The following is a 144,179-nucleotide window of genomic DNA, read 5'->3' on the forward strand; positions in this document are numbered from 1 at the left end:
AGCTTCTGGGTGACAAAGGACAGAGGCTGACGATCTGTAGGAATATCTGAGAGGCTGGGAGCATTATCTGAGCCTTTCTTTTCTTGAAAGCTGTAACAGCATCTTCCATACATGTTTGCAATGCATCAGGGGTTGAACTATGAACTTTATATACATTATCTCATTTAGCCTGCATAATGGCCTGACTAAATAATTGTTTTTACATCTCGTTTTGCAGTCAGGGAAATTGAGGCTTATAGATTTTTAAGTCACTTGCCCTAAGTGACTTTCCAGTAAGTGGAAAATTTGGGATTAAAGCTGGGATTTACCTTACTCTATAACTGGGAAAAATATAATGTCACAATTTCTGAGGGAGTCTTTGTGAATTATGCCAGGCCAGTACTTCCAATTAACAATGCATCTTGACACAAGTTGTGAATGAGAAAACGGAGTTGAAAATTTTGATGCTCCTGCCACTTACTTAATATCTTCTCCATAAGATAGAGCTCCACTGATGGGAAGCCCTTGGGTACAGCAAGTAGCTTATATTCTTAAGCAAAGTATAATGATCTCGCAAAAACCTCAGCAAACTCCATTTCTCATGTGTTATATGTCTCTTGAGTTTTATGAAGTTTTCAGACCAATTTCAATCGCAGAGAGGCACTGGGATCAAAATGAAGACACATGCTTTGGAATGAATGGTTCTAATCAAGCCCATCGATGGTGATTTTCAGAAACGAGCTAAACATTAACTGATATTCATGCCTACAATCATTTGCCTTTTATGTCACCATCAGATTGGACTCATAAGAGGGGCATTTTGGTATTGATGAATGGTTTTCCAAAGACTTACAGAGGAAGAGCATGAATTGTTTCTATACACATCAGGTACAACATGTATTTCTTCCTAAATGAAGTGATTGTTCTTTTCAGGCTCAGAGTGCACTAGCACTTACCTATCTCTTCCCATTGTTATTTGGGGTCTTTTGCTTATCTCAGTAGGCAGAATCCTTAAGGGCACTCTCTTTAGTTCATTCCTTTTCCTTTAGGTTTTATTTCATATGGGTTTATTTCATATGGGTTTATTTATATGGGTTTATTTCATATACTTTTGGGTTTATATACTTTTGGGTTTATTTCATATGGGTTATGTAAGTCCACTATTGCAGCCATAACGATGCATAACAACCTACATATCTGAGTAGTTTAAGAAGGAAACATTTATTTTTCTCACTCACAGTTCTTTAGCTCATCAGCGGTAACAGACATCAAGCTGCTTAAAGGTCTAAGGAAGATGAGGATGTCTGTTTCATTGGTCTCTCATCCTCTTTAGACCAGTGGATACCCAAAATAAGAATAGCAAGAGCACAGAAGGATGAGCAGAAACATCTGATATCTGTTAAGGCTGGGGATCTGAATTTGCGTTATTTCTACCAACATTCTATTGGCCAAAGAAAGGCACATGGCGAAATCAACTTCAATGATGCAGGGAAACAGATTCCACCCATCTTAGAGGGAGGTACTTTAAGTAACATAGCAATGCAATGTATAAGAAGTAATTTGGAACATGATCTAATCTACTACAGGTATTTACTTCTATTGATATTTAAATTGTGTTTTCTGAGTCTTCTTTCTATCTGAGTGTATTGTAGAACATAGTTACCAGCTATACAAAAGGCCACTTCAAATTTTCAATTAATTTTAGACAAGGCTAAAAATCTAGGGAAAAAAGAAGAACAAAATCATACAGGTACTACTTTGCCCCTATGATGATTTAGTTCATGCATCAATTTGGCTAGGTTATGGTGACCAGTTGTTTGATCAAACAAGCACTGGACAGACTATTATTGAAAACAGCTAATTCTATCTATGGCTGATTGTATCTAGAGTCAACTAAGAAGACTGCCTTTGGCAATGAGAGAAGTTGCATTCAATCAGTTGAAGGCCTTGAAGCAGAGGTTCTTGGGAAGCAGATGTGGCTCAAATGATTGAGCTCCTGCCTACCACACAGGAGGTCTGTGGTTTGGTTTCTGGTGCCTGCTAAAGAAAACAGGGAGCTGGCATGATGGACAACACAGCAAGCAGACACAACAAGATGATGCAACAAGAAACACAAGAAGAAAAACATAATGAAAGACACAACAAGACAAGGAGCAGAGGTTCCCAGTACCTCCTAAAGAAGACAAGCAGGCCAGCGAACTGATGCAAAGGGTAGGCATGTTAATGCAACAAGATGACTCAACAAGAGACACAAGAGGAAAAGCATAATGTGAGACACAACAAAGCAGGGAACAGGAGTGGTTCAAATTATTAGGGTCCTGTCTCCCACATTGGAGGTCCAGGGTTCAGTTTCTGGGGCCTCCTAAAGAATCAAAGAAGATGAACAGACACAGTAAGTGTAAACAACAAAGGGGTGGGGAGAAATAAATAAATAAAATAACTCTTAAAAAAAAAAAAAGCAGAGGTTCTTCACCTTTCTTGTACCACAGATTCCTTTGCCAGTCAGGTGAAAAACATGTACCTCTTACTAAGTCCACACTATACTGTGTAGTATTTAATAAATATATCACACCCACACCAACATGTCCCCACAGGAATAATATTTTTCTGAATTTCAATTCAAGCTCACTGATTCCTTGTTAAGAATCTCTGCCTTAAAGGGTGAATTTATGATTTTAGCTAGCTCGCTTTTGCTGGAGAAATCATTAAAATCTTCATTAGAGATCTCAACTTTCGACCTGTCCTATGGAATTTGGACTTGCCAATCCCCATAATGAATCTCTCAATATTCACATATATATAAGTATATATTCTGTTTCCCTGGAGAAACTGAAGAACCCTGATTAATACAGATTTTAGTACTAAGAAGTATTCTTAAAAAACAGATTCTTAAGGATAAAATTTCTGAGTTGGTTCTGGGGTTTGAGGAAATGGCTCTTTAATCCAATTGATTAGATTAAAAGTCAATAATTACTCTATTCCCAGTGATCAAGATGGCACTGATAGTTCATAATTTGAATTGGTAATAGAGATATATAAACTATCACTATTGGGTACTGCTACTCAACTATTTATAAGTGGCAAGGCTCTAAGTGACAGTTTATTTGATACTTAACAGTATTATGGAGTTATAAAGCATTACTATGTTAGCAGGTTGTTCTTATACATGCTGGATACAGTTGTTAAAGAAAGGGATGAGTTCAAGGCTTCAGATTCCCTGCTCAAGTCATGAAAGTTTCTAGGTGTGCCCTGAAAAACACTTATTTCTTATAGTCATAGATTTGAGATTTTGAAAAACAGACCTAGACTCTCGTTGTGTGAGTCTGAATTACAACAGAAATTGAATTCCCAACCTTGAGGAATGTTTACTGTTAGAGGGAGGGATTCTGAAGATTGGAATGGGGCATATGGACTGATAATGAAGATAGTGGGGACCTTGAAAACCAAGATTCTGCTGAGTCTTCTTTGCCAGATAAACCTGTAATGGCCTGCTCTGAGGACACAGCCACCCAACCTCCAGTTTATACTTTGAGGAATCAACCACCTGACCTCAGTTCTGCCTTGAGGAATCAGCTGTCCTGGCTCCAACTGAAGAGATTAACCTTGCTGTGCCTGGAAAACCTATAAATGTTTCCCCTAAGATAACAGCTTTCACACCTCCATCTGAAAAGATTCACCATGTTTCACCATATGACACAATAAAGGAATCTTCATGAGGTAGTTGGCTTGCAAGACCCTGCTAATTCCTCTTATGATACATGACCTACACAGCCACCCTGCTTTTATTCCTGACCTATGATGAGGCTGAAGTCCCAACAGGTCCCAAACAGTGAGGTACAAAGTGAAAACCATGAGGAGGTGTGCTACATTCCAAAAGAACTGCATAATTTTTCCAATTTATATAACCAGAAATCAGGGGAATATGTGGGGGAATGGATATTAAATGTGTGTGATGATGGTGGAAGGAACATAAAGTTTGATCAGCCTGAATTTATTGATATGGTCTCACTAAGTTGAGATACTGGATTCAATTTCATAGCTTGAGCTGTTAGAAATCACTCTGTTTGGCGGGGTTGGCTGAAGCATAGACCAAAAGGAGGCCGACATTACCTGAGGAGGAAATGCCAGATCTGACCTCATATAATGTGGGTAAGGGGATACAAAGATTTAGAGAGATTGGAACGTTAGGGTGGATTTACCATGTGAGACCTGCTCACCTACCCCAGGAATGTGCAGTGAACATTCTTTCACCAGGACTGTGAGGAACAAATTTGTGACAGCAGCTCCACCATCCCTGAAGAGCTCTAGGGTTACTCTTTTCTGTAGGCCAGATATAACTGTGGGCCCTTCTGCCACTGAACTCGGATCTTTAAACACAACAGAAATGATCAGATCCTGGGTTGGCAGAAGCTAAGTGGCAGCATTTAATTGCCAAAGACAAGGAGTGCATGGTTTCCATAATGGGCAGCAGACTCAAAGCTGTACTCACAGTTGTCTGACTATGGCATTGGCTAGTAGATCATGGGGTACCTAGAAGTAAAAGAAGTGGGCAGTCTACTAAATTTTTACTTGGTCTGCACAAACAGAAGAGTTTTATATCAAGTGAATAAAAGTCTAACTTGAATCACAAAAGAAGAGAGTCACAGAATCTTAAACAATTACTAGACCCCTTGAATGAAGGGAAGGATGGGTTCCCTTGGAAAAGGACACTGCTAATTTGCCAAAATCTATACTATTAATCTTCCCCCCAGCTCTCCGTAAGGGACCTATAGCCTTTTACCAGGATGTCTGTATACTGGGGTAAAGGAAATGATCAGACATTCCTGGAATTTTTAGGCATTGGTTCTGAACTGTATCAATGCCAGAGGAGCCAAAACATCACTGTGGTCCAACAGTCAGAGTAGTTGCTCAAGAAAGTCAAATAACTGATGGAATCTTAGCTCAGGTCCATCCCAGAGAGGGTCCAGTGGGTTCCTGAACCCATTTTGTAGTTACTTCCCCATTTCAGAGTGCATAATTGGAATTGACATACTCAACAATTGGCAGAATCCCCGCATTGGTTCCTTGACTTGTGGAGAGAGGCTATTATGGTAAGAATGACCAAGTGGAAGCCTCTGGAACTTCTTCCTCCTACTCAAATAGTAAAACAAAAGAAATACTTCATTCCTGGAGGTTTTGCAGAGATCAGCATCACCATGAGGGACTTGAAGGATGCAAGGGTGGTAATTCCCACCATATCCCCATGTAACTTATATGCAGCTATTGATCTGGCAAATATTTTTTCTTCTTCTTAATAGCTCTTAGTAAAGACCACCAGAAACAGATTGCTTTCAGTTGGCAAGGCCATTTATATTCCATTCACTTCCTTATCTGAGGGGTATTATCAATGTTCCAACCCATGTTATAATCTAGTCTCCAGGGTCCCTGATCCCCTTTCCTTTCCAAAATACATCACACCGGTCTATTATATTGATGATGTTACACTGATTGGACCTAGCGGTCAAGAAGTACCACCTACTTTAGACCTTAAGGCATTTGCATGTCAGAGATGGGAACCTTCTACCTCAGTGAAAATTCTGAGATTCTAGTGGTGTGGAGCATGTCAAGATATCCCTTCTAAATTAAAGGTTAAGCTGTTGCATCTAGCCCCTCCTACAATCAAAAAAGAGGAACAACAGCACCTCATTGACCTCTTTGGAGTTTGAAGGCAACGTATCTCTCATTTGGGTGTGCTATTCCAGCATATTTATCAAGTGACTCCCAAAAAACCTGCTAGTTTTGAGTGGGGACCAGAATAAGAAAAGGCTGCAACAAGTCCTGGTTTCTGTACAAGCAGCTCTATCTCTTGAGCCATATAATTCATTGGATCCAATGGTGTTGGAAGTTTCAGTGGCAAATAGAGATAGTGTGTGGAGCCTTTGGCAGGCCCCTATGAAGAATCACAGCTCAGACTCTTAATATTTTGGAGCAAATGTAGCTTTTTTCCTACTACTGGGCCTTGGTAGAGACTGAACACTTAACCATAGGCCAACAAGTGCCATGATAATTGTGTTGTCCATCAAGAACTGGGTGTTATCTGACCCACCAAGCCATAATGTTGGGAATGCACAGCAGCACTCCCTCATTAACGGAAGTGGTATATGCAAGATAGGGTTTGAATAGGCCTGAAGGCATATGTAAGTTACAAGAGGAAGTGGCCCACACGTCCATAGCTGCCACTCCTGCCACATTACCTTCTTTTTCCCAGCCTACATTCATGGCTTCATGGGGCACATCCTTCCTCATTGGAAGAGAAAACTGTGGCATGGTTTACAGATGGTTCTCTATGATATACAGGTACCAAATGAATGTGGACAGCTGTAGTACTACAGCCCTTTTCTGTGATATCCTTGAAGAACACTTGTGAAGGAAACTCTCCCAGGGGGTAGAACTTTGAGCAGTGTATCTGGTTATTCATTTTGTTTGGAAGGAGAGATGACTGTAGGTACATTTGTACACTGATTCATGAGCTGTAGCCAATGGTTTGGCTGGATGGTCAGGGGACTTGGAATGAATTTGATGGAGAAATTGGTGCCAAAGAGGTCTTGGGGAGAGGTATATGCATAGACCTTTCTGAGTGGGCAAAATACATGAAGATATTTGTGTCCCATGTAAATGCTCACCAGAAGGTGACTTCAGCAGAGGGTAATTTTAGTATTCAAGTGGATAGGATGATCCATTCTATGGATACCAGTCAGCCTCTTTTCCCAGCCATCTCTTTCATTGTCCAATGGGTTCATGAACACATGGTCATTATGGTAGAGTTGGAGGTAATGCATGGACTTGGCAACATGGACTTCCACTCACTAAGGCCAACCTGGCTACAGCCACTGCTGAGTGACTAATTTGCCAGCAACAGAGGCCAACCCTCAGTCTCCAATATCAAGCTTTTCTCTGAGGTGACCAACCTGCTACCTGGTGGCAGGTTGGTTATTGGAACACTTCCATCATGGAAGGAGCAGTGTTTGTTCTTACAGGAATAGACATGTACTGTGGGTATGGATTTGCTATCCCTGCAAGTAATTCTTCTCCCAAAACTGCCATCTATGGTGTTATAGATTGCCCTATTCACCATGATGGTATTCCACACAGCATTTCTTCTGATCAAGGAACCCATTTCATAGCAAGTGAAGTGTGGGAATGGGCACATGCTCATGAAATTCACTGGTCTTAAGCACTTGGATTAACAAAACTGGGAATAGCCTTTTAAAGTCTCAGTTATGGCATCAATTGGGTAACAATACCTTGCAGAGTTGGGTCAGTGTTCTTCTGGAGACTGTACATGCTCCAAAGAGCATCCACTCCATGGTGCTTTGTTTCCCATAACCAGGATTCACTGGTCCAGAAATCGAGGGATGGAAATGGGTATGCCACCACACACTATTACCCTAGTGATCTACTAGAAATAATTTTGCTTCCTGTCCCTGCAACCTTAAGCTCTGCTGGTCAAGAGATGTTAGTTCCAAAAGGAGGAGTGCATTCTCCAGGAGACAAAACAATGATTCCACTGATCTGGAAGCTAAGACTGCCACCCAGCCACTTTAGATTCTTCATTCCTTTGATTCAACAGGCTGAAAGGGAATTACTGTATTGGCTGGGATGATCAATCCTGGTTGTCAAGAGAAAATAATGCTGCTTCTATGCAAAGGAAGTAAAGAATAGGTTACCTAAAAGACAGCAGATCCCTTAGAGTAACTCTTAGTACTACCACGCCTTGTGAATCAAGTCAATGGAGGTTATGCTTATGCACATCTCAGCAGGATCTCATTGGCTGCCGCAGTAAACAGTGCCTCAAACAGCAGCACTACCAAGGGCTCTACAGACATCCAGACACTATAAACTACAAGCAAAGCTCAGGAATTTGGCATCCTGTCAATGGGCTTTATTTTGGAATTTATGCCTCCCCAGTATAACAGAGTTAGACTCATTTATTGTTTCCTTATACGTGGTTCTTCTGCCCCTGTTCTTTGAACCTATAATTAGCACTACACTTGTTAAATGTATGTCCCAAAGACTTAAATCTCTGGTCTGTACATGTGTCAGTTGAGTCCTGAATCTCAGCAGAATTACCAAACCTACTCTCCAGTTCATTGGATTCACCCAGGTCAACTAACAAGGAGATGATGATGGACAAAACCCATTTCAAGGAACAGAGAGTAACTGCAAGCAAGGTAGCTCCATCCATCTACCCCATGAGATCTAATCTCCCTCTCAGTTAGAAACTGAGTGAACATCACCATCCCAAAATGGAGGGGTTGGAGTTTATGGGAATCCCCTATATTTTTTATTTAACATTTATGTATTCTAAAACTTCTTAAAAAAAAAAAGTCAATGGAAAACTGCAACAACCCCATCCAGGCAGAACTACCAATGGCCCAAAAGTTCAAGAATGAAGGTTTTTGGATTATCATACCCAGCAAAGGACTAGAGCCAACTGAGATGCTTGCTGAGTGTAAAGGGAATAAAAATGGGTAGTGGGGGAACGCAATTAGAAATATGAGCTATAACCACCTGCACAGTTATAGAAATGAGGACTGTAATGGTTATGAATATTTCTTTCTTGTTTGATCATGAATATATTTGTATATATGCATAAAGCAAATATCTTTGTTTTCTTCCCTATCTTATCCCCTTATCCTATAAAATAAGTTGTATTAACTTTAGGACATAGTATTTAAGTTTTAGGAATATCAAGTTTAAGATTGACTATTGTCCAAGGCTTTGGATCCTCTTCTGGGAGATAGTGTATTTCTGGTTGTATGCAGGACAGTTGAATCAGGCTATGACTGTTATTGTTATTATTTAGAGATTAATTATGGTTTAAGGAGGTATGAAGGATGCAAAGTTGACAACAGGTAGACTGTGACGGTTAAGTTCATCTGGCAACTTCATCGGGTTATGGTGTCCAGTTATTTGGTCAAGCACACACTGGCCAGATTGTTGTTGTGGGGATATTTCATGGATTTAATTCATCATTCAGGTAGATTGTATCTATAGCTGATTACATTTGTAATCAACTAAGGAGATTGCCTTCAGTAAGGGGAAAATCCCATCCAGTCTGTTGAAGGTCTTTGAGGGAGAATGGATGGCTTCAGCTGTGAGAAAAAAGAATTTCTCCCTCTCCTTCAGCCAGTCAGCTTTTCCTGGGGAATTCATCAAGACCTTCACTGGAGGTCCCTATCTGTGATCTGCCCTGGGGAATGCTGATTTGCCCATACCCACAGTGGCATGAGCCAATTCTTAGAATAAATGTCATAATATTTACATATATACGTATCCTTTCAGTTCTGTTTCCTTGGAAGACCTTGACTAATCCACCCTTAGCACTGCTATTTTTCTTACTTTGATTCTTTTTGTTTTCCAGGATGAATCAGAAAGTCTTGTATTTGGAAGATATCTCTCCTTCTTAGGAAAATTTTGAACCAAAATTTACTCCTTACTTTCCCAAAGAAAAGAGTATACATTAGAGTCAGAGCTCCCAATTTTTCATAGAGAAGAGCAATGTGGGTATTCATGAACTGGATTCAGCAGCCCCCCTCATGGGGGGCATATTAATTTATTGTTTTCAGTAAGACCTTTTATTTTGACCATTGTTTTTAACACACGAAACTATAGGAAGATTCTCCTATCTTTAGGGTGCTGTGATATAGTGAAAAAGCAAACATTCTTATGGTTATTAAATTATATGTTTTCTTGCATATGATGATCAAGAGTTCTTATCAAAACATGGCAGTTTAGTTAAACATACAAATGATTAAATTTGATGAATTCTAAAGTCTCTTAATGCACAGAACACCCAGCTGCTCTTCCCATTGATAGGCAAGAGCTAATTCAGGTCTGACAGCACAGGCAGTTAAGTGGCATTATGTGATGTTGACACAAGGAGATGTAGCAAAGTGGAATGTGTATCAGGAGACTGCGGTTGGGTCCTTGTTACTAACTTGGAGAACCTGTATCTTCATTTATTAATACAAAAACTACATAATAATGCTATGCATTATTCTCAGGATTAAAAGAATTAACTGAGGTCTTAATTACATGATGATGAACATGACCCTGCATTGTGAGTGTGACTGTTGGAGACAAATTGCCAGCACTGAAATCCTTACTCTACTACTTGGAGAAAGTGTGACCTTAGTTGATCTAGTTATCCTCTCTGTGTTCCTGTTTGTGTATCTGCAAAATGTAAGCTGAAATAATGTCTGTTTCTGAGGGCTGTTATGAAGACTCACCAAGGAAGTAAAAAAAAAAAGCTTAGCATGCTCTCTGGCATATAGTACTTGCTTAACAAATGTCATCAGCTGAAAATTATTTCATTTTTTTGTGCTGTGTGTTAAAGTTCTACAACACAAAAGGATTCCAGAGTGTATTTTATTATATTGAGTCTTATAAACAATACACATCATACTGTCTTTTGATAAAAAAAGAGTTAAGTCTTTATAAGAAAACATTTCTGATTGGCCTTTTAGATTCCATGAGATGACATTTGTTTGACTTAGAAAGAATAATCCAGTTCTTCTCACCCACACTTAAGGATCATGCCCTTTTGTGAGATCAATGTACAGTACCCCACACCTTAATCTCCTAATTCAAAAGCACTGAGGTTCCCAGACCTTCCAAGAAACATATCCATGCATGTGTGGCAAAGTGGGAGGAGCCAGATGGGCAGAGAATGCAAATGATTACTGCTCAGGTGTGGAGGGTTAGACAAGAATTTAATAAACTACAAAATGTGAGACTGGTCATTTTTCTGCAAGGTGACACGTGGTTATACTTTCTGATTTAAAGCCTTCATTAAAAGAGGTCTTTGTATCAAATACTCCATCCTTTTCTGACAACTAGAAGAAAAGATAGCTCATGGAGTTTGTGGTGCAGTTTAAATTAAACATGTTTTTTCAGATCAGGTTGAACCTGACAGTGAACCCATACTGCCTGGTGACAATAACCAGGCTGGCTTTACCAAGCCTCATGGATTCCTTGTACTTTCATGGTTAACCTCATAATCATTACACATAAGGGCCAGAGCATAACTATTATGAAGACAATGGCAACAATGATGACGATGATTGCAGCTTCTACCACTTGCCTGATTCCATCTCCCATACATCTTTCAAATCCACCTACTCTTTGTCTCCACCACCACACCCTGATCCAGAGCACTTTTCTCAACTGGCTTTAGTGCCAAATGCCTGGCAATCTTCCCTGACCTTCGATCTGCACGCAGCAGCCAAAGGTAGCTATCAGACATGCCAAGCACATCGCACTCTCAACCCAACTTGGAACTCTTCAAAGGATCCCATTGCCTAGGACTGGAAAAGTGTTTCCAGGAATTCCATGTAGGAAAGGCAGGAATCTAGGAGGTTACGGAAAAAGAAGGGATTGTTTTGGAAAACTGGGTGGGGTTGATCAAGTAGGGCCAAGTGCCAGCATTAAGGAGACTGCACTGGACTTTATAGTGAGCCATTAAATGTATCTGGACAATGTGTACAGCAGGTCTGCTTTATATGAAACTTTATAAATGTATATACTCATAGAGAGGGGAAAGTGTCTTGAAGGCTGTTCAAAATATTAAGAGTAGTATTTTACCATTTACCATTCTGCTGAGTGGTAGAATTTGGGATAATTTATAATTTCCCCTTTATAGTATTAAAAATTACTCTCGGAGGGAGGGAGTGGGGTATATGGGAACCTCTTACGTTTTTTAATGCAACGTTTTGTGTGATCTATTAACTTTAAAAAAAATAATTAGAAATAAAATAAAATAAATTACTTCTCATTTTCTATTCTTTATTCTCATGTATTTTTTTAAATGAAGTTATTTTCATTTTGCAAACAAAATAAAGCAACTCCTGTGCTTCTTTTAACTACACAACAAGGGAAATTAAAACACTGGGTTAACTGGATCCCTCTGCCCCTTGGGTTCCCATTGTAGCAGAATCAGTGACAGAAGGAATTATTTTCTAATAGGGCTCCCATTGTCTTTGGCTTCTAAGTTTCCTGTCTGCAGAAGTCTTTTGAGCCTCTTACTAGTTGACCCATAGGCTGTATTAGCTGAACGGTGCTGTCTGTGTGCTTCATTGACCAAATGGTAAGCCAATTTTAATTACGGTGCTTTTATTGCTTTCCAGAAGGTGAAAGATAAGAGCCAACATTTATAATCCTGGTCAGAGCTTTAGAGCCCATAATCAGAGAGGTAATCATTGGAATTGCAACCTGAGCCAATCTACTATGAAAATTGCTGGAAGGGAATTGATAAAACCTTCTCATTTAGAGCATCTGCTCTTAAGGCTGGCTATTTAAATGGGGTAGTTGAGATTTTAGTTGGGAGGGAAATGAGGAATTTCTGAAGAAGCTGGGGAATATCCATGGACTAGGAATTTTGATATAATGAAATATGGGAACAGTGATAATTATATCATTTTTCCAGTTGATAGTTTTATTCCTTGAGGCCATTTTTCCTTTAAATATATTCTTAGATATCTGGAAATGAAGCCAGCACAAGCCAACCTTGTGTTCATTTTGTCTCTTATGCGCTCATATTGTCTGTATGAAAGTCTTCATTTCCCAGAGCTATTATACTCACTTCTCAGCGCTGGGACATTTCCAGAAGGCAGAGGTAGACCTGCCCCTGAAAACTAAGGTAACACAGAATGATCCAGATATTGTGCTCAAAAATATGATGGCATTAGTGGGGTAATTGGGTTTCCCAAGCTTTTACTTGTATCGCTTCCCAAGAAAACCCTTTTAAATGCTCCCTAGAGATTATGACATAAATTGGAAGGAGTAAACAGAAGAAACAAACAATAAAGCAACTAAAATTTTGCTTGTTGCTTTTTAGTGTTCGCAACATACCCTGCCAACTCTGAGTAAAGAGACAAATTTTTTTTTTCATCCCCCCCCCAACAACAAATTTCCTTCAGGCCGCATCGTTACCTTTCTCCTCCCAATTATGTGTGGCCTCGCAGGGATGTTCTTGTCTCAAAATTAGAAGTGGACAGAGCATGACTTGGGTGTCAATGGAGCAATGGGCAAACCCCAGCTGTTACCTGGGAACGCCTTGGGCAGATGGCTTAGCATCTCTGGGTTTCAGTTTCCCCATTTCCAAAATGTTGCTCTCATTCACTCTATCGCTCTCTTCCCAATCTTGGCGATTCAGGCTTACTTTCATAACAAAGTGTATCACGCCTTTCTGGAACGCGAAACCAGGTTTGGGGAAACAAATAATGAGGCATCAGAAATGAAACAATACAGAATATGACATGAGTTTGAGAAAAATCTATACACTGGAGATAAATTTAAAATGCAGTAAACAAATAAATATTTTCTGTTTCATTACAGAAAATGGTTGGAGGGGCCTTAAGAAGTACTTACCATAAAATGGAAACATGCAAATAATACATTCAAAACAATCAGCACCACTGAATTTTATACTTCAAAGTGATTAAAATGGGAAACTTTGGGTTGTATGCATGTTACCAGAAGAAAAATTTCATAAAAACCCATCGAATTGTACACACAAAGAGTGAACATTAATGTAAACTATGGACTGCAGTTTACGATATAAACATAATATTGGTTCCTCAGTTGTAACCAAGTTGGTACACGAATGCAAAACGCTAATAATAAGGAAACTGTATGGGAAGGTATACAGGACTCTGAATGATGTTTCTGTAAACTTACCACTGCTCTAATAAAAAAAATCAAAGAAAAACAATCAGAACAACTGAGGCCATATGTAAAAGAAAGTCAGAAGTGGAGGAAATTAGACTGCAACTGCATGCACCATGCAGTGGTAGATTACTAATGTTTAAGCACAGACTTTCCCCCCTGAATTTCTTGACTTTTAGGTCCAAAAGGGGAACTTTATAATGGATTCATATGACATGCACTTCCATCATGGCAAAAAGGTTTGCAAAGCACAATGTTCCAGAAGAAATTTCTAGGGCGGGACTTCCTGGGGATCAGCGATTACTACCCTGACTGATCACACCAGATCTCCAGGGAGAAAACCCATCAGAAAACAGCGGCCTGAGCCCAAGCTCCAGAGAGCCCAGCTCAGTAGGTCTGGGTAAGGTTCGAGATTTATATTTTTAGAAGCTCTCTAATCTCTCTGGTCATCAGCCAGGTTTGGTGAGTGTTGCTTTAGGATAAGTTTGGTTTCCTCTGATAAGCAGACACTGAGTCAAAGATGTGAATGCAAATAGTTTTTACTTGGGAGACGAAGGAGACACTGATAGGAGAGAGAAGACAGCCCAAATGGGTGGCCCACCAGACCACGATGGTGAACAGAACCTCATCCTGCTGCAGGAACTCCAGGAGCTGGGTGCTGATTGACAGCTCCTCAGGGGTCATTGGCTGGGCACTGCTAGGGGGTATAACCACTTCTCACCGCCAACCACGTGCAAGTGGCCAAGTGTGCTGTGGTGGCCAGAGGAAACCCTCACGCACGTGCATGCAGGAGGTGCCATTTGGAATTCAGCTGGTCTGCACGGAAATCTTCAGAATGGAGGCAGATGTGGCTGTCACGGAAGCAAGGGACACCAATCTCACCCCCACCCCTGGAGCAACCGTAGAACCAAGGATCAGAATTCCCATGCTAGGGAGGTGTATACACATCTGCCCAGCCCAAGGGCCTGGCTAACTTTCAGGGATTTGAAGGTTGGGGATAGGAGGATGGGCATGAAAAGGGGGTAAACTCTTCGGGTCCCCAAATACCAGGCCCTGCTACCTGGACATGTGATTTAAGGCTTGCTTTGCCCTTTTGAAGTACACTTTTCTCTTGAATAGATTGTGAGCGCCATCTTGCTTTATCTTCCTCCATTTGTTATTTGGGGTCTTTAGATGAGACTTTAGAAACGCTCTAAAGGATGATGCACAAAGAGGAGGTGAGGCAGAGGGCTGTGAAGACAGCTAGATCAGACTCTACTCATGCACACTAGCGGTGTGATGCTGGCAGGGTGCAACATCCTAAAGTGGGAATAATTACAATAGCTGTTTTGTGGGGCTGTTGTGAGAACTAGAGAAGGTAAGAGCAGAGCTTTGCACTATGCTAAAGAAACGATAACTGATGTTAGGGGAAGATGGGCTTATCTGATAAAAGGTTCTTTTATTTGTGATTTATACACATGGGATGCCTCCAGTTCATGTTTTAGCGTGAAGACAGAAGGTCTCGTCGATGGTAAAATGTTGATAATGGTGGTTTAGGTCATTCTTGTCCCCCAACAAAGCCTTGCTTTCAGGTAACACTTTCCCAGTTTTGTCTTCTCCGTTTCTCATCTTGTATTCTCCTCTTGTTACTGTCACTCATTCCTCAGAGGGCCTGGGAATTGGCAAGCTTGTCTGTGGAGATGGGACACTTTGACAGCAGACTGGCATCTTTCAGATCATTTTTTCTTCCAGAAGAAATGAAGATACTCCCAAACAAGCTGGATTTGTGTCAATTAACCTCATACTACTTCTCAAGGACCATTTTATTTTAAAATCTATTCAGTAGTCAATGCCATTAGCTCCACAGATGACTTGTCAATCTTTCAACCAACAACCAGATTTAAGATTGCCTTCTTTTTTCCTGAAAGAAACAGAAAAGAGAAACAAAGAGAAGAAAAGGAAGGAAGGAAGGGTGGAAGGAAGGAAGGAAAGGAGGAAGGGAGGAAGACAGCAGGAAAACTGTGTCAGAGCCTAAAGTGCCTTCTGAATCTTCAGAGAAATTGTTGCTGATAGCCAGTGAGGCTTCCATGCTCTATATTACGATGTAAACCTGTTGCTTTGGAAATAGCTATCATTATTATTAGTGTATTATTATTAGGAGAGGGAGTTGGTGTCATGTAAGGGACACTAGATGGGGAGAATGGAGACACTGGTCTCAATCCCAAAGTCTAGGAAGGTTTTTCAACACCTGTAAAATCAGTAGGTAAGCTCATCTCTAGGCCTCTTCCAGCCAGCACTGACCTAGAGGTTGGCCGGTCTCTAATAATGTAATTAAGCAGAATTTTCCATTCCTCAGCTGTGCCAGATAGACCAGAGAACTAACTGTATGGACCAAAAGTCTTAAACCAATGAGGAAAAGCTACCCCCATCTCAGGCTCCCTTATGGTTCTTGACATCAGAACAAGAGTTATTATGGTAATCAGAGAAGGGCATAAAAAAATACAAGTGTACCTGGCAGAATTTGCATATCAGCATTAAATCTTCTATTGTATAACTTTGTATCACTTTCTTTAACATGTTCCAGTCGGGCTGGCATGTTTTAGGATTTGCCTTGCTTCAGAGATAAGAACCTCATCGAAAATTACACTGAAATGCTCAGGTATTTTTTTAATTTAAAAAGTCAAGGGTGACACCAAAGGAAAAGGTTCCAAAAAGATTTAAAATATTTAAAAGATAAGATGGCATGTACCTCTGATATATAGACAATTGCAATGAGATAACTAGTTAATTTCAAAACCCAGATAGCCCTCAAATAGGTAGCTCTCCAGGGATGCAAGCATCTGCAAGAGTTTGGAAAATTAAGGAGCAAGCAGGGTCAAAACTGGAGCTTGTGTTGCTACAGAATGCTGTGCCTCTTTCAGCACAGATGTTTTTTCCGGTAAGTTTTTTCCACTCATTGGAATCATGCACTATTGTTCCAGTGGGGTAAACTATCCCTACAAACTAGACAGGAAAAGCCATTTCCTTTCATTTCTGAACAGGAATGGGACTTAAGGTCTATTTGTTAAAAAAAAAAAAAAAAAAGTGATTTTGCTCTTACAATGGCTTTTATACTTCAATTCATGGCAACTTAATTTGAAGGTTTCAAAATGAAAAAAAGTACCTCGGGTACCATTAACTGACAATTTGTGCATGACTCCAGGGAGGGGCATGATTATTAACCCAGGACATGCCCTTCATCTCTTTGTGTGTGAAGAATTACAAACTTAATATGTGGGAACTTAAATTTCCTGCATCTGAACAAGGGTATGACTTTATTTACAACCATCCCCGGAGATTTTGCACTTAGGACTATTTTCACTTGGCTAATGCATGCATAATTTTTTTTGGCCATTAGGGAAATAAACTCTTATTCATAAGGATGTAAGGATTATTTTTTAAGGAGCAAGTTAGAATGGAATATTTGATTTGTGAAAGCTTTTCTAAAATGCATGTGACTCATACAGTCAAATAACACAATTTATTTTAAATTTTAAAGGATTGGTTTTGCAATGGCTTAATTTTTATAGTCTTCAGGAAAAAAAAAACACGGATTCAATTCAGTCAGGCAGTTTCCTGTGATAGAATTTACAGAGACTTATTCTAGGATTGTCCTCCAGGGGGCGTCAAGGCTTCAGCAAAGCTCTGACTTCACTGCAAGATCCCTTAGCAAAAGCAGATCGTTTGGATTCCTTCTTGCTGGGAGGCAGGGATTCTGGGGTCCATATCCTGAGTTTCACACCAGCCTCCAGGCTTGCCACATAAGCCGTGAACTTTTCAGTAAGGCTAGGTGGGTGTGAGAATTCTCTGGCCCTGGGGTGTGTGCCAGAGGTCTAGTCTGGTCACTAGGCTCTGAATGCCCTGTTCCAGGTCTGAGATGGGCTGATCGCCAGGACCCACTCAGAAATCCTTTACAGAGACTCTTGGTATGGGTAGGTCTTCTAGCTCTTTCAAGAGAAGGAATACGATTCATTGAGGACCCGAGAGAGCCTAATACGGGTTGGAGAAGGTTCTGTGCTTCAGAATGGTAGAGGGTCTCTCCTTACATAAGCCTCACAAAGCACTATTTCTGCTGTGGTTTTGTTATTGTTGTTGTTTAATAAAACCGATACTTAATAGTCTGAAAACCGAAAGCTCTTAGGAACCAGCAACTTTAGGGAGTGAAGTCTACAGCTTTGTAAGGCAGTAGAGTGTAGTGGTTAGGGGCCCCATAGGTTTCTGCAGTTGACTGACTGGGTTTGGATATCTGCTGTTGCTTAGCCAGAATTAATGACTTAAACTTCTGTGTCTCTGAGTCCTAATCCATAAGAGGTTATCTCATAGGGTAGTTGTAAGGAGTAATCAAGAAAATCCCAAGAAAGTATGTGGTACATAGTAAGCGTCCAATAAACGCTATTGGTTACTATTATTCCTTAAGTTTGGAGTCAGAGTCCCCAACATATGGCTCCAGTTGTATATCTCACTTCTCTCTTATATAGACTCTTTCATCCAAGTTTCCCCCCCTCCCAATTCTTTTATCCTCTACTCCTTCTGTTCCGTCTATCTTCCTCACCCACGTCTTTGTCCTATGAAATTTATCAGCCAAGTTTCAAGGGTCACCTCTAATGGCACCTTAAAGCCAAAAATCATGAGTCCTTACTCCAAAAACGGATCCTTTTCCTGTCTCTAACCAATGCCAGGAACACATGCTTGTTGTAGCAGTTAGGGGTATACATTTGTCAAAACCCACGGAACCGTGCACTTAAAATGGGTGTGCTTTTTAAACATGTAAATGATACCGCAATAAACCATCCCAGCAGGAGCGTAATGAGAAAACCTCAGTCTTTGGAGACGAGAAGATCTGGTTCAAATGCCATCTCTGCTACTTTCAACCCAGCAACTCATTGCACTGCTTTCACCCACGGTTTCCTTTTATGCAAATGGAGCAATTATCACTTGCTCCTCTTGTCCTGAGGATTTAGAGACATGCCTTGCACAGTGCTTGACATACAAATGATGGCACATAGTTATTAGGACCTTCCTTTCCAGCATAGCTATTTCTGTATTTGTCACACACACCTCCTCACTAGTCTGTAATCTTGAGGACAGAAAATGTGCCTCCATTTATTTTCCATTGTGCCTAGCATGGAGTAGTAGATCAGTAAGTAAGAGCTGTTTATTTTTAAACACATCTGCTTTTAGATAGCACACACCAAAAGGCATCTCACCTTAAGCCTCTGCAGATTGCCACACCTGTGTATTATCACCTGGGATTGTTAAGGCTCAGTATTTGAATGTCTAACAAATACACTTTTCTTGGCCGATAATTCAGCTCTGGCTCCCCAGTGCACAGCAGAGCTTAATAGCAAGTCTTTCATTATGGTAGTTCTTTAGGTCCACTAGGGTGGTCTCCATTATTATTATCATTTTTTAGAGGAAGTGAAATGACCATACTGTTTTGTGAACCAATAAGTCACTCTGTTTTCCATGGTTCAAAGTTAGCTTTTATTTGGTTTTAAATTAAAAAAATAAATTTCATTATTAAATAGTGGGATGGATTCTAACTCATGTTTGGATAGTAGCTTACTCAAGAATATACCACCGGGGGTACAATTAAGGGGATGGATCACCTAAACTAAATTTTTTTTTAAAATGTTGTAGTATTTGTTAAAGGTCAACAGTGGCATAATTCAAAAGAAACTGAAATACAAAGTTTCAAATGTTTACAATGGATGGGAGAAGTAAATCACTTATTCTCCTAGCTTGCCAACTACTTTCTTTCTAGAGGCCAGGCAGTTGGGACACTATACCACCGTGCTAATGTCATCGGGTTCGTCTGCTTTCTTTTGCCTGCTTGGCAGGGATTTCAAGTATTCCAGGTGTCTCCGAGCATCCTCTTGGTTTTGCCTCACGTAATACACCACGTAAGAGATCACCATGGTGAACCAGCCAAACATGGTGACCAGCATGGCGTAATCGGTAGTTTTTTTGGGGAGGTTACAAAGGTCGGCATCGTTGGCAGCATTGAGGAAGGGTCTCCCGGCGTGTTCATCCAACACGGAAGTCTTACAAATGACGTTGTGGGCGGTCTCGTGATTGGACGCCATGCTCCTCAGAACTTGCTGGAGAGTACAGTCGCAGTGCCAGGGATTGTTGGCAATTCTGGCCCTGGCCTTCAGGTTATTGAAGGCATTTTTGTGCACGCTTTGAATCCTGTTGTCGGATAGGTCCAGAGTCTGCAAGGTTTCCGCCACCCCTTTGAAGGCATGCTCATCGATGAACTCAATGCCATTTTTGGACAGGTTGAGAACTCTCAGTTGATGGAGGTCCTTAAAAATTTCATTGGGAATAGAAGTGATCTGATTGGAGTCCAGGTACAGTAAGACAGTTTCAGGAGGAAGATCTCTAGGTATTTCCTTGAGATTGGCATTGCTACAGGTGACATTTAAACCCCCAGAGGAGGAACAAAGACAGCCCTTGGGACACATACTGGCAGAATGAAAGCACAGTATCATAAGAACAAAACTTTGTAGGAGGAGACACATGGAGAGGGAACGAGTTAACCACAGGTCTACCAGATTCATGCTGGAATGTCAGCATAATCACAAGCCCATTCCTCATTTACTCCAACAAGTGTAGCAATGGTTCCAGCCCTGTCCACACCGTTGATTTCCTTCTTGTGCGGTTCGGAAGGCTGCAACTAGCACGCTTGTCTCTTCATCATTCCTGTCCTAGCTTGGGTACCTAAAGGAAAGGGAAACAGGTGCAATTAGTGCTTTTTGCAAAGGGAGGAACAGTGCAATTAAAAGTGCTCTCAGGTGCCTGGTACTCTATGTGGGGAGGAGAGTTACTTATGCAGGCAATTACCCTCCATGCCGCTGGGAGTTATCCGTGTAATGGGAGTCTCCCACTCAAATCCCGGGTGGTGGGGGAGAGGACTGCCCATAGATGCCAAATAGATGACACTATTTCCGAATTAGGTTGTCATGTTTCCAGATGTACAGAGTTAGAGTAAGCAGTCCCAATTTCTCATCCTTACAGCTCCCCTTCATGACTTGAACCCCTTCTAAATTCCACAGCATTAAAATTTAATTCTATCTTCTCCCTTCTTATAATAGCAGATGTCTGAATACAATGCAACTTTGCACTTTGGGCGGCACTAAGAAATAACACCAATATGTCAAAGTTAACGTCCGCAGACATGGTTTTAGGATGGATGCCCAACTGGGGACATTTTCTCTAAAAACCTGACTCAGATGAAGAAATGAATGAATGCACTCCGACCTTGACAACCAACTGTTGCTGGCGGCTGATAGCCAAGAGTCTCCAAAGAGTTGCTTGCCTTGTGACTGCCTGAGACTGTATTATATCCGAGAGGCTGCCTTTAACTGAATTTCCAAAGGATTCTCTCTGTTCTAAACCATATATCCCTTCCTCAATAGATCTTAAAATATGACGCACACCTAAAGTCTTTTCTATATAAGAAGAGCATTAAGGAAAGTGGATGTGGCTCAACTGATAGAGTGTCCACCTACCATATGGAGGGTCCAGGGTTTGATATCCAGGGCCTCCTGACCTGTGTGGTGAGCTGGCCTATGTGCAGTGGTGCTGTGGGCAAGGAGTGCTGTGCTGTGTAAGGGTGCTCCACGTGCAAGGAGAGCACCCCCCAAGGAGAACCACCCCACATGAGAAAAGCGCAGCCTGCCCAGGAGAGGTGCTGCGCACATGGGGAGCTGGTGCAGCAAGATTATGCAACAATAAAGAGACACAGTTTCCTGGTGTCGCCTGATAATGCAAGCGGATGCAGAAGAACACACAGCAAATGGACACAGAGAGCAGACAACATGAGGGAAGGGAAGAGAAATAAACTAAATCTTAAAAAAAAAAAAGAAGAGCATTAAGAAATACTAGCTTCTAAGAATTCCCTTATAACCTGTTTTTTTTTTTTTTTCATTTCGAAGTACACATATACTTTTAGTGTTGGAAGTGGGCTGAGAAATTGCAAAAATTAGGTTATTTGTGTAAGGTGATAAAGTTAGTCAAAAGCATAGATGAGACTATAGGCTAACCCTCAAAATTGCCCTCTAAAAGAGAGAGAACAGGCATCTTCAAGACAAGTTCAGAGAGGAGGCAAATGAGTCTTGGAGAGATTATGTCACTTACCTGAGGTCAAACAGCTATGGATGGTTGAGACAGGACCCAAGCCAATGCCTTAATTCTGACTCAATAATCTCATAATCTCCACTGCCCTCACAGCTCTCTCCCAATTCCATCTGCTCTAAGAGGACAGTCTGGATCCAGGGAGAATTGTTTGTGATTTCTGAGGCTGTTCTGTTTCAGCCCAATCCCTTGTGCTATGGACTTGCTCCAATTTGAAAGCCCCATGAAATGCAATTGGGGGTGCCCCCTGATGTGGGGGAAATCATACCTGACTTCGGGGGATTTCTTCCCAGGACCTGAGAAACAAGTAGAGCATTCACCCCTTGTTCAGCAGTGAGCAACAGATGACTTTCTGCAAACTTATCTTTTCTAACGCTCCCAGATGGATAAATACAGAAGAAAATGACTCCAAATGTTACCAAACTCACAGTAGAGAAGATTAATGTGAGCTGAAAACATAATGAACTGGGTTGTTAATCATGGAAAAAATGAGATTAGCAACAGCAGAACGGATGGTTGTGCTTTTGGAATCCAGAGTCCCTGAAATGCCAGAGCATGCTAAAGAAGGACCCCTAAGCTTCTTGGCCCATCCATCAACAGCTCGTTTCATTTGCAGTGAAAATTTCTCTCCTTTCCATGTTTTCCTATAAAATTGCATTGCATGGCATTTCGGGACTCTGGTAATTTTCTAGAGAAAAGTTAAACAGAAGGTGTGGAGGGGAGGACTCTCAGAGAAGAAAGAGAGGAGGGACAAAGGACAAGGGCAAGGTCACCCAAAATAGGTAATGAGAAGGACACATGGCGATGGGAGAAATGAGTGTGAGCAGAGAACTTCAGGCCTGCTGAACGGCAGGAAGCCTGCTCTGGAGAGCACTGCACATTTTACCTGAGATTGATTAAAAGGAGCTACCTGGGGAAGTGGATGTGGCTTAAGCAGTTGGGTGCCCACCTACCACATGGGAGGTCCGGGGTCAGTTCCCAGGGCCTTCTAAAGAAGATGAGCAAGACACTGAGCTGACATGACAGGCTGGTGCGGCAAGTTGATGCAACAAGATGACACCACAATGAGAGACAGCAAAAGCATGGAGTGGAGGGGGCTCAAGCCATTAGGCGCCTCCCTTCCACATGGGAGGTTCCCAGGTTCGATTCCCAGTGCTTCAGTATAAGATGAGCAGACACAGACAGCATGCAATGAGCAGACAGTGAGGCAGACGATGAGGGGAGAAATAAATAAGTAAAATAAATCTTAAAAAAAAAAAAGAAACTATTTGAAGAATGGTATTTTTAAGTTTAGTTTAGACTACAAACAAGGACTTGTTTCTGTATCACAAAAACAAACAATAAAAAGTGGAAAGTACACTGGGTTTGCATCCTAGTTTTACTTTTTATTAGCACTGGGCCCTTAGACAAGCTCCATCTCCTAAACCTTACTTTCCTTATCTTTGTATAGAGATTATTAAAGCACCTAATTTACAAGGCTTATTTGATGATTAGATGAGATAGCCCATGTAAAGCACTTAGCACGGTGCCTAATAGCTTGTAACAGTCAATATGTGTTAGCTGTGGGTACTATTCTTATTTCTGAATGTGGTCCCAGCACATAGCATAACACTTGGCATAAAGTAAGGTCTAGATAAATATCTGTTGAATGAATGAATCAATGGTGAACTAAGGACTCAAATTGTACTATGGTTTCCTGACAGTGGATTAATTTTACTATTACTTTCATTGTTGTTGTTGTTTTATTTTTTAATTGTCTTTTTTTTTAAGATACATAGATCACAAAAAACATAAGAGGTTCGCATATACCGCACACCACCACCCTCATTCCTCCCAAATCAACAACCTCTTTCATCATTGTTAACAGAGATTTGTTCATCAAAAGCCCATTGGTTTTATATGACAACATGATGGTCTTCGGAAAATTCATGACCCTTTCCTAGGACACTGAAGGAAGAATGGAAATTGTTCTCAGCCAGCTTCTCTAGACTTAGTCATGGTTTCTCCAGAATGGTCAATCCAATGGTCACAGTCCCAGACAGTCTACTGAGTTAAAAACAAAAATAATGGTTAGGGGAAGCAGACTTGGCCCAATGGACAGGGCGTCTGCCTACCACATGGGAGGTCCCCGGTTCAAACCTTGGGCCTCCTTGACCCGTGTGGAGCTGGCTCATGTGCAGTGCTGATGCGCAAGGAGTGCCATGCCATGCAGGGGTGTCCCGTGTAGGGGAGCCCCACGTGCAAGGAGTGCACCCCGTAAGGGGAGCTGCCCAGCACGAAAGAAAGTACAGCCTGCCCAAGAATGGCGCAGCACACACGGAGAGCTGACACAACAAGATGACGCAACAAAAAGAAACACAGATTCCCGGTGCCACTGATAAGGATAGAAACGGTCACATAAGAACACACAGCGAATGGACACAGAGAACAGACGCTGCAGGGCGGGGGGGGGGGGGGGGTAAGGGAGAGAAATAAAAATAATAATAATAATGGTTAGGACACATCTTGAGTTATCATCATCAACATCAGAGTGCAGTGCCTCTTGATATGGGTCCCTCACACCCCAAATGGCCTACCCATTGGCTGGATGGAATGTCTGTTAGGAGCATCCCTTCTATCCAAGGAGTTTGAGCTCAGACTCTAAGTATTTCATTTTCTTTCTATGATGTTTGGAAAAAGGTGAATCCAAGCTTCTGGGATTGGCTAGATTGATGGGCCACTCTGACTCAGTACCTAAACTTCCACCTTAGAGATGAAGGATGTCCCAGAGGCAGACGGCAAGCTCAAAGATGCCAGGTCAAGGTCATCTTCAACACGGAGGACGAAAGAGTTGCCTCTCTACTCTTTACTCATTTAAGGAAATAGTTCCAGCTTGCCATTGCCTTAAATTACTGTGGAGGTCAAGAGTGACTATTGGAAAAAAAAGACACGAGAAGATGTGCCTCAGAGAAAACAGGTGGGCTTTCTTCTGACATCGATTATCACCCAGTGGTGATAATGAACTTAGCTAAAAATGAACTTAGAATCCCAGCTTCCACCCTCACCCCACACTCTGCTTTGGGTCAAGTCTGCCCACCAACCCAAAGCAGCAAAGAAGCTTGCTGCTGGGAAGAAAAGAGGAACTCCTTACCAACTGTAGAAAGAGTGGGTAGAGCGTAAAGAAGTGCCTGGTACCACACTGGTAACTGCAACAGCAGCGGCGTCAGCCAGCACCTGCCTCTTGGGTAAGGTGCTCCCTCAGCATGTTTCCAGTCTTTCATAAATCTCTTGGGAAAGAAGTAGGCAGGTGGCACACTCAAGGCCCACCAGACACAGACCTAATTAAAAGGCACCTTTTCTATCTCTCACCTCCTAACTCCCCTTCTGCAATTCTCAACTCCGTAGACTATCCTGTCCCTATCCCTTCACTCCCTCCAAATATGTCTGGGTCAATCAGGAAGCCATATTCCTGGACGTGGGGCTTAGGAGGGAGCGGTGCCCTCACAGAGAGCCATCTCAGTCCCAGTTCATGCCTTGCTCACGTTCTCCTGTCACTGGGATTTCTGAGCTGCAGTAATTAGAGCTGTGACCCAGCAGCAGCCACCAAACGCTGCTTACAGAACACAAGTGCACTTAGAGACTGCTGGAGGAGAGACTTCATTCACGGCTGATTAACAACTCTGACTTGCTGCATATCTCTTTCTTCTCATGATTAGGAAATAGTTAGGGACACTCAGGGTTACTAACCCAAAAGTTTTTGTTAGCCCTTCTGAGATAGCTAGGGCATGGATGGAGAACTATCAGATGTACCAATTACTTCCAATTAACTTCCATGCAAGTCTGTCACCAAACAGGAGGATTTGATTCAAAAGCAAAAAATAGCAAAACAGGAAGCTCTTCCAATTTATCACACAAAATTAAAATCAACAAAAAAAAAACTCATAAATTCAAATTCTTAAAATTGTCAACTTAGGTATGGCAGAAGTAAGGCCACACACAAAGTCAAAGGAAACATGATCAAACACAGGGCTAGTTTCTTTACACACAGATTTCTTACAGAGGAACAAGAAACTCATCCAATAGAAAAACTGTCAAAAGACATGAATAGGAGTTCACAGAAAAACAAATACAAACGGCCAATAAATCATGTGAAAACATTCTTGATCTCACTGACAATAAAATAAATTAAAATTAAAATGCTTATGTTAGTTAAGACTAGGCATCTTGACAATATTTAGTGTCAAGGTATAAAGAACAAAGCATTCTCAAGCCCTTGATGAGAGGATAAATTGACGCACTCTTTATATGAACAATTTCATAATAGTTAGATTGAGTGATGTAAAAATTTAAGAACATGTTAGATTGACTATGTTGATATAATAAGATGTCCATTGGTGTCCAGAAAAAGCAACTTGAAAAATGTGAACTTAGAGTATAATGCTATTTGTGTAAAACTACAATAAAATTAAAAAGAAGGTAAATATACAAACATATGCATATAATATATATGCTTGTAATGCATAGATTATTTCTAAAAGGATATATAATAAACATCAATAGTGGTTTTAACTTTGGGAAGTGGAACTGAGGGCTGGAAGGGGTGAAGGGGAGCTGTCATTTTATTTTGTACCCTTCTGGATGATTTTAGGTTCCTTATGGTATAAGGCTGTATTTTGCTGATGTTGTTTACCTTAAAATCAAAAGGATAATAAAACAAAATGACCATTAATTTCTTGAATGATTCAGAAATGAATTTTTCTATACATGAAATAATTGGACAATGGTGGCCAAGAAATAAGGGCAAATGATCAGACAAAGAATGTTAAAAAGTGGAACCAAGGTAAGGATTGAGTGCTTGATATTTTCAATGCAATACTTCCAATATTAGCTCTATTACCTAGTAGAGAAATTATATGCTGCATTCTCTATATATTAATATCAGATGTTCTGTGAACTGAGTATGGATTTCATAAACCATTAAATCTGTATAATTCCTGATCGAAAAATAACGGAGATCTGGAGAATTCAGGTGAATGAGTCACGTAGGGAATTTTCTCTGCTGCGGCTCTAGAGATGATATTTGCAGGTACAACCCCTTAATTCACATCTTTAGCACTGTGTCCTGCCATAAATTTTAGTTTTACATTCCCATTCACAGCCATCTACTACCAGACAATTCCACCAGGCCCTCATATAGTTTGCCTTACATTTATGAACTACTTTTGACAGTTGGGTGGGTGAACAAGTCTGCAGATAGGCTCTCATTGGATTATCCACAAACAGTCCTCTTCAAGAGACCTGGTGAAAATTATTAGTCCTGTTTTAGGACAGAAGAGGAAGTCATCAGAAGAGGAGCAGTAAAATAGCATGATCAGAGTCACACAACTGGTTAGCACGAACACAGAATCCGGTATCCCAGATGTCTCCTAGAACAGGTCCCACTCCACCCCCATTGGTTTATTCATCTTCTTTACTGGCCACTTTGTGATATGGACAGTCTTCAAATACAAGGCTGGGTTTCAAATGCCAAACTAGGCCTCAGTTGACTGTTCCTAAAAAGTTTGGGAAAGGCAGTACAGGGAGGTGTGAGCCCAGTCTTCCGTTGGAATTTCTTAAAGGCCACTCTGATATAAAGTTTTTTACCAAAATGACATGAAATCCATTTGTTCCAGATCTCAGTCTGTTCAGGCACAGCTTTACCTCTTTTGAAACCCTATTTCACAGAATAAATATTGAAGCAAGCCCTCATTTTTTGGGGGGAAAAACACAGACTTTTATGAACACCTTGATTCCGTCCTACACGGTAGATCTCAGGAGTGGATTTAAAAGTTCTTCCTAGTTATGTGCCCACTAGAAAAGAAAAGAAAAGAAAAGAAAAACAGCACTTCATTGGAACTCAGCATCCATTCCTCTGTGGATACAGAACACAGAATAATGATAACACTAGCATCTGTATTTATTTTTCAACATACTGCAAGTTTATAGGAAGACTAAGTGGGAATCCATCCATCTTGGTTTCTTTCTGCTTCTCCACTGTTATTTCCCAGCACTTGCCAGTGGTCTTTTACAGCAGAGAGAGCTTTGAAAACCCTTAACACATAATCTGCATAAATGTAGGCTCCCAAATACTCAGCAGGGTCCAGAGGTAACTAGACAACTGCCTTTAGAAAGCCCTAACAAATGCTGCATTCAGTTACATTTCTGAGTTGGATGAGTGGCTTAATATTTTTATTTAAAAGAACATATCCCGATTAACCCAGCATTATCCTTCTTGCTCTAGACGTTATTCCATTGTGACAATATTCATTGACTTGGTGGAGAAAACATAGAACTCAAATCCAAAACCAAGGTCCAGAAACAGACTCAAACCCCAGCTTCTTGAGGAGCTTCTTAAGGATTTCAGGAAATCTCTTATACGTCAATGCCTTAGTCGTCCCAGGATTTGGGGGACTATCACCAATAATATCTGCCTCATCAGTTAAGAGGATAAAAAAAAAAATATGTGAAATGTGTCTCTGAAATTGCCAGCGTTGATCCAAAAATTAGGCTCCATAATCAGTTTCAGTATTTAGTGTTTTCCAAAAATATCAGATCATTCTGTTTCCAGAGCCTCATATTTCCTTTTCTTAACAATAATCAACTAGAAAATGATTTTCACATCACCTTCACAGTATTCTTGCCAAAATATATTTAACCTGAATCTGACTGAAGAGGAAACAATCTCACCAATCCAGAATTTGAGGCATTTTACAGAATGGCTGGTCTAGACACTTCAGACAGTAAAGGGGGGGGAAACAAAAGAAAACAGAAAAATAGCCTGAAGAACTGTCCTAGATTAAAGAAAAATGAAATGTAACACTAAATGCAGTGCAAGAGATTGAGTTCTGGGTTTTTGTTTTTGTTTTTTTAATTACTAGAAAGGATGTTATTGGAACATCGTTGGTGGAGAAATTTGAATACAGACTATGTGCCAGATATTATTGCATCAAATTTAAATTTTGGGGCTTTATCATGATATAATTAGGAAGGAGACAGTTCTTCTTAGGAGGTACATGCTGAAGTATTTTGGGGTGAAGTGTCATGACAATTGCAACTTTTAAATTGTTCAGCAAAAGCAAAATTATTTCTATCTCTATATAGAGAGTGAGACAAAACATAGGTGACAAAAGACTAGCAACTGGAGACTATAAGGTGACAGATAGACATGTGTGCATTGTAAGAATTTCTCAACTTTTCTGAAGGTTTCAATTTTTTTTTCAAATGAAAAATTAAGGGAGGGCAGACCATTTTAAAAAAGAAAACTTCAAAAGGAGACAAAATCCCTTTCTGATGAAGCAAGGGTGTATGAGGAACCCTAGTCAGAGTGTGGCTTATCTCCTCAGAGGGACACAAAAAGAAAACCCAAGGGGAAATAAGCAGCAGTTCTCTTAAAGTTCATTCCCTGAACCCAGGGCCTAGGAAGAGGATGGGTCCATTTGCCATATGAGACATGTACGGGCTAGGTCTAGCTTTTTTGTTGTTGTTCATTTGTCTTTTTAATTAATTTAATTTAAAGAAACTTCAGATTGCATGAATGTTACATAAAAATACAGAGGATTTCCATATCATATGCCCCACTCCCTCCCCCTCCCACACTTTCCCACATTAACAACATCCTTCATTTCCTTACAATTGATGAGCACATATTGGAGCACCGCTACTAACCATGGATGATAGCTTGTATTACAGATACACTCTTTCCATGCAATTTTGTAAGTTATGACAAAATGTATAATGGCCTGTATCCATCATTGCAACATCATGCAGGACAATTCCAATGTCCTAACTGCAAAACCTTTCTTTCCTACACCTTTTCTCATCTGAACATGGGGATACTAATAGCTTACCCACATGCCTATGGTGTGGATTAAATAAGGTAACACATGCAGAACTCTTAGAAAGCCTTCTGCTTTATGATCAACTCTCAGTAATATTATTACTGTCATTCCAACTACTACCACTATCATCATCATCAGTCATCATCATCATCATCTTATGCTTTGTCCTCTCTCTGACAACGTGGGCCTCCAGAGTGCTGCCTTCCCCTATTGCTCCTATTTTTCTAAAGAGTCAATGCTTTTATTTTTCAGTTATTCATTTGCCATTTACCTCTCCATTTTATTCTAAGGGAGAACTGCATGGTCCACATGCAAAGGCATGGCGACGGTAGAATCATGGAATGATAAGAGAACCAAAACCATACACTGATGGGAAAGTCTGAAAGGGGCAACTCTGATAGTGGCTAACGTTGCCTAGGTACATACAACATGCTAAGGATGGAACAAATGCTTTACTTGAATTCACCTCCCTGGGATGAATTATACCCAGTGTCACACCCATTCCTGCTCTAGATGATCTTAGATGATGAGATTTAGGACTTTCGAGATGATATTTAGATGAGGTTTTGGACTTTGAGTTGACATTGTAATGGGTTGAGATTTGGGGGGTGATGTTGGGATGTGGTGAATTTAGTACTTATGTGTGATGGATGTGGATCTTTGGAGGAAAAAGGGTAACTTGTAGAAGGCTGAATAATGCCCCGAAACAAACACAGGTCCCAATCCTTGGAATCTGCATGTTACCTTATATGGAAAAAGAGACTCAGCTTAGATGTTATTAATTTAAGGGTAGGCCCTAAATCCAATAACAAGTGCCCTTATCAAAGGGAGATTTGACACTGAAGACAATGTGACCAGGAGGTCGAGATTGCAGTGACGTCATTCCAAAGCCAAGGAATGCCAGCAGCCACTAGCCTCAGAAAAAGTCAAGGAACCAATTCCTTAGAGACTCCAGAGGTGGCCCGGCCCTGCTGAACCCGTAGCTTTGGCTTTGGTGAAACTGATTTTGAACTTCTGGCCTCCAGAATTATAAGGGAATGAATATGTACTGTTTTAAGCAACCAGTTCTGTGGCAATTTGCTGTAGAAACCACAGGAAGCTAATATAGTAGTAAGTAAGGACCAGAACTTAAAACTAGTTCTATATGAGTCCCCATTGAACTGGGTTAAGGACTTTTGCTGCAACCAAGTACCTGGCTTGAGCTCTGAATTGACTGGCAACCAAAGCAAAAAGTAAAAAAAAATGTCAAATTACAAAATGATTATTATCTAATACAGTGTACAAAGGCCAGTTATTACCAGAGATAATACTTTTCAAATTTCAGAAAATTTTAATGGTCCTTTGAAAGGGCACATCTACAACATAAAGGACAATGTTTTAAAATTTCATTGAAAATGCAGATATATTCTCTCACCATGAAATCATTGGTCAGTGAAGGGCTTTCAATGCCATGGGAAGCTAAATTATCATCTAGGGATGATGTCTACTGGAGATGTAGGCTAAAACAGGGATGGGATAAAAAATGTGGTAGAAGATGTTGGTTAGCATGTCCCTTCTAGTCAGGGCACCCATATAATTTATTATACAAACAAGGACACTTTTAAGAGTGAAAAGAAGCAGTAGTAACAATCCTGGGTCCACAGGCTTAAACAGGAACTATCTAGACAAAATGAGCCGTGTGGTCATTTACGTTGTCACCCATTTTTGTTCTCATAAAAAATGGAATTGAAATGAATGTCTTGAGCCAATATCTTTCTTTTTTGGATCATTTCCTTTAGATATATTCACAGAGGTGGGATTTCTTTGGTCAAAAGTTTCTCAACTTCTCACCTGAATTTTGTTCATGTCTACATCATTGGAAAGATCACTGCATAACATAATGGGCAACATTTCTAAAATGAGCAAGAGCTGTTGTGGACAGTCCACTTCAAAGAGATTCCGAGTTCCTAGCTTCAAAACCAAGCTACTCTCCAGGTTTTAGCCATTGTGGTTCATCAAATGAAGGCATTTGATGGAGACCATTTGCTCAGTCCTGCTCCCTGTTTAGAGCAGAGTGAACAGAGAGGCAGGGAACTATTTGCTTGTTTAAGAATTTACATTTTAAAAAACTTTTATTTACAGCTCCTATAATTTTTTTGTTTTGGCAATACTCCACTATTTTTCCCATTTTCTATTAGGGGAAAAGGAAATCCTTTGTGTTGTTCCCCCCACCCCCCATTAAAAACACAACTGTGCAAAGATATATGTATAAGGTTGTTTCTTCATTGAGGTACTGTTACAGCAAAGGAAAAAAAGAAGGAATTAAAAAAAACCTAGAATGAACCAAAACATCCATCACTAAGAACCTGATTAAATTATGGAAATTAATACAAAAGAATAAAGCAATATAAAAGTACTGAAAAATGTAAACAATGAGCAAAATATATCACGTATATATCAAGTGAAAAATTTGTATATATAATCCCAAGTGTGTAAAACAGGAGGATCTACTCTCACATATATACACACACAAACACACACATAATCCCAAGTGTGTAAAACAGGAGGATCTACTCTCACATATATATACACACAAGCACACACATAACTTTAAGTTGCGGAAGAACAAAAATAATTGGTCATGTTTTTACCTCTGGGGAATGGCCCTGGGGCCTCAGTGGTAAGAAATATTTTTGCTTTTTGTCTTTTGCTCTTTTCTACTGTTGCAATTTTTCCACTACAAGGATGATCATAATAGCTAGATAATGAAAAAAAAAATTGTCCAGCAGGCAAGTCTGATAACCCATTCTCTGCTAGGAGGTAAGGAGGATAAAAAAAATTTTCTTACGACCTGAGTCATGCTCAGAAATCATTTAAGTTTCCTGAATCTTAGCAAAGAGTACTGGCAACACCATACGTCTACAAATTAGATAAAACCACATTCAACACTCACATCTAATACTGCCTGGGGAACCTTGGGCAAGTTCAGTCTCAGTTTCCTCAAATATAAATAGGAATAATACCTTTCAAGCATTTCTGATTGTTTCTGCCCTATAGTGGATGCTTGACAAACATTATTGACTTCGAAAGGATCAGAATCAAGTTCAGCTCTTCCCAGGGTTCCATGGAATACTAGGTGTCTGGGAGTTCCACAGAGTGAACATTGTGCAGTCACAGAAGTCTGAGAAACACTCTTCGAGCTTATTCAATGTTCTGAGAAGTCACAGTAAAGTCATCTGTTGACCAAGCATTTCCCAAACAAACTTGGTACCCCTGACCCAGGCCATCCCATGACCCATTATTTTTATGGTGCAACCACCCACAAAATAAGACATTTTCTAAATTTAGATCTAATTGAATATTTTTAAAAAAGATTTATTTATTCCTTTATTTCTTTCCCCTTCCCCCTCCCACCCCAGTTGTCTGTTCTCTGTGTCTGTTTGCTGCGTCTTCTTTGTCCGCTTCTGTTGTTGTCAGCGGCACGGGAATCTGTGTCTCTTTTCATTGCGTCATCTTGTTGAGTCAGCTCTCCGTGTGTGCGGCGCCATTCCTGGGCAGGCTGCACTTTCTTTCACGCCAGGCGGCTCTCCTTACGAGGCGCACTCCTTGTGCGTGGGGCTCCCCTACGCGGAAGACACCCCTGAGTGGCAGAGCACTCCTTGCGCGCATCAGCACTGTGCATGGGCCAGCTGCACATGGGTCAAGGAGGCCCGGGGTTTGAACCACGGACCTCCCATGTGGTAGACGGACGCCCTAACCACTGGGCCAAGTCCACCACCTAATTGAACATTTAATACTACTGCTACTACCATTATCACTACCACTACTAGTATTCCCCACCCCCACCCCTGAGATGGTTCCCTCATCTGTTTGCTGGTTGTTTTTGCTCATTGTTTGCATTTGTCTGCTTGTTGTTTTTTGCTCATTGTCTGTTTGTTTCTTCTTTAGGAGGCACTGTGAACTGAACCTGAGACCTTCCCTGTGGGAGGTGGGCGCTCAACTACTCGAGCCACATCCACTCCCTGCTAGTTTTGTTTTTGCTTGTTGTGTGCTTGTTGCCTGCTCATTGTTTTTGCTTATTGCCTGCTCATTGTTTTCGCTTAATGTCTGCTCGTTGTCTGCTTGTTCTTTGTTTGTCTTCTTTAGGAGGCACCAGGAACCAAATCCAGGACCTTCCACATGGAAAGTGAGTGCCCAACCACTTGACCCACATCCCTTCCATACTACTAATATTAATGACACATTCTCACTTTACGCAAATATTCTTGAGAAGGTATAAGGTGACAAGTTTTGCAAATGAGAATTCTAGTTGCACTTGATCCCTATTAGGCTACATAATAAAGTATTTCCATAGAGAAACACCAAGAACATTTAAAGTTGACTGCAAGGAGAGATGAAAAAGTTAATAATCCATAGCTACACTAAGGGTCATTTTAGGGTTAATTAAGGAAATGCCCCTTGATTAAAACTATCCATGCCTATAGGGAAAGGAAAATGAATGGGCTATTAGGATGTTTAAATTTTATACTCTTCTACTGCTGGTTCTTGGATACCACATTCATTTTTGAAAATGTCATCAAATAATATGGTCCTTAACAGTCTTGAAACCTTGTACAATAGTGTCTAAAAGAAAGGGCTTTGGAATTAGACACACCTAAGTTCAGATAACCACCTACTAGTTACCAAATACTGCTAATAACTGGTTATTAGTTTTGTGATTTTTAGGTCATGCTAATTATCATCTCTGGACCTCAATTTTTTGATCTGTAAAATGGACATGATAGTAATTATTCCATGCAGTATGGTAGATTGTTTGCAAAAATGGCTGCCAGTATTCCCTATCATGTATTATCCATGTTCTTTTTTTTTTAAGATTTATTTATTTATTTCTCCCCCCCACTCAGTCCCTGCCTTTGTCTGCTCTCTGGGTCCATTCACTGTGTGTTCTTCTGTGTCTGCTTGTATTTTCATTAGGTGGCTCCAGGAACCAATGCTGGGACCTTCCAGAGTGGGAGAGAGGCGATTACTCTCTTGCACCACCTCAACTCTCATTCTGCTCTCCTCTGCTGTGTCTCTTGTTGCAACACCTTGCTGTGCCAGCTCTCTGTATCAGCTGGCACTCCTGCATGGGGCAGCTTTCCCATACTGGACGGCATTCCCCTGCAGGATGGCACTCCTGCACAGGGTGCCATTCCTGTGTGGGCTGGCAATCTTCCTGGGCCAGCTTGCCACCTGGGCCAGCTTGCCCTCATCAGAAGGCCCTGGGCTTTGAACCCTGGACCTCCTATATGGCAGACAGGAGCCCAATTGGTTAAGTTACATCCATTTCTCTCCATGTTCCTTTGCTATGTGATTTTGAAGCTCTTCCCACCAAGAAGAATTTACCTACTCCTTGAATCTAGGCTGGCCTTGGGACTTTCTTAGTTCATAGGATAAGGCAGAAATGATATTCTGCCAGTTCCAGGCCTTGTCCTCTTTAGCCTTACATGCTCCTGCTCTTGCTTTTGGATCCCTGCTCAGTTGCCATGTGAACAAGCCCAGATTAGCCTGCTGAATGATAAGAGACGATATGATACCCCAGCCTAGAGCCAGCCACACTTCAAATGTGTGAGAAAACCCCACCTAGATCCTGAGAGGAAAACACCTAACCTACAGCTAAACATAGACTTATGAGTAAGCCCAGCCAAGAGGAGAAGAACCACCCAGGTATTCATGGATTGGTGAGCAATAATAAACGCCAGTGAGTTTAGAGTAGCTCATTATGAGGCAAAACTAACTGATATACATAATTATTTAAAATTTAAATATGTTAATATATTTATGTTTCTTATCAGAATTTGCTCTTGCGTTCAGATTTAGAGTTTTCATTCTGTTTAGCACCCTAATGTACATCATCAAATTTCATCTTCTCATTGATCACATGGGGGATCATGTGAAGTCAATTTTTCTCATTTATTTTATCCTGTGACATATATATATATAAACAAAAAGCAAAAACCATAAGGCCTTCTTAAAGGAAAAGACAGAATGGAAAACTAACCAACTAGTCTTTGTAGAACAATAAAGCCATACAAAAGAACTAGCCTAAATATTATCAATGTTAATTTAATGCTAACGTAGGGTCAGGAGACAGGCTGCCTCCTGTTTACCTAACTGCGCCAATGGCTAAACAAGGCAGCCCTTTCAAGATCAGTAGGTTGATATGAAATGATGTGGGCTATGGGTGGGAGGCTCTTTGACTCTTCAGAGATAACCTAAGCTGTCTGACTTGTGGGTGTGAGACTGTAAGAGGCTGCAGTCTTGCCCTTGGTGACCATGGCAACGACTCCAGTCCCAGGAAACAGTTAAACAATGCAAGGTCTATAAACTTTAAGTATTCAGGGGAAATGCAAACCAAATATGCTAATAGCTTATCTAGAATGTATGAAGTTCATGCTAAAAGCTTACCTAAGATGTGGAAGATATATATGCTAATTCAAGCCTGTTGAGAACTGAAACAAAGGGACCATTTAACCTTTCCTCTCTGTATGAAAGAAACTCGAAAGTCTTGTTTGGGGCTTGGGTTTACAACAGGAAGCTCCCGAGTCTGGCCATCAATAAACCATTTTTCCTTCTCAAAATTAAAAAAAAAAAAAAAAAAAAAAAAAAGATCAGTAGGTTGGATCTAAGTTAGAAATTTCCTGCTTCTTCTTATTCTCTGCCCGAGCCCTTTACTTCCAGTTAGACTTCTGTTTCTTCCAATGAAGAGCAATCTTCCTTTCACAGAGTAAGGAAGCCTCCTCCAAAACAAAAAAGAAATCAGAACTGAGATTTATGGCCCACCTTTTCCATACTGTGCAATTCATTGAAGCTCCACAGGGAATTATGTGGCCCTGAGTTGGCTCGATTTTCCTCTGGGAACCACCCGGAAAAATTAGCAGCTATCCTGGGACTGGGCTTTTGTCAACAACAAACCAAATGAAACTTTCCAAACCCATTTAATTGTCTTTTTGAAGAAGCACGACCTCTTCTATAGCCTTGTTCAGACATAAGGCATAAGTTTACATAAAACCAAATTGTTATTCTCCATCCTAGCTTTTACCCTATCTTGCTAAACCAGCCAGTGAGGTAAGATAAGCAAAATGTCAGAAATTGGTCCAGGAGAAGCTAAGCAAGTCAAGCAGAAGAGAGCGAGCCGTTTCCAGATCAAGAGGAGGTAAATTCCTATATTGTCTCCTCTGTGCATGCACAGTTTTTAAAAAAGAGACCATCACCATATTAACGTGCACAAGCAGTCACAAATTTCATTGCCTGTCAGACGGTTTCAGGAATCGTGACCAAATTGCTACCCCATCAAACCAATGTTTATCAAAGTGCAGGTCAAATTCCCATTTGACCAGGTGAGAGCATGTTAGCTTGACCCCACCTGTGGCTTTTCGCTTTGTGCAGAGTTTCAGGATGTGAGAGTGGGAAGGGGCTGTGAGCTTGTCCTGTCTCCCTGATGCCCTGATGTGCTAACAGTGTGAACACTGCCTCTTTACCTTTCTCTCTTATCGATTCTTTAATTCCAAAAGGATTTGACAGAGCAAAGTATATCATGCACGTGTGGGCTTGTGGACCATTTGAACGTCACAGCTGCAGGCAACCCCAGGGTGGTCCTGGGACCCCCAGCATGGGGGGTGCTCGGATATGTTTGCTTAAGAAATGGCAGAATGGCTGAGACCTTTGCTGGAAGATTCTCAGGAACCAAAAACCTGATATGGAAATGGGACCAGGGCCCCGGGGTGGATGACCCTACCCTCATCAGTACATTCTTTCCTGTTGCACATTTGTTCAACTATCACTCTGGAAATGAGGACTAATTGTGAGCGGCTCCTTACACAGTCAGGTTCAAAATCAAAAAAAGAACCTCTCCCACTGGGGAAAGGGAGAAGGTAGCATCCGATTAAGGAAAACGGACATCGGCTCCTCACAAATCCCCCAGGGAAGATTGGGTTCTGCAAGGGGTCCAGCACGTTGGGACTGGTCCTTGTATAACACACCAGGGCTGATCCTGGTGTCCCGGGTATATTGACATCGAGCTGATGACACTGACCTTGCCTAAAAGTTTCAGGAGCACGTAGTCAAGTCATGAAGATTCAGTGTTTATGGGGAGCAAGAGGTGGAGAGAGACTGAAGCTGTACGAAATGGATTTTTTTCCCTTTAAATTTGCTAGAATTTCTTGCTTTGCATCTATTTTATCCCAGCTTTAGAAGGTAAAATGTCATTACCAACTTTTAGGGACACAGAGAGTCTACCAGGCCTCAGTGCACTCAGATGCTGGGAACTCCTTGCGGTTGAGCGAACATCGCAGGGGGTGCAGATGTTCAGTTCTCTCCAGCTGTAAAAATTGCTGGCCCTCCTCGCATGATGGAGAAACAGGAAGAGCCAGTCCCTCTACTACCCAGGCAGTGGACTCTCGTCTGCTTGGAAATCCAGGCAGGTGTACTCACAACCAACCAACAATTATTTATGGCCAAGGCCTCACCCTTCTAAAGTGAGAACTAGGAGATAGTGGCTGAAACGTGTAATCCGGGCAGTAACTAATGGGATGGGATGGAGAGGATCATTATTCTCTGCTGGTCCTGGCAAGTAGTCCCTGACCAGACTGCACTTTTCCTCCTGGTACAAAAGAACAGCAGATACTATTCTCTCTGTAGTTCTTTATTTAGGATGTGCACCTGCTGACTAAAGAAGAATGGATGCCTAGGTACCTGGAAAAAGCTGCAAGACATTCTTAAGAGGTGCATACCTTTTCTACGAATCTGTCCTCATAAAACTTCCGTGTTATATTTTATGCAGGTAACCCTGAGATACCTCAGTCTTTTGGACTGACCAACATGGAACGTCAATGAGGTGTCTTTCATGCCAACGCAAGGAAGAACCTGACAACAACCTGCAGAGGCTCCTTGCAAAGCGTCTCTTTGCTCACCGCCCTGTTCAGTGGCCACCTGACATAAGTGGAGGTGCCAAGGCTAATTCTTGATTATTCGTCCTCTGGATTATCTCAATCCCTGGGTTCTCTTCCTCTTCCAGGGTCATTTCCACTGCTCATTATCGCCAGCGCCAGAGGGAAAGCAGAGGAAATGAAAGGCGATGAAATTCAAATGAATCAATTCTGCCACTTGTTAGCAGCTTGGCTCGCAAGTATAGGGTGGGGAGGAGGCTGAAGTGCCTCTGGGGTTTCAGGCTCCCTGCTATTCCTGTCCTCCATGCTGCCAGGCAATATCGAGTGGGCTGCATGGAAATGATCTGGGGGATGAAAGGAGAAAGGAGGGGTGAGTGCTCCTTCAAGCAACAGGAGAAGGAATCGTAGGCTCAGCTACAGAATGCTGCATGAGCAGCCCAAATTTTATTGAACACACCCGTGTTTGGAAGCATCCCATGCCCCCAGAACTAGAGGCAAAGGAAAGCTGAGACCATATTTAGAGCAATTATCATGCAAAGGATGAGCTGATTGTCATAGCAGCAAGAAGAAAATGAGGAAATATCCTGAAGAGACTATGCCAGGGATTGCAAAAGCAGAAATAAGCCAAAGGCTATATCAGAAGTCAAAACAATAATGAAAAGGAAGAAAAGGCCTTTAGAACAACTATAGAGGGAAGCGGATTTGGCTCAACTGACATAGTATCCACTTACTCTATAGGAGATCCAGGGTTCAAACCCAGGGCCTCCTGACCTATGTGATAAGCTGGCCCATGTGCAGTGCTGATGCACGCAAGGAGTGCCGTGCCACGCAGGGGTGTCCCCGTGTAGGGGAGCTCCATGCGCAAGGAGTGTGCCCCTCAAGGAGAGCTGCCCAGCGTGAAAAAAGTGCAGCCTGCCCAAGAGTCGTGCCGCACACACGGAGAGCTGATGCAGCAAGATGATGCAACAACAACAAAAAAGAGACACAGGTTCCTGGTGCCACTGACAAGAATGCAAGTGGATACAGAAGGACACACAGCGAATGGACACAGAGCAGACAACAGGGGGAAGGGGCTAAGGGTGGAAGGAAGGGAGAGAAATAAAATAAAAAATAAATCTTTAAAAAAACAACAACTATAGATGTTGCACAAGCAGGTGTGGCATAATCATCGGAGCGCCCGCCTCCCACATGGGAGGTCCTGGGTTCAGTCGCAGTGCCTCCTGAAAAAACAAAAACAAACAACTAGCAAAATAAATGATAAAACCAACTCAGGAAAGCTGATGTGGCTCAGCGGTTGAGCACAGGCTTCCTACATATGAAGTTTCAGGTTCAATCTCTGTACCTTAAAATGAAAAAATTTAAAAACTGCTATCACCAACTCAGGTAAGATAGCAGGGAGTGCATGGAATCCTGGAGCAGAAAGAAATGTCTTCTCTATGAGTTTATGAAATAGGAAGGGTTAACTGATGCCCCGCCCTGCTCTGACTGAGGTGCCCCTGCAGTGAAGGACTTGCCACACTTGGCCCTCGTGGGGGTTCTTTCTGCTGCAGAACTCTTCCTTCTAGGGACAGCCCACACCCAATGACTGACCAACGTGGGAAGATAAAGGCTTGGCCATTTTGGCCCAGTTTGGGCCATTCTAGATCCCGAGCTACCTGCAGAGATGTCTGAGGCTCTCATTGGGCCTGCATTACAGCTCAACTTCTCCTTCTCTCCAAACTTTCCCATCCCACCCACAAATGTTGGCCCAAGGTTAGTTCTTGACATAGGTTTTGCATGCCTAATACCATCTCAAAGACTTCTCTCCTGGAATCTCAACATGGGATAGCTTATGGTCACTATTTTTGTCTCAGCCTGCCTGGGATGTACAGATTTTCTGAGCTGAAGATTTACTTTTGTGTATGAGGTTGGTATATACCACAAGGAGAGGAGCTATGAAGCACATTAAAGAAGAAATGCAATGTGGGGAGGTGGGGATTGCTACAAAGGAACCTGATGGGAATAGAAGAGAAAGATTGGGATTCAAATTAATTTTTTTTAACAAATCAATTTTATTGGTGCATATTAATAAAGCATAAATCCATCCCAAGTGTACAATCATTGGTGTTTGGTGTAATCACATATTTGTGCACTTATCACTTCATTCTTAGAGCACTTCCATTATGCCAATAATTTTAAAGAAACCGTGATGAAGCCACCTTAAGGAATAACTACAGAATTATTCATGAAATGTTTAGGGTGATCATATTGGGTCCAGGCATTGGGTAAGACATGAATAGGGAACAGTGAGGGGCTCCAGGCATAGAGTTTACCTGGGCAGGGAAAGGGGCATATCCTAAGTGAATCCCATTCCATGGCCCAGTCTATTAACCGACAGGCAGCCGTTTTTGGCCAAGCTTCTATGTCAGGGAACAGTTGGAAGTACAAACTTTGGGAATGTGTGCAACTAGACAAAGATGTCGTAACTGAGAGCATGGACTAAGTTATCTACAGGACACCTTTCAGTCCCTCCTCTGAGGAGAGTAAAGCAGGAAACTACTTAATGAATAGAGATTCATGAAACCAAGATCTTCCAGAATTGTCTTATAGGAAATTTCCATCATTTTAACTGCCTGAGTAAATTAAGGTATAGCCATAAAACAGAATAATATGCAGTTGTTTTTTTCCAATGAGGTAGAATACGGCATGGGGATATTTTTAAATCTACCACATAGTCACAGTAAAAGCAGAAAAAAGTCAGTTGCAAAACAGTGGGTGGTGATATAATTCCATTTGGTTCCTCAAACATATACAGAACTGAACGTCAGGTACTACCCTGATCATTTCACGATTGCCAACTCATTAATACCAACTTTTGAGGAATTTACAATTATTGTACCCATTTTCCAGATGAAGAAATTAAGGCACATAGAAGTTAAGTAATTTTCTCGAGGCCACGGAGCTAGTAAGTGGTTATACCAGGATTTGAACCCAGGCATAATCCATGCTAATCACTACTCTGGGCTTTCTCTCACTCTTGTTTTCATACCTGTTCAAATAAAAAGCATATAGGGCAAACTAAACCACGCCTGTCTGTCTTTCTGTCTCTGCCTTCTACTCTGTCCCTCTTCTCTCTCTGACTCCCCCGTACCCCCAATCCATCACCAAATTAAAGCCGGTCCTTGCAAAGAGGAAGGATAGCAACATTACCTTGCATTAGTATGACGCTTTAGGGTTTACCCTATACCTTCACAGACATCCCGATTTATTCGCCCAGTGCCCCCATTGGTTGAGAATATGTGCTCATCATTGTAGTGCTTCAAAAACTTCATTTCTTCTTCTGGGTAGCGGTAGGATTGCACTGCTCCACCCTTTTTGAAATTAGGTGTGGCCATGTGATGATCACTTTGGCTAATGGATTCTGAGCAGAATTAACATGAGTCTCTCCTGGAGAAAGTTTTAACAACCTGTATGCCATTTTCTAATGTCCCCTTTCCCCTGCCCTGGGCATCATAAAAATGCTGGTCTATATGAAAGCCCCATCTGCTTGAGTCAGTGAGTAACTACGAAGAGTGGATCCTCTCACTGACCCATGCTGGGCATGTAACATGCATAAGAAAGAAAATTCTGTTATTGGGAGCCAGTGATATTTGGGGTCCATTTGTTATTGCAGCATTACTGAGCCCATCCTGAGAAATTCAATCAAGTATGTTCCTTCCACAGGTAACGAGTCTAAGCTGCAAGGAAGTTTAATGACTTGTCCACTTTCACATGCTGGTAAGACAAGCAGGACATGACAAGCAGAAGCTGAGGGAAAGGATCATATTAGAAAGAAAGGAAAATTCCAGAACAGTCAAGAAGTCAATAAAAACATATTTTAACAACAGAAAGGACTTCAGTATGTGTGGAAATAGAGTGTCAGGGAGGTGGTGAGTAGAATAAATCAGGGCTCTGAATGCCATGTGGATAACTGGGGCTCACTGGAAACTTATGAAATATATTTCTAGACTAATAAGAGGGCTGAAATGGAGGGCAGGAAATGGTTAAAGAAGAGATGGAAAAGTGTAAGCATGCAGCCCATATCATGGTCAAGGACAGGGCGCCATCAAGATTTTCTGATCAACCTGCCTGATTCTTGGTAACTGCACTGGAACCAGCTAACTAGTCCCATGCAATCTGCTTTTACCTTTGTTCCTTGGCAATCTTGAAAACACAATGAAAGCTGGAATTTGCTAAAAAAATTTAAGAAAAGTTTCCAAGGGAATTATTCATCCAGCTGTGACCCTCTCTAAATAACTTGAGCAAACCGTCCAAATTGGCTGATTCACCAGAGTAAATGGGATATATCCACAGCAGAAGATTAAGCCAGAAGGATCCCGAGAAAATATTGAAAGGAACAAGCCATGCAGACTAAGAATCAGCCTCTGTCAGACATAAATATGCCTTATACTCAGAAAAGAGCTCAGAGAGCTGGCACCAAGACTGGTCTGGTAGAGTACTATTAGGTAGGGCCGATTCCTGAACAATTCTACGGCAGTTTTCTTGGGAAAAGTGGGCATCCCCGCTCTGCCCAAATATGCAAGAGACGTACAAAATGTAAATCTGGCCAGGCCACTCTCTCAGCCTAGGAGGACTGGTGATGACAGAGCTGGACATGTGGAAGCCCTCCCGCTTTGAGTAGGCAGTCTTTCAGGAATGGAGTCTACAATTGGTTTGACTGCATCCACAGGATACATGCATCGGGCACCCATGCACCCAAGCAGCCACAGACCCCACCACCACCACCACCATACCCTGTCACAGTGAATGGTCTTTGCAAAAAACTATGCTTTCATTTCTGGTCTGCATTCTACAATCCCTGGTGGGGTTCTGCCACAAACCACTGCCCTTTGGGGTTCCAACACCCTGCCTAATCTCTGCCTTTTTCACTTCTTTAGACCTCGCTGGAGCTCATCCTTGATCCATACCAATGGACCCCTAGGAACTGTGATGCTGAAACTACTCAAGTCGGGCATTGCTAATGTTTGGAGACTCCAGCTGCTGCTGCTGATGCACCTTGCCCAACAGATCAGATAGCTGTGGAATTAGTGCCACTCTGTATCAAGCCAGGGTGCCCATGCCCCTCCAGGTGTTGTGATTCCAACAGCCGCCCCCTTCTCCGAGGGGGCCAAAGGCAGCCCCATAGGCTGGTTATTTTCCCTTTCTCTGTTCCTTGACCTTTTCTAGTTTTCCCTATTCCCAAACAGTACCTCTAAAGTCCCCACATGCCTTGGAACTAAGCATGCCTAGAATATAAAAGATCTCAGAACAGAGCTGCCGGGGTTTAACTGTATAAGAAATGAAAGCAAGATTGTTTTTGAATGCCAGTCCTAATGCATGCTGCAGAAAGCTTGCATAGAGAAACACAGGGGGTAAATTAGGAAATCTCAGATCTTGCATTGTTTTGGGTAAACACAAAGGAAAAGTAAAATGGGAAATACAGAGCTATATGGTAGAAAAGAAGGAAAAGCAGCAATCTTTCCATGCCCATGTTGTGTGGGTGAACACCAACGTGGAAAATGCAACGGGAAGAGAAAAGATCTAACACACTGAGTGACTCCCCAACGTGGAAGTCCTGAAGTGGGGGCTTCACAGAAGTCCAGTGGCACTTTAAAATGTACAAGAGCCACTTTGAAAGGGAATGGTGGATTTTTACCCCGGCTGGGGACTATCTTCTGGTGGCACTTGGCCAAGAAACATAATTTCCCATTTCAATGACAGGACTTCCTAGTCATTGAAACCAAATAGCTTTTCCCCTAGGGACAAAAGTAAAAGGAGCTATAATTACACAGTTAACCAAGTGACAAGGGAGTGACTTTGTCCCTTTTTCTTTTGCAGGTGACAATGTGTATGGGGTGGGGTCGAGAATAATTTGAGCAAAGGAAATAAAGGTCATGAACTTGAGAGTTTGTTGCAAATGAAAGTCCATGTACAGAAGGCATGCAAATTTCAGGTAACCTATCAGAAAAACAAAAAGAGCATGAAATAAAAAGGTTGAACAAAGAAGAAGGGCAGGCTGCAAAGTTATGGTCACGTCATGTCCTGCACGAGAAGGGATTAGGAGCTAATTGCATAATTTGGCTATGGTGTAAAATGGATCTAGTTACTAACTCTGGTAAACACCTTTCACATGCTGATTTATTAAGGTTATCAATTTTTTTAAATACTCAATTTAAGAGTCTCTGCTCATTTCAGGAACACTGTCATTTATACTTGGCCCATCCACCATCTGGTTGCTACTCAAGTACCAGATGGGGATTGATGTTGATATAATACAGCAAAAAGAATAATTATTATGGCAAGCGGATTTAGCTCAACTGATAGAGCGTCCGCCTATCATATAGGAGGTCCAGGGTTCAAACCCAGGGCCTCCTGACCCATGTGGTGAGCTGGCCCGTATGCAGGGCTGGTGTGCGCAAGGAGTGCCACGCAAGGGTGTCCCCTGCGTAAGGGAGCCCCATGTGCAAGGAGTGCACCGCGCAAAGAGAGCAGCCCCATGCGAAAAAAGTGCAGCCTGCCCAGGAATGGTGCCGCACACACCACACACGGACAGTTGACGCAGCAAGATGATGCAACAAAAAGAGACACAGATTCCCGGTGCCCGCTGACAAGAACACAAGCAGACACAGAAGAACACAGAGCAAATGGACACAAGAGACCAGACAATGTGGGGGAAGAGGAGAGAAATAAATAAAAAAATAAATCTTAAAAAAAAAAAAAAAAGATAAAGTGAAGGGCTTGGGGGAAAAAAAGAATAATTATTATATTAAACCAGTTGACATTTTTAAGCCCTTACTTTGGACTACATGCTTTATTCACCTCACATCATACCATTTAACTGTCGCAGCAACCCTGAGAGCTACCAACCACCATCATTCCCTTTTACAGATGAGGAAATCGAGGCTCTGAGAAGCTTGCTCAAGTCAGTTGCTGAGCTCGGATTTCAACCCACATCTGACACCTCCGGAGTCTGAGCTCATAAATATGATGCAATATGTCTCTTGCTGAGCAGCCCTCACTGATAGGGTTTACTTCTATTCTTAACTAATGGACTGTGAAGGAGGGGTGTTGCATGTGCGACAAAGGTTCTCATAAAGACATTTAATGTAGACTTGCTTTTCAGATAGATTTCCCTATAACACTACATATTCAATGCAAGTTTTTTTTCTTCCCCCCAAAATTCTACACCTATAATTAGACTTGTTAATCATACAATTTAGTGTGATCTTAAAGAACTTACTTTATATAAACTGTGTCTAAAAGAACTTCCATAAACCCCAAAGGACAATAAAAAGTACAAACAAATGTCCATGAGAACAGACACTATATAGTAATTATCTCACCTGCCAATCTTTCCTTTCTCCTTCTTCCTTCCCCTAAAAGCTGTTTCTAAAAAAAAAAAAAAAAAAAAAAAGCCCAATCCAGACTACAGGAATGAAATTGTCATCTAAAGTAAATAAGTGACAATACATACATATCTCTCAAATACATATTTGAGAGAATGAAATAACAAGTTTTTTTCTGCTCTGCCCATTCCTATGGTTAGTCTTTTGCTTCCGTAACAAAATCCATTGATTATTAATAAAGTTGGAAAGATAAAGCCAGCTTTCTAGGTAAGGATAGATTTCTGAACTATTTGGAAATCTGTATTTTAGGATCTGCCAAAACAGGGCCCTTCTCTTGGCTGTACTATAATTTAATTCTTTTGATCACAATGAGATAAAGGTTTTTTGAGAATAAGAGGGAGAAACCAGCTATAGTTTCTCCTACCAAATACAATGCCTAAACAATTTTTGCATACTACCAAAAGACTTTCAGTCTTTTTCCTGATGGAACAAAAGCCCAATTGTTTGAAAAGTTCTGAACTGCAGAAATTGTGTGTTTAGGACTGGAGGTGGCAGAGAGGGGTCAAGAAACTTCAGTGAGTCTGCCTGCACATGCAGCCCTTCTGGGCTACCATTTCAGCAAATGGGTGAGGTATAAAATCACATTTCCCAGGCCCAAAGGGAAATTTACAATCTCTGCCCATGGCATTTGACCACAATGAAGAAAAAGTCTCAGCAGAACTTTCTTTTCCTTTTTTTTTTTTAAACAATGACATAAGTCTCTCCCTAAATAGATTAATGAGACATGTATTTCACAAGTGCAGTTTAGCAGGATTACTGAACATAGAAACTTCATGTAGTATTTATGCATAGCATTCTTTCTCCTGTGGTGCAGATTTTTCCTCGGAAAGTCCTAGAGACCTAAGCACAATAATCACAATTTATTGATACCTTTGGAGTGATATAACATGGAATATTTGTGATGTGGCAGGAACCAGGCAATTCTCATTCTGCTATTAAAAATAATAAAAAATAATTAGTTGTGGGAAGCAGATGTGGCTCGGAAAACTGGGTTCCTGCCTACACATGGGAGGTTGCTGATTCGGATCCCAGTGCCTCCTAAAGAAGAAATCAAGCTGGCGCAATGGGCAGGTGCGGCAGGCTGACACAACAAGAGACACAAGAAGAAAAAACAAAATGAGAGATACAGCAAAGCAGGGAGCAGAGATTCCTGGTGCCTCCTAAAGAAGACAGCAAGCTGACATAATGAGCAGATGTGGCGAGTTGAAGTAACAAGTTGACACAACAAGAGACGTGGGGAGGAAAAACAGAATAAGAGACACAACAAAAAGTAGGGAGCAGAGGTGACTCACACGATGAGGCACCTCCCTCCCACATCAGAGGTCCCAGGTTCAGCTCCCGGTGTCTCCAAAAGAAACAAGGAAGACAAGCAGACACAGCAAGTGAGAAACAACAAAGGGGTGGGAAGAAACAAATCTTAAAAAAAAAATTAGTTGTGACTATCAAGCACAGTTGACATTTTTTCCATAAAAACAAAATTGTCACCCTGGCTTTGAACTTGCTCATTATTAACTGTATAACTGTGGGCACGTTGCTGAATCTCTCCATCCCTTAGTTCCCTTGTCTTGTAAAACGGAAACAATAATCGTCACTGCCTCAAGATTTAGCTGCTTGTCTGCTTCCACAGTCTCTCTATTAACTCTTAGGTGAAGCAGTAAGGACAGGTGATCCCAGCCTGCAGGTGAAATGGAGGAGAATGTCATGCTGGCCTGGTATCTTCCAATTCCTTTGAAAGGGTAGTATTCAGAACGTCTTCCTTAAGTAATACAAAATAACTTCCGGTGGAATAGACCCTCTGAGCAGCTATTCTGTTGTGCAATCTGCCCGAAATTGTGTGGCTGTTACCTGTAATAATCTACCAATATGTGTTTGAGATTATAAAGTCATGGGTTTGTGTGCTGGATTGTGACGGGGGCAGAAACCATTGTTGTGGTTTCTAAACCGCAGCCCTCACGCATAAAGCGTATCTCTGATAAACATCATTTATCTGGCTGGGGTGGGGTAGTGATGGAGGAAGGACCTAAGCTTTTAAATAAGGGCTCCAGGATGATCCCAGGACTATTTTGTCCCTCTGGAATTGGGAAGGTAGAGAAGACATGAATACATTTAGGGGGCAGGGAGGATGTGCAACGTCTCTGGAAAGAATGTGACTTTTAAAAAACAGCCACCGCAGTCCTACTTAGTGCAGAGGTTTTTAATCCTGTAAGTGCAGAAAAATTCTCGACAAGATGGAATATTCAGTTTAGCAAACAGCAACGAAGTTCATTCATTCACTCAACACTATTTATCAGGGGCCTTCTCTGCGCTAGGTGACGGGCAAGGAGCTGTGGCAGCAGAAATGGAAATGACAGATACAGCTGCCTTCATAAGAGGGAAGACAGACATCAGAGCAGCAAGATTTTTATGTCAAATACCCCCGGAATCTAAAGGACAGCAAAGCATCATGGGAGGGGGAAGGAGGTAGAAGGAGCTCAATATAGCGACTGGGATTCTGGGAGGATATTTATAAAATGAAGGCAAAACCATATGGTCTTTTATGCATCTTCCTTAGTCTTCACCTGTTACTTACACATGAACTACAGCGAGAAGCGACTTTCTTGTTCTGGCAGAAAAATCTTAAGGAGGACCTTCGGTACAGAATACTTATCACCATCCAACACACGGCTCTCATTTCCTATCACACAATTCCATCACACATTTCACTGGCTATCCCACAACCATCAGCTGCAAAAGAAATCTTCCATTGACCCTAGCACGCACTCTACCAAAGTCATAACCAGGCTGTCACAGTAGACGTCTCATTCCACTATCAGAAGAAACAATACAAAGGAGAAAAATTGACTCCATGTAATTTGATATGGAAATCCATCAAGGCACGAGCCAAATTGAAAACCCTGATGTTATGTTGACGCTTTGGCAAAGATGAGACACATTGACACTGAAATTAGGTAACTTTGGGTGGGGGAGGAGGATGCAGGATAAGCTTTTGTCTTTCCCCTTGAAATGACAATCAAGAGATTCAAAACACCACCTGGGAAAACGGGGTTGACTTTACTAAATAACTACAGTCACAAACCATAGGCATAAATCCCAGAACTCCAATTAGCCCGATTTTTGTTATTTTATAGTTTCCCTGCCCTTTAACAGCCTTCTTAAAAATAAAAAATGGAAGGAATTATATCCCCATGCTAAGTCAAGTGGAAATAACCCAGGGGGATTTTTTTCCCCTAACAACTGCCCTGGAGTGAGAAGCTGATTCACACCAGGAGCCTCCCTTGGTTTCCATCTTTTCTCTTTTCACTAGTCATGACTGCTCTGAGAGCCACACCTGAGAGGCCAAGGTGAGGAGACGGGGATGGGTGTCCCCAGGAGGGCTGGGGAGGGCCTGTGGCCCCGGACTGGCTTTGTGACCTTTATCTTCCTCTGGCCTGAGGAGCAGCAGCATCTCCATCACCTGGGAGAGTCTTAGACATGAGGAGTCTCAAGGCCCCACCAACTCCGCCAAGATTCCATGCACCTGATGGTTTGAGAAGTTCTGCCCATGTCCCCTCTGTAGGCTGAAGGGGGAAAGCAGGAGAGCCCCGCTGTGGGTGGGGTGGTGGCTGAAGGAGCAAATGGAGCTCAGGGATCCATGTTCTCCTAGATGGGCCATTCTTTGGCTTTCCCCACCTCAGTCCTTGCAGCCCACCGCCCTGGTCCATTCATTCACTCATTCAACAGAAACAGTCTCGTGAGCCTGCTACACACCAGGCCCTGTACTCGTTGTTGAGGAATCTGCAGTGAATGAGATACAGCAGGTCAATGCTCATGGAGGTTAGTGCTCTGGTGGAGGACGGGTGGGGAAGACCGGAGACAAAGCCATAAATGTGTAATGTAAGGTCAGGGAGTGACGAGGGTGACGAAAAATAACGAAGCAGAGTAAGAGGGCGGGGCATATGGGGGCGTGAGGGAGCTATTTCAGACATGGAGGTTACTAGAGGCTTCTCTTGAGGTAACTTTTTTTTAAAGCTTTATTTCTCTCCCCTTCCCCCCCCCACCCCAGTTGTCTGCTCTCTGTGCCCATTCGCTGTGTGTTCTTCTGTGTCCACTTGCATTCTTGTCAGCGGCACTGGGAATCTGTGTCTCCTTTTCTTGCCTGATCTTGCTGTGCCGGCTCTGTGTGTGTGTGACCTCACTCGTGGGCAGGCTGCACAGTTTTCCTGCGGGGTGGCTCTCTTTCCGGGGGGCACTCATTGTGTGGGGGGCTCCCCCACACGGAGGACACCCCTATTTGGCACAGCACTCCTTGCACACATCAGCACTGCGCATGGGCCAGCTCACCACAGGGGTCAGGAGGCCCTGGGTTTGAACCCTGGACCTCCCATGTGGTAGGAGGACACTCTATCCATTGAGCCAAATCTTGAGGTAACTTTTGAGCAGGGAGTTGACTGAAGAGAGGAGATGGTCTGTGAAGAGAGTGGAGGGCACGGTACTCCAAGCAGACAGAATAATTATGCAAAGACTCTGAGGCAGTCTTGGCTTCTGTGAGGACGAGTGAGGAGCCCGATGTGAGGAGCCCGATGCTACCGACGCAAAGCGGGCAGGGGCGCAGCGGTAGAGAGAGGTCTGGGGAGGTGAGCGGGGACCAGACCACGGAGGTCTTCAAAGACCAGGATGGGGGCCTGGGACTTTATTCTAATAATGATAAGGAGCCCTTGGAGAACTGTGAAGGAAAAGCAGTATGATCTGATTTACACTTTGAAAAAAATCTCTCTGGCTGTTGTGATATGCCCAGGCCCTCTGCCATCATCTCTCCTGCAGAAACACCCGCAGACTTTCAGATTCTTGAAGATTTTGCACTTCCCTGTTCAAGCATTTGATGAATGAATAGAGAGTGACTGGTTCTAGTTGTCCAGATTCTGGCTACCCAAGGCAAATCATTCTCTGCTCTAGTCACAAAGATCTATTCTCCTCAAATCTACTGAGATTTGTTACAAGACAGCAGGCAGGTTGTCAACAGAGGGTACACCTAAATATTCTTGATAGATCTGACTTTCTGAGAGAAATCCTACTTTTCACTTCATTTCTTATGGGAGACAACAGAAAACATGCACATTTTTTTCCCTCACTGACAGAACTTAGCAAAGAAATTCATAACTGTTCCTCCCAGAAAGAATGTATTCTCTTTAATCTCAAGTTTTCATACACTAACCTCTGACAGAATATTAATTGGGCATTGGGTGACTTCCAGGGTCATTTTTATCTTTGGTTCTACGAATCTATGAATTTATATCCTCTTTTTGCGGTACTTCTCCAACCCTTCTTTCGGTGTCAGCTTCCAGAGCCAGCACCATGCTCACCCTGTGGCTTTGAGGGAGGGTTCCTTGGCTCTTGGGTACAAACCGTGGGTGCCCAAGTGCTCCAGGGATGCAAAATCTGCTTTCTCAGCACTGACTGCAAATCCCATTGCCTCTGCCAGATGTTCACACATGTCACCAAGAAGGCTCTGGGACCTTAATATGTACCTAAAACAACTTAAAAAATATCCTAGCCTAGTGACATCGTGTATCGGAAGATCAGTTTAGGCTAACAGTAAGAATGTTTCTTTGGAATTAGCACTCTGAGCATCTTTCAAATATCTATGGTACCAGCACAAGGGGTATCCCCATGCCCCCAAAACCTGGCCCGTTGGTCAATCTGCTTTGGCTCATGCAGACATTCCCATTTACTTCTACAAGCCCTCCTGTCCCTCCTGATTAGACCAGACCCAGGGTGGAAGAGCCTTCACCCTGGCAGCAGGGCTGGCTCTGTGACAAGCACGTTCCTGATGTCCCTTGCCACATCCCTCCCTCCTGCAGTGCACTGCACTGGTGTTAACTATTTCCATTGCCCACACGCTCACAGTCCCCCAAGGAAAACAAAGCTTCCTTGTCTGAGTAATGCCTTATGGTTGTAGAGCGTTATCAAGTTAGTCAATGTTTCATGCATATCATTATTTTTTTTTTGATTGTTCAACATCCCTGTGAGGAAGGCAAGTATGGCTTTAGCTCCATTTTGCAGATGAGGAGGCTGAGACCCCAGCTTCATGGCTAGTTCACAATGGGGCTAGAATGAGAATCCATCCTCTAAGTCCATAAACCAGTGCCATTTCCATTCCACCAAGACACCTCACCCAACTCCTTTATTTATAACGTGATTCTGAAGTGCAGACATCTCCATTCTACACCTCTTTCACCCAGGAAGTGCCTGCAGTGAAACCTTCCCAAACCGTGCTGCTAGGTCAGTGTGGTTCTGACTTTTGGAATTCATGGACCTGAAAATTTTAAAATACCGTAAACCAAGGACTAACATAGGATGTCATATTTTATTTTGCCAGCTACCACTTTAATTTCATAAAAGAAAAGGGTAGGAGGAGAAACATTTTAGAATATGGAAGAGTCTTTCCCAAGAAAGAATCATTTTCAAATTTTATATCCCCCTACTTAAAAATATAATTGTATTCCCAAATTTAAAGTCCAGAAAAATTAAAACAATATTACTTTAACTATTCTTTGTATATAATTCTTAATTGATAGGAGTGTATATGAATGTGTGTGTATAAAGATATATAAATAAATGCATATGCATTCAAAAATGCAAGGCAAAAAGGTTATTCCAATTAAATTCATTTTTAGCAGTATCATTGTCAAACCTCCAGTTTCACACACTTGCTGGGCTGTCTGCACACAGCTTGGAATACTCTGGGCCAACTGAAAGAAGTTGAGAATTAATTGTTTCCATGCCACCAGCCACCCTTCCCACCTCCCCTCTCTCTGTAGTGCCAGGAAGACAGTGGGTAGTTGGCAGCATGTGTGCCTGCCAGAAGAAACAAGTGCTGCAGGGAAGGGAATACAGAACCCAAGGCCACTGCCAAGACCCAGGGCTGGTGGCCATGATGCGATTCACAACCCACCACCCTGTCAGGTGGGCATTCATGGGAACCGAGTACCATAGTCACTTACTCCGCAGACCTGCTTTCAAGAACCACTGCTTTTATTCACCTGCTATGGTGGAATGTCTCAATTTTATTTTAAGCAAATGACAAAAGCTCCTACCTATAAGGGATCTACCTATCTATAGAGGTATCTATCCGTATGCCCTGGAAAACAAGTGGGAAGAGTGCCACAGAGAAGACGTCCTACTAAAGTACCCAGAAAACATAGATCAAAGGCAAGAAAACATCAAAAGAAGGATCTCTGGGCCTTTCTGCTTGTGATACACCAGGGTATCTCCAATTATTTCACATCAAGTTATGGAATGTGAGCATAAGAGTCCAATGAAAACACCTATGAATTCATTTTAAACTGATTTAAGGACATGCGATTTGAGAAATATTCAAGAGGGACAATGGGCAGAACTTGGCCCACATTGCCTCCCAGGTGTCGTGGCTGATGACTCTTCACTGAGAAAAAAAACATAGGAGAAGAATCAGGATCTTGATTGGAACAGAGGAGGAAGGGGGCAATTTACGTTTCCCAAATGAATGACATACTTTAAAACAAATTTTCCAAAGGACTAAAACATTCTTTCAGAATGTTTCAGAACATGAGCTCATCTTTAGAAACACTCAGTTCTAGGAGTTTGTGGGATTTCTAGATTGCCTGTTATGTGCTTATAAATCCATATAGTCATCTAAAAATATGTATTATGTACATTTAATGAATATCAAATCCTATGCTAGGTGCTAATAAAAACATGGGTCCTGATTCTACAGAGAACCAGATATTAGCAGCAGTAATTTCTAGGGTAATTGAAAGAATATTTTTGTTTTTGGCAAAACTTGTTTGTAAGTATATAATTCATATGGAAAATTTTAAAACATCTTTCTTTTTTTTAACACATAAACAGGAATAAAGTGAAGTACTAATCATTTGCAGAATCTTAATGTTTGGCTTTTCTTATTTTAACTTGGCTGAACTAGTCAAAACCTTAAAATTTCATTTTATTCTAATTAATTTCATCTTAACTTTTTCACCTTCATAAGTAAGTGTGTTTGCTTTAATCCTCTGACAGCATGACACAAATATTTACCAAATATCCATAATTAACTTATTGAATTGGAGGTAGTACAACCTCCCACAGACTTCTGAAGGCTTTTTTCCACTAATTAACTTGGGGGATGATAAAAGTCATCATCACATTTCTGATAGTGCCAACTTGTTAATCCAAAAACTAAATCAACATAAATTTCTTCCATCAAATGTATAGTATGCTTGATCCTAAAATTCAAGTGGTTAATGACTTCTATCAAATCATGGAATTGACTTTGTCTAAAACCTCACCATTGGCAAAACTATTTGTTTCTTTCATTATTTATACCACATTACTTTCCAGAATGGATTGGGGTTCACTTCTAATGAAGACAGTCTACCTTGGACTGAGAGCTGAGAATGGGCCTCCTGCCACCTGCCTTGCTTTCTGAAGTGATGCACACCTATGTATGGTCCAGTTTTAGGAACATAAACTCAAGAGGGTAAAGTGGAGAAGGTGGAAGTCACTGACAGATCTCTCTGACTTCATGAAGAAGCTCTCTTAGACCTGACCAATTTCATCCAGACTTCCTGACTGAATTGATGAGGCTGCTTCCCTGGGGGTTGAGGCAGGGACAGAGACGATCTGAGGGCGGTGGCAGCTGGGACCTCACAGGGCATATGGCACAACAGGAGGAAAAGCAGCCAGAGAGACCTAAGCCAGAGAGCTGGACTGAAGGTCCTGCTTCTACCCCCTCCCATGGGAGGAGATGGAAACGACTAGATTATCCTCTGTTGGCTATTTTATAGGTTCGGAATGGGTATGGGACAGGCAAACAATCACCAGTAGGTATCTATTTCACCCCATTGCACTGCCCCCTTTCCTGAGACTGCCCCTCAAACCCTTTGCAAACAGTTGGAACAACCTTAGTAGAAGTACGTTTTCAGTGGTGCTCTGTGGCTTGACTCTGGTACCCACTCACAAATTTTTCAATACCCCCTTCGGCACCACTGGGTTTTCATCTCACATGAAGTCTGTCTAAAGCCACAGCACTACAGTTTCTGCTTCAAATGAAACTCGTAGCATAAGAGAAATAAAAGACTGCATAAAGCCAACTTAGATACAACATGTTCTGATTTTTTTTAAGGATACGATCTCTAGAAAATACATAAATAAAAGCAACCCACGAACACTGGTTTCTTGATTTGACATTTGTGCAAAAAATTTCTCACCACTACAGCAGACCCTTTGTTTGTACTGTTCAAGAGTGATTTCTAAGGTTCATTTCACATGGCAATGATTAAATTTGCCAAGGCTAGAATTTGAATCCTGAATACTGTGAGACTGGGCTGGTGGAGTGAACCCTTTGAACCATGAGAGACGCCTAGCCCATCACCCAGATGGTTCATTTTGTGCCAACTTGGTTAAGTCACGGTGTCTAGTCATTTGGTCAAATACTAGCCTAGGAGTTACTGTGGAGGTATTTCATAGACAGGATTACTGTTTAAAACCAGTTGACCTAAGTAATGGAAATTACTGTTGGTAACATGGGTAAGCATCACCTGATCACTTGGAGGTCTTAAAAGCAAGAAACGGGGATTCTAGAAGTCAGAATAATTTCTGCCTCTAGATTTCAACCTCAACGCTGACTGGAATTTCCAGACTGCCAGCTTCTCCTAAGAAATTCAGAACCAAGACTTCGAAAAGACGATTACTGGAATTTCCAGTCTGTGGCCTGCCCCACATAATTCGAAATTGTCAGTCCTCACAATTGTGTAAGCCAATTCCTTTCAATAAATCTCTCCAAATGGATATATGTATTTAGTTGCATACACTCACACACACACTTATACACATATATATCCTGTTCGTTTGGTTTCTCTGGAGAACCCTGGCTGATATAGGTCATGTGCTGCCTTGCTCTTCTCTCACAGCCATCTTGTAGTCACTCAAGTGAAATGTTGACAATATTGTTACTCTCCAAAGGTGGTCATTCCAAAAAAGCAGGCTGTAGAGTTGTTTCTAAATTTAGATGTGCAAGAAAGACTTTGAATACATTCTTTTAGAAATAGATTTCCAAGATGTGAAGGGGGGGATCAAATATGACAAATGCAAAAATCTTAAGCAGCTTACTAGAATGGCTGTCATCACTTGAGCATTAGATTTGGGGTTGAGATTACAGATGCTGATGGAAGCAAGATAGTAAGTGTGAGATTTTAAGTCTCATAATAGTTGGAAATGGTGGTACCATTAGTCTAACCAGTTTGGGGGCTGCAGGCAGTGACTGAGTATTAGGTGCCAGTTCAGGAAGTGGGTCATAAAATAGCTGTTTTTTTTTTTTAAAAAGGAAGGTGTCCTCCCCAGGTTTCCCGGGTAAAGAGTCTCCTTTTTTTTTAGATCATTTAAACTTAACTCGAAATTTTTGGAGAAATTCCCATATGCTTGCATGATAACTACCTCTTATTAAACAGTTACAAATTGACTTAAGGAAATAAAATAATAAGAAAAAATCAGGCTGCAGGTAGTGAATGACCTGTTGTAACCTATTTAACCATCTCCCTAACAAAGTGATCACTGAGAGTTCAGGATATTAATAAATTAAAGCTGTGATTCCTCTTCCTTGATATTTTCTTGCTTTACCTTCTAAAAATTCAAAATGCATTTTGTTTTCTGAAAACAAATTTTCTAGAAACTACGTAGATTTTGTGTTTTAAATCTACAACATTCTAATTAATGGCCTTTCTGGAAGAGTTTTTTGTCGAGGAAGGCTGTCAACCTCAAATTTTCAAGTACAGAAAAAAGAACTCTAGGGCAGACATCTATAAATCCAGAGTGTGGCCCTCATCGTGGTGTGAAAAAGTTGCTTCACATTCCTGAGACTCCACTTCTCTATCTGCAAAATGGGACAGATAGTCATGATCACGCCACATATAAAAATTATTTTTGTAAGATACATGAGACGGACTGTGTACACATCTCCCAATCCTGAGCACAGTATTATGTAACTGGCAGAGCAGAGGCAATGAATGCTATTAAGTGAAAGAACTAAGATAGAATTCTCCTTGCTATGATCTTTGTATGTAATAATAAAGCCACTGATGTTTATTGAGTGACTATTATGTTCCCAATGCCACACTGAGCTCTTTATATAGATTACTGCTTTCAATTCTCATAACCTAAAGATAATCCCCACTATAGGAAAAATCATAGGGTAATCAGAAATCTATGATTACCCCTATTGGACACTTAAGGAACCTGAGGCACAAAGAGGTCAACTAATTTGTTCAAGGTTGCACAATTAGCTAGAAGAACTGGAAATTCTTACCCAGGCTTATGAATTTATAATAAATAAATAAGAAATAAATTATTTTGCTTCATCTTATTAATAAAACCTTTGACACAGTAATAATCCCTGATATTTTTCTAGCACCTGTGGTATTTCATAGGATTCCCAAACAACCTGGGAAGTAGATGGAAATAAAAACAAACACATTAGCTCCGTTTTATAGATTAGAAGCCCAAGGCTCAGAAAGAAGAAATAATTTGCCCACGGATATAAGTGGCAGGATGAATAAGAAAAATGAATGGCTTTTTGAACCAGTCTATATTCCCAAAATAACTATACAAAATCAAACTTAATTGACCCCAGTCGAGCCCAACTGATCCAGACCAAACCAACCCAAACTAAACTGAAATAATTGTCATGGGGAAAGAGTCTCTGTTAGTACATCCTGCTTATGGAAAATTCAAGAAATCATCTTTCACCAGCTACTGTATGGCTTCAAGTAAGATTCAAATTTGGAGAAAGAAAAGTAATGAAGTGTGAAATAGATTTTTCCTTAGAATGGCAAATAAGGAACCAGTTTTATTTTCCAAGTTATCAGTTTTCTCTCTTCAAAATAGAATGGATTTTCCTGAGAGAGTAAATCTTAAAGAATAGAACCAAGTAATTAATGGAAATTGGGATTCAGCTACATGACTCTTAGGTTCATCACAGTGTAAAATTAAAATGATAATAATCTCTATCTCCTTTTTTACAAATACTGGATACTTGGGCAATATTTTCACCTCAAGAATCAGATCTTTCATTTTCTGGATCTAGATCAGTCAGTTCAGGTTGATTCATCCAGAAATGAATGAACCTAAATGTGAGCGACTTGCTTCCTCTTAGTGATTTTCCAAAAGGAAAAACTGTAGGGAAAGGAGGTGTTCTAGAAGAATGCAATGGCATAGGCTGAAGTATGACACAGTGGAAATATAAATGGCTCAGCAAGCCACCAGTCCTCTCATCACATTTGTTTCCAAATTCATGAGCACAGGGACCCCTTTGGAACATGAGTACATTTGTGGACTTACCATAAAATAATTTAATTTATTTAGAGTTCATTGGTTGAAAAAATAACTAATGGCACCAAGCTACTCAAAATTCAATAGGACTTTTGAATACATTTGCATGCATTAACCCCAATGAACAGCATCTTTGTATGCTATCCAACAGTTGAACATGCATATATGACATTAATTTGTTCAGGCTACAGACAATGTTTGATGAGCATAGGATTTGAGGACTCTTGTAAGTAACCCATGGCTCCCCAGGGCTCTTCAGTTGCCAGATGGGATCTACTGAATCCTTTCTCTTCTACACTAAAGACTACATGGAATAAAAATAGACTCTTAGAAGGCATTCCAACATGTTCTCCTGTAAAAATGTGCAGTGTATATGCATTGAAAAAGAGCCAGAGAATCATACACTTAAATAGTAACAGTGTTGGCTAGAATAGTCTAGGGAGATTTATTTGCTTTTCTGTATTTTCCAAATACAAGAACAAACAATAAAAAAGCAAAAACCAAAAAAAAATTTAAGAAAAAGTCTCCAGGCCACTACATGAAGACCCCAGCAGCCCTCTACAAATTTAAAAACCTAGATTCTTGAAAAATGTCCCAATCCCAGTGGCCCTTCCCACTTTTTCCTGGTGACCTGCTCCTGCAAAGTGATAGAAGAAACTATGGGAACCTAAATGTGAATTCTACTACCACCATGGCATATTCTGGTAGAACAGCTACATTTCCATTGTAAATATAACCTTGTCACAGTCTTTTTAAAAAATCTTTCAATGACGCCCCATGATCCATAGGTAGTTTCATGGTCCCAAATGCTTTCTGACCCTACCCAAGCTAATCTCTCTAGCCTTGCGTCCCACCACTCCCTTTGGAACCCACTGGTGTGGTTCTTCATAGCCATCTTGCTTCCTACCACTTTGGAAGAGTCTACTCACTTCGCAGTTCCCATCCTTTAGAACAAAATCTCTCCAATTATTTTAAACAGACTTCATTTATACAGAAAAAAACATGACTTACCTGCTTTACACATTCCTGGCATGAAAAGAGAGCAAGCCCATTCTTTTAAGGCTGAACTGCCACCCAGACATGTCCCCATCAGGAAGCTACTTGAAAACTCTAGTCTAAAACACTGTTGATGCAAAAATTAACAGAAGGTCCCAAACTCTGTTGATCTCTACAGACAGTAGGATTAATCAAACGATTGCAATGCAATATTGATTGCAAAGACATTAAATACTAAGGAATAGTTAAAAAGCAAGTTTAGCAGTGATTGTGAATTATGACTAATTCAACTCAGTATTGATTGTGCACTGAAAATTGTGGGTATTTCAATGATCTCTGTCTATGTGTGCAGAAAGAGTTGAAAGACAATGCTAAGTGTGGTAGTCATGTCTATTTAACTCCCAGTTTTCAGTCTCCTCCTCTTCTTTGGTAAGAGAAATTTAATTTTTGCTAGGTATATACGTGCAATAAAGATATTTCCCACCCTCCTTAACAGGTAGGAGTCTCCATGTGACTAAATTTTGGTCAATGAAATATAAAAAGGGAATACTGCATTGTACTTCCAGAAAATCTCCTTACAAGGTACATGATACCCCCTTCTGCTCTTGCCCCATTCTATTGGATGGGATATTTAGTCCCTAATTTTCCGGTTTCTCTACTTGCAGTCAGACATAATCTTAATGGATATATGAAGCTCTGCATGATAACCGGGTATTTTAGCAGAACAGAGAATTAGAAACCTTAATAATTTTAAATATAGTAAGTCCAATTATTGAACATCAAGTGCTAGTGATCCTTAAAAATCCATTTAGAAAGTTAGCAATCTCATCAAAGCTCCCAGGGTAATTTTTTTTCTTGAAAGGAAGCCTTTACTAACAGTGAAAAAATCACAGAGGAAGAATTTGCCAGAATTCAAGGAGCCCAGATATCCCTACAAAATAGTTAATTCTTTAGTTTTATGTGTTGGTTCCTGGCAAAATTTGATAGTGATATCTCTCTTTAGCCAAAATCTCTATTTTTGAAGAAACTATGATAGTTGCTATATTTCTGCTAAAGTACCTGACCACCACTCCTCAAAATTGTCAAAGTCTTAAATAAAAAATAATAGGAAAGACTAAAATACTGTCACAGACTGAAGGAGATAAGGAGGACATGACAACTCAATGTGATGTGGTAGCCTGGACTGCATCCTGAAAAAAAAAAAAGGACATTAGTGGAAAAACCAATGTGATCCAAATGAAATCTGGAGTTTGCTCATAATATACCAATATTGGTGTTTCAACTGTGACAAGTTTGCCATACTAATGTAAGATGGAAACAATAGGGGAAACTAGGTGAGGGCTATACAGGAACTCTCTGTTCTATCTTTTCAACGTTTCTGTGTATATAAAATCATTCTGGAACTTTAAAGTTTATTGAAAAAATAGCAATATCTATTGGCAAGTAGGGGGAAGAATTGGTTTAGATAATAGATGCAAAACCTAGGCTTGTAGCAGGGACTTGATAAATGTTCATATCCTTCGTTTCAAGTGAACCTTAAAAATCTCACTAACCCTTCACCTTTTCTGTTATCAGTTACTTTCTTTGATGTATACTTTTGCCTTGGCATGGCTGAAAAAGCCATTCTCTTATAAGAAACTTTGGTAAATTTGAAGGGGTTATGTTTTCCTGTCCTTTTCTTCCCCACCATCAATAACGTTTGTCTTCAGCTTTTCCTCACAGAAACTTTTCTTTCTTCCCTCAAAGTCTTTTCAGCTCTGGATCTCTCTGCATTCCACATATCTGACTGAATTTAGGAACCAAATCATACTTGATACTCTTACAAAAGCATCCCATAGCATGATTCTGAAGGAAGAAGATCTCCTTTTCTCCATGGTTCTCCTTCCTCTGCCTCCCTTCCTAGGTTTTACACAGACTAGGTACTCAGTATATTTCTGTTAAATTGATTTAAATTCATGAACAATGAATATAGTGAAACGACTGTTTCATAATTCGTAAAAGATTTATTACCTTTTCAAACATTTCAGAATGATGTCAGATTTAATTACAACACTAAACTTTTAGCTCTCTCGTATTTATTTCAAAAAGCCAAGTGAGACAAGTGTTCTAGTACATGAGCTTCTCTTGTGAACATCAGAAGCCTTTGAGAGCTCCACAAATGCTTTCAAACAAGCAGGATGAGTTCAGTGTAGGAAACTCCCCTTTAGAAAATTAAAAGCATACTTAAGGTTTGACCAGAATTCCCACAATTGCCAAAAACTTCATTTATTTCACAAAGAATGGCTGGCAAACCAACACATATAATTCCTTTATTCCAGGTCCTTTATTTTAATGTCTGATTATTTATTTCCCACTTTGTATTCCGATATGTTGCTTTGACTGGCCTTTCTATACTTGTCAGTTCTGAACTTCATTCTTTTCCAATGAGTAACATCATTCTGAAGCTCACTTTAATAGATTTCAATAAAAGAGAACACATGTAGAAGTCAGCTGTGAGGAAAAACAAGTCAACAAGACAAAGCAATCGTGACTTCAGTAAAGGTTTTTGGCAGAACTGCTAGAGGAGAACCAAAGATGATAAGAAGAAACAGTTTAGTGAAAGTGATTTCCCATCACAGCAAAGTAAAGTCTGATTTAGAAGTTAATCTTAAAATGAGTCAGTCCTTCAAATTGGGATGTGGCTTTGGATTAGAAATGGGGTCAGCAGCAGTCTGCTCTGGGTAGCTCAAATCTCCTTCAGTATTAGCCAGGGCCCCAGTCTCTAAATGCAGACCATTTCCAGTGTTCTACATACATTTCCTTGGATCCTTTGATGAGTTTCAAGCCCACCAGCCTTCATCCATGCCTCTAATGAAGAACGATCCTTGGGCTGCTGTATTCCACTTTGTTTAAACCAGTGGCTCTCAAGAGAGTCTTGTGCAGACCAACAGCATCAGTATCACCTTTGAATTTGCTGGAAATACAAATTCTTGGTCCCTACCCAAGAATTAGTAGATCAGAAACCCCTAGGTCCAATTATCTATATTTTAACAAGCCCTCTAGATGATGCCGATGCATGCTCAATGCATGGGGAGGCAAGTGACTCGGAGTTTATGGTTTCAAGGGGGAGGGCAGCCCTAAGCCAAAGCTGATAGGGTATCAATGCCTCAGCTCCCTCATCTCTCGTAGAAAAGCCCCAGAAGTGGAACCCAAACTGTCTCCAGAATTCTCCTGCAGAGCTGAGTCAAAATTAGCCTCCATGGGACTTTCTTAATAGCACAACCATACTTTCTCCTCCTTCTCTTCACTCCCCTAGCCTACTTCCCCATCACCCTGCCACTTTTTCCTAAGTCAGCTTAAATTTCATGTGAATGTTCAGCTCAGGGTCTGCTTCTAGGGAATTAAAGCAAAGATTTAGTGACAATCTTAAGTTTCATTGGTTGCAACTTGGTAACCTGCCGTTATACTAGCAGTGGTCACAACATTCCAGGCACCATGTAATGTGCTGGCCAAAAAAGGTAAATAGGTCACCTATCTTCCCTTAGAGAACTTAGGGCTAGTGGTGGCAGTGGAGAGGAGGCAAATTCATGAATGAACATCATCAAAAGAGCAATACTGACATTCTCAACAGTGTCAGGGAAACAGTTTGCTCAACATTTCTGGAAGAGGTAATAGACCAAGCTGACTGCTGAAGGGTGAAAAGGATTAGAGTCAGGATATGAAAAAGTACAAAAGATCACAACCAAAACCATAGACCAAAATATGGAAGTGAGGAACAACAAAGTACCATGCACAATTTGGTGGTCATATGGCCAAGTTCAAGTTGGAGAGAAACAGGGGCTGAAAATGGAAAAATGAGAAGTCCTAAAGCACAGGAAGACTTCTGTGCCTCATTTAGTAACATGACATTTATTGTGAGGGTGATGGGTATCTCCTGATGGATTTTTATTTTTAAGATTTTAAAATTATTTTATTTTGGTGTAATCACATATGTTTTCTTCTTCTTTACTTTCTTTTAAATGTTACATTCAAAAAATATGAGGTCCCCACATACCCTCCACCCCACCCACCTCACCCCTCCCACATCAACAACCTCTTTAAACATAAGAGTTCATGTTTGGGTGTGCTCTTAGGAAGACCCTTTTGGCTGCACTAAGGAGGAGCAGCTCTATTAGCCAGGAGATCAGGTCAAAGGCTATAGTGATAGTCAAAGCAAGACATGACAAGGGACTGGACTAGAGGAGAATATATGGACTCCAATAAATATGTAGGTGGTAAGAACGGCAAGATTTGGCTGAATAAAAGTGGAATTGAATGATGGAGAACAAGAAGCAAGGATGAATCCTGGTTTCTGGTTTGAGTGAGGCAATTCACTTAGAGTCATAATCATTTCCATTTTGGGAGTTCAGAGGGAAGACTAAAGCAGTCATGCTGAGAATTGATCCCCTACTTCTGGTAAGCTAGATACAGCTAATAGTGTAAATCATCACAGTCCACGAAAAACTTCATCAGTGCTGAAAGATGCAAGGCATGTCTGATTAGTGCTGATACGGAATTGCCTAATAAACAAAAACACAGGGCACAATTAATACACAAGCCCTTTCAGTTAAACACAATTTAGTCATGATTACTTTAAATTGACAAGTTTATGCAATTTTCAGTATTTTAAAACAAGTAATACAATCTGAATTCTTGCAACAATTAGATATAGAAGCATATAAGAGTTTTACTAGAAAAGCAAAGAGCAGAGAGAAAAAATGTTGATGTTTTGTGGTAGGGGCTGAAAGTGTAATCACTGGGAACTTTCAACAATTAGACATAGAGGCATATAAGAGTTTTACTAGAAAAGCAAACACTGGAGAAAAAAAATGTTGGTGTGTTGTGGTGGGGGCTGAAAGCATAGTCAATGGGAACTTTCAACAAGGCAAATAGCAAAATGAATTCCAAAAATTACTATATGGACAGAAATTAATACAATAGTTAATTTTGGTACATAGCTATTACAATTAAGTGTGTGCCTTTCTCAAAGATAGAACTCCATCAAGCCAAAAGATCCCTTCAAAAAGGGCGAAGTCCATGGAAAAGGCTTGGAAGAGGTTCTTTACTGGTGTCACTGGAATAGAATCCTTGGAAGGCTCAAATCCAGTTCTCTCTTCTGGCCTAGGTATCTGTGAACAGTTTGGTATTGTTTAAGAATTCCAAAAACTGATACCAGATTGTGTTTGTAAACTGGTCTGTTCCTCTGGGAGTATTAGATTATACTAAATTCAGAGGTTTCATTTTTACTTGATTGAATTATGATTAAGGCTTTGATTTGGCTATGTTAGTAGGACATTGAGTCTCTGCTCCCTTGGTGAGTGTGGACTAATGAGAAAAGGACATGGCGGAGGAGAGAGTTGATTTTTTTGATGCTGGAACCTTGGGAAGTAAATACACAGGAGAGGAACACAGAGGAATAGAAACTGCTCTGTAGACACAGCAGAGGTCCTGGGAAGAGAATGAACTTGATAGTCTACAGCTGCAGCTGAGCCAGGAGAGAAATGAACCCTGGGAGAGAGACAAGACTTATCCCAGCCTACAGCTGAGATTGGAAGAAGCTGGGATATCGAGGCCTTAAGAGAAGAGGAAGGCTGAACCCTTGTAGAGACTGGCAGCCATCTTGCTCCTACACATGGCAACAGATTTTGGTGAGAGAAGTAATGTAAGCTTCTACCCCAAATAAAATACCTTTTATAAAAGCCAACAGATTTCTGGTACTTTGCCTCAGCACCCCTTTGGCTCACTAATACAGTACCAAAAGTACAGGGTGGCAGAAGCTAGCTCAGGCACCAGGTCCCCCTACTGCCTAAGTGTCCAGTTTCATCCTTCTTAGAAAATAGATCCCTTCAATAACAAACGTACACACACCCTCACATCCCTCCTCTTCTGCTCTATTTGGTGTGATAGTCCTTGTGAACCCAAATCAAAGAAGTAGCAATAGGGGAAGAAATGGACCCATTTCAGGCCTTCCTCAAAATAACAGAGGTGTCACCTGGCCTCATCATCTTGCCATCAATCTGAAACAAGACTGTCCACCAAGAATGGGATTGGATAAGATCAAGGGGACAGTGGTAGGACTCAAGAGACGGCTTCATGACCAGAGTAGCCATCCTGTTCCCAAGTAATCTTCAGTTAGACTCACTCCAGTTCGAATTAGGCAGTGGTGGTGTTAAAATATGCTGTGTGTCTTTCTGTCCATCTGTCTAGCTATCGTAAGACACAGACAGCAACTAGTCAGAATGGACAGTGCCATACCTATGGCAAGGAAGAGAGATGTCAGAGGACCTGGACTGTAGAGAGGTTTCAGAGGAGGGGCCAGGACGACCAGGGGTGGGAGGAAGTTGAAGGGAAAATGGGGACCTTCTAAGGGACATGATGGCAGGAGCTACTTTTAAGCAGTATTAATTAATAGCAATTTCAATAGTTCAACAACAGGCTTTGCTTAGAGGAGGGCTTATCAGAAGGGTATCATTCATCCCTAACTAGAAGAGTTTTCTTGTATTAAACTCTCCAAATCCCAGGTTATGGGGCAGGGCAGAGCCTAAGGACAGTGAATGAATGGACCATAACAAACTAGGGAAAGAAAAAAAAAAGAGATGGAAGGCTAGCACTAATAGCTGGAAGAAAGGACAATTCTCTACTTCAAGAGAATGATAAAGGAGGACTTTCATTAAAAGATCTGAAATGCATAGTTCAATGGCAAAATTAATCTGACTGGTTTTCTGGAACAGATAAGCGACATTGGGGTGAAATACAAAGAATGACCCCATTTCTCAGGGGAGCCTCAGGACCTGTGGATGATTCCTGAGGAGTCATGATGAGCAGAAGCTGTAATTCCAAAAACACAGTTAACGGTGCAAGTTGTGTGAGCAGAAGGCTGAGTAACCGTTCTCCCTTCTGGCTCTTTCTTCACCTCTATGGCCTTCCAGGACTAAGACAGCACAGAATTATCAGAGAACAACTTTGGGCTTTGATCTTGGGCTGGAGGACTCTAAGAGAATCAGGAAATGCAGTGTAAGAAATTGACGGTAGCTGAATCAACCCATTTCAAGATCTGTACAGAACTGGCCTATGCAAGACCGGGGTGACCCCATCGTAGCACTGCAGTTTTTGTGAGCACAAAGATGTTCGTGGCAGCAGCATTTAGGATAGCAAAGAGTTGAGAAGACATAATGTTTTACTCTTCAGAGTTTGCTAGACAGTGCCAACACACCCACTTGATGTGATTACACACCCATGAACATGAAGCTTATGAAGACTTTGCAATAATGCTTGAAAAGGTTTCTTTAGTAGGGTGGAAAAGGAAAATGTAAAATCACCTGTACAGTATGATTACAACTAACAACAACACAATATCTAAAGACATAAAAATCACCAAAATACAAGCAGCATTTGAGCATGTGGAATGAAATTTTGATTTGTGTATTTGTTTTTTGTCTTTTTTTTTTAACTTTTTATTTCAAAATACTTCCAAACTGCAGGACAAAATAATACAGTCCCATAGGGAGAAATTCCACAGATTCCATCCTCAGATATCCAGATTCACCCACTTTAACATTTTGCCACATTTGCCATATCATTCCAGCTATCTACACATCATGCTATCAATCCATCTGTCTATCCATCTATCTGAATATCTATCTGTCTATTGGTCTACTTATCAATACATTTTCTGAACACTTGACAGTAGGTTGTATAAATAACGCTCCTTGAACCCTTAATACTGCCATGTCATGTACATTTCCTAAGGACAAAGATAATTCATTTATGTACCCACCTTAAGTCAGTTATCAAAATTCAAGAAATTTAATATTGCTATAAAGCTTAGTCTATATTCCATTTGTCCCAATAATGTCCTTTTGAGCCTTCTCTCTTCTTTCATTAGATCTCATCCAGGATCAGGTATTGCCTCTAATTGTCATTGTCTGGTTGCTCTTACTTTCTTTTTCTTTTTTTCACTGTGAGAACCTATAATAGCTATTACATAAACTTCCCCACTTCAACCACTCCCCAGCATACCATTCAGTGGGATTACTCACATTCACTATGTTACAGTTTGAGTGGTATCTTCTTCATCATTCTATTCATTAGAAATGTTCTGATTTTCTTTAAATAAGCATGTAGTAACTAAATGAACAAAAAACAACAGTGGGCTTTGGCTGGGGAACTACTGTGATTAGTAAAGGAAGAAATTGTAGTAGTGATGTGGAGAGGGTGGCCACGGTGGCTGCTGATGGTCGGGACAGGGAAGAAGAGATATGGCGTGGGGGCATTTTCAGGATTTGGAGTTGCCTAGGTGGTGCTGCAGGGGTGGATGCTGGATGTTGTGTGTCCTGTCGTGGCCCACTGAGTGGACTGGGGGAGAGTATGGACTACAATGTGGACCACTGTCCATGTGCTGCAGTGGTTCTCTAGAATGTATTCACCGAGTGCCTTCACAAGGAGGCCCTGGGAAACGAACCCAGGGCCTCCCACATAGTTGACAGAGCTCAGTCGGTTGAGCCACATCTGCATCGCCTGTCTCACATTTTTTGCACCAGAAGTAGACACAGACTCCTTGTAAGTTAGTAACCTTCATAGATCACCCCTCTTTACTAATATTTGCTCTAGAATACTTACCAGAGATGGTATCTCATCTAGATAATACAGACATGTGAATTTTCTAGCTACTAGAATTTCTGACATTGGTCACTTCAAAAATCTAAACAAACTCTGTCTCAGAAGTTGCTGTTAAAGGAAAATGGTATAATTGTCTGGTGGTTTACCTTGTATTAAATCAGCTTTAAAACATCACCTGTTTGCACACATAAAATCCACTCCATCTTTGTTCTGTTTTGAACTTGATCATTTATTTAAAAGTGTGACTCACATCTCTGAAAGAAATTGCATGGTCTTTGGTTATAACGGAAGCAAATTCTGACCTGGTTAAATGAAATGGGCTAGAGTAAATTTCTGATTTATAGTCCACTTGCTTTACAATATGACTTTCTGACAAAAAGAATATAAAATTAATCTATACTCAGGAGGTTCCTCTACGACATGCATCCAGGAACTGGACATAGAAATCCTGGCCCGAGCAACACAAAAACACTGGTGATCCCTTCCCCACACATTTCCATAGTCTGAAATCTGTACTCTTGGGCAAAGTAAAGATGGAGCAATACAATTATGAGGCAAACTACACCATCTCCTGCCAAAATTTGGTGGGAGAAAAATGTGTGTAGCCAGAAGATGAAAACTCTAATAAAAGTGAGGTCTTTCACAGAATGAAAAATATGCTGGGATGAGACAAGGGCAAGAAGGAAAACTGGAGATTAAATCTGAGAGCAAAATTCTGTGGTGAAATTGATTTCATCGTAAAACACCTTTCCAAATGAAGAGTTAAATGCAGGAAGTTTTGAAAAACCATTTCAATCCAGGTAGGCTAACATTTCAGAGAAGTGAATAAGCATTCACAAAATAAGAATGAATGAAGTCAGCTGATGGGTCTTTCAGTTTTGTTTTTTGTTGTTGTTGTATGATTTTTTGGTTTTGTTTTTTGCCTCTAAGGAATAGTCTATTTTCAGGAACCCTAAAGAATGCAAATCCAAAAAGAAGTTTTTGTTGTTGTTTTTTTCATTTAAGTGACCAGGGAAGACTATTCCTTAAGAAGTAGATAAAAAGGAAATATAGATAAAAATTTAGTGTGTTATTTGTGCAAGACGATTCATATTAATCTCAATGGTAATCAAAAGCACTGTGTGCGTCTATCTAATCATTGACTACTCATCTGTGCAGTTTTATATAATTTGGAAAACTTTCACATGAATCATCTTATTTCAACTTCCCAACAATCTTGAAAGGGTGCTGGGACATCATTAGGCCTACGTCATAGATGGTGGAACTGAGACAAAGAGACTGACTACAGGACCTTCCCGCTTTATGTACACATTTTAAAAACCTTTCCAAAACCTTATTTTAAAAACCTTTCTAAATTTTTAAAATAAGTGCACAGGGCAGAATCTGAACTTGAACTCACATGTTCTTGCTGTCAGTCAGTCCAGGAACAACATGTTAAGATCGTAGTAAAATCTAAGCTCTGCTGATCTGGGGAATGAGGCACTTTACCTTTCTGTGTCTCTGTTTCTTCATCTGTAAAGTGGAGGTAATAATAATACCTACTTCTTAGGGCTGTTTGTGAGGGTAAAATGAGTTCATATGGTAAGCATTATACACTCTCTATCATTAGTATACAAGCAGATAGTTCTACCTCTCCTTTTCAACACAAAAACATATTTGTGAAGTTATGTAACAAATATTTACAATTGGATATCCCCATACTTTCAACTCACTACGGAAGTTAGCATCTGATCCCAGCCCTGATCCTTATTAGCTCTGCTCTTACAGTGCAACATCCTATTCTCTGGTAATTTGGTACAGTCATGTACACGTCACACTCAACGGGAATGGGATCTGTTATCTTCCAGCTCACTGTCAGTGCTGATGCAATCTTAGAATTGAATCTGCCTAAATCATGCAAACTCACAATGACCCAGAGGAGGCATTTCATCAAATACTGTGCATTAAAAAAATAAAAGATCCCACTTTCCCCATTATATTAGTCAGCCAACGAGGTGTCGAGGCAAAATACCAGAAATTGTTTAGTTTTTATATGGGGTATTTATTTGGGATAGGAGCTTACAGTTACCAGGCCATAAAGCATACGTTACTTCCCTCACCAAAGTCTATTTTCATGTATTGGAGCAAGATGGCTGCCAACTTCTGCGAGGGTTCAGGCTTCCTGGGTTTCTCTCTTCCAGAGTCTTGCTTCTCTCTGGGTTCAGGTTTCCTTCCTTCGTGGGGCTGGCTTCTCTTTCCTTTGTGTGCTTACTTCCTGGGCCTCCAGCTTAATACTTCAGCATCAAACTCCAACATAAAAAACCCCTAACTCTGTCCTTTGCCATGACTTTAATCTGTGAGTCCCCACCCACCAAAGGGCAGCAACTCAACCCCCTACTGGCACAAAAGGTTTACATAATTACTTAATCAAGTAAACCTATGAATCCAGTGTAATCTAATATGCCCAGAGGAAAAGATCGGTGTACAAACATAATCCAGTATTTCTTTTTGGAATTTATCAATAATATCAAACTGCTACACCTCTGATTACAATTTTTAATCTATTTCCACAATTGTAGTTCGGTTATTATTTCCTTATCAGAAAAGGTTTTCTATAAAGATTGAGGCCTTGGTAAGACTGGAACCTGCCTCAACAAGTCTTCCTCTGTAAGTGGGATACCTAGGCTAGCTGTATCACCATCCCTGCCACCAAAGCTCATGCTCCACCATATCTACTGCCTCTTCAGAGGCAGTATTTTAAGAAGATCTGTATTTTAAGAAGATCCCAGAAGATTCTTATACACACTAAAGTTTGAGACACATGTGGCTACCTAATCAGGTACTTTATTTGCAGTGCCTCTTTTATTGAAAGGGTCATTTGTAGAATGATACTCTGCTAATGGTTGGGTGGGCAAATAAAAGCAAGATTATCCTAAATCTGATAGTCAGTTTTACAAAGTACCTCAGCAAACATTCCAGAACCAAAGGCAGCTCGTCTTCCTTGATTTTCTCTACTGACCCTTGTTATTTACTTATTACAGCTTGAAAAGGCAGATGAGGCCTCGCCTACAACAACCCAGGGAAAAAAAGAGTGAGTCATTCCACCCGGCCATTAGACCAGGCGCTGCCTGTCGATTCAGAGCCGGGTAAGCCCAGAAATGAATGAAAAGCCAGGCAATCACCCCTCTGTGAAATGTGGCTCAGAAGCAGCCACGGAGGTAATGAGTACCTCAGCTGGAGTTCAGAAGTTTCAAGAGACTCCAGCAAGAATAAAACAAGGAAGAGAGAAAGGAAAAGAACTTAATGAATCACTCTAATTCTGGGGTGAAAGAAAGCATGAGTGTATTTGCATGACTAATACCATCAAGTCAGAGAAGGGACTTAGCAACCAAAGAGGCTGGAATGTGATTGCTCCAGAGAAACTTACAGGGGAACCCTACTCTCAAGGAGAGGCATGGGGGTGTCCTAGGTCCACGTAAAGCCCCAGCGGAGTCTGTCACTAGAGTTGTGCCAGCCCCCTTGTCACTTTGCCTTTGGTCAGCACTGAATGGTAATTATATACCTGGCATGCTGGGAGTTTCAAACACGCAGGTCATTCAGGCTGTTGCATGGGGGATTTTGCAGTCACTCGTGGATGGAGCACTGAGCATCAGCATCTATTTCTGTTCATTGTCAGAACTTACTATTTTCATTCTTAAATGCTCTATTTCACCCAGAAGGGAGTTGAAGGTTCAGCTCAGACAATACTCTCTAGGCAATGGGCCCTGGTGATAGCAAAGATAAAATCTTTAACATCTCTTTCATGTGTAATGCTTTCCAAAACCACTCGTCAATAAGCTACAGGATTTTATGCTTCCTGGATAGGTGAGGGAAGTGCTGTTACTCCTAACTTAACAGACAGAGGCTTTGCAGCTCAGAGTGCTCAAATGAGTGAGTCATGCATAGCATGGCAGGGAGAAAAGTGGGAGAAAAAAGAAATTGAACTCAGATTCTCTCTCTCACTCCAGGGCTTTGTATATTTTCCCAAGTCGTAAAGCAACTTGTCCACCTACCTTATTTCACTCTAATTTAGAACTTAAAAGACGCTGTGGAGTAGAAAGCAGGAGGGACCTTTGGTTCTGATTTGCAGGGGAGAATTGGAGGCTCAGACTGGTTTATTTACTTGTCAAGTGCATCTAGCAATGGGTCACCAGAATTGCTCAAGTGGTTGAGCACCTGCTCCCCACATACGAGGTTCTGGGCTCAATTTTGAGTATCTCCTAAAAAAAAAAAGAAATGATGACTTATTGGGCACTTTCCTTTACATTCTGCTTTCCCTGACGTGGGTGCTCTCTAAAATGAATTTCCTCTTCTTTTGCACCTGATGACGATATTTCACAGCCTCCCTTGCAATTAGGTATAGTCATGTGCTGAGTTCTGTCCAGGCAGATGGCCATGAAAACAACGTGTGGCTCTTCCAGGTTTGGTCCATAAAACCGTCTCCTGTCCTTTCCTTCCATCCCTTTATGGCTGGCAGGAATGGAGATGGCAATGGCAAACTTGGAAGGTTACAGAGCCACAAACAGTTTATGCCCTGGAAATTAACTTCTCTTCTCAAAGGAGATATACAAATGGCCAATAAATACGTGAAAAAAATGCTCAGTGGTATGAGGCATTAGGGAAATGCAAATCAAAACCACAACGAGATACCATCTCATCCAAACAAACAGAAAATTACAGTGTTAGAGAGGAGACATAAAAACAGCCATTCATTGTTGGTGGGGATGTAAAAGGGTGCAGCTGATATGGAAACCAGTTTGATCATTCTGCAGAAAGTCAAGTATAGAATTACCATATGACTTGGGAATCCCATTTCTTGGTATATACCCAAAATAAGCAAAAGAAGGAACTCAAACAGATAGTTGCACATTAAAGTTCATAGCGGCATTATTCACAATTGCCAAAAGGTGGAAGCAACCCAGGTGTCTAGGTGAATGGATAAACAAAATATGCTTTATACATATACTGAAATATTATTCAGCCATAAAAAATACTGAAGTTCTGCTGCAGGCTGTAACATGAGTGAATTTTGAAGACATCGTGTTACCTGAAATCAGCCAGAATACAGAAGGACAAATACTGAATGATCTCACATATGATTTAAGCAGAATATGCAAATTCATACAGTCAGAAACTAGAATATGTTACCAGGGGCTGGGTGGGAGAGGGGAATTGGGGAGCTAATGTTTAATTGCTATGGAGCTTCTTTCTGTTTGGGGGGATGAAAAAGTTTTGGCAATGGATGATGGTGATGGAGGCACAGCTTTGTGAATGGACTTCGCACCATTGAAGTGTGTATTTAAAAAGAGATAAATAGGGAAGCGGACTTGGCCCAGTGGTTAGGGCGTCCGTCTACCACATGGGAGGTCTGCGGTTCAAACCCTGGGCTCCTTGACCGGTATGGAGCTGGCGCATGTGCAGTGCTGATGCGTGCAGGGAGTGCCGTGCCACGCAGGGGTGTCCCCTGCGTAGGGGAGCCCCACGCGCAAGGATTGCGCCCCGTAAGGAGAGCCGCCCAGCGCAAAAGAAAGTGCAGCCTGCCCAGGAATGCACTGCACACACGGAGAGCTGACACACAAGATGACGCAACAAAAAGAAACACAGATTCCCGTGCTGCTGACAACAACAGAAGCGGACAAAGAAGATGCAGCAAATAGACACAGAGAACAGACAACTGGGGTTGGGGGGGGGGGAGGGGAGAGAAACAAATAAATAAATCTTAAAAGAAATAAAACAAAAATAAAAAGAGATAAGGAAGTTTTAGATTGTAATATAAATTATCATATACAGAAAAAAAAAGAACAGTAAAACACAAAGAATGAACCCTAATGTAAATAGCAGGCTTAAGTTAATAGCACAATTATAACAGTACTGCTTCATCAATTCTAACCAATGTACCACACTAATGTAAAATGTTAATAACAGGGAAATCTGTGTTTGTGTGAGGGAGGTATATGAGAACTCTACTTTCTGGGGTTTTTCTGTAAACCTACAACTGTTCTAATAAAAATACAATACAATAAAATTTTATGGTGATGAGCCATTTGGGTCTACTTGTTACAGCAGTTAGACTATCTTAGTGATGACACACAACCAGTCCTGTGTGCCAGGTGATTTGGGGGCAGCTGTAGCAGCAACATGCCTGTTCTGTTTTATAGAGATCATCACACCCAGCCCTGCAGTAAGGCTGCAGGGTACTCATAAATCGGCTACAGGGAACTCATAAATCATCGAACCAAAATATCCTGGGGAGATGAGACCAGGCACAGCCATTTAGAGGTACTGTGGGAAGGCTTTGCAGTCGAATGTTCCACAGGATAGCTTTGAAAAAAAGTCTGGCTAGTCCTAGAGCCTCTCTGAGCCTCAGTTTCCTCATCTGTAAAATGGGAGTAATAACGAGCAAGAAGGTTGTGGTGACTTGTAAGCCATATCTCAATATATGATATACTTGGCACAGACCCTGGCACATAATGGATCCTTGGTAACCAGTAGACCTTTTAATATTTAGCAGATGCACTGCTAAGCTTCTTTGTCACCACTGCACAGCTAGGGTGGCTCAGAGTGGAGAAGCAGAAGTATGGGTTTTCTTTTACTTGGTGTTCTCAAGATAGCACAGTGAAGGCAAATAAACTGATGAAGGTAAGGGCTGCTGATGTGAGCGGGACAGAAGGGTCAGTGAAAATGAACAAGTGCATATTTGGTTCCAGCACCACTGGGGTTTAATCATTCTTGGCCAACCTGTCAACATAGGTAAGAACTACTTATAGGTGGAACGCCTTAGTCACGCCAATCGTAGGAAGGCCTTGGGTTGCTTCTTACTCACAGTCTACAGAACAAAGCCGTGTGGAACTCAGAGTACAGGCATAAATACACCTCGTGCAGGCTTTAAGAGAACTCTTGGGGGTTAGAGAGAATGAAGTTTCCTTCTCAGGTGGTCACTGGCCTTAAAGACAGGGTCATAATTTTGGCTATGACTACAGGCTTATTTCTTTTATGAGTTTTAGCTAGTCATTTTGAAACTTTACTGTGGGAAGGTCCCATTTACCATAGGACTTACTAAACATAACACAGACACACAGGCACACACAGCGACACGGCCTTCTCATTGTTCCAAACCTACCAAAGCATCACCAGAATACAATGTGCCATATTGGGAAATGAACAATGGACTAAAGTAGACTTATTATCATTCTACTATAGACTTATTATTATTCTATTAATGGAAGAACTCTTATTACTGATGTAAAGGCAGAGACCACCAGAGGTTCTGAGGGATAGGTTTAATATGGGGACATTTTCAGGACCCTGGATTTGTCTGGTAAGACACTGCAATTGGTTGGATACAAGCCATTGTATCCAATTGGATGGATACAAGCCATTGTATATTTGGCCATAACCTACAAAATCGTGCGGGACAGAGTGCAAACTGTAATGTAAACTGTAGTCCACAGGTAGTAGCAATGCTTCAATATGCGTTCATCAATTTTAACAAATGTCCCACACTAATGAAGGATGCTATTAATGTAGGAAAGTGTGGGAAGGGGAGAGGGGTGGGGTATATGGGAATCCCTCACATGTTTTATATAACATTTATATAATCCAAAGCTTCTTTAAAAATAAAGATTTAATAATTTTTTTTTAAAAAAGCAGCTACAGTCAGGCATACACTAATTCCAAGTTCTCACCTCATTCGATATTGCAATCAAAGCATATTTCGTTACATTATGAGTTACCAGTTAAATTCATGCACTCTGAGAGCAAGTACTTTCTTCCTGCCATCATCAAACCATCAGGAGCTGCCTTTTCTATGGTGTAAGAGGAGATGATGAGATCTGAGAGCACCCTCAAAGATGGGCTCTTGGGATTTTCACCCTGTTGCACAGCCGTATCTCTGGCAGGCATTTTAGCATCAAGCCAACTTGTGGTAGACCACGGCTGCATTCTCTGAGGCAAAACGCCCAGAGCCCCCCATGCAGAGCCCACAAGGGCCACAGGCTGGAGTCTGGGCATGTCTTCTGGGAGTGGTTTCATTTCTCCTCCCTCTTCTCCATCCTCCCGGCCAGCATCCTACTCGGGGCGGCTGCGTCTTTAACACCACTTGCAAATCTCCCTTTTTAATGGACAATCTTTGGCAGGTGAGTGGATCTAATAAGAAATGACTTTATTTTGATGGTATTTATTTTTAAGGGTAAACATCTAGTTATGACAAATGATACCCATTTTCAACTGAGGGAATTATATATTATTTGGGTAGGTACAAAGAGACAGAAATATAGTTAAGTAAAAATAAGTAAGTCTATTTAAAGAAAATTATTAAGAAAGAATACACAAAATCATGGAGAGAGTAAGGTGATGACTAAAGGAGGGAAATGCCATTTTAAAGTCTCATAACTTGATACAGATTTATAGTACACAAGCACTATATTCATTTAAAAAACCCAAAACCAATTGCCTTCTAATCTCCATATAAAAATGTCATCAGCCTGGCATCCAACCCCCTTTAGAGTAAATTCTGATACCTCTCTGATATTCTCTTTTAGTATTCCTTTATGCCACCAGACTACAACCAAAATGAATTTTGCACAGTCTGCTACACATTTGCTCATCTCTCTATTTTCACTTATCTCTCTCTTTCTTGTCTCCCAAAGAAGTCTCTGCAATCCCTCTTTTCTCTAAAGTACTCCCAGAGCCTATCCATATTTTTGTCGGCATTTATTATACCTTGCCTTATTTAATTGCTGCATACCAGAATCACCTGGGAAAATTGTAAAACTTGCAAGCCTTAGTCCTAGCCTTAGACTTCCTGATTTAATTTACACAGAATGTAGCCCCAGCATAGAGGTCTTTTAAAACTCTCTGAGAGTGTCATGTGTGCAGCAAAGTTTGAGAACTACTGCTCTAAACACTCACGATCCCGTGTAATCCCCGGCTATTGGAAAGCCAGCTTCTCAGCTTGCTTGTCTTTGCATAGATGGAGGGCAGAGGGGAAAGACTCAAGCATCCACTTCAGTTTTCTTTTTGTTATTTATTTGTATTTTTAATTTTTTTTTCTATACTTCAACTTTCTGAACAGAGCTGGGCCTGGGCTCTCTACATCCATCCTGGTTTTGCTTCAGGACATGTGACTCTTTGGAGGATTTAAAATCACGATTCTCTTACATGACTGTACAGGTTTGTTAGAAACAGACCACCAGAAACTGGAAGGCATCACAACGATTAGCCTAGGCTCTGAGGACTGCTGCCCCATCTAGGAATGTATCATGCAGGTTATTTTAGGTTGTTAATTGGACATGAAAAGAAAATAACCATCTGGTGCCATCAGGTATGGATGCTATAAACTTTTTCTTCAGTAGCCATATGCTATCTTACCTCTTTATCAGCCCAATGCCACCAATGAGATGAGCCACTGTTCTCAGCACTGTGTCTCAGTGTGGCCCTGGCCTAATTACTTCATGACCACATGTGGGTACAGTCTGTTCTCAAAAGCACACAGTTCAGTGTGAGTCTGCATGGATACTTCAATGCATGGCCCTGAGCTGTAATCGGTGGTATGATTTGAGGACCGAAAACACCCAATGCGATCAAAAGTTCCCCAAATCTCTGTTAGACTTCCGGTTATCTCACTCTTGTGCAAGGGACACGCTCAGCTTTCTTTTCTGTGAGTTCTTCCCTTTGACGGTTTACAGGTTTTGTTTTATTCTCCATCTCTCCCAGCCTCGAAATGGCCTGAATCCGGGTGACAAATGGCATGCCAGGTTCTCTGAAAGCATTATTAACGACAGGCCAATTTCTGCAAGTTTCAAACTCACATGTATATCCGAGCCTGTCTTTGAGAATATTTCACATCAGCCTTTCTGCAGTCTTCTATTACTTTGCCTGTAGAAAAATGACAGAAATTCTAGAATTCATGGAGAAACCGTTCAGGGAGAGACTCTGGCAAACTTAATGTCAGGGAGATGCAAGCCACTCTCCTTTCAGTAATTCCCACTAACATCTTCCTTTTTCCTCGTTTTCCTCTTTGCTCGCCTATGTCTGTGGAACATTTTACCAAATCTTTTAGGAAGTTTTCTTCTCAGGTCCTTAGCATATTCGCTGACATCTCACTCATTTTTATCCCTCCAGCTTGATCTCTGGTTTAGGAAGTAGCTCTTCTTAAGTGTATGAATCTATCAAGAGGCACTGTCAGAGCCTTCACTTCCACTGCTTCTGGCAAAGCCTTGCCCTGGTGGAAATAGATTCCAGCACATTAAAGATATGGATTTATGTCACAAGAAAGAAAAAAATGTGCATGCATTGGAACATGACCTGGAAAGGAAACCACCCCAAAAAAAAAAAAAAAAAAAAAAAAGTGAAATATATTTAACACTGAAATTTAGGGAGCTGCTGGATTTATTTTCCTTAAGGCTGTTATAGTTCTGCTATTAGAAATTTAAACTTTTACATAAAACATTGTGCCTTAAAAAAAAAAATTTGACCTCAAGTCTCTAAAATATCTGGGGATTATTTTTTTTTTTATTTTAGAGTGGTTTTCTGGGGTGGGTGCTCCAACGAATGCATCAGAAAATATCGAACACCTCTGCAGGGGCAGACTTAGCACAAGGATGTGGGAAACTGGCTCAGCCTCCTCAGGTACAGTTGACCCCGTGAACTAAGCACGTTCTCTTCCCACTCTTGTTTTCCTATCCCTCCGAAGCCTTGCATTTCTTTCCCCAGGTCCTCGGCGCTATTTCTTGTGCTTCTCTCTGCCGCCCCCTTAACAACTGTGCGCTGACATCGAACACTCCCTGGCCACATACACTGGCAGGAGCAGGTGCCTATGCAGCAGCGCCTGAGAAATGGAGAGGATCCCAGGAAGGGCTGGACTCAGCCTCGCGGGCTCGGCCTCTTTCCCTCCCCGTCCTGGTCCCAGAGACAACGCAGCCGCTGGGGATCACACGGAGGCGACACCCCTTCCCAGAGCATTCGTCCAAGTTTGCAGAAAGCCAAGCATCTGAGCTGGTCAGAGCTCCTCTGGCTTGCCTTCCACCTCACAGGAAGTGCTGAGGGACTGCACGGTTTGTCTCCCCGACACCACCGTCCAATACAAGGATGCAGCAGGACTTCAGGGGTCCCAAACAGTCGAGACCTGAGTTCAAATCCAAGCTCAGGTGCTGGCTAGCTCCAGGACCCTGGGCATGTTCTAGCATACTAAGTTGTCATTTTCTCATCTATAAAATTGCTTTTTTGGAGAATTCATTGATAGGTTGTATAGTAAAGGGACTAACCACAATAAATGCTCAAAATATGGTAACTTTGATTACATGGGCGCCTTTGGGCTTAGGTTTTCAGGCTGAACTGAGGAAGTTGGGGCAATTTTCCATGTATTTCAAGAGAGCCACAATCCTTAGGTTAGGCAAAAAGATACGCTGTAACCCATTTGAAGATCTGCTTCATTCTCCCCACTTCAGGCAGGATCCAGAGTGAAGACAGCAGATAAAAGTCCTCTGGAGGGAAGCAGACTTGGCTCAACAGATGGAGCATCTGCCTACCACATGGAGGGTCCAGGGTTCAAACCCAGGGCCTCCTGACCCATGTGGTGAGCAGTGCTGATGCGCACAAGGAGTGCCATGCCACCCAGGGGTGTCCCCCGCATAGGGGAGCCCCACGTGCAAGGAGTGCGCACCCTAAGGAGAGCCGCCCAGCATGAAAAAAGTGCAGCCTGCCCAGGAATGGTGCCGTACACACGGAGAGCTGATGCAGCAAGATGATGCAACAAAAAGAAACACAGATGCCCGGTGCCGCTGATAAGAATGCAAGTGGACACAGAAGAACACACAGTGAATGGACACAGAGAGCAGACAACGGGGGGCGGGGGTGGTGGAGGGAGAGAAATAAATCTTAAAAAAAAAGTCCTCTGGAGGATATATTAAGACATTCCTCCCATTCATTCATTCAATAAATATTTATTGAGCATTAAGTATATACCAGACTATGCTCTAGGTATACAACCTAGGTTACAACAGCGATAAAGCAAATTGCCTGACCCCCATGGATCGCAGAGACTAAAGGAAATAGACACCAATCAAGTAAACAAGCACACAAGCGCACCAGGACAGGTGCCATTTAAAATACACCAAGTGGCAAGGGCTGCTTTGAAAAAAAAAACAAAACAAGGAAGGAAGGATAGGAGAGTAGAGCTGGTGGGGGCTGATTATCGATTCAGAGAATTGGTCAGGGAGTCTCTCTAACAAGGTGATGTTTGAGTAGCACCTTCTCCAGGGACCGCATAGGAAAGTGTACTTAAGTAAAACAAAGACTCCTCAGGCACCCAGGAGTCCCTAGTGTATAAGACACTCAGAGCAAATCATTTTTAACATCCGTCATTCCTCTCCCTGGCAAAATTGGCTTCAGTGGTAATCACAAAATGGAACGAATGTATTTCACGTCTTCGCTAAAACGTGCACTCACCAAGCAAAACCACGTTACCGTGCAGTCTCCAAATGTTAAACACAAATAAAACCCGTAGAATGACAGCGCTGACATAATAATTCAAGGTCTGTTTCTTGGTCTTTACATTTACCGTGTTCTCATTATTATTTATTTGGAATCTATTATGATTAGAGTGTAGGAAAATATAGTACCACAGGGGCTCGAGATACAAGCTGTGCCTGAAGCAACAAAGGATTCCAGAACTGCTATTACTTATTTTCGAGTGAATAGCCAAGGCGTGTGTGGTCGGCATAACTGGGACTTCTCTGGCTTAACCTCCATGTAAGATAGAGTGTTTGCTAAATAATCAAGGTATTAATTAAAAGATGCTAACTTGGAGCTCACATGTATTATTAAAACTTAACAGTAACCGCAGCAATAGAACACTTTTTTGGGGGGAAAGAGTATTTTATCACTAACCTTGTTTAGAACTGGTAGTGTTTTGTGATAACAAAAAGCAGAACAATTCTTATTCAGCTTGATACTGGTTTTTAAATTCTCTATGCACCACCCTGCCTGGGGAAGGTGGATGTGGCAGTGGCTGCATCCCCTCTCCTCATTTCCAGATACAGGGATTCCTTCTTCCAAATATGTTTCCGACTCTCTCATGAATATTTCAGACCTTGGAATACAACAGCCTGTATCCTGAAAGGAAAGTGATCAGACACAAATGCTGAGGCTCCACAGAAAGGCTTCTTGGAAACCTTGTTTGTTAGAAAGATCGTCTCACATTTAGGAGCAAATAACAGATGTTTGCAGAGTGCCTGTAACGAGTAAGGTGCAGGCAAGGCAGTGCATGAGGCCACATATTCAGGAGACATGGTGTTTTCTAATCAAGTTTGAGAGACAAAATCTAGACATATACACATCTTATAAAAGGCAGGAAACAGAGGGCAAATAAATTCAAGAGATATTAAAAAGGAGGTAATGCTTTCCTCAAGGAATGTCAAGGAAAATTTCGTGTTAGTATTTCACCTCGTTTTCAGAAGAACACAAGAGCACTGAAGGAGTAAAGATGAAGAGGAGGGAGAAGGTTTCAAGTGGAGACTATATCAGGGGTGTAAGAAAACGCATGTTCAGTGTGTTCAGTGTGTACATAGAGACACCATGAAATGCATTAGAAGGAGAATGGGGCCGTAGCATGATCTCCAATACCAGGGCAACAAATCTGAATTTAATGGAGAGCTGAGGATCACCAAATGCTTTCAGCAAAGAGATGCAATTACAGTGACATTTTAGGAAGATGAATCTGGTAGTATATGAAGTAATGGCTGAGGTAGAGGTAGTAAAGGGTAGGAAGTATTGAAACTCAAACTCAAATTTGAATTTATTTGTAATTTGAAGAATAGAGAGAGAAGGGTCTGGGAAAATAGTGACACGGGTATCTGGAGAAGAGCTCTTCAACTCCTTGACGTAGTATTCCAAGCAAAATATCCTTAACTGAAGTTTCCTGAGGAATCTGTATATGGAAGGCAGAGGGGCATTAGAGTTCAATATTTGTTTCTCCACTAAAGCCAACAGAAGCTGTTCATCCTTACAACCAAACTAAAGAATCACTTGCATGATGTTCCAAGGAAATTCTGGCTGGTGGTTTGTCTTACAAGTGGGATAGCCTGGCCTTGAGTCAGATGAGACAGTGATGAAACTATGAACCTCTTTAGGAATTTAAGGTCACCGTCTATTTTGAATTCTTTTCTAAAAAGTATGAATAGCTTCTACGATAAACACTAAAAGACTGAAACCCAAACCCCAACAAACAAACAACACCTATGCTTTAAGCCTCTGGATAGGCTATATATCTTGGTTTCCTTTAACTTGTGATTTCTCCTGTGCTGCTTAATTCACTTCTCTTCTTTAAATAAAGCTCCCTGCAAGAAACTTTCAGATTGCCAAAAGAGAAAAATGCCCCATTCTGTATTATGAGTTGCTTTAAAGGAGAAATGTAATCTAAGAGGGTTTAGGGCAGCCAGTCAATTACTGCCTTTATTATAGATACTCTGCTAATGCTAAGGCATGGTGTCTATTAAAAATTTGGTGTTGCAATTGTCCCCTCTTCAAGTTACTCAAATTAAAAGGGAAAATAATACACCTAAAATATTTCTGCATCAAGCATCAGCATCCTTGGGCTGGCTACCTTTTCCCCCAGGAGACATGAGCATTTGTGTGAAGGTTTTTCTTGGGAATTTAACAAATAGACCTCAGATTCCAAGAGTTGTGGGCAGGATCCTGAGTCTCTGGAAGGGTGAAGAAGGTCAGACTAGATGAGTGGTCTCCTTTTCTGTCTCAGTGTACCAAAATACTTAAGGTTATACTTTAGGAAACGGGAGAGAAGCCATTTTGAGGGGCTCCATTTAATTGATTTTTCCCCCAATTCAAGATTTGGTCCCATTTTCTTAAACTGCTGATTTAAATTTCCACTGAAACAAAAACGACAACCCTTTCTCATTTCCTGTAAAAATTGAGAGAAAGAGTGGGAATTGAAAAGAGAAAAAAAGGCCCAGCCCCATGATATACTGCATCTCCACAGTGGCAGAGAAGGAGAGCTTTGCATCCTCTGAAATCAGTACTGTTTGCTGCCTGATTCTGTCTCTACCAGGGTGATTTTCACACTTAAAAAAAAAAAACCACATCTTTCTAAACATCATGAATAATGGATTGAGATTTCCGAAGTCCCCTTCCTTTCCCTCCACAATTTAAATCAAGCTCTTTCAAAGCCAACATACTACATCTTGATTGAAAAGATTATAAATAGTAAAGGTTGAAAGTTTTCCACAAAGGTAGGAGAGGAGAAAGGAAAACTTATACTCTACTCAGGCGACATGTATTCAACAGCTCATTAGTAGCACTGCCATCCTGGATCACAGCTCTGCTGGCTGCAAGGAACACAAAGAACAAAACTGGGCCATGATAACCAGTGTCTGGTCTCCAAGATGAGCCCTCTGCGTATTCTTCTTGCCTCCCCCAAATCAGGCATGTGGTGCCCTTTTTAAAGTCAAATTTGGCATGGGGGAGCTGTCTGTGGTTGAACTTCTTAAATCCCTCAGCTGCTGAGGTTGTTGACATGCTGGTGCTGTAATGCCCTGTGTACTCCATGGGAATGGCGCTTACACCTGTAAACCATTTGCTGAGTGGCAATTTCCAAGCTGGAAGATTTTCCCTCTTGCTTCAAAATTCCTCCAAGTTTCATCGGAAACTCCTGCCAATGAGCTGGATGGGGAGTTGAATCACGTATGGGGAACATCAGGTCTTTACAGAGATGCAAAAATGCTGTAAGTCTCTGCAGAGGATACTTCAGGTTGGGGCGATGGGAGAAAGCGCTTTATGGATGAGGCGGAGAGGGCTTCAGAATAAACGGCATTTGCCTAGTGTTTTAAAATTGCTGAAGTAGTCTCACAAGCCCTGAGTCCTCAGGACCATTGACTGAGGTTGTTCCATCTCTCATGGAGTTCCAAGTAACTTTCAGCCAACCAATATTTATTGAGCAACTAGTAGGTGCTTGGTACTAGGATACAGGGGTGAACACATGATGGTCAAGGTTTCTGTTCCCATGGAGAGTAGGGTTGAGAAAAGGAGAGGAAGAACAAAGATAAACACAAAGGAACCATCAAGATAACTCAAGATAGTGAGAAAGTCCACAAGAAACCCATCAGGGTAATGGCCTCAGGTGGCCAGGGGTGGGAGGCTGCTGGTAGAGCTGACACTGGAGCTGAGATTGGAGAAGCAAGCCACGTGGTGACCTGAGAGAGGGGCGGATCAAGCAGAAGAAGCAAGTTCAAGGCTCTGAGGCAGAAACACTCTTGGCTTGTTTTGGAAACAGGAAGAAAGCCAGTGTGACTGAAGCTGCGGGAGAGAATGGTAAGAGCTGGATGAGTCAGGGAGAAGGAAAGGACTTAGCGATTGAGGGCATGTGACCATCCATAAAGAGACTAGAAGGAGAAGGACAAAGAGGAGGGGTGAGGTTTCTAGGTGTTAGTACTTACTATGAGCCGGGCCCTGGGTCAAGTTTACAGCCTTGGTGGGGCTGGAACTCAAACCAGGTTCTCTGACTCCAAATTCCATACATCTCATAGCACACTGCCATGCCCTGCCATCTAGAAGGCCAATTTGCTTTACCCAAGCAGCAAAGGAGGGGAAATAGAAGGAACACTGATATCCTCATTCCAACATAGGACCCTCTTTTCCTGCTGGCCTATCACCTGCATGATTTTGCATGAAGGTTTTATTTTTGGCCCAAATTTTAAAACTTGGGATTTCTCTAAATAATAAGGAATTTTGTCATCACTTCCTATCCTTGGAGGCCTCTGGGTTGGAGAATCAGCTACCTGGCCCTATACTCTAAACCCAAGCACTGCAGATAGAATATGATTATCAAGGGCAACTGCAAAAGGTGACTGAGAGAAGAGAGAAAGCATATTTAAGACTCCAGGAAATGAATCCAAATGGATCTTGATCGGTGTTGCAAGGAGAATACAATAAAAATTCTTTAACCAAGTTTGAATACGCTATTTCTCACAGCTTTTCCATGAACTCAGATTGCTTTAGAAAGCTGTCAGATTGAATTAGCAAAAGCAGATAGTTCTTCAGAGGGGTGCCAATGTGGCATTACTGAAAGCTGCTGGTTGGAAGATTCCTGCAGCATTATTCAGGGACAATAACACACTTTCATCACCACGTGTCAGTACGAGCAAGCGACGAGCTTTCTGTGGTTTGGGGATTGAACTTTCTTAAAAGTCCACCATAAAGATGAGAAGACCTGTTCTGAGGATGGAGAGCACAGAGGGGGTTATCTGCATGCAACAGTAGCTGGACAGACTAACAAATCGAGCACACCCATGGGTTGGCTCCTTTCAGGGGTCACTTGGCATGGACTATAACCCAAAACACAGATGCTTCTGGTAGCCCCATAGAACACGCAGCTTCTGGAAGACCCGTGGCCTTGAAATCCAGGGCAAACTCAAAGGATGTGGGCGTTAGGAATAAATAGCATGGACACGTAAAGTGAAACACACTCCCTCCTGCTCTTCAAGGTTGGTCCTCTGCTCTGAGATCCCTGCCATGCCCATCCTATCTCACCCTGCTTCCTCGCTCTCCATTAACGTTACCCTGCTAAGTTCTTTTCTTTCTGAGACCTCACGGTCTTTGAAATCACCCTATTCATTTTGTTATTTGCTTGGCTCTTTTCTGTCCCTTCCACACCAGCATGTAGTTTCTGTGAAAAGTGGGATCTCAGCTGTCTTAGTGGCCAGTCCCTTAGGAACAATGCCTGGCAGGCACTTAATAAATATTTATTGAAAAATTTTGAAATCACAAAACATGTATTATACCATAGCACATTCTTGTGGCCAGCTGTAATATTAAAGTCGACTGCAAGTTGATCTCTAGGCAGTCACGATGAACCATCTTCCGCTCCTCACAACAAGAGACTGGCTTTATGTCTAATGATTTCTTTGCAGCGACAATCTTGTCCGTGGAAAGGTTGTGGAGGAATCCCAAGTCTCTGGACAATGTAAAAATGCTCCTTTGTAGGCTCAAGAAAAATTCCCTCCAATTCTTCAAGTCCTGCTTCTTTATCTATATGATGAGAGCCTAAGATCTGGCTCTCTCAGAAATGTCTCTAGCTAAAAAGTTGAGTAGTTCTTCTGCAACTTTCTGTTTTAGAAGGGTTTAAGTAAACAAAGAATTTACAGGGATTTCACAATGGACATGCAGGATTTCCACCTGTTACCATTTGGACATATTTGCTTTTCTTTGCCATGTATGTATCTATAGCTATGTGTGTATGTGTATCTAGGCATTTGTGTATTTATGTGTCTATGTGTATGTGTGCATATGGGTGTATATATATGTATGTATGTATATATGTATGTATTTGAGGTTGAATGCTGAGTTGGTTGTAGACATTGTGATTTCATTCCTAAATACTTCAGCATGAATCTCCTAAATACAAGGACAGTCCCCTATACTACAATTATCACATTCAGGAATTTGACACTGATAATACTCTTTTCTAATATTCAGTTAGACATAAAATGTCTTTTATAATTTTTTTTTTCATCCAGGGTCCTATCGTGGATCACATATTACATTTATCTATCATATTTCTTTAGTCCTCTTTACTCTAAAACAACTCCCCAGAAGAGGTTTTCTTTTATATCTTTTGTTCTGTTCTTTACGACAATGACATTTTTAAAGAATTCAGACTAGTGTTTTTGCAGAATTTCCTTAGGTTTTGATTTGTCTGATTGTTTCCCCCTAATTATATTCAGGTTAAAATCTAAATGTTCAAGTATTTAACATGACCAATATAAAGTACAAGTGAGAGAACTTCTGTTCCCAAAAGGAATTTTTAGACTAAACCATCAAACCAATGAAGAATGAAAAAAAAAAACAACATTTTTTTAACATAGTGTTTTCGTTTCCTAGCTGCTAAGACAAATCCCAAAGTGTGAGTTGGCCAGCTTAAAACAGGAAGTTATTGACTCCTGGTTTCAGATACCAGAAGGCCTGCTTCCTTGTAGGGTGGGTATCTTCTGGCTAGCTGGGAATCTTTGGGGTTCCTTGGCTTTTCTGTCACATGGCAACACACACCACAGCATCAGTTCCTTTCCTTCTGGGTTCCATTGACTTCCAGCTTCTGGCTTCCAGTACTAGGCTGAAGGCCATCCTGACTGAGCTGGGCCACACCTTAATTTAAGTGACCTCAAGCAAAGAGCCTATTCACAATGGGTTCCCATCCACAGGGATGAATCACAATTAAGAAAATGTTTTTCTGGTATACATAGCCCAAGCCACCACACATAGGTATCAGATACCACCTGATAAGACACTCTCTCTTCTGAACTTGCTAATACAAAAGTCTCATCAATACCTCACCAGACTTTGTTCTTGTTTTTTAATGAGTTAAGATTTTTGCTACATCCAACTTCTACCTGTATTAACAATTAAATTTTTTATTCTGAAATACCTTCAAACTTAAAAATGGTTACAAAAAGAATGCAAACCCAATGCAGAGAACTCCCCCAGATACTCAGAGCCACAGATTTTAGCATTTTGTCACATTTACCATATCATTTTATCTGTCTGTCTATCTATCTATCTATCTATCTATCTATCTATCTATCTATCTATCTATCTATCTATCTATCTACCTATTCTGTCTGTTGATCTAGTTACCAATCCATTTTCTGAACACTTGATGTAGGTTGTACATATTATGCTGTTGAAACACTTAATACTGCCATGCACACGTCCCAAGACCAAGACTATTAATTTATGTTACCACCTTAAGTTCAGTTATGCAGCTGAAGAAATTTAACATTGATATAAAACTTAAGGGCTATTTTTCAATTTTTTATATGTCCCAATAATGTCCTTTTAAGTATATTCTCCTCCATTGTTAGAGTCCATCCAGGGTCTCTTTACTTGCTCTTTCTCCCCACCCTCCCCCATGGGAACATGTCTACAACATAAGCTTTCCTATTTCAACCACTCCCAAGCATGATATTCATTAGGATTAATCAGATTCATAATATTGTGGTACCCTCAACAACTTCCATTACTAAAACTTTCTCATCTCCCCAAACAGAAACTCTATCCCATTATTAATTAACCCTACCTCCTGCCCCTGGCCACTTGTTCTCTAATTTCTCTCTTTATGAGCTCCCGTATTCTCCGATATTTTCTTTGTAGTTACCATAGGCCACAAGATCTTACTGCTTTTAAATAGCCTTCTTCTTGATTCAGTATTTGCCTTGTTTCTGCAAGTCTTTAATTGTTCTCTGGAATTTTGAGACAGTGTTTCTTCCAGTTCTTGCTAGTTGTCCAAAGCTTCTCTGGGGATAAGGGTGGGACATGGAGCCCTGAAGCTTCTCACTCCACCATCTTTATCCTACCCATATTAGCAGTTATTCAACCTTTGTCCTTAAATCAATTTACAAATGCAAACAAGTTCTTATCCTTGGAAATAATATCTATGTAATGGGTTTTGCTATGCTTGCTATGTTTTTGTAACACTTATCAAAGTAATACATAAATACTAAAAAAAAAAAGTTTGTGCAGATCAAAAACTGTCTCCCATACCACTCTACACAGAGGGGTACTTAAGAATGCATTGATGAACAGAGTGTGGCCAAAATGCTCTGTGTATGTGTTTGTGTGTGTGTGTGTGCCTTAAAAGTGAGCTGGTGTGCAAAGCCTTCTTAAGAAGTAAGGAATCAGGAAGGTCCCAAGGTTGCCAGGTCAAGGTTGGGACAACATCCAAAAAAATGACAAGACCTGCAAATCCTGAGAGTCACAGCTGCTATATTTAGTCCCCTGATAGAAGATTGATCACTTAACCATTCATTTCCAAATCATTCAATGGCAAGATTGAAAACTGGGCTCAGGAAAATGCTATTTAGGCAAATTCTGACACTGATTGAATCACTGTGTCATCCAGAAAATCACGCTTTGTAGCCTCTAAAATATGCATATTGGATCACAGGATTCCTGAATTGTCTCATCCTACAGATTTCCAGACAAGGACACCAAGGCCCATAGATCCTTGGTGAGTAGTCCTAGGTGACACAGCAATTGGTGGCAAATCAGAGCTTCCTCCACAACTCCAAGACCAGGGCTACTCCATCATCCCCTGCTGGGTTTGGGCCAACATAATCCCATGACAGTTCTGTCTTCTTGAGTCCTTCCTAAGTGCTCTTTCAACCATCAGTGTGTCTAGCCCCAAGGAGAAAGGCATTCTCCAAGCCTTAACCCTTTTGTCTTCTTTGCTGCTCCACCATCTTTGCCTGTGTTATTACGTGTCATCGTGTCATTACATGCCTGTGCAGCCCAGAACTGCCCACACTAGAATGCTTTTAGGTTCCTCTGCCTATCTTAATCCCCACAAGCATGTAAACATACTATGAACAAAGTCCACTTCAGTCACCCAGATACTTATTTTACAACTGGACCTCCCTCATCCTTTCTACCCAAGGTCAAATCCTTGCGGAGCAGACAGTGTGTCTGGCTCAGGGATGGGCTGAGGAACACAGATGGTAGATAGCCAGCTCTCCATTGGTCTAGGGTCTTTTCAAGGACTCTTGCCTCTCCTTCAGCCCTACATCTTACTGGCTACTACATCTGTGGCTTTAGCATCTATCCCAGTTACCCCTTCTTCTCCTTCCCTGCTGATACTCCTTAGGTGCAGGCTGTCATCCTTCTCCCCTCAAGTAGTTGTAAGGTCTCTTTTCTGGTATCCCTGCTATACTGCCTGTGCTCCAAGCTCTTCTTCTACATCCGTGACTCTCAGTGTGTGATCCAGGGTCTCCTGGAGGCCCCTGAGACCATTTCAGGAAATACATGAGTGACTCAGGCAGTAGTTCTTAAATTGGGCTGTTCTTTTGAAACACTTGGTTGAGGGAAGGGGCTGGCAATGAGGACGTAATAAAAATGCAGTTTCCTTCTCAAGCCCCAAGTCAAATTTTCAGAACCAGAATCAGAGGTGCTTCAAGGGTTGTCCAGTGAGGCTCACAGTCAGGAAAATTTGCTCCTGTGGTTTAACTGCTTAGTCATAATAACCTGGGCAGGAGGCAGGGGACATTACCTTCTTGTCCTCATCTAAACTCATCTCTGAACATTCCCTCCATGAAGTGGAGACCATATGGTGCCCCGGATGTAAATGATAAATACTCATAAGTAAAAGTCCTTTGGGGAGTGATGAATTCTAAAGAGAAGATGGGCAGCATTTGGAAAAATACTTTATTAACTAAATGACTAATTTAGAGAAAAGATGACAAAAACTGGAGGGCAAACCAATTCTTCGTTTTTCTAGAGAGTTCATGTGTCCATACTGTGCCAATAGATCCCTCTTCACTTGCTCTCCCATAGTCTATATCTGTACTGTTCAATCTGGAAACCACTAGAATTATGTGGTTATTGAACACTTGAAATGTGGTTAGTAGGACTGAGGAATGTCATTTTAAATTTTGTTTAATTGTTGCTAATTTAAATTCCACTTTAAAAATGAGTACTCAATTCAGTTGTTTGAAAACTTTTGTTTGCTTTTGGAGGTACCAGAGAACGAACCCAGGACCTTGTACATGGTAAGCAGGTGCTTGACCACTGAGCCACACCTACTCCCCAATGAGAATTGGTTTTCTTGTTTGTTTGTTTGTTTTTTAGGAGTCACCAAGAAGTGAACCCAGGACTTCGAACATGGGAAGCAGGTGCTCAACCATTTGAGCTACATCTGCTCCCCTATTTGAAAACTTTTAAGTATGTTTGGAACAACTTGGATATATGAACCTACCTTTACAACTATATATCTTATGAAATCTAAATATAGGTCAGTATTTCTGAAGAAAATTCTGTGCCCAGAGTGTGATGCATGGTAAGTATGAAATATACACCAGATTTAAATGACTCAGTATGAAAAAAGAGAAAATATCTCAATGTTTAATTTGATTATATGTTGAAATGACAAATTTGAATACAGTAGATTAAATAGAACTTAATACAATCAGTTTCACCTTTTTCTTTTTAGAGTTTTAATGTGGCTAGTGGAAAATGTAAGATTACATAAGTGGCTAGCATTAAATTTCCTTTGGACAGGGCAGTTCTATTCACAGCTGTGTAGAAAGTGACTGTTGACTACTGTGACTAAATCTTCTGAAATGTTCTTGAAACATTCACATGGAAATGTGTGTCCTTCTCTAAAGTAGTCACCCCAGGAGAATATAGGCAGATTCCAAGATATCATTAATTAGGAAATGTAGCTCTTTCCTGATCTCTTCCCCACCCCACCTCTACCTGCTATGGGGCAGCCTTTGGGGTAAGCTGATGTGCCCCATCTGAAAAGAAGCCTTAGCGTTTTCAAGTCTCAATGTGGTGTTGAGGCACCTTGATCATCCTCTATATTCAGGTCTTTGGCTTTTTTCCAAAAACCAGACCCACCCGAAAATAGTCTAATATCGGCCACTGATGAAGCTATTTGAAACATCGGATCCCTGGAAGAAGACCTAACACAATGTAGAGTAAAGACAAGTGCACGTGTCTACAAAGTGACTGGTGATATTGCCAACCGTACTCCTTAGGGCGAATTCTGTCTGACGTGTGTGCTCAAAAAATAAGTGAAGAGAAAAGGACATTATTTTCTACTCCCCTCTATAGGACTCAAGAGGTCTCAGAGCTGCTCTGGCTGCTATTTCACCTTGAGTCACACTCTGAGGCAGAGATTTTTAACTAGGGTTCATGGGCCCCCCAGGGAGTCCATGCTTAGAATGCAGGGGCTCCACAAGCTTATGAGGTCTTTTGTGATTTTTTCTTTAAGATTTATTTATGTATTTATTTTCCTCCCTTCCCCTCCTCCCCACCCTGCTGTCTGTGTGTCTTCTCTTCTCATTTTCTCTCCTCTGGGATTCACCAGGATTCGATCCTGGAGAATCCTGATGTGGAGAGAGGTTCCTGGTCAATTGATTTTTTTCTTTACACTAAAAAGGCAGGCAGCAAACCGCACTGCTATTAGCAATACCTGTGACATCACCAACAAAAACCACAGCTTTTTATATAAAAGAATATGACGATGTGGTTGGTTCAGAGATCCTGAAATATCATTTATGCATATCCCTACTTCAAAATCATGGCCTCTCCTAGGACACAGAGACAACCCTTGGCCAGCTCTTCACCTAGCAGTCGTGTAGGCAGTGGGAGAAGGCGCATGTTCTCACCCTGATGATGCAGACAGCGACGATGCTTTCCCATCTTCCCAATCTAAGTTGTTTTTTTCATCATCAGTGCATGGACAAAAGCAAGCCATTTAAATTACTTATGACAATTTTTAAAACTGGACAGTTTAAACGAGAATATTTAACTCTATAAGGTAGGATCGTCTTTTGAAAGATGAATAGGCATGTTCATCTTTCAAAAGGCCAAAAGGGTAGACCTTGCAATTCAAATATACCTGATGATAATTGCTGAAGCAGACTAAATTAAAAAATAAATAAATAAAAGATAACTGTTGCCGTGTGTTAAAGTAATTTTTTTATACTTGCTGGATTGGGCAGAAATATTGGTAATGTGAGAATCCGTGTGTTTTTGTGTTATTTGTTTTGTTTTTTGTAGTCTTAAGGATTTTTTTTTTTTTTTACATTTAAAAGTATTATTCTGGAAGAGCTGGTGTAGCTCAGTGGTTGAGCTGCTGCTTCCCATGTACAAGGTCCCAGGTTCAATCCCCATTACCTTCTAAAACAAAATAAAACAAAACAGAACAAAACTCACTTTTGGGGAGTGGATATAGCTCAATTGGTTGAGCACCTGCTTCCCCTATACCAGGTCCTGGGTTCAATCCCCGGTACCTCCCAAAAACAAAACAAAACAAACAAATGTGCCAGCTGGGCCCTGAATCTCAATGGAGTTGTAACATCTACTCTCCAGTTCATTGCACTCACCCAGGATAACTCACAAGGAGGTGAGGACTGACAACCATCACACCAAGGAACCGAGAGAGTCTACAACTGCAAGCAGGAGAGTCCCATCCATCAGCCATGTGGGACTGAAGCCACCTCTCAATTAGAGATAGAGAGGACATCACCATCCCGGAATCTTCAGGAATGGGAACAAGCTATGGACTAAAGTAGACTTACTGGTACTCTACTATAGACTCATTGTGATTCTAGCAATGAAAGAAATCATATCATGGATGTGGAGGCAGTGGCCACTGAAGTTTCTGAGGGCAAGAAGAGGGAAAAACAGGTGTAGTTCAGGTGCATTTTTGGGACTGGGGAATTGTCCTGAACGACACTGCAATGACAAAATAGAGGTCATTATATATGTTGCCATAACCTACAGCATTGGGTGGGAAAGAGTGTAAACTATAACGTAAACTGTAATCCATGTTTAGTGGCAGTGCTTCAAAGTGTGTTCATCAATTGCAATGAAATGTACCACACTAATGAGGGATGTTGTTAATGTGCGAAAGTGTGCGAGATATGGGGAGCGGAGCAGGGCATGTGGGAATCCCATATATTTTTTATGTAATCTAAGTATCTTTAAAAAAAAAAATTTAAAAAAAAGAGTAATTGCTACCTGTCATTTCATTAAAACACAGACACTTACCTAAGAAAAAAACAACAACAAAAACCAACTCTCATTAGGGAGGTAGCTCGGTGGTTGAGTGCCTGCTTCCCATGTCTGAGGTCCTGGGTTCAATCCCCAGTACCTCCTAAAATTTTTTTTAAAAAATTAAAGAAGTGTTACTCTCAGAAGGAGTCCAGAAAGTTCACCAGAAAGCCAAAAGGATCAGTAGCAGAAAAATATGTGTAAAGCCACCTGGCTTAGGCATTACACGGATAATCTAGGACCTTGAATATTCATGTGCTGTTACTAGTGACACCTGCTATAGGCGGAATCTTCAAGTGTTACCCAGCACTAGCCATAGTCATGCTCACACTTCCCACTTCATCTATAGCCAAGTAAAAGAAGCCTTCTCAATATTATTTCTCCATCGTTGTCAACATAAAGTAAAGGTAAAACAGATAAAGGAACACAACTTTTGAAAAGAAATAATGGTGCACAATTTAGGAGGAAGCAGTGATTGAACCCAGAAGCCTTAGAAGCTAACAGATATGAAGTCTTGCATCTTGGAAAGCAAATTGCAACTTCCTAGAAACTCAATAAATTACTTCTAACTTTTCTAGAAACCAGTTGGATTGCTCTCCTCAATATGAAAAGTGAATGAATCTTACCTGTTATTGCGGAAGCTCTTTCTCTCAGCCAGTGGAGTATAACACGGATGTAAATTTAGAAACACTGCTACACCCTTGAGCTAGAAAGAAAGCTGCATGGGGCTTCCCCAGTAAACCCAGGCAGGCAGAAGAAAGCAACACATATTGGAGCCCATATTTCTAAGCACTGTTTTCCCAACATTTAGAAACACCCCTGGCATAAAAACAACACTGTTGCTTTTAGAAATTTTGTTCTGTTTTTTTTTTTTTAAACACCAAAAACAAGATTCAGCCCACAAATTTAATATTGTCAATACATATTCTTCATTATACAACTGGCATACCAACTGTTACCTAAGCACTTTATACTCTTTCAAATCCCACACCCACACGTTCTGAACTCATCTGCATCCAGATATGAATAAAGATGAATAACATCTTGAGGAAATAGCACCTCCATTCTCAAATGCCAAAAGCCATGCAGTTTCTGAGGGATTTCTCAGAAGAACAAGACAGAACCCTAAAGCCACCATTTTGTTACAAAAATCACATCCTTCTATGTCAACCTTCGTGCTGGGGATTGTGAATTAAAAAGGACCTCAGGAATCCCAGTGCCAAGATTCTAGGGTTCTCTTCTAAATAAATGACTTTGTATTTTATTTTACTAAGCTCAAGTTAATTAGATTTGGGTAGGTCAGCAGCTCAACTCAGCATCTCTTTATTGAGAATAGTTCCAGGAGACCTTGATGAAACAGTTACTTATTTGCATGCTGGGTAAATAGGAAAGCATGCTGACTGTATTTATTTTACTATCATTATATCTCCATGGGGTGATCTAGTGAAAAAAAAAAGTGTGGGTTGTTAATATCTTTGTGTGTGTGCGTGCGCGCACTCACACGTATATTTGTATCCTTAAATAATTTATTTTTTTCTTCCTCTCCAGCTAAGATTGCAGGAAGTTCCTAACACTCAAACTATTTAAAAAATATTTGTTTATAAATTGGAATAACCTCCCGACTCGCTTTGAAGTCCCTTAATCATATAAATTGGGATGTTTTTCACTCCATTCAGAGGTCTTCATTCATTATTCAACAAATAGCTGTTGAGTGCCTACTGTGTGCTAGGCTGACGGCAGATACCAGATACAGGGGGAGAGAACCAGGCACATCTTCACCCAAGGAGATGCTTCACAAGGTGGGTAGGTGCCCAGGTTAGCCCATAATAACCTCTTTGAAACCAAATGCCCTATTTCATCTAAACTATTGATTCAATAGACCAAGGTGTTTCGACTCCACCTAAAAAGAGCAGGGCCTTGGCTCCTTTGGGTCTCTGCTCATTCAGTGGTTGAGGGATACAAGGTGTCCTAGACACCAGCAGAGAATTGGGGTTCCGGTGGCATCGGGCACCTCAATTCTGAGGGCTCTGATGACCTGGGGCTTGAAGGAGAGTGTAATAGGCTCTGAGACTCAGTTCAACTCCTGAAGTGGAGGTGGGAAGTTCTCTGCAGCACCAAATCCAAAACTGATGAGCTTTTATAAGGCCAACATTTCGAAGCTCCTCACGATCAAGTTAAACTAGGCAATACCACAACACAACAAAACAAACGAGAATGACATCACAAAATCAGAATGACATCACGATTCGACCTATTATAATAAGCGTAACGCTTTCACCCAGCTGCAACTGCAGAACACTTTGGACCGGTTCTGGGAAGCAAGCTAGATGTGTAAACACCTCTCCGCTGCGCGAAAGCCAACATCTCCCAAGCTTGGCCCCTCGGCCAGAAATCATTCAACTCTTCAAGAGCTTGATCATTTCCTTAAAAGCCTTCAAGATCAAAGCCAGCCGGCGATAGAAAGGGATCAAAAGAGGGGAAACTACACAAATGGAAGTACACATTCTGACGTGACCCTAACTAATAACCCAGTGCAGCTGACTCTTTCAGAGAAGCGTCCCCATTTCTCAAAGAAACAATCAACACACACCACAAAGAGGTTAAGTGCATATTTTCCCTGTGATCCCGAATCCATGCAAAATTAATCAGAAACTGTTAGCTGGATCTGACGTACCGGCTTCCAAAATGGAATGTCACGCTCCTTGTGATGTTTTCAACAGAACGAAGGGAAAAAATACACCCACATTTTTCTTCCCCCATCTATTATTAAAATGAAAAAGGCAAGTGAGGACAGTTGAGCATCTCTGGGTGATTTCAAATACACTTGGGTTTGTACTGAGTGTATGGCATTGCCACAGCACGTGGGCACCTAGGAAAAAAATCTCATAGTTATCTGGACCTCGACAAGGGCTTTTATGGCCATCATCCCAGAGGCTCCCCACAGCATAGTTTGTGTGGACAAGAAATACCATGACCATTCAGCAGGTAACTGAGGTTCACAGAGCTTAAGGGACTCTCACCTGTGGTCAACAGCTAATGGCATAATCATATGCAAAACCAGGAGTCCCACTTCCAGATCTTAGCATCTTTAAATGAGCTCAGAGCTAAGAGCTCTAATCTCCTGCAAGCGGCTCATGTGTTTTGTTCGGCTTGGATCGTGGTTTTTTTTTTTTTTTTTTTTTTTTCATTTTGTTTTGCCCTGCTTTTAATTAAATTAGTTGCTACCCTTTAAATATCAGGAGCTTTCAAGTAAATCGCTGGATTTCTGGCTTTATTTTGGAAAATTCAAAGCTCACACCCACACTGGTGCAGGCAGGAGAAGGCAGGAGCTAAGATGAGACTGCGGCTCACTTGCCAGGGGATCTCATCATATCTTCAGTCTATTCAAAGTCTCCCTTCCCCTAATATCTCTAAAGGGCCGTGCTGTTTCCTCTTCTGTGCCTGTGCCCATGTACTGCTCTCCCCCAGGGATGCTATGGATGTGAGGGATTGAAATGCATCCCCTAATAAGATATTTGACGGAAGCGGATATGGCTCAACAGATAGAGCTTCCGCCTGCCATATGGAGGGTCCAAGGTTCGATACCCAGGGCCTCCTGGCCCACATGGCAAGCAGGCCCATGCACAGTGCTGCCCCACACAAGGAGCCTCACCCCACACAAGGGTGCCCCCCACACAAGGAGTGGCCCCCACGCAAGGAGTACAGCCCTGCGAAGGAGGGCAGACTGCTCAGGAGTGGTGCCGTCCACACGGCGAGCTGACGCAGCAAGATGAGGCAACAAAAAAGAGACACAGAGAAGGGACAATGTGAGATGCGGTGAACTAGGGAGCTGAGGTGGCACAAGAGAATGATTGCCTCTCTCCCACTCGGGAAGGTCCCAGGATGGGTTCCCAGAGCTGCCTAATGAGAAAACAACAGACAAAGAAGAACACACAGTGAATGGACACAGAAAGCAGACAGCGGGGGGGAGGGAGTGGGAAGAAATAAGAAAAAATAAAAAAATAAAGATATTCGAAGCCCTACTCCTCAATAGCTCAGAACACGATCTTATTTGGAAATAGGATCATTGCTGACAGAATTAGTTAGATGTGGTCACGCTGGAGCAGGCAGGCCCTTCATCTGCCTGGGCTTCTTAGAGGAAAAGGAGAAGTGACACAGGGAAGAAGACAACGTGACAATGGAGGCAGAGACTGGAGTGGCCCAGCTCTAAGTTGTGGAATGCCAAGGATTGCCTGCCACCATCAGAAGCTGGGAAGATGCACGGAAAGGCTGTCCCCTTGAGCCAGTGGAGAGGGCATGGCTCTGCCCCCACCTCGAGACTTCCAGCCCCGAGAACTGCAAGGGAATACGTGGCAGTTGTTTTAAACCACCGTGTTTGTGGTCCTTTGCAAGACAGCTCTAGGAAACCATTCAGTGGGAGTGTGATCATCTTTTAGGATTCAGCTCACTTGTCCCTGGTTCCACGAAGCCAATTCCAATATCCCCGGAAGAACTAATCAGCTTTGTTCGGGGCTTCTGAATGTTTTCTTGGGCTTGTTTATTGAACCTCTCTTCATATGTGCATCTGCAGCGTTGGGCACCAAGTAAACACTCGATAATGTTTTGATCAATACTAATAACAAAGACGTACACAGCACTTGTCATGTGCCAGATGCTGTGCAAAGCACCGTATACGTGTTAGTTCATTTAGTCCTCACAACTACCTGTGATTATATCCATTTTAAGGAAACTGAGGCATGTAAGAGGTTAAGATAGCTTCCCGAGGGTCACTCAGCTAATAAATGTCAGAACGGGAATTAGAACCCAGTCTGGTTAGCTCAGGAGTGATGGATGGACGAGCAGGTAGAAAAACAAGTAGAGAAAAGGAAGGGAGGGAGAAAGGGGGAAAAAGGAGGGAGGGACAGATGACCTGTCAGGAAAAGGGGAACGAGGTGTGGAAGAACATTTTCTGTTTCAGGCACCGCCAGTCTTTTGGTCAGGCAGCGGCAGTGGCATGTGCTGGTAAATGTTTAACAAGTGACTCTGCCTACAACGTCCTGCTTTGTAGTGTCTTCCAGTTTCAGTGGTGTAAATACTGCCATGCCTGATTTCAAGCCACCAACATGATGCCGCTGAACACGGAGTTGGAAAGAAATGTGACAACCCCAGTACGGGCCAGCTCTAGCACATGAGGGCATAGAATATGGACAGGTGAAGACACAGGCAGTGACCACGTGATGATAGACCTTTCAAACATACTAAGGATGTGATCCTCCCATATGCAACCAGCAATTTAAACATTTTTAGCAGGGAGTGTCTTAAGAACAGGGTTCTATAGAGGTGGCTACCAGATGGGGATACAGTAAAAAATGTAGGAATCACTCCCCCACCTTCCCTACACCTTACCTGAGTGACAAAGTTATCAATCGTTCCATCATTTCCCTCCCTAGCCCTTTCCCAGATAGCTGTCCTTCCCGATGCCACCCCCACCCCCATACACACTCCCATCCCCTTATCCTGGGCTCTCAGAAGTTCTCTGGGTGTCACAAAGAAGTGAACCTGAATCAGCATAAACAGGAAAGCCATTTGGTGGAGTATAACAATGCCAGATATCTCCTTGACACTGTCAGCCACCAAGCTGGAAGGGGCCTCAGAGATTACCTAGTCCCTAGGCATCCTCTTACAGGTAGGAAAGTAGAACCCGGGGAAGTCGATGGCACTGGCCCAATGGCCACCAGCTGGTTAGGGCCAAAGCTGCAAATAGAACCAAGTGGCCTTGTCCCCAGTCAAATGGTCTACAAGCATATACAAAGGGCATTTTCTGAGATGTTGTCTCCTGCAAAGTCAAAGGTTTTCTTAGAAGAGCCTGTCCTAAAGCAGGTTCCATTTCACCCATTAGAGCAGACAGAAACCTGTTAATCTCCAGGAGAGGAACAGCCTGTCACCTTCCCCAACATAGTACAACACAAACCATCTGCTTAGGAAACACCTCAAGGTCTCAGTCCTCCCTCCATCCCTGGAGGCCTTTATTAGCCAGTTTGAAAATTCTCCATATCCTGCTTTTTCCCATGGGTCTCCATCAGCCTGCCTACTCCACGGCCATTTCTTAATAACCAGAAAGTGGGCAGAGAAAGGAAGTGAAGCTTCAAAAGTTATTGTGGCAGCTCTGCTAAGAAAAAAATAAAAATAAAAAATCTTGGAGGGGAAGTTGAAGCTTTTGGCTGAAATGCAAACATAGTGTGGTAATTCAAACTCATTTTAGGTGACTTTGGCCAAGACCATAGGATATCCAGCCAAGGGGATGATTGGAAACTGAAATCCAGGCCACTGTTCATCCAGCAAGAGCCAGGATGCCACTGCTACCCCAAGGCAGTACCATTTTCTAGTTCTCCAGATATTATCCCATAGCCTGTCTGGTTGTGGCCCTGGCATGCAAACCCATCTCCACTTCACAATGTGCTTCACTGTCCACAGAAAGGATCCCTATGAATAAGGCAAATAAAGCCAATGCCTTGGGCTAGAGAGGGGCAATTAGTCTGGGGAAAGAAGGCTCAGTTACAAGAACCCCATGTTACAATAAGCTTACACCTGAGTTTACATCTACTGCTGTGGAGTAATTACTGTAACTTCTTTCCTTCTCAAAAGTATCCCCATGTGGAGGATAACTTCTATGGTCACCTTAGTCCAGGGTTCTTGAAGTCATAGACCTCCAAGACACCTGCTAAGAGAATTCAGGAGATCCATGGATTTGAGGGAAATAAAAGTCATAACTTTATGTTTACTAACCTCAAACAGCAACTTAGCACTTAATTCTACTATGACTAGAGGCCACAAATCTAAATGGACTATAGTGGTATAATTCTGTCATCAATATATATCAGATATTTTCATCTCACAATACTGTGGTTACAGGTATCTCACAATAGTAACTATGCTGTTCGATGTCAAAATAATGGCTTCTTTTAAATATACATATAAGTATATCAATAAAATTGGTTTCTGTTATAATTTCATGTATTTTATTTCATGTATTTAAGCACTTTGCTCTGGGGCCCTTAGGTGGGTCCATGGGCTTCACCAGATTGCCAAAGAGGACCATGGCATAAATAAGATGAAGAGAACTTGGCTTAGCAATTAAGAAGCAAACAAAAGCCACAGGCCACTCTCTAAGCCAAACTCAGCATGTAAATACACTACCTTCCCCACAGCAGGGACATGACTCCTGGGGATAAAGATGAGCCTCCCTGGCACCAAGGGATTGCTACCAAGCACCAGTTGGTGATGCAACTAGAAAAAGACCTTGAATAAAAGGGGAAAATGGTAAAGACAAATGAGTTTATATGGCTAAGAGACTTCAAAATGAGTCAAGAGGTCATCAGAGGGGTCACACTTATGCCCATCTCAGCAGGATCTCAGAGACAACCAAAGTAGATACAACCACAGGTAGTGGTGCTCCTGAGGCCTACAGAGACACCCAGGTCCTATGTTCATGGCAGATGAGTCTGGAGTTCAGTGCCTTGCCAATGAGCCCTACTTTGGAATATGTGCTCCTGAGTGTGATGGAGTTAGATTCAGATGTGACCTCTCTATACATGCCTCTTCTGTCACTTTTACTGAACCAGTGGTTGGCACTGGGGTTGGTGTATGCTCAGGAGACTTGAATCTCTGGACTGGCCATGTGCCAACTGGAATCCGAGCCTCAGCAGTGTTGGAAAATCTACTCTTCAGTTCATTGGACTTACCCAGGTCTGCTAACAAGGATGTGAGGTTGGTCAACCACCACACCAGGGAACTGAGAGAGTCTACAACTGCAAGCAGGATAATTCCATTCATCAGCCACGTGGGATCTAAGCCCCCTCTTGACTTAGAGGTAGAGTGGACATTGTCATCCCAGGGTCCTCAGGATGGAGGAAAAAAATATGGATTAGAGTAGACTTGCTGGTATTCTACTATAGAATTGTTGTGTCTCTAGCAATGGAAGAAACTGTATCATTGATGTGGAGACAGTGGCCACAGGAGTTGCTGAGGGCAGGGAGAGGGAAGAAGAGGTGTGACATGGGGGCATTTTCAGGACTTGGAGTTGTCCTGAATGATATTGCAGGGACAGATGTAGGACATTATACATCCTGCCATAACTCACTAAGGGACTTGGGGAGACTGTAAACTACATTGTAAGATATAATGCAAGTTTTGTAGCAGTGCTCCAAAATGTATTCACCAAATGCAATGAATGTGCCACACTGATAAAAGAGGTTGTTGAAGGGGATGAGTAGGGGGTGAGGTGGAGAGTACAGAATATGGGAACCTCTTATATTTTTTAATGTAACATTTTGTGTGATCTACCTTTTTAAAAAAAGAAAAGATGATAAAAGATTAAAAAAAATAGTCACAGGGATGTTAAAAAGAGGCCATGCCCCCAGGTTGAGGAGCTAGCTTGTCTTTGAGTTGATCTAAGCCCTTGGGAATTACTTAGATACATTATTCTTTCCACACCTCTTCTTCTTCAGGTATGTATTGTGTCCATTTGCTTTCTTTGTCTTCCTTCTCTTGTTAGGTCTTTTTTCCTCACTCTTCAGTTTTAGGTTTACTAGCAAATATCTCATAGACTTCCCATGCTAGGTGCTAGGTGGTCTTCCATCAGGATGTTTGCTTTTCCTTGTAGCTGACCATCTCTTGCCCTCCTTTCTCTTCCACCTCCACCATTCTCTGCTGCCCCTCCCTTGACCCTTCTGACCTGGTGGGCTATAAGTCATTCCTCCTTCATAGTTGTTGTGGCAGATACCTTGGGCACCAAGAGGCTACACTGTACTGTCCGTTTGGGAACGATATTCATTTTGCTTACAGGAAGTGTTTCTTGGAAGCAACTGAAAAAACTGACCAGCCACCCAATGAATGACTATGAAATAATCCACAGCAAAAGGCTACCTAACTTCACAAACCACCTTAAATATAATCGCTAGAAAGGGTGGAAAGCAATTGAGCTTGATGATCCCTGGTGACCAGATGTCTAGGGAAGGTCAGCAGGTTGCACCCGGATTCCCACTTAGCAAAAGGAAAGCATAGTGCTTAGTCACTGCTAGAAGGGTGAGCCTCCTGTAAGCAGCAGACTTACACAATGATTGTTTTTTCTAAATCAGAGCTGAGGTTAGAAGACTAGGGGGAAAACAAATGAGATCTTATAACCTTTGTACTTCAGCTTTCGACAAATATATAAGTGCATTGTGCCTTCATGCTGGCCCTCACTAAGGAAAATATTTGCCCTTAAATAGTGGTTCCAGTAAGATACTAAATGATTAAATGCAGACTCAAAATTCTATCAATTGATGGAGGGAGGGAGGAAAGGAGGGAGGGAAGGAGAAAAGGAAAAAAGGAAACTAACCTGCATTTTCAAAACATACTTACTGCTTCGTCCAGTACATAGTTGAGAATGACTTAGAATATTTTATTTTTTATAATATTCATTTCATTTACTTCTAGTAAAAGACACTAAAATCTCTTTTTAAAAACTGTCCAAAAGTGTAGCATCATTGCACTGGACAAATATTAACATAAAAAGTAGCTTAGAGAATTTTGGGTAAAATGAAACCACGAATGTCATCAATTTCACTAACTTGTTCATTTATCCTTTTAAAGAAAAAAATCTGTTTTTTTTTTAATCAGGGTTCTTTTTTCAGTAATTATGTATTTTGAAAGAGTGATACAACCCTCACTATTAACTTACCACCTTTGGGAAAACAGTATGTTCCAAATCTGTCAGCTATTGAAAAGATTCCACATTTCATTCTAAATCCAAAATGACCATTTCAAATGTTGTGTTGAGATGTATTAATTCAGTAAGTTTTTGTGAAATACACACACACACTAGTAATACAGAGGGAGAAAACCTCAATCATGGTTCCCAGCCACTTGTCAAAGAAAGCTCACCAAAGCTTCAACCTGATAAAAGTAACACTGAATGTATTAATCTTATGGATTATTCAATTCCAAATAGAGTATGATATTATAATCATATTTAAAATAAAATCCATGAGGGTAAAGTTTCTTAGGTTTCACTTTGATCTCCCTTCCCTCCATCCAAATTCTCTATAAAATTTTTCCAAAGAACCTTAATATCCAGTTTCTTGTTATTAAAAATAAGTCCAGGTCAGATGCTCTTGTTCTTGATTATTTTTTATTTTAAAATATGGAACCCAAAATCAGAATTTTAACTTGTGCATTGCATGGATATACTTACTCATTGTGTTCGGAATAAGAAGGTTTTCATTTTGTCATACCCGTTGTCCCAGGACATGTTGCTTAATAGCAATTGTTAGTCAAAACATCAATAAACTCTATTTAAAGACACATGCACGTCCAAAGAATTGTCTCAGCAGAAGTACTGTGGGGCCTTAGCACAGCACCACACAGGAGTCATGGTAGAGTAAGTGCAGGGGTGGGAAGGTAGGGCACCACACAAATAGGATGGGAATATAGCCAACTCCCTTATCAGTCCCAAAGGAGGAGGAATTGGGAACCAGGATCCAAACAGCCTCTCCTTCCTATTGCTGCTAGAACAGACTTTTAAAAAAATTTTGTCAAAGCTGATTTCATTGTAACATCAGTCTTCTCTAGTACTGCTGTTATCCTGCCTAACGGTGTCCCCACCTTTAGAAGGTTATCCTGAGCTTGTCTGATGTCCAATGGCTCACCCTGAAGAGTGGGGCTGCCATCTATTTCTTACATAAAAACGATACTCATTTTCTAATAAATTTCCTAGAAAGTAGATGCTTCCCCTTGAGATAAACTGGGACTCTGGGTTTCAGAACCACCAGCCTTGACGCAAATGACAGACTGAAGTGGAGGGTAGGACGGAAAGGTGAAACATGAACATCTACTCGTGCAAGCTCTCCATGGGCACTTCTGGCAGAGAGGACCATCCTGGGAGGCTGACGGAAACCATCACACATGGGATCCTTATCAGCCAAACCTCATCGCCATCTTCCCCCATCCCATCCCTTCTCAGACACCATTATTCCCTCTACCCTTTTTCTTTCCCCATCCCCAGCCACTGCCTGAGGGACTCTGTTCTGGTTTGTTAGGGCATACGGGATGCAAATCCTGATCCAAGTGATAAGAAAAGCACCAGGTTTCTACCTAAAGCCTCTAACTCTTGCTTTTCAAGGTGATTGTAACAGCCTCTGCCCAACCCCCCTGCCTATTGCTCCCTGTATATCCCGGAAGGGTAACTAAGAGAAAACTTGAAAAGTTCTCAGAAACCAGAATTGTATTCTACAAGAATGCCTAAGGGTAAATGGAATCCTCAGGAGGCTGGAGAAATACCCCTTGGTTAAAGGAATTCAGTGGGTGAGGGAGTGGCAAAGAATTACTTTTTTTCTCCTTCTGAATCCCCTTTTTCCCTAAAAACCGACAGAGCGATACTGTTTTTCTCAGATTTACATCAGTCTAAAGTTTAACTCAAAAGTCAGAAAACTAGGAGAAATAGATCAGTTCATTTAACCGTATTCAAAGGGTTTTCACTTGTGCTGTACCACATTTTCACTTATTTTCACAAATACTTGGGAGCGGGGTAGGGCAAAGCTACTTGATAGGAAAGAAAGGTTTTTGCTAAAATGGTTGGGAATTCATTTAATGTGGTTTAGAATAATCCAAAGAGTGGCATAGTTAATTTCTGTTGATTTGAAGGCATATAAATATTCTATCACTTCCCACCGCCCCCCCCAAGAGACACATTTATGATGGTTTGTCCATTATATAACACTGACACTTTTTCTGGTTGAGTTCCTGATGGAGGTATTTATCAAGCAATGGCTAAATAGCCTATTTTTTAATATAAAATAAATAAGACTTCCCCCCCCCCAATTAATTTTCTGATGTTGGAAAACAACAGCAATGGACATAATCTATTCATGGATAAACATAGTTTATTTGGACCAAGGATTCTAGAGCAGTGGTTCTAGCACTATTTTGTGAGAAACACACTAGATAGCCTTGGGCACTAGTCCCCTCTCTGCACCTCCAGGGCAAGGAGTGATATCTGGGACCTCTTTCAACTCTAATATCCAACATTCCATCACCAGAGGCACTCATTTGCAGAATACAGTTTCTATCGAAAAACTGGTTTTCAGTTCGACCATAGGAAAAATCTCTGTTCACATATAAAGCCCTTCTTCCATGATCACATCGAAACATGAAATGTCTACAGAAAGCTTCAGAAAAGAAGTGCAATCCCGGCAGCCAATTCCTAGGGCTGCTTCCTGTACTAGCATTTCATCATCCCAAGGCACTTCCCAACAGTCTCCGAGGAGGATAATGCACAGTGTCAGTATCGCCACCCGGGCTCACAGGTAAAGAGTGACTGACGTTGGTACTAGGCACCTGAGGTTTGGGGTTAAAGGGTAAGGGGCCTCGCCAAAGCTTCTTTCTACACAAAGGGTCTTTAATACCATATAAGGCTGGGGGCATGGGACATCCCCAGTGTTTTCAGACCACTAGACTGACCATCCCATTTACGGGCTAGATGGCAACAAACAAGTAACTTACTTTCTCCGTGGTTTGGTTTCCCCCATCTGTGAAATGGGCAACCTAACGTTACCTGTTTCTCAAGGTTGTTGTGAGGATTCAAACTAAAACAACGCACATAAAATATCGAGGAGAGTGCCTCATACATAGAACTGATTATAATTACCTGCCTCCCCAGAACGGTTTAGCAACAACATGAGGGGAAAAAAAAAACAAAACCCACAGTGTGGATTGGGAATCTTCCTTCAAGAGTTCTCAAAGGCTGTTCCATCCTGTTTCTACATGCAGCGGGACGGATCCAGGTGAGGCGTGTACAGAAAGAAACCGGGTTCCGGGGTCTGGGAAGCTGAAGCGAGCTGAGTGGGGAATGTAAGGCTGGGGTCCTACCTCAGGTATCCAGGTAATCCACCAGGCTTGGCTTGTGAGCGTGTGGCCTTTGTGCCAAGAGCTGCGCCGGGAGCAGGCTCCCAGGGAATCCCTGTTGCCACTCTGGGGGCTCAGGAGCTTTCCCGGGGGGGGGGGGGGGGGGGGAGGCAGGGAGCTCGCTGCTCCAGGGGTGCCCCGGGCTTCGAGTGACTCCTCTTGGGGAGCCCTGGCTAGTTGACGTATCCTCCAGAGGGGTTTCATCCAGGCGTGGGGCTCAGAAAAGGGGACTGCGCTGAGTTGTGCTTTCTCCCCACTGGTGCAGGACAGCAGGGCATGTCTGTGGGGCCCCCGCACAGACAGATGGGCCCCCGGCAGCCTGAATGTGGGAGGTCTGAACAGGAAGGACTGGGGGACGGTGCACGGCTCCAGACCCTCCCCAGCTCCGAATTCTTCTAAGGGGCCACCAGGAATCGGAGCCCGGGACTTGCAGTCCCAAGCTCTCCTTGGCAGGGGCGTGCATCTCCTCGGGGAGAGAAGGGTTAAGCCTGGTGCTTCCGCGCCCTGGCCAGTCCAGCGAATTCCCCACCCCGGATAAAGGGGGCCTGGAGCCTGCGAAGGCAGCCTCGACCCCTTCCCGTGCATTGCAGACTGGTGGGGTGCCAAGGAGCCAGGAGCTGCGCTGACAGAAGCCCCCGGAGCGTTCGCAACACTCAGAAAATCGACCCGGAAACCGCAAGGTGGACAGACCCACCTCCTCCCGGGCGCGGGTCCGGGCGCCTAAGGCTCGCCTCCCCGGGTGCCCAGACTCGCTGGCTCCGCGCTCCCGCGCGCGCCCTCCAGCTCCGCGCTCGGGAGCCTCCGGGGCGCAGCGCGGGGCTCCCCTCGCCCTCGCTCCGCCCAGGTGCGATCTGTGGAGGGCCCGCACCGCAGCCTCCGCCCCGGTGCTCTCCTCCCACACGTTAGGAACCAGGTCAGCCCGCCGGGCGCCGGGGACTCCCCCACCCCGCACGAAAGACTCCTCGGGAGAGCCCGGGGTCCCCCTTCTTGCCCTGCGGCTGTGAAGGTAGCCTTGATGTGCCGGGAACCCAGCCAGGAAGGTGGGCGTGGGTCTACGGACCCTGCTGTGGAGGTGGAGGAGGTGCAGGCACAGGTGACGGAGAAGGCAGGGGACTACGGTCCTCTCGCGGCCGGGGCATCCCGGTGCCAGGATCTGACGACCCCGCCACGGCCCAGGACGCCAGCGCATTCAGATGCTCGCGGGGAGGGTGGCTGGCCCCTGGGGACGGAGATCCCCCCCTCCCAGGCTCCTAGGCGCTAGCCACCCCCAGTCCCCTCTGGCTCCTGCATTCCGCGTCCCCGAGCTCCCCAGGTACCCAGCCCCTCCCCCATCGGTATTTACACACCCCGGCCAGCGCCCTCCGGGCTCCGATCCTTTTTCCTCGTTGCCAAATACACAGTCCCCGAGCTCTGCCCCTCGCCCACAGCAGCACAGCCTTTTGGTTCCTGCGGCCGGTGGACAGATCTACCCCCCAACCCCCAGGGTCCTTCCCCACCCCCACCCGCCACCTTTCCCTCCCCAGACCAGTTACTTCACCCACCCCGATCTGCACTTGCAGTGCCCCCCGGCGTGCCGCCGCAAGCCCCTCCAAGGGTTCGTTACCCGGGTTGGGGGTGCTACGCGCCAGACCCGAGCGACCCCAGCCGCGATGGAGAGATCCCCGGGGTGGCTTTGGCCAGCTCCCCTCCCCGCCATCCCACCTCTCCCATTTCACTTCCTCGGCTCCTAGCCACCCCCTACAGGCAGGATGAGCACTGCTGGGTCCCAAACCCTCGCCCGTGGAGCGGATGCTACCGGGAGTGCAAAGTCGCCTGGCAGGCACACACGCCGAGAAACGGGCAGATGCATATGGCAAGGGGTGCTGGGGGAAGGGCGCGGGGAAGAGCTAGACGTGCAACTTGCACGGCCCCGGGTAAGCACGGCGCAGGGAGGGGGACACAAAAGTTTGCAGACTATTGCTCTGCAGCCGGCTCCGCGGCGAGCAAAGAGGGTCTAGAGCCCCTCGCCAGGCGGGATCCCTCCAGGGGTCTGCGCCAAGGGGTCCCGAGGGTGTAGACAGAGGGGCAGAGATCGGACCTGGGGGGACTGTCCCCCCTCCGCTTGTGCTCGGAGGGACGGCCTAGGCGCCCGGGCCGGGCACGATCCCGCGCTCTGCGAAAAGCAACAGGCGGCTGCACCTTACCTGGCGCCAAGTCCGGGGCTGGGGCGGCTGCTCCATCCTCGTGGCGCAGGGAGGAGGCGTCTGCCCGGGGGTGTGCGCGCTGCCAGGGCTGCAGCGATCCCCACCCGCAGGCGGCTGCGAGGCGGGCGAGCGAGCGGATCCCGGCGTGGGTGCGCGGCCGCTGGAGCGCGGGACGCCGGCGGTGTGTGGCGCGGCTCGCGGCCCCGGGCGCCGCCCGCCCAGCGAGGGTGCGGCCCCCCGGCGGCGGCGCGGGGCACCGCCGGGCTCCCGCTTCTGCGGCGGCCGCTGCAGACCTTGCGCGGAGCCCTGGCGCCTCGCGGAAGGAGGAGACAAAAGCCGCGAGGGGAGCGAAGCGCTCCGCTCCCTCGCTGGAGGGGAATCGCCTCCAACCCCGGGCTGGGACCGGGAAGGCGGGGCCAGGCGGCTGGGGACCGGGGACGCGGCGGGGGAGGAACGTGACAGCCCGAGCCCGGCGGCCGCCTCGCCAGCGCTGCCCTCGCGCCTCCGGGGTGGGGGGTCCGGGATGAGGAGAGGGGGCGGGGGCTGAGCCCTTGCAGGGGGAGGAGATGGAGGGAGCCGCGGGTGTCAGCTCTCCCCGCCGCCTGCGCCCGCCTCGCTCACACTCCCTTGCACGGCTCCACTTGCTGGATGCTAAGGCCCCATTCTTTCCTCCTGGTTTTCCAACTCCGGCGAGCAGGGCTGAATCCAGCCGGCGAAAAGAAGCAGAATGTGGCGCGGGGTGGCTTGCCCGCTAACGGGCAAGGAGGCCGAGGCTGACGATCGCCTCGGCCGCGGATTGCCTGCTCGCCTCCCCAAGGCCGGCGCGGGGCTGGGCTTCCGCGCCGCGGGACCCGGAGGCGGCGCCCCCACCCTGCCCGCTCGCTCCACCGCCAGATTCCAGAAGGAGTTGTCCCTGCAGTTCCTGAAGCCCGAAGTTTTGGGGTTGAGTCCTGACCCCTGATCCCGACACCCAACCAATCCAGTTACCCCCAAGCCAAAGGTTTGAGGGGCCTTCAATTTCCCCTTTACCCTTCAAGAGACGAAGTGACAATGCGCAGCCTAAAGGGAGTGTTTAGGGTCCTTAAGAAAGTGGGTTTGTTTTTTTGAGATGAAGGCCCATTACTGGTTTCGGTGATGTTTTTATTTCATGATTTTAATTATTTATCAGATCTGCACCAAAAACCAATTTGGGGCAGAGGAACCCTTCTCCCCAGCCTCTGCAGCTTCTATAATTCTGTGTAAGCCCAGATCCTTCAAAGCCCGGGTCAAATACCACCTTTTTCCTTAAGCCCCTTTCCTGCCCTCCTTACCACCTGCCCAGACACCGTTCATCTTTCCCCGCTGCTCTTGGCTATCCCATGCCAAAGCCCGCCAGTGCTTACATAGAGACTATAGAGTTCTATTGCTTACCTCTGGGTATGTCCTCGTTTTTATTTTTATTTTATTTGTTGTTGTTTGTTTCCATTGTCACATTCAGCAGTTTTGCCTCTATTGGGTGCTCAAGGAATATGTATCCAGTTTAAGGTCATTTCTGCCTTCAAGAACAGCTATATCCCAGTGTCCCTAGAATTAAAGAGACTCCAGTGATGAAATTTCACAAGTTGGGGGTGAGGGTAGGGGGAGTCATCATAAACTTATATTCACAGCCGCCCCTTTGCCATGGACTGGCAATGTAAAGCTATTTAATTCATTTTTGTTTCTAGACAGACTATACCTTCTTCTCTGGCTGACCACCTCAACTCTGTTTGCTGAATGCCCAAAGCCCAAAGAATACCAAGATGCTGGGCAGCTGCATAGAACAAGAGTTATGTATTCAGCTGCCAGCACCTAAAGCAAACCCAATTCCAGGTGGACAGTGACCAAAAAAATCTTTATCATTTCATGACCTGTGTCGAGGATGTTGAAAGCCTGCCAAGATTTCCTCATTTCCAATGAGGAGCTCTTATTCTGCATTTAAGGACAATTTGAACAGTGTTTCATTGCTGAGAGGTGAAGAAATGTACTTTACAGTTCAGATATAGGTAAAACCATCTTTAGCTTTCTGTCCCCACCTCCTATGAATTACAGGATGTAAAAACCCCAGGTCAGGGATGTTCTATGGAAAAGCTCCATAGATGACTCTTAAGATATCTTCTACTTCTAAGATTTTTTATCATACCGAGATCGGAAAGGTTGTGGTTTGAAGTTTTATTTATTCATAATTTGTTTTTTCAAATGAAATTTTAGGATCCAGGCAAGGTACACACGGATGTCAGGTATGTAATTTAGCATAATTTTTCTGAAATTCGGCATTAATTCCAAAAGCTGTCTAGGCATTCATGTATATTTATAAAATGCAACTTAAACTGTATAATACATTTTTTATAAGGTGTACTCCAGTATTATCAGTGGTCTTATGGGTATCTTCTGTTTTCTTTACTTCTTATATGGTAATCAAAAGGCAATTGAATTTGTTTTCAATTTAGTTTTAATTAAAAATGTTTTTAAATGCTAACTACTGACATAGGAAACCATTAGACATGGATACTTTCTGCCCTAGTTGAGCCACATAATCAACATAACTTGCTGACTGGTGGTGTCACCATTGCTATAAAAAGGATAAATGACAGGGCATGGGATTTGTCACGTCTGGTATAAACTTAGATGTGTTTTGTAGCAACTGAGAGTCAAGTCCAGCTCAGCAAAATATGATGTGTAATATGAAAAGCTGATTGGGGGTTGACCCCGTCTTGTCTTGACAGCCAATTAAAAAAAAAGAAGAGGAAATGGGAGGCATCAGAAGCTATATTTGTAACTTGATTAATGAGTTAGAGAAGGAAGCCTGGCATTAAAGGGCCATGAGATTCAATGACCTTCATTTCTACACTAATGGTCCCTCAGGATCAGAGGTGGGGCTTTTGTGAAACTTGTCCATGTATATGTCAAATGTTTCAGAAATATAGAGGCAAATATCATTTACAGGTGCATTCACCTTAACTTTCTTTGGAAATAGGTGCGCATGATTTTAAAATCAATACATTCTAGAAAATATGGCATGGAAAGGAAATTTCTTGAATTTTGAATTGTATTCTTCCTTGGAGACTCCCTAAAGAATAGAACTATGTTCCTTAGAGCCCAGGAGTAGAGTTTTTGAAATCTGAACAGTTGGGGTTCCTGAAACTCTGTTATCTAATGAATGAATGGAATCAATGTAAGGGGATGTTAAAATAATGAATTCGTTTTGGAAAGTTGTTGACATTAACTATTCAGAAGAGCAAACCACCCTAAAACTTCATGACTTAACGAAAGTCATTGGAATTTGGACAAAGTTCAGTATGGAAGGCTCATCATCCCTGCTCCACTCCATGTCAGTTTGGGGCCACTGGCAGGTTGTCCTTGTTATCAAGATAATGTAAACCAGTTTAGCCTTGACCGCTATACAAAGAATCCAGTCTTGATTTGACATTCTAAGTTTTAAGCCAAAACTCACCAGGTGAAGTATACTAGTGAACTAGCTAATCATTTGGATGATTTAGGCAAAAAGATCATTTTTTTCTTCCATTTGCTGAAATTATTTCAGCAAGAATTGGAGGACTACCCAAATAAATGAGTTCATAATAATTCCTGTATTTTTCCTTGAAAATCTGAATGACTCCTCTACATAATTGAGACCAAATTCATTATCCTGGTGTTTGCGGGACTCTGCAATTTAACTTGCTTTTTTATCCCTACCTCATAGCTTCCTTTCGATTCATTATCCATAATTATCTCTGCCTCATGTGTTGACTTATATTTGAACTAGCTGATGACACGTCTGTCTGCCTATTAGACTAAGTTCTCTGAGGGCAGAAACCTTGACCCCACAACCTTCAGCCTAGAGCCAGGAATGAAGTAGATGCTTGATAAACACTTAGTGAAAAGATGAATAATTCAACACCCCTTCCCTTTCCAACTCAATAGTTCCATCTCAAAATGGCAATATTGCTCGTGAGAGACTCCACAGGGGGGCTAATTAATTCTCTGCGACTGGAAGATGTTTTGAAGTTCCATAGTACTTTGGAAGCGCTGAAGAACATTAATACGTGCCATCAAGATGTTATTATTACTTCCCAGGCACATAAATCGTGAATAATCCCTTTTTAATGTGTTTGTTTTGAATATGCTCAACAAATTTGCAGAAAGTAATGTATTGTTGGCAGACTTCTGCTAATGGACACCTCGTGTAGATTGAATAAGGCATGGCCTCTTCCAGCTCCATTGTTTGTTCATGTCTCCAGCTTTCAGAGCTGCTATTTACACATGCTTCTTGCCAGAAAGAGAGCCATGACATGGGAAGTAGCCTTCTGGGGCTTCTGCGTCTTGCCATGTAGCTGAGGGTATCTAGGAGATTCTAGAACTTCACACTTAGTTCCCCGGTCATACAGTTCCTGTAGAAAATAGCATGTAACCACAAAGCTGGATGGTCAAATAGAGGACCCCAGCTGCCTTAGTTTCCTGACTGTGATCACAAATACCACAGACTGGTTTTGGTGTAAACCATGGGAGTTTATTGGCTCCAGGTTTCGGAGGCTGGAAAACTGACTTCCTCCTGGGGCTAGCATTTCCTTGGCTTTCCCATCACGTGGTGATGTCCTCCCTTTCCCTTTTGGATTCCATTGACTTTCAACTTCTAACTCCTATCCATGACTTTCTCTTCATGCGGCACCAGGAGGGGGGGGGGGTTGTGGGAACATTTTATATTTTTTAATGTAACATTTTTTTGTGATCTATGTATCTTCAAAAAAGTACAATAAAAAAGAAAAATAAAGACTCATCTTGTTTCAGATGACCACACCTTAACAAAAAATACAAAACATTTTTTAAAAGTTATATTTACAATGGGTTTACTCCCACAGAATGTGGGTTGAGATTAAGCACACATCTTTTTTCTGGGGGTACATATTTAATTCTGCCACATCATCCCAAACTGGAATGACCAAATTCTCTTCCCTAGCGATTTGGGGCTAGAAAACTGGAAGACTTGAGTGAGTGAAAGCAGTGGCTAAATCTTAGGAGCTATGAGCAGCCATGTTTTCTACTGTGTAGGAAAGTCATGCTGCAGTGAAAGAGATAAAACTGGCACAAAGGGAAAGATGTGAGAAAAAGGGATTCCCAGGAGGATGAGTCCCTCGTTCCTGCTGCTTGGAGGTCCAGCCATGTTTTTGTCTCTCCTGCAGCTTTTTATTCATCCTCTCTTTTCAATAAATCCACGTTTTTGCTTAAGCTAGTTCAAATTTGGTTTCTGCCACTTGGGACCCAAAGAATTCCAACTAATGCAACATTGAAGATTTGAGAAATGCCTCTCAGAAAATGTTTGATTAAAAGTTGGAGAGAAAAAGCATTTGGGGATGCTTTGACATGAGGCTTACATTTTGAGAAGTTCAAAGCTTGGCGAACAGCATAAATAGAACTCTATCCTTCCAGACAACAAAAATAGGTCTTTAAATTTAAAGCAGGATCCCAATATTTGTGATTTACTAGACTGTATGCTTCATGCTGGTAGGGATTTGGGTCCTTTGCCACTCTACCCCAGAGAGACTAGATTAGAATTCTGTACATGGTAGGTGCTTAATAAATATTTGTTGAATGATTAATATACTTCTACTATTTAATTGAACCCACAGTGCTAAGTATCTTCAAACTCATTTAATTCTGACTGGAACCTTTGGGGATGGGTGGGGGCTACCATGGATAGGGAGAGAGAGCTTGGTCTCAGAGAAAAGACAGTTTGCTCGAGAGCACACTGGGTCTATATGTTGGGAGTCAGGACTTGAACCCAGGACCATCTGTCTCCAAAATATGCACGATTTCTACCAGGTCACACTCATACATTAAAATAGCAATCTTTTCTGGGGCAGTAAACTGAAAGGGGTAGGTTCTGACTGGTACTTGGCTTCATATATCATTTCAGCTCTAAATATCAGGGGTTTAGTGAACACAGAATTAGTCCCCATTTTTGAACAAATGGAGATCGATGGTCCTGACTCCAGGACTCACCAGTCATGTGTCCTTGGGAAGTCTCATTTCCATGAAGGGATGTCATAATTCCCCTAGTCCCGTGTAGCTCTTGGTGCCCTCCCCACATCCCATTGGTATATCACCAACTCCACAGCTTCCTGAAAGCACCTGCTACTCTTTGCCTGAGTCCTTGAGGTGTAGGCTGGAAGTGCTAGCAGACCTAATGCTCCCATCCCCAATGGCTGATAGGACGAGGTGGGTAACTATCCCCCTCCCTGATCTCCCAGTTGGAATGAGGGTTAGATGTGTTCTACACTACCTCCCAGAGAGCCCCAGTGTGATTAAGTCCCAATTGCCCACAGCACTAACATGAATAAAGTGAGCCCTTGATTGGTTTCTTCCTTTCCATGACTCTTTTATTCCCTAGATGTCTTCCAGAAGTTTCCGATTAGACCACTTGAACTCACACCCTTAACGTCTGCTTCATGGGGAGCCCAAGCGAAGCCAACTCTGTGGCCCCTTCAAACTTGGTCCCTAAGAGAGAAGTTCAAACTACCAGACCAATGAGTTTTAAAAAACAATCTGAGCATTATACATCAAGTGTCCCTCTTTTGGAGATAACAATTACATAGGACATGCCATTTGGGACTGCCCTCTGCTATGCGGTTAAGAGCTTGCCCTCATGGAAAGGTCTTCAGTGAGTGGTGGGATGGACAACTCAGTTTAATTCAGGAGTGATTTTTAGGATACCCTCCAGGTCCTTACAGGTCTAAAACCATGCTCTCCAATGAGCTTTATCAACAATATAATAGATACTTTTATCTCCTTAAGAAATTAGGTCCACATGATTCATAATAGCCAAAAGGTGAAAACAAACCAAATGTCCATCCGCTGATGAGTGGATAAACAAAATGGGATTTACCCATATGATAAAATATTATTTGACCATAAAAGGAAAGAAGTAATGATACATAAACATGGATAAACCTTAAAAACACTATGTGAAATGAAAGAAGCCAGTCACAAACCACATGTTACATGATTCCATTCATACAAAATGACCAGGACAAGGAAATTTGCAGAGACAGAAAGTAGTTTGGTAATTGCTTACAGATGCGGGTGGGGGTGCAGTGACAGAGGGGGTAGGGGTAGTGGAGAAAAGGCAGGTGGCAGCTAAAACGTACAGAATTTCATTTTGAGGTCATGAAAATGTTTTAAAATCGACTGTGCTGATGGTTGTATATATATCTGTGAATATACTAAAAACCATTTAATTGCACATTTTAAATGGTATATGAATTATATATCTATAAAGATGCTAAAAAATTAGGTCCCATGTGGTTATGTAAAATGTTAACATTTTGAAACTGAGTGAAAGGTATATGAGGACTTTCTATACTATCTTTGTAACTTCTCTGTAAATGTAAAATTATTTCAAAATAAAAAGCTTTAAAGCTGGGGAGCGGATGTAGCTCAGATGTTTGAGCGCCTGCTTCCCATGTACCAGGTCCCGGGTTTGATCTCCAGTGCCTCCTAAAAGCAAAACAAACAAACAAAAACCCCAACTCTCATTGGGGAAGAGATGTAGCTCAAGTGGCTGAGCACCTGCTTCCCATGTACGAGGTCCTGGGTTCAATCCCCGTTACCTCCTAAAAATAAATAAATAAGACATGGGGTCCAATCTTGGGAAGGTCCAACATGGGAGGTCCAAAATCTTTCTGAACCTGCCTGTTTCCCTACCTAAGGAGAAAAAAATACTGTACTCCTCATTTAATAGTCTGGGAATCAGGTGAGATAGAATGTATGGCCTCATTATTTCCAGGCAAAGTTTCTTTCTTTTTCTTTCTCTCTCAATCTCTCTTTAAAATAAGGACCTGGATCCGTAAGACAGGACCACTATTGCATCTCAGGCCTCTCATTTCTTCCTAAGTGCTGCATTATTTTAAGTCCCCCTGTCACTTTTCAGGTTTAAGATTGGGCCTAACAATGTATATTCAGGGTTCCAGCAGTGGGATTCCTATGCTTGTTAAAACAATTTAGTAGCAATGAACAAGATTAGTTCACAATATCAGAGATTTGCCAAAAAAAAAAAAAAAAAAGGAAAAAAAAGCAGGATGGTATTAACAACTGCTACTAAGGTGGCCCTCCTTAGCAATTATTTGTTCTTGTTTCTTTGGCATCCGGTCATGGTTATTTTTGTTATTATTTGCATCTCATGAAAACGGTTCTGTTCCATCAGACCCACATGTAAGCATCCAGTTGCTGATGTAGGCTTTTCTTTCCTCTGTACCACTTAGGGAAGCCAGCACAATATTTCTGTTAGTTGGCCTGCAGTCAGTTCTGTATCTAATTATGGGGTTGATTTTTCTTCTTTTGTATTAAAGTTGTCTCCACCCACTGGGGGTGTTCCAGGCATTTGACAAAGAAGCTATCCCTCTCTGTCCCCATTTCATTGGGAAAAAGCCTAGGGCGTGGGGAAAATGCCCTTTTAGAAGAAGCCTTTTTCTAAACTTAGGGGATAAAGGAACCTACAGACAAGCCACTTAATCCGTCCAGGCTTCAGTGTTTTCCTCTGAAAAATGAGAGGATTGGCCTAAATCCATTCTAAAGTCCCTTTCTTTGAAACACAAGCATTTTCCCTAAGTTTACTGACAAGTAGTTGCCAAACACCAGAGGAGTGCTGATATGTTATTAGCTAATATTATCTCTCATCTGCTTGTAGCATCTTGATGGGAAATCATCTCTGGGAGCCGCTCTGGTGTTTCTCTGAGGACAGGCTCTGAGGACACAGGAAGAGGGAGTCATGGAAAAATTATGTAGATCCTTTCCATGTGGCACTAATCGTCTCGTTCTGCTATTACGCTGAAATAGATGCAGAGAAACCAACCGAAGGCTGGTTCCAGTGCCTGGAAGATGAGTATTACATAAGTGCAATTTTACTCTCTGCGTTAATCTGTGCTGAAGTAATTGCCTGCATTCTATTTCCAGTGTCTTGTTGGCGACGCTGCATGGCCTACTGACAGTTGTTCAATAAAAATAGAGATTGTGCCCAAGAGGGAAAGTGCAATATTCACATGTGGCCCATGTTCTGCTTCTGTGAGAGGTGGTACTCAGTTCCAGAAGAGTTGAATGAGGAGAAGCACTTCCTAGTGCATTTTACCAGGAATCAGGATTGACTTATGGTTCCAGGTTGCTAAGTGTGCCTGCCAAGTACTTAGTAAATGATGAGCCGTGCAACCGTTTCAGCAAAGTAGAACCTTTCTGAGATGAAGGAAACTGGAAGTCTTGCCCCCTCTTTTCTCTCCACATATTTACCCTTGAGTTACACTCAAATACTCACCTTTACCTTCCGTCTTTACTAACAGATAGTACCTACCTTACCTCTTAAGTGTCTCCCAATGGTCTATCCATCACCATCTCTGCCCCCATGGCTGCCCTTGATTCAAAGCATTATCATTTCTCACCTGAGTACCAGAATTCTCTCCTAAAAGGTCTCAGGGTCCCCAGCTCTTCCCTCACAGTCCTTTCTTTTCTCCACCAGGGAGCCAAAGTAATACTTCCGGCCTGCACTTTGTGACTGCCTTGCTCAAAAGTCTTCAATAGTTCATGATAAGTTATGAGCTCCCTCACCCAGCCTGCAAGCCGCCTCGTAATCTCCTGTCTGCCTGTTTTACCAGCTCACCTCCTCCCACCCCAGCCCCTTCTGTGCCCCAGCTAAGCTTAGCTGCTCACAGTTCCCCCACATTTACCACACTTCTGTATCTCCTCTGGAATGCTGCCTGACACCTTGTGTGGCCAGCTTCTCCTTGTAGCCACTTGTCTTGCGCCAACTTTCTCTCTAACTTACCAGGCTGCCCTGAGGGCTGTTTTCTCCCCACTCCTAATATTCCATGTCCATTCTTCTAGTATGGCAACTATCAAACGGGCACTGTGAACTCCCGTGTGGCCACCTAAAGTCTGGGACCTGGTTATTAGGTCATCATTCCTGTGCTTGTGACAGACAGGAGGTGCTCAATAAATGTTTCCCTAAGGAAGAGAGTGGACAGGGCATTTTCCAAGCACCTAGTGGATGTCAGGCCCCCTGCATGTATTTTTCATTAAAGCTGTCATTTCTTTTTGCGGGGGAGGGAAGAAATGTAAAAAGTCTGTGTCTTACATCTAGAAGAATGATAAGAGTACTGAGAAGATGGGCATTGATATTAATAATAACAATCCATGCATGTTGAAAAGGCAACACACCAGAAAGTCCTTTTATCTTGGGTAGAAATTAATAAACCATGGAAGGAAGGCAAACTAAGTATAATATTAAGGAAATATGAACTTTAACTACAAATGCCTCTTACTTCCACCAGGTGTGGAATGGACCTGGCATCCTCATTATCTAAGTCTTCTGGAATACTTGAGGTTGACCTTCATGATGAGGTATCTGGCACATGGAGTGGATCAGACAGTGTAAATTCTCCAAATCAGGGGACACTCAGCAGTCACTCTTCAGAATCTTCAGAGAGAGATTGAAAGGAATTCTTAAGTCAACAACTTTATCCCCATAGATTGTAATCATAGGTCTTACCAGAATTATTGTCTCTTTTTCTCTTTAAGACCAAAGGCTTTGACTTTGATTTCCAGTGGGGTGTTTTGAGAGGTGAGGCTGGACAAGTAACAGAGAAGAAATTGTAATGAGACTTGCAGGTTTTACTCTGGAGTCAGTATTTTATCATGGCAGATAAAGAATTAAAGACTTTTGACGAAGGTATACCATAGTCACATTTAAAGACTGCTGTGTGGAGGACAGAGGGAAGGTATGGGGGGTGGGGGAGTATGAGACCATTTTGGAAACTATTTCAGTACCCCAGGAGAGAAATGATGATGTTCTGAATAAGAAAACAGAAAGGGGTTGGTGAGAGCTGGGCTAATAAGAGGAGACCATTCTGGGACACCTGAAAAACTCTAAGTGACCATGCTATAATGGATTCCAATCATCTCCTCCATGTGCTAACTTGGAAGAGCATTCTGAGCCTACTGTGACTGCCATGACCATCTACATTTCAAGAACTATGGCCCCACCGTGGCAGACACAGCTGGTGTCCATCCAATAACTAGTCTTCCAACAGAATCCATATCTCACTATAGAAGCTGAAATTTTCAGACACCTGCTCTCCCAAAGTCCAGGCCATAAAGCAGTAGCATCAGTCATGATTCTGAGTCAGTGGAACCTAAGAAAAAGCTTGCTAGGAAGTTTTTTGGTAAAATACATTCTTCCTAATAAAAAGACCCACATGAGGACAAAGATTCTTCTTTTTCTATTGATTATGCACTTTGCTGTGTGTATATGTGATGTCTAGAAATGTGGCAGCCATCATGTGATGATGAGGGGTGGGTCTGAGGACAAAGCCACTACACTGAACACGGTGGAAAGGAAGGATGGAAAGAGCATGAGTTCTATTGATGTTCTTTGAGCTATTAACCAGTCCAAATATTTGCCATGTGAGATAGTACATGATCAAAGTGTGGTCAGTGAACCAAGTACATGGATGCCAAGTAGAATTTGTTAAAAATAGGAGCTCTCAGGTACTCCCCCAGAAATATTGAACCAGAATCTGCATTTTAAGAAGATCCCCAGGTGACTTATACATGCAGTAAATGCGAAGAAGTGCCAGTTTAAACCACATTTAGTTGAGTGTTCTGTTGCAGTTGGAAACATCCCCACTAATTGCCTCTCTCTACTCAAATCTCCTTTCTGTTTTTCACAGTAGTCTCTTGGCCTGGAAATGCAACTGAAAGCCATAGTATCCTTCAAAGATCTACTCAACTGTTACCTCCTCTATGGCGGCAACTTTTAAAGCTAAAATTAATTGTACTTTCTTCTTTTATTCTACAATAGTTGACAACTTCCTCTGTCACAATACATATTTCATTTTGTTATGTCTACGTAGCAAAGTTAGAACTTTTCATGACACTCTGACCATACAGCTTTCTAAATTCCCTGAGGGTAGGCCCTATGTCCTATTGACATTTCTACTTTTGATGCTTAGCATTCAGCTCTGTGAAAACAAGACCATCAAATAAATGTCAAATGGAAGAAAAAAGGGAGCAATAATTTATTTGCAATTTCTATGGCCAATGAAATCCTAGAACTTTAGTCTCTAAGGTGTGTTGATGATCTCTCCTTGACTAGATGTGTATTATATTTCCTTATCCATCCACTTTTCAAGGCAGCACTTTGCTCAATAGTGCTCTTCAGAGCTAAGATTCTAAATAAATCTTGTGGGAAGCAAATTTGGCCCAACGGATAGGGCGTCTGCCTATCACATGGGAGGTCCAAGGTTCAAACCCAGGGCCTCCTGACCCATGTGATGAGCTGGCCCATGAGCAGCGCTGATGCACGGAAGGAGTGCCATGACACGTAGGGGTGTCCCCCATCTAGGGGAGCCCCAAGTGCAAGGAGTGTGCCCCGTAAGGAGAGTGGCCCAGTGTGAAAAAAGTGCAGCCTGTCCAGGAATAGTGCCACACACACAGAGAGCTGATGCAGCAAGATGATGCAACAAAACGCAGCACAGATTCCGGGTGCTACTGACAAGAATACAAGCGGAAACAGAAGAACACACAGCAAACGGACATGGAGCAGACAACTGGGGTTGGGGAAGGAGAGAGAAATTAAATAAAATAAAAAAGAAAGAAGAAAAAGAGAACAAAAGAAAGAAAGAAAGAAAGAAAGAAAGAAAGAAAGAAAGAAAGAAAGAAAGAAAGAAAGAAAGAAAGAAAGAAAGAAAGAAAGAAAGAAAGAAAGAAAGAAAGAAAGAAAGAAAGAAAGAAAGAAAGAAAGAAAGAAAGAAAGAAAGAAAGAAAGAAAGAAAGAGAAAGAAAGAAATCTTGTAATTCATGGTGGACCACAACATTGGTGTTTTCTTAAAGACTTATTGTCACTGGAATAATGAAAGCCATCTCAGGTTTGCTCCTGTCAAATCACCAGTTGCAGCCCTCTTGGCACCACTCTGGGCACATAGGTGCTTAATTTCAGGTAATCAATGCCACAAATCTGTCCACCATCATGGATTGATGATTCAGGAAGGCCATAAAGGAAATCCCTGGCCTCGGAGAATTCAGGAAAAGCCCAAACTGGGCAGTCATATTCCAGCTGACTCTGCTTTCTCTACAAGGTTTTGGCGGTGGCTTAGAAAAGCTAGACTACTAGGATAAATATAGAAAATTGATTTATCTTTTTCATTTTGTAAAAAGCATCCATAGATTTCATAAAGAAGAAACCCTGTAGATCATCCACATAGAGGACACACACACACACATGCATGAGTGTGCACATGCCTTTGGTCATCTCACAACACACATACAGATGTATAGCATTAAGGTCTGACTTTCTATTGTGTCCATCACTTGTTAACACAACTTCACAGCTCATAATCGTGAGAGCTGGTCTTCTTGCTCATTATCAGGTAAAGCCATGGCATTGTGGGCATGGAGAGTAATGTCCAACTCCTAACATCAAGAGATCTTGGTTGTGGTCCCAACTCTACTCTAATTAGACATGAGAAGTGAACCTATCTCAGCCTCAGTTTATCCAAATAAGTCCCATCCTTTTGCTTATGAACATCCTTCAACCTCCAATTTTAGAATAAATAAGAATAAACATGATTATTTAGGGAAAATCATTTCAAAAAACTCTTGGGAGTTATACAAGATAGGTCAAAAGAGGCCATTACACATGTTTCTGTCTGTTTTGACAATTTCACCTGTTTATCTACAGCTCTAATTGGGCAAAGGAGCAGACGTGATGTAGCAAAATAATCTCCAGCAGTGCCCACAGTAATTCAATATTGCCAACTAAAAGCTACATTTTATTGGACCAAATTGCCCTACAAGGCCTACAAAAAAAAAATCACACATGGACAGCTGTGACTATAAATCGTCAATTGTCCTTTGCAAATAGGGAAATGGCAGAAGCTATTTTAGGAGCTGGGAGTGCCTATTAGCAAAGTTTGCCTGTTCAAATTATGGCCTAGATTGAGAAAATCAGTTCCATAATTGGTGGGGGCATTTTTGCACTCCCAGAAGATAAATTAATTTTGTGTTTACATTAATAAGATATTTTTGAGGCATTATTCATTTGAAATTCAGTGGAAGTCAATTCCCCAGAAAGAAAGACTGGGTGAGCTAATTTATAAAGTTTCTAACTAGGGTTAACACTTTTTACTCATTTTTATGTCAAACAGGGCAGAAAATAGAGCCCCGAGAGGTTCAGTGGCTGGCTTAAGGTCACACAATTAAAAGCAGAATCAGTACCATGGTCTTGGTGCCACTTATACTTAAGGCAGTGATTCTAACCAGGGGCAATTTTGCCCCAGCCAGAGGACATTTGGTACATTTGGTAACAACTGGGGACGTTTTTGTTGGTCATATCTAGAGTGGGGATTGCTACTGATTTTTGTACCTCTAGTGGGCTGAGACCAAGGATGCTACTAAATATTCTGCAATTCACAGGACAGGACCCCAAAAGTGCCAAGGTTGAGAAACCCTGGCTTAGGGATAGAAGTAACTTTCAAATGTAAAGCTTGCGTACAATCCGCATACCCACAGATGCAAATACAAACACAAAGGTGGCAAGAAGAAGATAAAATACCCATCTAAGCTATTTCCAAGTCTTGGTGATAAGTGAAAACAAGAAGAGTAATTACAACAGCTAACCTTAGAGCTTTGTGACTCTTTCACTCCTTCTTCACTCCAGTGTCAGTACAACATGCCAGCTGTACCTTCAAACTATATCTGCAAACCAGCTGCTTCTTACCACCTCCCTGGACATTGCCTAGCCCTAGTCACATCTGTCTCTAGCCTGGACCAGGGCAATAGCGTCTTCCTTTCTTTATTAGGGAAGTTATGGGTTTATGGAACAACCTTGCATAAAATACAGGATTCCTACATACCATCCCTTATTTATTTTTTTAAAGATTTATTTTTTAAATTTATTTCTCCTTACCCCCTCATTGTTTGCACTTGCTGCGCCTGTTTGTCTTCCTTGTTTCTTTTAGGAGGCATCGGGAACTGAACCCAGGACCTCTGGTATGGGAGGGAGGCACCTAATCGCTTAAATCACCTCCTTTCAATTCTTTGCTGTGTCTCTCATGTTTTTTCTTCTTGTGCCTCTTGTTGCATTATCTCGTTGTGTCAGCTGGCTGCACCTGCCCTTCATGCCTTCGTGCCTGCTTACTGTCTTCTTTAGGAGGCACTGGGAATTGAACCAGGGACCGCCCATGTGGTAGGTGAGAGCCCAATCACTTGAGCCACATCTGTTTCCTTCACCCCATTATTAACACCTTGCATTGGTGTGGAACATTTGTTGCAATTGATGAAAGCACATTTTTATAATTGAACTATTAACTATAGTCCATGGTTTAACTTAGGGTTCACTGATGGTATAGTGGAGTTCCATGGATTTTTTAAAAAAATTATTCTTTTACCATCTATATAACCTAACATTTCCCCTTTTAGCCACATGCAGATTTATATATTTCAGTGATGTTAATTACACTCACAATGATGTTCTACCATCACCATTGTGCATTACCATGGCATTTCCATCATTGGAATGAAGTTCTGAAACATGTGACAACATGGATGAATCTTGAAGACATCATGCATGTTGAGTGAACTATCACAAAATCCAAGAGCATCTGGAATGGTTTCTCTTCTCTAACTCTCCACCCAGTCTGTTTTCCATCCAGTAGCTGCAGAGACCCTTAACCCTATAAACTGATCATGCCACTTCCTTATTATAAAATGCAGCCCTCCACTGGGGGTAAGATCTCATCCTAGTGGGAAAAGGTATGGGGCCTATTTTTGACCGCCACAATCATTGGGATGCTGCTGGCATTTAGTGCCTTGGGGCAAAGAAGCAAATCATCTTGTCATAGGAGAAAGTGTGAGGAAACATGACTTGCCAAAATGTTTCACCAGCACCTTTGGTGAAATCCATTTGCTTCACTGCTTACCCCAATCATTGTCCCTCTTTGTATTCCTTACTGTCATTCGTGTTTCAGATTCTAAATGTACTCTGTCTCAAAAGCCCCATCATTGATTCAGGTCTTTGCTCAGCTGTTATCAGAGGAGCATTGTGTCATAATCTTAACTAAATTATCATCCTTCCCCACCCCATTAGGGCAAGGGGTGATCCTGATAGATGTTCTTTCATTTCATTGATCAATATCTGATATCATAATTTACATTTATTAGTGTATCCTGCTTATTCTCTGTCTTCCCTTAGAAAATGAGCCCCCCAGAGGGTAGGACCTTGTCTATTTTGCTCATCTTTCTATCATCAGTACCTGGAACAAGTATTAGACTAATATTGAGGAACAAACAAATGAATGCATGTCTTCCCTTAGATCAAAAAATAAATCCATCTGAAAATGTCACTGTGGCCAGAGTAGAGAGAGAAGTCTTAAATTTCCCTTTAATTTGAAGGCTGCACATTTAATAAGATCTAACGTTATTTTTTAAAATCCCAGCATTCACCAAAGACTGCTTGCCAAAATGCCTAGAAATAGTTACAGCTGTGGTTTTAATCCTTGGGCAACCTGCTCTGTCTTTGTGGACTGGGGTAGCACATATAAGTCAAGGTATTTTTCACTTACTTCAGGAATCATGGACAAAGAGTGGGGACATTCAGTTAAGTCTAGTCATGTAAGTTACAGTTAATTGTCTTATTAAGGGCTACAAAATTTCATGGACGACGATGTGCTGGCAATCTTAAGTGTGTAAATTCAGTAGGAATGGTGAAATCAGGAAAATTCCTCCCCATTAACTTTGATGGGAGTTGGGTGACTGGCAAATTTGTGATTGCCTCAGGCACTGGTTTCAGGCCAAGGAGACAAACTGCTCTTTGGAAAAGTTTGAGTTTGAAGAGATAGGTGCTCAACGGTCCTTCTAACAGCAGGCAGGAGGCAGTCTCACCTCTGACCCCTTTGTCCCCATGCATCTCTTTTAGACTACCCACCCCCCTGCCTAAAGAAAAGAGCGATGTAGACTGAACAAGGAGAAGGTTGTTATGTAGGAGGAGGCACCTGTGATACTCAACGTCATAAGGACTTGTTGGCCCCATGTGTTTTGGGTCCTGTTCCATAGACACAGAGCCTACAGTGGATATATATATTTTTAAGATTTATTTATTTACTTTATTTATTTATCCCCTCCTCCCCAGATGGTTCTCTCATCTGTCTGCTCATCATTTGCTTGCCTTCTCCAGGAGGCACCAGGAACTGAACCTGGGACCTCTCACATGGGAGGTGAGTACACAATGGCCTGAGCCATATCCGCTCCCCGTGGGCTGCAGTGTCTGCTGGCTTGTAACGTCTGCTTGTTTAGGTGTCTGCTCCTTGCGGCAGGTGTGGTAACTGCTCATCTTCTTTAGGAGGCACAAGGACCTGAATCTGGGACCTCCTGTGTGGCAGGCGGACACCCAACTGTTGGAGCCACATCTGCTTCCTGCAGTGGGTATTTTTGTGAAAGTGATTTACTGATGGCTGCTCTCAGAAGGGGAGGGTGAGACACAGAAAACGACAGGGGAAGAAATCAAAGCTAGGATGTAATTTTAGCTGCAGTGGAACCTCAGCCTGATCTCACAGGAAGCTCAGGAGTATACACCACAGAGGTGCCCCTTCTGAAGGCAAGGGGACCAGCCTTCGCTGCTGCTTTGCCATTCATTCTTCTTCTTTCGCATGCTCAGTGGGATTGGGGCATAGCCTCCCGGGCAAGGGGTTTTCATTCCCTAGAGAGCAATTGTCCAAAAAAGGAGCAACTATGACCTCTTAGCAACCAACACAGCAGGTAGCGGTACACCTATCTTTTCATGGGGATCTGAGTGAGGTGCAAGTAGCATCCATTTTGTCTGCCAAAGTCCTAAAGAGACATGAGCCACAGGTACAACTAGGTTTTTCTTTTAATTAACCGAAAGCACTCTAAGTATAACTGCCTGGCACAGCATTATTCATAGTGGCCTTGAGAATCATGCCTGGCATTTTGAGTTTCTTCTAAGGGAATTTAGCTAATGTAGGGCAATGTCCACATGGCATTTGCAATGCCGAATAACATCTCCTTCTCTCCTTGAAATACTCCAAGCATTTTGCAAAGAGCCATATTAGCAAATCTCAGGAAACAGAGGAAAAGGTTAAAAAAAATTATGTGAAATCAACAAACTTAAAGATGAAAAAGAGACCATTTCATCAGCAACTCTGAATAATAATCAAATGAAAGCATTTCAGCAAGTCCTTTGGAAATCTTGTTCACATATATTTTCTTTTCTTTTCTTTTCTATTTTAAATAAATCTGAAGCAACGGGATATAGCCCGGGGTTTCTCAACTTTGGTACATTTGGGCCAGGTAATTTAGGGCTATCTTGTGCATTGAGAGGTATCTAACAGCCTTGTTGGCCCTTCCTATTAAAAGCCAGTGGCATCCTCACATCTTCCCCTTTACATAGAAAATGTCCTATGGGGGCAAAATCATCCTGGTTGAGAACTATTGATAAAACTAAAGGAACCCAGCACTTTGAAGTTCTAGCAGGACTATCCCCTAGTTATGTGTCTTAAGCAACCTAAAATGTTACTGACTTTCTCAACTGTGAAATGGGAATCATACCTCGCTTACAGGACCAGTCCAATGATTTAAAGAGATGACATTGGTATACCATAGAGCCTGGCACATTAGTCAGTATTAATTTATTCTCTTTTCTTTCCTTCAGGCCCTAGAATACTTTCAAAAGTGGTGTGTGTGGGAGCGGATGTGGCTCAAGCAGTTGTGCACCTGCTTCGCACATGGGAGGTCCTGGGTTCAATCCCCAGCCAGCAGTACCTAAAAAAAGGAATTAAAAAAAAAAAGGTGGCTTGTATTCTTATGGGTAGAATAGCGATTAAAGTACCTTTTATACAAATTAGGACAAGATGCATGAACTTCAAAGATCTAAGGTTGAGAGAGAACAAACTAATTCCTTCTAATTAGGAAAGATATCACTCTTCCTTGTCCCTTTCTAAGTGTTTATTGTATAGTCTTTAGGGAAAGTATGGGAAATTTAAATAGGCATAGAAAATAACTAAGTTTCTGAATGCTTGAAGTATGCCGGATACTGTTTTAAGCACTTTGCCCGGATTATCCCATGTAAGTCTGAGTGGATACTAATATCTCCACGTTATAAAGAAGAAACAGGAGGCATGGTGGGGATGGAATGTGGACTGACGTAGGTTATTGGGAAATAGGAGATCCTTGTCAGGATCTAGAGAGACCACTGGTAGTTTAGAAACAGAAAATACCAAGGGAAGTATCCCATGAGCTGACTACCCTCTGCTGATGTGCCTTTAAGGTCCAGTTCTGGGGCACAAGTCTTCTTTACACTGAATTGAGACTTCAAAAACATGTGTCAGGCCAGCTTTGTCCGGTGGGCAGACCCTTGATCAGAGTCTTCATTTCCATGTCTACTTTTCCCCACATCAATCCTCTATGTTTTCAACCCCAGCACTTTGTCTACCATTAGGTTATGTTGTTGCTAAGTAGCTGATGTTTTGTTATTTGGCCTCATCATCCAAAGGGCTAGTTTTCCCAAGAAATGGTTACTCCTTCATTTATGCCATATAAACAACTCTTTATAAGAAATGGGAAAATACACTATTAATGTTATTATTAGGATTTCAAATCACACACGTCACTGAGATGAACTATGATTAAAGGAGGTATTTCTTATAAGAAAAATAATGCCTAGAAAGGGTGTCTAAGACCACACAGCTATTTAGTGAAAAACAAGGTGGAACTGCATTCTGGAACTCTTCCCTGTACATTTCACTTGTTTTCTCTAATCCTAGTTCCCTCGGGTTTGAATGAAGCACTTTCCATTCAGGCTGCATCTCTGAGTTCAGTGTGAAATGGCGCTGGTGTCCGTGTTCTTTTGGGTAGTTTAAGGATCTTTTGTGCCTCTTTCTTCATCTGGCCGTGGCTATCAAGAGAAACCAATGATTAAATCACAACATCCAGTGGCCATTTCTCAACTCTCATTCTCCTTGACCAACATATGTCATTTGACCCTTTAAACAATCTTTTCCTTCTAGAAATTTCCTTCCCTCATGGTTTCTACTGTCTCCTTTTTCCAGGTTCCCATTCCTCTCACATCAATTCCTTCTTCATTTCTTTTTTTTTACTAATTTCCACCCTCAGCCCTTTTCTATTTATTTATTTATTTATTTATTTATTTATTTATTTATTTATTTATTATATCCCCTCCCCCACACACACGGGTTGTCTGTTCTCTATGTCTATTTGCTGCATCTTCTTCTTTGTCCGCTTCTGTTGTTGTCAGCAGCATGGGAATCTGTGCTTCTTTTTGTTGCATCATCTTGTTGTGTCAGCTCTCTGTGTGTGCAGCACCAATCCTGGGCAGGCTGCACTTTCTTTCGTGCTGGGTGGCTCTCCTTACGGGGCTCACTCCTTGCACGTGGGGCTCCCCTACACGGGGACACCCCTGCGTGGCAGGGCACTCCTTCTGTGCATCAGAACTGCGCATGGGCCAGCTCCACACGGGGCAAGGAGGCCCGGGGTTTGAACCGTGGACCTCCCATGTGGTAGACAGACGCCCTAACCACTGGGCCAAGTCTGCTGCCATCAGTCCTTTACTTTTTCCACAAGTTTCCTGAGAACTCTTAACTATTCCTATGGTCCTGGCTACTATTGACCTGCTGACTATTCAAAAATCTGTATCTTGTGCCTTTTCTGAGATTTATATCCCTATTTCCATCCAATCACAGTCAGTTGTTCTATAATGTAACAACATTGCCAACACTATGCAGAACCACCCCATAAAAGACTTAGGGGAAAAACGGGGTTTGGGTGGCAACAGCCCCAAACTTGATTAGTGATGTGAAAAGATAACACAGTTTTACACAGGCTAATGGGTTAAGAAATGCATAAATACTATAATAAGTATAAAAATACCTCCAAAAATATTTGAAATTTGCTTGTAAAAGTGACCTTGGGAAAGGTTGCAGCTTCTGAGTTATTGTGAAGTGATGGGTGTGGTTCATAAGAGGTGGTGAACCAAGGAGGCTGGTAGGTATTTGAAGTATGTGTGTTGTGAGTTTTCCACCGTCCTGCATGGCTTGGTTCAGGTGGGTGACGTTTCCTGCATTCGCCCTTCTTGTAGACGAAATCAGATCTAAGTAAACACAAAATTCTCATCATGCCTCAGTGGTTCCCTACTATACCAATAGCATTGGAACATATTCCCCTTTTCAAAGCCAGTGTTAGAGGATAACTGGTGCTTCACAGGCATCTCAGAGTCATCCATCGAACCCTAGTATGTGCAAGTTCTTTTCTCCACCAAGTCCTGCTTTCTCCCCAAAGTCTGTTGATGCCAACACTACCCAACACCTCAAATGGAAGTGCTAACATGGGCTTCAACTATTCTCTCACTCAGCACATCAAATTAGTCATCAAGAACTCTCAATGCTACTTCATCAATGTGTCTTAAACTCCTCCTTTCTGCTCCATTGTGGGGTACTTGCAAAAATCTCCAACGTGGTGTCCATCTCCATCCTCATCTCCCTCCACCCCATGTTCTATACAGTAGCCATAGTGATCTTTCTCAGAGCAAGGCTTCCTGGGTTCGACTCCTCATGCTGCCCCACTGTGTGTGTGATCTCTGGTGACTTACTCAACTGCTCTACTTCTCACCTTCCTAATATAAAAAATGGAAATGATAATAAATCTTGTGCCATAGGATTGTTTTGTGGATGAACTGTATCGAGCATTTAGCACAGTGTCTAGTATATCCTAAGTGTTCGATGACTGGCAGCTAGGAGCAACTTCATTATCACAATTACAGCAATCGTTGTCGTCATCGCTGTGATTGCCAAGATCAGGGTATCATCAGACCAGAGGAGCTTCCCAACCTGAAAACCTGGTGATTTCTTCTTTCTCATTCATTTGAGTTCAATGCAACGTGACACTTATTGAGTGCCTACTGCATCTAAAGCAGTATCAAGGGAGTCAATCGGTTGAGTCTGACCCCCCAAGTCTGACAAAAATATCGTATTAATATCTATTTCAAAGCAGACTATAATGATGACTATAAATAAAACACAAAGGGAACATAGGAAGAGAGAGAAATTCTAACAGAGGATTTGGGAAGCCTCTGAAACAGCACATGGGGGAGATTTCCTAAACGCAGTGAGTCCCTCCTGAGAACCTGGAGAGGGAATTCTGTCCAGGTCCCCCAGGTAGTGGTCCCATGAGACTAGGGCCAGGCAGGTCATATCCTCCACTTGGAGCCCAAGGAGGCCAGGCCTAGGGCAATTTACCTTCGTGGGGGTAGAGAGACAAGAGGCAGGGGTAGTAGACCCATGCGCTCTTTTTTTCTAGACCTTGGTCATACTGCTCTCTGATACAACCATGCATGACTAAAAACTGGTAAAATCCGTTACCCTCTAATTACTAATCTAGGTAAACCAGGTTTTAACCATTAGTAATCAGGCCCTGAAATAAGACAGCAAAGTAAGAGAGTAGCAACACTCCTGCCTCAACTAAAGCAGGGGTTCTTAACAAGGGGTCCATGAGCTTGAATAGAAATTTTAAAAAAATTCTTCTTGTGGGGACGTGTTGGTGCGGCTGTGATGCATTTCTTAAATGATCCACGGTGTAGCATGGATTTAGTAAGTGGTCTATGGTTCTCACCAGACTGGCAAAGGCGTCCTGGAACAAAAAAGGTTCAGAAGCCCTGCTGTAAAGAGATAACACTTGTGAAGCAGCTGTCATCCAGGCCCCCCAAGTTTCTGGCTCTCCTGCAAGGCTGACCCGAGGCATGTACCGCATGGACTCCCAGTGTCCTCTGAGCAGCCAAAGCTGGCGGCCCATAGCAGTACCCGGAACTGAAACGCAGCCTCTCCTGGCTGCCTTCCCTTCCCCACTTCCCTAGCGGTGTTCTCTGGTTTCACCCCCCAAATAAACCACTTGTCCCCAAATCCCTGTCTCATTGTTCCTGTGGGAATCAGGGACTATGTTCTGAGAAAATGTAAAGAAGGAAATCTGACCACAGGAAATTTTGGGAGCAGGTGAAGAAGTGAAGAGGAGGTGGCAGTCATTTACTGAAAGTCAGCTAGGAGCCAGGTTCTCTGCTGGGTTCTCCCACCCTGTCAGGTGGCCCCTGCACCCACCTGCACACACTGAGGCTGCTCACCACAGAACCCTTCGACCCTCTGCCCCAGGGCTGGGTTAGCTGGCCCCAAGAGCACATTCCACCTGCAAAATGGACAATGCAGATGTGTGGGAGAGTGAATGTTCCCAAAGCAGCCCTCAAAAACTAATGATGGGGAAGCACCAAGCAGTTGGGCATCCACCTACTACGTGGGATGTCCCGGGTTAGGTTCCTGGTACCTCCTAAAAGAAAATGAGCAAGACAGCAAGCTGACGTGGCATGCTGATGCAACAAGGTGACATAAGGAGGTGACACAATGAGGAAAGCAATAAGCAGGGGGTGGAGGTGGCTCAAGCAATTGGACACCTTCCTTCCACACGGGAGGTCCTGGGTTTGGGTCTGGTGTCTCCTAACAAAAAACAAAACAAAACAAAAAAAACAAGCAGACACAGAAAGCACACAATAAACAGACACAGAGAGCAGACAGCAAGCACAAAACAATGAGGGGAGCAGAGAGAAATAAATAAAATAAATAAACTTTTTTTTAAAAAAAAGAAAACAACAAAAAAAAAACAATGATGGATGGTATCTTTTGCTTGAAAAACCAAGTTCCCTCCCCAATTGGGAGAGAGAGCTCTGAGGCACGTCCCTCCCCATATCCCTGGAAGAGAAGATTCTGATGCCACATCAGTGACCTGGCCAACCCAGGACAGTATGTACTTGATGCTTGAGCATTTCACGTGATGGTCATGATAGACAACAGGGTCAGATGATACAATGACAATAGTGGTTATTCATTGTTCTCAGTGCTTGGCCCCTAGTAACTCATTTAATTCTCACCTTACCACAATGAGCTGGGGACTAATATTTTCCCCCATTTTCCGATGAGGAAAGGCATAAAGCATTTGCTGTCTTGTGTAAGATCCCACCATGTCTGAGCCGGGCGGCCAGCCTGGCACCGGGTTCGGTGCTGCTTTTCATATAAGGAACCACGGCTCAGAGAGATGGATTAACTTCTCAGTGATGACACAGATGGTAAGGGGAAAGGTTGAGGGTAGAAGCCACGTCTGTGTGTAGCCAATGCCCTTTGCCTGCCATGATTAACAGAGATTGTTCTCCAGTTTCCTGAGTAGGTTCAGCCTCCCACCTACCTCCCTGGCAGGCCTGGCCACATCTCCCTGCAGTGGGAGCTGGACTCGCTTTCTCCCACAATCCTGTGCTGAGAAGGAAACAAATCCCCTTGGGGTACCACAGGACAAACTCCCCCCCTCAAGCCACCGTGGAGCCTGAAGCTCCCCCACGCTTTCACCTGGAAGTTTTCCAAGCCAATCCCTGAAAGTGCTGGGCAAGAGAAGCAAGGAAGATCTTGCCCTTGACAAGTTTCTGATCCTTGATCCCAGCAGGATGACTGGTGCTTGGTGAATTTGTTGTTCTTCCAAAGAAAGAGGAAAAAGAATAAGGTTTCGACTTGAAGGCAACCCAAAGCCTTTGGTTTTCATAATTCTTCTCTGGTTCTCCCCCAAAATCATTAGTCACATCCTTAAGAAGAAAACACTCGAGTTACGGGGCGTTGCAGTCGGGTGCCTGGGTCAGCCAGAGCTGCAGCGCTTCTTAGCCGCATGAACTTAGGGAAATCACTTGTCTCTCTGAGCCTGACTTTCCATGAAGCGAGGATAAAAATAGCACCAGCTATGCCTCCCTGAGGTGAGGACCACAGGGGGCAAAGCCTGGGAAAGCGTTTGTAAATATTAAGCTGTTATAACGAACTAGAATCAGGGTGTGTTTCCCTTCTCTTACCTCCTCTGATATTAATTCATCCAATAAATATTGAGTGCATATGAGGTGCTAGACACTCTTCTAGGCTCTGAGAACACAGCATAGAGAAACGGAATTTCTTGCCACAAATTCTCTTGTAAGCAAACTGAATAAACCATTTAGAGCGTTGGAGGATGGTATGTGCTCTGGGGGCAGAGGAGGTGTTTGGGGGAGGGCTGCACCTTTAGACAGAGTGAGGGAAATGCCTTACCAAGAAGGTGGCTTGAAGAGGATGAGAGCGCAGACCACGAAGGAATAACACAAACTGAATGGCAGAGTGGGGTTCCAAGGAACACTCTCTGGTAAACCCTGCCCTGGGCAACAGCACAACTTTCCATGCCCTATAGGACTCCATGGCTGTGGCCCTTTGGACAAAGCACCTCCTGCTCCAGTCCAGCAAAGAGAAGAGCGAGCTCGCCTGGCTCTGATGCTGCTGGAAGTTTCCTGTGGATCTAACATTTCTCTGAGCCCCCAGGTCAAGAAATCTGGGAAAACAGCCCAAAAGTCTTTTGTGAAACTGACAGCTGGAGAAAAAAGCATTCTGCAAAACCAGCGACCATTGAAGACTCTGGAGGTTCTCCTGGAGCTGGAGCAATTCGGGAGCGATGTGCAGGGTGAGTGTGGAGCTAGCGACTCTTGCCCATGGCTGTCCGCGCTGGAATGTCAATAGAGTCCCCAGCACGGCAGAGCCACGATGAGGTCAGCAAAGCCTCCCGTACTCCGAAACCACGAGGTGGTCAGCAGCATCCCCAGGATTCTGAAACGGGTCCGGAGTTGGCCTCAGCCCACCTCTGACCGCCTGAGGGGCAGTTAGAATGGGAATGTTTGTCGCTGCTGCAGCTCTGCATAAACTGCTTACATGTGGAGAGCAAGGATCGACTCCTGGGCTGAATTCCCAGGCAGCTCATTGATCCTGAGCCTAGCTTGGCAAGTTGAGGCGTAAGTTGCTACTCTCTGCCTTTTTGTCACTCTCCTTCCAGCAAAGCAAGCGCAGAGGATTGAATGGGTCCCAGCTGCCCTGGGATGTACCCTTGTAGCTCAGAGATGAGGCAGGGGCACGCAAGCAGCGTGCCAGGCCAGGTACCTCTCTCCAGGGTCTGCAGGCAAGCCACTCAACCTCTGTGCTCCAGTGTTTCCATCTGAACAATGGGAACAACATTTCTTCATCTCAAAGGGGCATATTTCTGAGGGTAAACCATCCTAGACAGAGAGAAGGTGCTCTGCAAGTCTACACAGCAGGGCATCCCTCCAGGGTTGGGTATACAAAAAAAAATGTTCTGGGCTCTGCTGGCAAGCTAAAATTCTCTGCAGAGGATTTGCATGACTATGCAGATTAGTACGGCCATGGACCACCCCCTCTGGACCACCACTTATCCGACAGTTTTGCCTGCATCCTTCCTTGCTTAGCTCTATTATTCTTTTTTTTTTTAAGATTTATTTTTAATTTATTTCTCTCCCCTTCCTTTTTCCCTTCCCCCCACCCCCATTGTCTGTTCTCTGTGTCCATTTGCTGTTATGTTCTTCTGTGTTCGCTTGCATTCTTGTCAGCGGCACCCGGAATCTGTGTCTCTTTTTGTTGAGTCATCTTGCTGCACCAGCTCTCCGTATGTGCAGTGCCGGTCCTGGATGGGCTGCACTTTTTTCACACTGGGTGACTCTCCTTATGGGGCACACTTCTTGCATGTGGGGCTCCCCTATGTGGGGAACACCCCTGCGTGGCACAGCACTTCTGGTGTGCATCAGCCCTGCGCGTGGGTCAGCTCAGCACACAGGTCAGGAGGTCCTGGGTTTGAACCCCAGGCCTCCCATGTAGCAGGTGGATGCTCTATCCATTGCGCCAAATTCGCTTCCCTATCATTCTTTGATTTTTACTAATACGTTTCCTCCACTGCTTTCATTAGAAAACAGCAGTCCGCCAAGGGCAGAAAATATAATTTGTTAATGTGTAGATTTATATGGGATGTTTTTAAAAATTAATTGTGAATTAATGAACACTGAACCATGTGGCGATCCCAATGCTGAGTGTTTTCACCTGCATTCTCCTCCCGCCACCCCCCCATTTAAACATTTCTCTATGAGATAGGTATCATGAGATGGCATTGGTATTTGTAGATGAGAAACCTGGGCTCAGAGAAATCAGGATTCCACAGAGATTACAGTTAGTAAGTGGCAGTGCCAACCCCAATCTCTTCTATTTCAACTCCCCGTTCTAACCACAAAGCTAAACTGCCTATTAGTCAACTATTGCTGTGTAACAAGTTATCCCCAAATCTAGCAACTTCAAACAATGAGTATTTATTATTTCACCCTGTTTCTGATTTTAGGAGTCCAGGAGAAGCTCAGACAGGGAGTTCTGGCTGAGGGTTTTCCTTGAAGTTGTGAGCTAGATCTTTCCAGGGCCATGGCCTATGAGGTTAAAGGATCCCAGCTCACTCACATGGCTGTTGGCAGGAGGCTTCAGAGGCCTGCCATCTAGATCTGTTCATGGGGTTGATCAGAGCGAATGAGCCAAGAGAGGGAGAGCGAGACCAAGAGAGAAGCCATGGGGAGTCTAGGGAGTGAAAGATCACCACTTCAGCCAGATGCTGTTGGCCATTAGCCCTAGTACAGTGTAGGAGGGGGCGATGGACAAGCCTGTGGGTACAGGGGATTGTTGAGAGCCACATTTGGAGGCTGACCACCACAACTGCCTACCAGAGCTCGAAGTTTTCACTTGAGAGAGACTCAATAGACTGTCAATCCTCCCTCAGCCAGTACAGACTTTTCCTCGTCAGTGTATCCTGAGCCACTGCCCTTTCCTTCCTTCTATAAACATCATCCCTTCTCACAGCCCTTGGCTCAGAATCCCCCAAGCAGCTGTGTATCAACATGTAGATGGAAACGGACTTTGGCCCAGTGGTTAGGGCGTCCGTCTACCATATGGGAGGTCCGCGGTTCAAACCCTGGGCCTCCTTGACCCATGTGGAGCTGGCCATGCGCAGTGCTGATGCGCGCAAGGAGTGCCGTGCCACGCAAGGGTGTCCCCCGCGTGAGAGCCCCACGCGCAAGGAGTGCACCTGTAAGGAGAGCCGCCCAGCGTGAAAAGAAAGAGCAGCCTGCCCAGGAATGGCGCTGCCCACACTTCCCGTGCTGCTGACGACAACAGAAGCGGACAAAGAAACAAGACGCAGCAAATAGACACCAAGAACAGACAACCAGGGGAGGGGGGGGAGTTAAATAAATAAATAAATCTTTAAAAAAAAAAAAACATGTAGACTGTATGGGATGGGTTTTCAAGCCCTTTTCTCCTTACTTTAGAGAAAGGGGAAAGGGGACATAAAATTAATTATCTTTGCATCCTTCATAATGCCTCAAATAACATTGACTGGACTTGAAATATTGAGGGTAGTTAACCCCTCTTCAGGACACACATACCCACGTTTGGAGCGAGCAAGAGAGAAAGGGAGAGAGAGAGAGAGCATGAGAGAGAGCACACATAAACTCACTTTTCCATACTCCCTGGATGCAGACTTACCATCAGATTTAGTACCGTTTTTCTCATAATATGGCAGGACATTATCTAAAATGAAAAAACCCAATGGGGAAAGAAAGGGAAAAATGAACCATAGATATTGGAATTATTCCACAGCACCAACAAATGATAAACTCCTGCTGCTCCTCATATAGATCTGCAACCACAATTGCTCCAGTCTCTTTAAAAATAGCAGTTGGAGTCTAGAGTATTTATAAGACAGTAGAGTGTCATCTTCATTTTTAAACATGAAAAAGCTACTCAGATGAACTCCATGGGGGCTAAAGCATTAGACAAGAGATACTAAGAGCTGGGGAAGGGGGAGGAGAAATTTTATCTGCTCCAGAAAAAGGCTGTTTATTCATTTATTCTTTTAACTACCATTTAAGGAGACTTCATTATTAGACAGGAATTCTAATAAGATTTTGGGGCTAATATAAACATATATAAAACACAGACCCTGCTTTCTAGAAGTGGAACAGTATGGCTTGATTCCCATAGACTTAATAGCCAGATATAGTCTCAATCATTCATTCATTCATTCATCAAGTATTATTGTGTAGACATTGTGCTCGATACTAGAGTGGCAAAGATCAATAAGCTAAGTTGTCTTTCTCCCAGAGCTCACAGTGCAGTGGGGATCACATTTGTGGTGGGTTCAGAATGCTAAGAGAAGAAAGAGAGAAGGAATACCTAATTCATTTTGGAGGTGTGGCTGGGACAGGTGCTTAGGAAGTTTCTAAGAGGAAGTGATATTGGAGCTGAATCTCAAGAAAAGAGTTTAAATAAATCTTTAGATCCCTATCTGTATAACTTAATTTTCCATCTGCTTGTCTATTAAGGGAGTGTGGCTTAGTGGTTACAATCAAGGGCCCTGGAACCAGAATGCCTGGGTTTGAATCCCAGCTCTGTCACTTTATTAACTATGTAATGTTGGGTAAATGAGCCTCTTTGTGCTTCAGCTTCTTCATCTGCAAAATGAGGATAATATTAGAGCTTACCTCTTATGGTCACTATGAGAATTAAATGAGTTAATGTCTATAAAGTGCTCAGAAGAGTACTAGGCACATAATAAGCTCTATGTAAATGTTGGTTATTTCTATCTGCAAAGAGAGACTTGTTAAATTTTCTACTGGAAAGCCTCTTGGTCAGTGCCCCTCATGTATGTTTCTGGGTCTTAAAATTAGGAATTAAATTAGGTAGGAAGATAAAAACAAACGCTAAAGACCAAAAAAAAAAAATGGTGGAGGCCATGAAATGGAAAGCCCAAGATGTTACCTTTTTTTTCTGAGGTCCCAGGTCCGTATATGTGGGAAGCCAAAACTCAACCACTGAGCCACATAGGTTCCCTTGAGTTGTTTTTTGTTATTGTTGTTAATTTGCTTGTTGTCTGTTTTTTTGCTTGTTTATTCTCCCATGTAGGAAGCAGGCACTCAAAGGCTTCAGCCACATCTGCTCCAAGATGCTACTTTTGAGAGGGTTCCAAGAGATGTGGGGGAGAAATATTTATGGTTGTCCTCTGGGAAAAAAACAGAATTGCAAACTTTTTGATAGGAAGCAGGAACGAGAGGCTCATGTCTCAGATTCTTCACGCCATCAAAACCTTGAGGAGGAAACCATTGTGCTGATGAATTCATAGATGTCTAGCTGAAATGACCACAACCTGGAGGAGCAGAAACAGCTTTGGTGAATCTACAGCAGGTTCCTTCTGGACAGAAAATGAGAAACAAGTACTTATGCTGGCTTCAATTGCCATGTCCTCACCCTTTCTCCCCTTCCTCAATCTCTCCCTTTGGGTGGCCCAAAAATTGAACCCAGTAGGAAAATCAACATGTGGCATGTATCCAAGAAACTATCTTACTAATTATAGAGTAGGAAATCTTATTTGTAGCAAAAGAAATATAGCTAATAGCTATAATTTCTTGAGCATTTTGTCCATAACATGGTACTATGCTAATGTGTCATCCCAGGTAAGCTATTTCCCACATGAGCCTTCTGAGGAGGCTATTATTATTCCTATTTCAAGGTAAGTGGAGAATATTCATGGCAATTAGTAACCTTCTTACTGTAATTTAGTAATTGAGGAACTGGATTTTGAGTCCAGAAGGTCTATGTCACTGTAAAGCAGCTGCTAAGATCTTCTGTGGTATGTGGTATCTGAATTAAGGGATTCTAAAGGAGGAAGAAAGGGGAGAAGGGAAAGGGGAAATACTTCTCCATAGAGGTGATATTTGAGTTGGGCATAAAAGATGGGTATGGTTTTTGACATGGAAAAGGTAGGACAGAACATTCTAGACCAAGAAAGGCTATGTGGGCATGAGTAGTAGGGGAGGAGCCTGGTATGTCTAGTGCACTATGATATGCTGGAACAGAAAGCTGGCTAGGGGCAAGTTCAAGATGTGCAATGGACACAACCAATCCAATGTCCACAGAGAAAATGTGGAATGGGTGTGGGAAGGGTAGCCATGGTGGCTGCTGGGTTTGGGGAATGGGAGGAAGAGATGAGATGTGGAGGCATTTTGGGGACGTGGAGCTGTCCTGGGTGGTGCTTCACGGACAATTACGGGACATTGTAGATCCCCCCAGGGCCCACTGGATGGAACGTGGGAGAGTGTGGGCTATGATGTGGACCATTGACTATGGGGTGCAGTGATGCTCAGAGATGTACTTACCAGGTGCAATGGATGTGTCACGATGACGGGAGAGAGTGTTGCTGTGGGGGGAGTGGAGGGTGGGGGCAGTAGGGTTGAATGGGACCTCATATTTTCTGAATGTAAGTTTTAAAAATAAATAAAAAAAAAAAAGCAGAGTCATCAGTTTACTCAACTCTGTTCAAGGATGATCATCGGTTGATTCAACTCTCTGGAAATGCAAACCCTTTTTTAAAGAAGAGGTGGGTAAGGTCATCAGAGGATGAGGACAAGGAGTTGTTCCATGTCCTACGATGCAAACTTAGATCCAAGCTTGATGGATCACGAAGCAGGAAAGGTGGTTGGTTATGCCAGGAAGGAGTCCCATCTAGCTTCTTGTGGGTACCATGGGTCATGCCCCACAGTGATGCCAATTTGAACACAACAGTTCTGCAGACTGCCAATGTTTTGGTGAATTGTGGTTCATAGAGCTATCGGGTTTAGGGTTAGTTTTTAACGAGCCATCCTACACTAGAAAGAATACCCAGCCAACCAGTATGACTTTTTTAGAGTTAATGTGAATCTGAAACAAAATTCTGAACTATTCCTTGTGGGACAGATGTGGTGTCATAGAAAAAGTATAGATTTTGGAACCAACAGTTCAGATTCAAGCCCCAGTTCTTAGAATTAAGCAGTTGTGTGATCTTGGGCAAAGTACTTAACCTCCTTGATCTTCTTTTCTTTTATCTGTAATAGTGGGCTAAAAAGCATATCTTGCATGGTGGATGTGAGCAGAAATGAGATACTATATATGAAAATACACTGCTATCTTAAAGCAATGAGCATTTAGACGGCATGAGTGATAATTAAGGCCTTTTAGTATCCAAAGGAAATATGATCTGCTGTTGCCTTCTTGTCCCCAAAGTCATCTGCAGAGTGCCTCAAAGCTGCAGTGATCATAGGCTCTCTTCTGTACCCAGCACTAAGTTTCCCAAGTACAGGGGCAGGGATGGTGTACACTCAGAGACTGCAGAGTCTCTGCCTGGCAGGCAGAAGAGAGAAGACCCACTTTGGGACACTGCTGGCTCCTGCTTCAGGAAAGCTTTCTGATCACCTTCACATCTCTCTTCATCCTGATAAACATTCAAGATGTTGACATCCATTTACATTTACACTTAAATGTGCTCTGAGTCACTAGGACAGATCCAAAAGTTATCCCTCTCCACTACCTGCTTCCCCCACCATGGTTTATTACCTATTTGCAGTTTTGTGGTCTTGAGAAATTTATTTGATCCCTCTGTGTTTCAGTTTTCTTATCTCAGTTTATTATCTTATGGTGATATTAACAGTAAAGCCATAATTCAATTGTTGTGAAGCTTATGTAAATATTATATGTAAGCATTACACGTAAGAAGAGTGTTGGGCATATAATAAGTACTCAATAAGTGTTAGCTACCCTGCAATCCTTCATTTACATAGTGGCTTCACCCCTCCACACTGCAGATTCCATGGAAACAGGGGGCTGGCATATAGCAGGTGAAGAATATATGAATGGGTCTGAGAGTCATCTAGAAGGGGTTACTATCCCAGTGGATGGGAGTAAGGAAGAAGAATGTCAGGAGAAGCTCCTTGGAGGAGAAAATAATCATGCTGAGACTCAAAGAATGCAGAAGCCATAGCAGGGAGAAGAGGAATGGTGAGCACTCCAGGCAGGGCACAGGGAAGTGTGATACCAGGCAACTGGCGCAGTGGCAAGATGTAGTGGGAGGAGAAGGGCATGGTGACCCATGTGGCCAGAGAGGAGACTGGGACTAGATGCCAAAGGGCCTTGGATGCCATGTTAAGTAGCAAGGACGATATCCCTTGGGCTCAGTGTTTTTGAAACATCAGTCACTCAGTTTCACCTGTGCAAATTTTTGCCAAATCTTAGCAACACAGTAGTATTCTAAAACCTTCTCTAAATCAATTCATCTTATTTTGTGTAAATAAACTTACTTCATAAGAAAACTTTCTATCACTGTTGTAAATTATAGCCCATATCATTTGCAGTAAATGGAAGAAAAATGGTAAAACAAATAACATAAAAATGAACTACATTATTAAACTGTTGGCTGAGACTTGTCGCTCAAGGCTCTGAGCCTGAGCCTAATGTCTCTTAGCTGAAAAGGAACATCAGCAGGATTTTGAGGAATGTGAAGGCTAAAAAGAGCATCTACAGCAAACCTTACACTTAGTAGGGTTGGAAGTTGAGAAGGGAGTGGTCCTGCTGTTCTGTTATCCAATGTGAAATAATTCTGTCACCAGGAGGCTCTGGAAGTATCCTCTGAGCTGTCAGTGACAAGTGTCCCACAATTAAGGCACAGTCTTTTGGAGCAATGAGAAAATCTTTGAAGGGCTTTGGGGAGGAACATTCACCTTTTTGACTATCTTTCTTGCAGTATTGTGGGGTATGGGAACTGAGACGGGCAACAGGCAGCCAGGTGGAAGGACTCTGTCATGGCTTAGGTGTGAAGCAATAAGGGTTTGACTTAGGAGACCTTTTGTAGGACTGGAGAGGAGAAAAGTCATTGGTGATGTATTCACGGAATACTTGGGCTTGGTGATTATGTAAAGAAAGACTCCAAGGTGACTTCCGGGGTCATCTTGGGTGATTGGCGAGATGGTGATGCCCCAGGGAAAGAGAAGTCAACAAATGATGTTCCCACTTCTCTTTTCTGAACCTCTCTGTCATCTTCTCCTGTGCTTCCCAGGATCCTCCTGCTGACTCCCAGTCTGGCCAGCCCTCTAGAGCACCTCAGTCACAGCTGCCTTCACCTGGAAGAGTTCATACTCCAAGCCCATCATGTCAAGGCAGGCTGTAGACACATCACTCCCCATCTTGCTCTCGCTACTTCACTATGACTGCGTGGTTGAAAACTGGTTAAAAGGAAAATTGAGTACAACCTCCACAGGAGGAAAAGAGCATTCAGAATTCATCCAGAGGACCCCAGAAATCCAGGGGGATGTGTGGAGTCTAGGAGCTCACCATTATTCTCTTCCCATTTGGTGGCGAAGTGGGGTAGAGAAAGTAAAGGACGAGGTGAAAGACTTTGCATCTCAGGGCATGTCTTAGTGCTTCTGGAAGAACAATTTCTTTGACCCCAGGCTGCCTCCTTCTTTGCTCAAGCACCCTTGACTGCTGCAGGAATCCTAGTCCTTTTCCTGAAGGGCCTACGGTTATCACATCAATTTGCTGCATCCTGCAAATGACTCTCCCCATGTTGGCCTCCTTGATCCAAATAAAATGAAGAACTGGTGGTTGCAGGAGAGAGTGGCTAATGAAATTAGCTCACACTGTGTTGTAAATGTCTATGAACAGGGGACTGTCTGAAATGCAGTAACATGTCAGCCTTAAGGATTGAGTTACTCTATTTAGAGTCTGAGATGCTCAGGGTGGAAAATAAATTATCTTCTTCCTGTGAGGCCACCCTAAATCAACAGGCACCATGGCACCAACATCCCATTGATTTGATTAGAGCGGTCTACGAAAGACCAGGACTGTACGCTCAAGACTGGCCCAGGCAAAATGCTTTCAAGTCCAGGCACAAAATCAACTCAGTTCCTTTAACAAATACCTTATCTCCTTCCAAAGAATGATCACAACCACTTCAAAGGGAAAAAGTCTCATTTGGTGATGTTCTAAATTGAAAACACATTCCAGGTAGTGGCAAGAATTCACCAAGGCTCTGTGGGAAATAAAAAATATTTCCATGTAACTTTGTTAGTAGGTAGACACAATTGTGATATAGTCTGACATTTCACATAGAGCTTCAAACATATTATCTGAATAGGAAAATAGAAGAGAACACAGGGGCAAATGTTAAGCCTTCCAGGAATTAAATGGAATTTATGGAGTTTACTCTTTGAGAAATAGTAAAGGTTTTTCTTTCTCTCATTATAAAGTTATCAATTTCCTTTAATGTGGGCATCCTTTGAATTTGCTAACAAGGTTGAACCTTTCCTATTTGAAAAGACTGAAGACAATGTTATTCATCAGATTTAAGATAATTCTTAACTCTGAGATAGGAGGTCAATAGTTACAGCAAACTGTGGCTATTCAGAATCCATAAAGTCAATATTGGTCAATGGGTCTATTTCCGTTAAGCTTGGGAGAGTAGCTTAAGCACAGTGCTGTATTGCAATCTGCTAAGTGGGAAAATCAAAATTAATGGTGTAGGCTATAGTACATAGTCTTCATCCACCAAGCCTACTTTGCTAGCTCAGAAATATCTTCATTCTACATGATATCTACACAACACTAGAGTTGTTCAGGCAAATCTTAATTCCTGAGAGAGAAAAGGAATGTGAACATACATCTACCTCATGCTGCTACATCTCAATCATGGTCTCTA

The 144,179-nt window shown here is 42.4% G+C and overlaps 1 protein-coding gene across 2 annotated transcripts; it reads right to left on the reverse strand.

Moving 5' to 3' along the window:
• Positions 1–19,164: 19,164 nt before the first annotated feature.
• On the reverse strand, positions 19,165–109,417 carry LRRC3B (leucine rich repeat containing 3B). Of its 2 annotated transcripts, none has more exons than XM_004474525.4 (2): positions 108,681–109,417; positions 19,165–20,427 (listed from the first exon to the last, which is right to left on the reverse strand). In XM_004474525.4, exon 2 carries the CDS (start codon positions 20,265–20,267, stop codon positions 19,488–19,490), a length of 780 nt encoding a protein of 259 aa, XP_004474582.1. In that variant the 5' UTR covers positions 20,268–20,427; positions 108,681–109,417; the 3' UTR covers positions 19,165–19,487. The 2 variants fall into 2 exon arrangements, with proteins under 2 accessions (XP_004474582.1, XP_058146604.1); XM_058290621.1 differs by lacking the exon at positions 108,681–109,417 and adding an exon at positions 32,702–32,786.
• Between the last annotated feature and the right edge of the window lie 34,762 nt (positions 109,418–144,179).

The sequence above is a fragment of the Dasypus novemcinctus genome, chromosome 31 (genome assembly GCF_030445035.2).
Source record: "Dasypus novemcinctus isolate mDasNov1 chromosome 31, mDasNov1.1.hap2, whole genome shotgun sequence".
Classification (NCBI taxonomy): Eukaryota; Metazoa; Chordata; class Mammalia; order Cingulata; family Dasypodidae; genus Dasypus; species Dasypus novemcinctus.

What these genes read in the sequence shown, in the direction of transcription:
- LRRC3B (XM_004474525.4), bottom strand. Translation starts at nt 20,267, where the DNA reads ATGAATCTGGTAGACCTGTGGTTAACTCGTTCCCTCTCCATGTGTCTC.